Genomic DNA, 121511 nt, shown 5'->3' on the forward strand with positions numbered 1-121511 from the left:
TGCCATTTCTTGTTCGTCAATTCCTTCAAACGATCCGACGACGAGGCTTGCTGCCGTGGCAGCCCACACCACTGCCTCGTGGGCTGTATATCCAGGCCAGCCCATGAGGCATACGCTGGCCTGGACGTGGCGGGCTCACGGGCTCACGGCCCGTTTAATCTTGCATCACCATCACATATTGTTAATGTCAATAACAAGCAATCATATATCAACTGGAACGCACAGCAAGCGACTCAATAATATTTATTCTTAATCAAAGTAAAGCTAAGGGTTTTTAACAGAAATCGTAGTTTACCAAAGAAAATGGAATATTAACTCGACGGCCGTGTTTGTTTATATTACAAATGGTTCATAAAGTTCACTAGGATGACAATTCCACGAGCATATTGCTGCATCTCCTTTCACCTCTCCTAAGTAATTACTTTGGTTTCCTGCGCATGCCCATCCGGGATTTTGCATATCTAGATTTCTCATTAAGCAAAAAATCATTTATAGACAATCAACAAAGGCTACGAAAAGATGAAAATAAACTAAACAATTAAACAAATATAGATCTACCAAGGATACTCCAATCGCATGCCCTCACCAGGTGGTGACGAATAGAGAATTGTACCTTGCAGATGATTCAGTGCACCAGTCGAACTGCTGGTATCCTGAATATAGCGTAGCAATAACAGTATGAGCAATGTCAGAATGGCAAAGGTGGTTACATAATTAGGCCCTCGAATTCTGAATATGGAAACAGAAAAGTGTTTGCAGATAGGTTATACCATTTGAATAAGACGCCAGCAACACAAGCAATCAAATTTAGATGAGATACAAATTTAGGAAGCTACTGATACAAAACTGGAGAAGCAAGGATATTACTCATTCAAAATAGATAAGAAATATGTTGAATAATTCATATTATTTGTCAAGCACTTTAAAAGCCTGATACTAACAGAGAAAATCAAGGCAGCAAATCTTTCTTCGTAAATGAGAAAACAAGGGTCAAAAAAAAAAACACTCCAGCTCCATTTGCGAGAAGAAACCAATAACCATATATAAATGCATTAAACAATTGCTCGAGAGTAAAATGAGATATCACCACGAGTTTACCAACAAACCAGTACTCTAAAACGTAGAGTTCTTGGCCTAATGATAATCATTCCTTGGGATTTCGAACAGGTTAAAAGTTCGAATCCTACCAAACCCTAAAACCCACTAATAATAAGACAAATATTACTCAACCCAAAAAAAAAAAACAGCATTCTATTTAAGCATGAAACATGCAATTAAGGGATTCAGACGCATATACAGATATACTTCGTCCTATTGCTTTTGACGAACACTCAATGTATAAAGTAGTGTGATAAAACCATAAATAAACCATGCATTCATTCCTGATCATCAGAAACATTACTTAAATGACAATTTAGACAGTGGCAAACCTGCACTAGTACAAATTTTTCTTCCATATATTATTTTTCTCCATAACTTGAAATATATGACGAAAGCCAAAAATTAAATTCGAAGACTCCTATTCATCAAAAAAATTCCCATGATCCTTGCGGTAAAGGAAGTGGGGGGCAGGGAGGCGAAAAGAGGAAATGTGGGAAGGTAATTGAATACAGCAAGATATCAATCCAATTATCCAGTAAATGCCCCTTACTACGTTAATCCAGGAGAGTGGAGAAAGGGGATGAATTGAAGAAGAAACAAGTACCTGAAAATCCACAAAAGCAACTGGAGCCCCATATGTGCTCTGCATTTTCAATTTCAGAAACCCAGAACATCTGCTAGAAACAATAAACCAAGTGAAATATCTCAATTATGCTTCACAACAAAACAAAAATTAAAACCATACCTTGAAAAAACTTGAATTAGCTCTTGCTCGGAACAACCTGGCCCCAGATTAGCCACAAAAAGGGTTGGACAAGGCGGCGCTGCAAAGTTATTCTACCAATGCAATAGAAAAGAATTATCAAAGTCAGAGAGAGCAAGCATGCTTGTGCACATTATGCATTGTTATTACAGGACGACATAAGATGTGCAAAGCTATACTCGTGGCAATTGCAAGAAAGCATAAATAAGCTTTGCAAATACATAATGAATCTAGGACCTCTGAAGTAGTACATCTTTGCCAGATGCATTACAAAGCATCTTCAGGGGGTACTGACTTTCTTTTGCCATAAAATCATTTATAGGTATCTCCTTGCAGAGGTAAAAACAATAGTCTAGAAATAGATATTAAAAAAAGGGAACACAACCCTTGTACATTCACATAATTGCGAGTGTTTTCTAGTATTATATGCTACCTCAAGCATCTAGCTGAAATATCATGTTATAGCTATCCACTAATCTATCATATCAAAAATTTAAGATATCACAATAAATCCAGTCTTCCATCAGATTTAATTATTTTCTAAGTTGCTTCACAGATATAACCGTGCTAGCAAGCTTAAGTGTATATTGTTGAAGATGTTCATGATAGATGAACTGGATCCCCAACACGTAACTCCTAATCAATAAATCAACTACAGCGTATAACTAAAATATGCTCATAATATGTCCCGTTACACAAAGCTTTCGAGTTGATAAGAGCAAGGCAACCACATTCCAGTATATTTCTTAAGACCACAGTCCTGTGGGACCACCAAAAGAATCAAAGATGAATAGGCGGCATTAGTTGCTGCAGAAACTAGGTGGCAGAAGTTATTCACTAATCACTACGCCACTGGGAGAAGAAAAGAGGAGGGGGTGTTACACTAACTGATATCAACTAAATGAAAGTAGGACTAGTAACCTTACATATTTTGCAGCAGCCGAGTCATTTTCATTTCTGCCATTAAAGCTTCCGGTGCTGAATGGTTTAAGGAAGGAAAACATTATATGAGCTCAGATAGATCAAAAAATAAAATCATAAAAGGACATACTATTTTGCAAGAACAAGGCACTTAGCAACAGCTTTTGCTAGCCCCTTGACTTTCGGCAAGAAGTAATCACTTCAAAAAATAATATACGTGCCAACAGAGCTAAAACAGTTGCTTCCAAGTAACAAAGATGTGCAAGTAGTGCAGATGACCTTTGTGCAGATGGATAACCAATCGTTTTGTAAGCAGAATTACTCATTCCAGGCATGTGAGCGCTGCCAAAACCTGCTAGTGTGCAATCGTGCAAAAGATGTGCGATGTGAGCTTCTAGAAAAATGTTTCCTTACGTGACTAACTGACATATATTCCAAGTAAGGTGCATAAAAGCTCACAGAACTACTATCAAGTATCAAGCAAACTAACTTTGAGATGGAGGAAGAGAGAGAATTAAGAATTATTAATCAATTGGATAGAATCACAGAAGGAACCCCAAGGAAGCAACTCCTACAGTCTAAGCAATTGTCGACAATCATCTTACCCGAATCGGCAGATCCTTTAGCCTTCTTATATGAGCTATGCCACTCATCATCTAATTTTCACAATCAACAAAAACAGGAAATGAAGTTTCATAGTTAAAATATAATCAAAGAAATAACAGGAAAAATAAAACAAATATGTTCTGCCAGAAAAAAACCTGTCCTTTGGCGCTTGGATCTAGAATTAGATTTCGCAAGATCAATATGCAAGTTTGATCCCTTCTCCAAATCAAAAATCATCCCCTGCAAGCAAGGTTCAGATTAGAATCTCTCAGCTAATGTTATAAAACATGTAATGTTCTGCAACACTTCAGTGCCAAACTGCCGCTTTTTTTGCATAGTTGCATACATTCCCTAGCAACAGCTCGCCGACAGGAATACAGAAACAAATTGAAATAAGACTTTAAAGCAAAGGATGAGATCCTTACTATGGAAAATTTATTGGTTCTCTAATTTTCTAGAGAACCAGGAAGCACGTCCTAATCATATGCATATCATGAGACCTAATTCTAAAAGCAGCAATACTAAACAGGGACCAAACACCTCAAAACAATGCAGGGATTGTACCATGATCCATGAAGCATGTATTTCAGTCAAAAACATTTGGCCAAACGGCAATCAGCGGAACCTACTAATAAGCAACTTTCAATTGTACAGATTGATCTTTGACTATAACTCAGCTCATTAAAGGGATACCCTTACCTAACCAACATATGCACATACAGTGTTCTGGTATTCAACAATATTATGCAGCTTGATAGTGAAAAAAAAAACATAAAGTGTTACCGAAGCATGAGCTCAAGAGACAAATACTGGATTGCACATACTTCCTCACTCAACAATAAAGATTTCTGGTGACACAACTTGACTACTTGAGATCAACACCCCCAAAATAGAAGAGATGGAGATTCTCTTGCTTATAGAGAACACCACAATAAAGCAATTACAGTAAACATTTTATTTGAACAAGTATTGAAAGCTGTTCTTACATTTAGCGCATGCATTGCTGCAATTGCAGACTGCTGATCGTAGAATACCGCAAAAGCAAATGGCTGGGCCAACAGCAAGACCAGATCGTAAGCATAGCAAATCAACAGATACACATTCATAAGAATTACAAAAGAACTACAATCAAATTCAAAATCAAGAAAAAGGTATCTAAAAACTATAGCCTGTTTCATCATGTGACAAGTGCAACAAAGAATGCAAATCGATTCAGAAACACTATCAGAATTTCTCCTTAACTGTTGACTTTGAATTATAATCAACATCAAATTTGAATTTTAGTGAAGTAAAACTGAACCTAGTAACAGTAACCGTCAACGATTCTGCAGGTCTTTTGGAGCTAAGTTTGGGAGAGTTAAATCCAACAAAGATTTATTTTCATTTACTTCTAAAGAAATAAAAACTGTCTCTTTTACAGAGTTCGAAACTAATTTCGAGCATAGATCAAAACTAGTCCTTCATAAATAGTTAGACATCCAATTCAAAGGTACACGTCTCTGCGCAGGGAGAAAGAGGAAATACCTGGGACTTTTTGGTAGGGGTCCTAAGGTGAGAGGACTCGTAACCAGGAAATTCGCGGAAGAGATGATAGATTTCCCGCGGCTTAACGTCTTCAGGTAGGCCTGCGACGAATAGGGTCCTGACCTGGTCTTGAGGAGCGTATTGGGCATGGGAATAAGCATAGGAGGGGAAGGGAGTTTGTTGCTGCGGAATGTACGGCTGTAGCGGTGGTGGCGCAGGCTGTGGCTGCGGCTGCGGGGGAGGAGGCGGATGCTGATAGTAAGGGTAGTTGACAACCCCTGGCGGTGGGTAATATGCAGCCATGTCGTCCATCGGAAACGCTAAAACGGCAACCTGCAGCTTTCTTGGAGTTGGAGACGGAGTACTCGAGCCCTAGATGACGGCCGAAACGGAAATATTAGATTATCATAGCCTGGGATTGGAACCCACCTCATCGTAATTCCGGTACCATTACTAACCTAATTAGGATTAGGGTTCCCAAAAACAAACTAATATAAGTACACCCCACTTTTAATTAAAGGATTAATGGTGTATTTAATAAAAAATGAGATATAAATAATGTTCATAATAATGATATGTACTTAACGGGATACAAATAATGTTCACCTATAAAACAATGAGATAATGCAATTTTTTATCAAGTCCACCTCGATTTGAAAATTCAAACATTTCGATTTGAGAACTCAAAATTAAAAATTATTTCAATGTCATATTTTCCATCAAACTGAAAATTTTCTACCGTCCGAACAATCAAACTAAAAATAATATGTTAAAACAGTGACAATTCTATCTGTGTGAATATTCCGTGACTACCTTGAAAATTAACGAGTCTGAACAAGAAAAATCAGGGGCCAATATTATTATAGCATCTCATTAAGATGACCAATTTAAGGATGCTTATGTCGTCTTACATGGAACAAAAGATCAGGAGCCAATATCTTTTAGTTCAATATGCTAATATTATTAATTGATGAAAGCATCAGATGGAACAAATACAGGAAACAAACGATCACAGGATTGCTAGGACTCCATCTAATGGACTCGGCTCAGTACCGAGAACATAGTTAAATCTAGCCGAAGTATAATTTTTTTTAAATAAACAGCAATATATTCAACCAAAAGCAGCAAAAAACAGGAGGGCAACTGCCCTGGTTCCATTATAAATCCTTCCTTGGTGCAACTGCCACTTAGATTTGACAGTAATCATGCCATATTTGTTCTTGTAGTGAAGAATCATAATTACATAAACTCCATGTGCCATTTAACCCTCTTATCAACAGTACAAATACATATGTGAAGTGTTTATTTTAAAGGAAAAAACAACCAGCAGACAAATATAAACTCTCAACCCAAACCCAGAATCCTAAAATTCGAAAAGGACAGCTGACAATTTTTAAACTCAACCAGTCTTCTGGTCCATAGTACAGCCAGATTTTCCTGACCACCATTAAAATCACACTGCAACAGGCAATAGATAGAAATCCCAGGCTTAGATTAATATGTTCATACTGAACAATAAAAACACCATTAAGCAACAATTGGATGATCAGTACATCTAATAAATATGAACAAACATTCATGCAGATCAAGAGCGAAAATGCCAGTTCAACCAGGCGGTCACACATTCAGGCCGCTAGAGTATTACAAGTACCAGTAATCTCTTATCGGAAGCAAGTCTAACACGGAAAATATTAGGTAACTGAGAGTTACCAATTGTCTATTAGAATAAGAGATTTCACATTAAACAAGAGGTGGATACTGCTTGGACTGCTGACGGACCCGTTTCTTATACTCAGTTGTATCCTGCATAACACAAAAAGATTGCATATTAGGTCATCCCATTGTCGACAATCTCAAGCCCACTTCAAAATATCACCATCAGACAGGGCAATGTGTAATCACTTACAACTTCAAAGGACAGGGAATCAATACCCACAGTATAACACAATTAGGCATTCTTCAACATTTTGCTAATATTCCGCAACTATTTAGTAGGCAACATTGCAACAAAAATTTTCTTGTGCATTATATACCGTAAAAAGGAAATCAAACCAAACTGACAGTTCATGTTAGTTAGCCAGCAAGTTGTCCCAGTGTTCATGAGATAAGCAGATCACAACAGGCAAGGAGGGTCTTTGACACTTTTTTAACTAAAGCAAAAGCCTGAAATTGAAGATCACCTCCTACGCATCGAAAAAAGCTTGACAATGGAGAGTCCTACCATATCTAATTACAACAAAGGTTTTGAGACTAACAAAAAAAAGTTCATTTTACAGAAAGTGACTTTCCCACAGGAAAACAAATAAATCTCAAAAGGGAGCTGCTTACCTGGATGAAGAGTTGGTAGCCTTCAGTCTGAGCAGGATCTGCAGGATTAGGCTGATCCAGCAAATCTTGGATACCAACAAGGATTTGTTTCACCGTAATGGCTGGTCTCCACCCCTATAGAAAAACAACCATGCTCAGTAACATGAGGATTTAATAAATCTACAATTCTATGACGTTACACAGAACTGTTGAACATGAGACAAGCAGAAGAAGGCACTTACACTGTCCTCATTAAGTATAGATAGGCAAACAGTTCCTGATGGATAGACATTAGGATGGAAGAAACCCTGCGGAAATTTGCACTTTGGTGGCTTGCTGGGGTAATCTTCACTGAAGTGAAGAGTAAGTGGGAAGAAACCTCCCTCCCAATCGGTCTGCAAAATTGCATAATATGACACAACCAATGAATCCAAACTTGATCTTTTATTCATTTACCTCCCCAATACTTGGAATTAAATGAATCAATGGACCACAAATAGAACGTCCTGAAGCCTTATCGTTTCATTATAAAAGTATAGATCATACGAACAGTGGAAAGGTAGGACCAGAAGAAAATAAAAGTGAGGAGAAACATTACAAACTATCAATACACAATTTACAAAAGATAATAATCTCCCAACCACCACGCGAAAATACCCAGGTTTGTTTCAAACTACAAGAGAGAAACAGAAACTTGAGCACAAGAAAACTAACAAAAAATCAACAAAGGTAGGGGGACAAGACAAGTCCAGAATTCCATACTGTTTAAATTTCGGAGCAGCTTCCTATGCATTTATGCAGAAATTAAAGTAACCGTCAACTTTGGGTCTTTTGGGTACTAGGGTGCTAGGGTAGAGGAAAAAGTCTGCTAGACAAGAACACAGTTTACGGTGGCGGAAAGTTTAGGCACAAAGTTTGCGGAAGTACTGAAAGAAGAAAATCTAAAGAAGGAAAGAATGATCACAGAGCACTAAAGAGAGAAAATAATGCAATTGTCAGGATCAATGGAGGGTAGGGAATGAGTAGAAACTATAGAAAACAACACATCCCCTCAAACTAAAATAACCAACTCAGAACTCCAATTTAAAGCAAAGATCTAAATGCTCCTACAGGAAATTCCACCATGTCAAAGCTCATCAAAACAAGAGGAAGTACTAACAATTAAGTTGTTTCTTAACCCTTGATTATTTCCCTTCTTTGGTGGGGAATTAAAATTAAGTCTACGCTCAAAGAAAGCATTCCATGGCTCTTCCATTAAATCCCTAAATGAGATTAGACCATGTCACATAGCTACAAACAAATAAACCACACAGAATCATAAATCAATCACAAAATCATGATTCCAGACTGAGCACAATTAAAACCTGATGAAAAAAAAGTATACACAACTCAAGAACTAAATCAATAAATAGAGACCCTAAAATGAGGAACGAAGCGTGACATGAAAAGCTCACGTACCCATGTTCTTTCCAATGGTTAATACCTCCGAACACGTATTAAACGATAAGAATGCGAGAAGAACCATTAATATTGGAATAAAAACAGTTTTTACTCATAATGATCACATCATGGGTAGCCAGCTATTTCTCCAAACCCAATGCTAAGGTTGAACCTAGAAAGTATTAAAACTCTACAACAACATTGTAACCAACCTTAGTTGTCTTCAGATCAATCAAAAGGCCTTACAAACAAATCTCAAGCTCTACAACAACAATGCAACCAACCTTAGTTTTCTTCAGTTCAATCAAAACCTCTTCGGTACAATCAAAAAAATTTGCACAAAAATCCCAATCAGGCAAACTACAACCAGAGCAAAACAATATCCCTCATCCCCCGCAAAAAGAAAACAAGAAAATTCATCTATAGCAATTAAAACATAAACTCCAAATTACTTACCCCAGCTTTACCAGGGATAGTACAATGCCAAACCATCAAATTCACCGTACCATCAGGCAGTGTCTCTGGCTTTGCCACAAAACCCTAAACAAACAACAATCCCACAAAAAGAAAAGAATAACATAATGAACACCACTAGCAAACAGAGAAACAAAACGAACCAACACAAAATCATAATTAATAAACGGAAAACATAAGCATAAGAAATTCAAAATCTCCACACAAAGATACGATTTGTACAGACATGGGGATGATTCTTCCGCCATGACTTTCGCTCCTCCGCAAGACGACCACGCGCTATACCTCCAGACATCTTCCCTTCTCTCTCTCACACCAAACACTGGAAACGTTGATTTTAAAAAGACGACTGAGAGATTTGAGAAGCACGAGAGAGTCCATTCACCCTTTACCGGTCCTTCTTTCGCTTCTTCTACACCAATTTACAGTTATGCCCCTTCCTTTGTACGGTCCGGATTTGATCTGGCTAAGTGGCTTTTACCGGGACCAATGCATTAAAATGTCGTTTTGCGTATTTTTGGATAAATTTAAAATTGCCACCAGTCGAAATTGTGAAGCCAATTAATTACGCTTTTTTTTTTTATACAGTGGCGTGAGTTCTACGCAACGATGTTGCGGGTAATAATATAATAGTCACGAGGGATATATTCTTTTGGTAAATAATAATTTTGGTCAAGCGAAATCTCTAAGCCATTAGTTGATGTCATAAATATGATATCTATCACCTTGATGATCAGGATTCTCCTCTCCGTTTCAGGAAAAAAAGTTAAATGTGATTTTGGTTTGTTAAGACTCGTTTGATTTCAATGTAATGCAATTGCAATAAAAATCTTATTACACGTAATCAGAATACCGATCAAGTTTTGAAAGATATTGTTATTATAAATTTTATAATAATATCAAGTATTCGTAACGTGATTACTACAAATAAAAAATTAAACCTACGTTAAAACATTGTCATGTAATGTGAGTATAATTACCGTTGCAATACAAGAGTAATCAATTAGACCTCAAATAGTATGATTCTAGAAAGTTTTGCTTTCATTGTAGCATTTGGTTTACATTTTTTTTTTTTTTTTGAGGAAAAAATTTCATTAACAGAAAAGAGGATTACAAATCCTGACAACGATCTCTTTCAAGGAGGGATGCAATTTCCAATGGATTATGCACGAACATCCTTTTTCTTTTCCTTTTTACTATCTCCTAACCTTATAGGTCATTCAATCGCTCAACTTTTCTTTTTTACTTTTGGGTATTGCTAAGTCTAACTTTAATCACTAACAAGGAAAGATAAGATTCATTTCTTTATCAACTCCTCCACCCCAAGTTGGTATTGCTAGTAAAGTTTCATACAAAAATAGTTTTTTGATTGTCACTAAGTCACCCTGCCTAGTGAGTCTTTAAGGTGTAATATTTATATTTATTGTGGACTGATGGAACATTTGTTAGGTCAATGTCTCAAATATATGGGCTTGGGCTAGAAAGATAAATGCCAATTCAAAGCCCAACATCATAGAAACAGGACTCTTTTTGCAAGGCCAAAAGTTCACTCCAGAAAGAAAGAGAAATACATCATGGTGGATCGTTCCAGCAAATTTCCAAATCCCATGAAACTCTTGGCACATGAATGGGAATGCCCCCAGTCCATAAAACTGTGGCGGCCCATTTAGCCATATCGTGGGCTAGATTGTTGGCCCTTCTACTGACCTTTATTATTTCTTCAACAAACTAAGATACTTTTTTTTTTTAATTGAGATCAAAACTGTACAAATTTGCCTCTTGATATTTGATATAGGACTAAACTCATACTCTTGATATTCGATATAGGACTAAACTTATATTGTTGAGCACGTGATGCATTTTGTAGTTGTGAGGCCCAAGCCAAAGAGCCCAATAGCAAGAAAGCCCATTGCTTCTCTATGATGAAAATTGCTTAAAAGAAGGGCTGGTTGACATTACCAGCAGCTTGGATATTTTGTGGAAATTTTAGTTGTTCGTAGTTTCTTCCTTAGTTCGGGGTCTTTACTCTCAGCACAAGTGCTCGATCGAAGTTTGGGTTCTTCCCGTTGGTTTGTAATCTCTCTTCATTTTGATTTTGTAAACTTCCTTCTTATTGTATTTAGGTTGTTAATTTTCGATGGACATGTATGAGTTTGTTGGTGATTAGTTTGTGTGGTTATACTGGGATCATGTTCCTGTTATGGTGCTGGAGCTTGAAGCTTGGAGAGTTTAGACACGCTGGGGCGACCTTTATGGCTTGCTAAGCTTCTCTGTTAATTTTGTGGTGATGCACAAAACCTGTTCGACTAATGGTCTGAACCAGAGTCTGCATCAGTTTGGTATCGAAGCAGGATGAGCACCTGGGATGCCCGTGCTCACGATCCGGGGGGCTGGAGTAGGCATGATGAAGGGGGGTTTGTTCGGCTAACTAGCCAAAGCTATGGTCATGATCACGTTCGTGATGAGAGCACCGAATGGTACGAACGGCGCTACAACCATATTTGGTACAATCTATCTCCTTACGTGCGAGCTGAGCTCAACGATCAACAATATGATCATCCTCAATCTAACCTCGAGCGAGTTGATCGAAATGAACTTCAAGGCATCTGGTATGAACGTTCCTGCAAAACCAGCGCTGACAAGTATGCCTATGAGAGAGACACCTGGTTTGACTGGCGTCAAGATAGCATTGAAAAGCCACATGAGAGGCCTCGACTTTTCGATCATAAAGTGGAAGGAGACCGTGATAGATTGGATTGGTATGACCAGAATCTGCATCTGTCGGGCCCTAATAGAAGTGAACCGCACCACGATAGAGGGAATGAGAACTACTGCAGCCACATAAATCTTCACTCAGGTTTGTCTAACTGGAATGATAAGCCTCTAAAGGATACATATGATTGGTATGATCATCCACATAATCGGCCACACAAGCAAAATCAATATTGTGATGATAGAGCTGATTGTTATGCTCTAAGTTGTGACGACGGAGTGGGCAAGAATGAACATTGGTATGATGGCACTCAGTTGGCGGAGCAAGATTCGCTCAGTTTACTAACAGGGGCAGCCGAAAATTTCAGGAGAATTATGAGTCAGACAATGAACAAAATGAATCAAAAGCTAGACATGATTGAGAAGACATTAGGTGCTAGAAATGCTAATCTGTGTAAGGCTAAAGAGGATCTTGGGACTCAACAAGTTCATGTCGACGAGCCTCGAAATTTGTTACCTATTTCAAAGAAAAATGAAGCTTCCTTGCTTGTTGAAGAGATGACCATCTGTGAAAATATTGATGGAAAAATGAATGTAGTTGTTTCAAGTATTGAGAAAGAGGATGGAAATGACAATGGGAAACATGACTTTAGTGATGGAAGCTCGCTCTTGAAGCCACTTCTAGTTGAAGAGAGTTGTCTTGAATGTGACCACCATGACTTTGTTTTTGAGAAAGTAATAACCCCTGCTAATTGTGCCATTTCAGAACGAACCAACACTACCAGCTTTATCAGGGATAATACTGGCTTCAATTTCTTCTCAGATACTAAAGGACCTGATGGTGCATCTTTGGCTTATGTGCTGAAACCAAAGGTAGAGCTTTCTGGTGAGCATAATAGACTTATTCTTGTTCCATGTGGTGATCATATATTTAAGGTGCCCATGCTTACAAATGAAGATGGCATCTATGAATGGAAGGACAGGGCTGCCAATCACATGGATAAGTCAGCCGTGGATCATTTTTCAAAGGGGAATGTTGGTGAAATGTGTTTCCATTATGTGGACAAGAACAAAGAGGAGGTGATGTGTTGTGCTCCTATTCTTGCAACTTTGTTTAAGCAAAAGCAAGGAAAGGCAGGTAAGGAGGCAACCAATGTCTTCTGTCTTAGGATCAATTGTCAACCATACATGATATTCCAATACCCAAGTATGGGCTGGACCAGTTTCCATAATTTTCTTTTAGCAAAACTAGTCCATACTCCCACTGGTAGTTTGGGGGATGACCTTCCTCTGTTGGAAAGGTTGGTATGTGCAAACAAGTTTTATTGTGAGACGCTAAAGGATGCTTATGAGGGGAAACTCGCTTCCTTAGTTTCCTTAAGAGAAGATGATGCTGAAATCATGGAATTTGCTATGGTAGAGAATGCTCAAGTCCTTGCTACCTCATACTTTGAAGTTATCCTGCATGAATTGCCTGATTGTTTAATTGTTGATCCAATGCTGGTGTTGGGTGTGAGAGGTGGTTTTCAGGACCATATTGCTATGTTTTTTCTAGTTCTAAAGTTACCCATTCCAAGAAGGCTCCAATGGGACCCCGGTGGAGCTTGCAGTCTATCTAAATTCGACAGAGTCGAATTCTATTGGGAGAGAAGAAATGATGCATTTTGTAGTTGTGAGGCCCAAGCCAAAGAGCCCAATAGCAAGAAAGCCCATTGCTTCTCTATGATGAAAATTGCTTAAAAGAAGGGCTGGTTGACATTACCAGCAGCTTGGATATTTTGTGGAAATTTTTAGTTGTTCGTAGTTTCTTCCTTAGTTCGGGGTCTTTACTCTCAGCACAAGTGCTCGATCGAAGTTTGGGTTCTTCCCGTTGGTTTGTAATCTCTCTTCATTTTGATTTTGTAAACTTCCTTCTTATTGTATTTAGGTTGTTAATTTTCGATGGACATGTATGAGTTTGTTGGTGATTAGTTTGTGTGGTTATACTGGGATCATGTTCCTGTTATGGTGCTGGAGCTTGAAGCTTGGAGAGTTTAGACACGCTGGGGCGACCTTTATGGCTTGCTAAGCTTCTCTGTTAATTTTGTGGTGATGCACAAAACTTGTTCGACTAATGGTCTGAACCAGAGTCTGCATCAGCACGTATGCTGAAGTTTTCTCTCAAACTAAATCAAAATTCTGCGCATGACCACGAGAATAATGCTTTTAGTGAGAATTAGATATCAAAACCTTCCAAATATACACGACTCAATGGACTATCAAACGGCCACGGCAAAACCATTGTTTATATCTTTCAACTATTGTCAGATTCTCATTTATATCCTTAAACTTTAAAATTTATCGATTATATCCTCAAACTATGGACAAACTCACATGATTCTATCCTAACACATTTTTCTGATGAGTTTATTGGACGAGTTCACCTACGTGGAGGTGAGGGAAAGCCACATATTATCCTACATGTATTTAAAAATTAAAACAATTACATGTCATTATTCATTTACACCTAAATGAATCAAAACGCAAAACAAAACTTAAATTCCTAGAAATCATTTCTCCCCAAACAATCCCAGAGAGTGGCGGCTATGGATTTGGATGCTGTTGAAGGATCTTTGATTTCTAAAGAACAACAACACCCACTCCCCAAAATTGCTAATCCTCTTGTCCAAATCGTCGGCAATTTTTATCCCGTGTTGGAACAACCAGTTCGACGCAATCTACCGGTGCAAACCCATTTCACAAATCGGTGAACTCCATGGACCCTATGGGATAGCAAGACTTGTGCTGTTCTACGCTCACAGACTGGTTGGGTTACATGACTTGACCAACGAAACTGGTGTCGCTGACGCCGGAATGGTCTACTTCGACAATCAACTCCTAGTGATGTCTGGGGACGATTTGCCTTACCATGTTCGTGTCCTTCCCTCCGCCACCTCTGTCTGGAGTAGTGTTTGAAAACCGGAGAAGAAGCTCCTTCGTTGACCTCAGATTGTGGAAAATCACCAAGTTCTTCAGTTTAGGAACTCGAGCCTTGCTTGATTTGGGGCAAATTGGTATCAGCAAGGGAATTTGCTTTTGTTTATTGAGTTATAATAGTGACATGTAATTGTTTTAATTTTTAAAGACATGTAGGATAATAGGTGGCTTTCGCTCCCTAGAGGTGAGGGCCATATAGGTGAACTCGTCCAGTAAACTCACTAGGAAAATGAGTCAGGATAAGAATGGAAAATGACTTATATACATAACTTTTATCATACATAATCTACATGTCACATAGATTTTTTGACACAAAACCCAAAGAAGTAAAAGAGATTTCCCGCTTCTCTCTCCTTGGTCCCTCTCCTTCTCTCTTTTTTGATTTTTTAGTTTTGTTGCAGCTTTTTTGTACATCTCCCTTCTCTCTCCAGCGTTCTTGTCATCTCCTCATCTCTCTCCAGCTTTCTTGTCATCTCCTCATATTCTCTCATCACCCATGTTAATGCATTACGAGTTAACAAGGTATTTAACATAACTGTCAATGACAGTGTCTTATTACATTATGTTTTTATAGTGTCTTTGTATATCATACGTTAATGTATTACGAATTAACAGGGTATTTAATGTAGCTGTTCATGGCAATGCTTTATTACATTGTCTTTCGATAGAGTATTTATTACTCATTTGTTAATGAACTACCAGTGTATTTAACAAAATTGACAACGTATTTGACACTTTGCAATACAATCCATGTCAACAAAAATAAAATCCTCGAGGTGTAATTTCCACGTGTTTCTTGTCGATGAACACCTTGAACAAATTTCAAAAAGATATCTTTCGCAAACTCCTTTTATGTTTCTTCTTCAAGCATACTAGTGGTGTTAGCCCTTGCATATTAGACCAATATTGCAATGAGATGGGTTTCTTCTTTGTGTCATTGGTTTTGACCATTCTGAAAAAGAAAGGTCAATTACATTACGCACTAGTGCATGACGACCTTCAACAAACAAATTAGGTTGTGCAAAATGATATGGTATCGAAATGCAAAAAATGTATTAGAAAAACAATTACATATCAAAATGTCAGTGTATTGAACGAGTGCATTGTGCATAATTTACAATGTTCCAAATACAATATGCATTACCCGAGACCCCAATGGTTACATCCCCATTTTCTGCAGTGTCTAAAAAGAGTTTATAATTTGATGTATCCATCAAGGTTGCTATGTTTTTTAGACAATACCCAACAATCTTTGGGATAATTACATTGTGCACAAATAGCGCACTAACACACTGAGCTAAATACACTACCAAATGCATGGTGCAATAACCTCCTGTGCTAAATACATTGCCAGATTTCATTGTGTAATAACCCACTGGGGTAAACAAATTGGGAGAAATACACTACCATAAATCACAACATACATAAATAATGCGAACAAGTGCACTACCAAAATAGCAATAGCAAAGTGTAATCACTGGGATCTTGAACACAGCAAGCCAAAATAATCAAATCAACAATTGAGATCTATGTAAAACGAGTCCGCAAAAGTCTTATGCAAGAACAATAACCAAATACACTTTCATACTGTCAATGTATTTAGCAACTGCATTGTGCAAAATTTACATTATTGGGAATATACTATACAATATTGCAAGGCCTACAAACAAATTAATTATATTGTGCATACTTCAATTGTATTACACTTTGAACTGACAATGTAATAACGAACCAGAGCATACCTTTGAAGTGGGTCTCCATTTTCCGGTGACCGTTTTGGTCGACAAAGGGCTGGGCTAGGTGCTCCTCACCTAACGGAGTTCATCGGTGGTGTTGGGTTGCCAAACCGACACCGGAATCCGTTGGATCTGTGTTTTTTGTCCTGTGAAAACCCACGACTTCAAGGTGGATTTCCGACAAAACCAGTGACGGATGACGACAAGTGGTGGCTGGGCTTTGCTTGTGGGAGCCGGGCGCTTCTTTTGACAGCAGTGGTGGTCGGATTGGTGGCCGGACGGTGGAGATCCGGTGTTGGCCATGAGAGAGGAAGAGAGAAGTAGTGAGGGAGGAGAGGGAGAAATTGATGAGAGAGAAAAAAAAATATTTGAGTCCAAAGAGAGATAAAAGAGTTATTTTAAGAGTTTGGTTTTTAATTTTTGAATTTGTCTAGTCAGCATCCTACATGGCAAGTCATGTCATTATATATTCTTATGTATACCAATATTATGTATGTATATCATAACCGGGATAGAATCAAGTGAGTTTGTGATAATTTGAGGATTTAATCGATAAATTTGAAAGTTTAAGGATAAAAATGAGAATCTGATCATCGTTGAAGGATATAAACAATAGTTTTACCAAAACGCAACTGCACCATTGAGAGACAGCCAGCCACGTGTGAATGGTAGACTCAACAGTGATAATAAAGGACAAAAGACTAAAAGGAGGGACCATGGTCAGCCTATTAAGTTGACGTTAAGGAAAGGCAAAGTTAAGCAAAGATCAAAGTCGTAGGGCCCAATTCTATCAATTCACAGTTCACACACACCTATTTTGACTTTGCCACTTTAGATCGTCTCATTAACTGGATTTGCCCTTCCAAACTCTCTTCTACACCAACCATTTCCATTTATTCGGGTCCTTTCAAAACCTCATCCAACCTATTTACAAACCAAAAACACATCTGCATTTACAAAATCCAACCAACTGCCATCGTCCTACTCTTATCTTTTTTTTATGAGAATGATAAAACATAAATTTATGATTTGAATATCTAATATGAAACTTGAGTTAACAATAGAATAATTTGAACAATGCCTCAATGATATTTCTCATCCTCCTCTTACTTTATGTTAGGTCAACCTTGCACACGACATGTTTGCCCCTTTGTTTGACTGAGTTTGAGTGGTGTAAAGAGAATTAAGAGGCAGGCATCCAATAAAGGTACAAGAGATAAAATTAAGCAATAAAGAAGGGGTTGATAACTTGATAGAGAATAGTACTACCCACCACTTGATTTCTTTCATATTGTAATCTAATACCAAATCCACCATCTTTACTCCTCCTTTTGTATTCTATGTATTAATTTGAGAAATCATTGTGGATTTCCATGGTGGTTCAAAAGGAATGGAGAGAGACAGAGAAAGAAAGCGAAGGAATCCAATATTGAAAACAGGTTAAGAACTACCCCACTAATTATCTCCTTCGAGATAAGCAAACTATAGGTCGCTTAGCTTATCAGTAACACTACTAATTTATCCACCACCAACCCAGTTTCTGGAACTGTTTTTACAGTTGGTTGATGATGATGGTGGCCGCGGTGGCGGGGTTGAGGACTAAGAGGATTCCAGGATGAGATGGGTAGCCTCAGCAACAGAGAGTGCATGGTTATGCTCCCCTTCATATGTGACTATTAGCATTGACGGATCATCCAAAGCTCTCTCTACATGCTTACGAGAAGGGCATCCTCTCACACTACTGCACTTATAATAACTCCTGTTCCAAACAATCAATCAAAGAAATTAAAACCCAATAAAGACCAGAATCAAAACAAGAAACTACAGATTCGAAGTTTGAAAGATCTGTTAAAAATTGGACAAAAAAATACAAACCTTGGATGAGGGGAACCTTTGATTGGTTTCTGTCCGTACTTTCTCCAAGAGTAATCATCTGGTGGAATATCAGACATTTTCAGGCTAATCGCTGGAACTCTCACTACCCTCTTCATCCTCATCTTTCTGTTACAGTGAAACTATATAAGTTAAAATCGTATCAGAAAAAAGCAAAGAAATTTAAATGTGGGAAATAAATTGTTTGATGAAACCAGAGTGGGTGTAAGAGATCGACCTCTTCTTGGAGCAATGGCATCGGCCAGAGGATCCGCACTTCAGGGAATCTGGGTTCTCAGAGCTGCATTTTCTCTTCAGCGAAGAAGATAACGGCGGTTTCCCAGCCGATGGAACCTGAGACAGATTTGTAATCTGAAACGCCGAAGACGAAGACGGCTGCTTACTCTCAGATTCGCCGGTCAACGACGAAATAAACGAATTCCCCGCCGAGGAATACGAGAAATTAATCGTAGTGGACGAATCTTTCCTCGGTACCTGCTGGATCGGCGTCGTGTAATAAACTTTACCTTCAAGAACTTCATTGTGTTGATTGTTTGGGGGCAAAAGAGGTGAAGGAACCACAGGTGCTCTTCTAAATCGAGCGTGCCCTGTTCTGGTTGGATTTAGGAGAGAAATTACTTTCTTAAACTTGGAAACGGCGACTTCTGCTACTGCCCTGCAATCCATGTCCATGTCCAGGTTTGAAGAAGATTGATAATTCTGATCCTGATTTTGTTTTTGTTGTTGTTGTGAGAATAATCTGATTAGTCTCTCGACGCTCTCGAGGCCCGCGGCTGCTTCTTGAACGACCGTGGTTTCCTCCATTTTTGCGACGAAACTGCCATTCCTGCAACTCATCATGAGGTCTACAGCCATGACTACAAAACTACCACAACATGAAAACAACAAAGAATGAAAGGGGGATATATATAATAAATACGAAGGAAATAAGGTATTTTTAATTTTTTTAATAATTGGGGTTTCAAATGTATAAAATTTTAGAAATCCACTCGTTAATTTTAATGAAATGTCAAATGGAAATGGATATGGAAGATTGAAAAGGCCTATTTATATTTAAAAACCCAATTAAGGTAAATTGCAATTGATTTAAGAAATCAATAGTTTTGATTGCCTTTATTTTCTTGTCTCAAGTGCCTTAAATTAAGGTAATTGAATCAAAGCAATATGAAAATCAATGTAATTGAACTAAATTCATGGGAATTAAGGTACAAAAATTTGTTCTTTCTTTTAAAAAAAAAGCGGGCCGGGACGTGGGTTTTCCAGCCGGTTCGACAGGTTCGGACTTCGGACCGGGAAATGGATCACTTTTCCGGATTATTGAAGGCCATCGACTGGTCGGAGTTTGAAAACAGTAAAACACTGGTCAGGACATTGACCAGATCTGGACGTGTGGGGTTCATGCATGTTGTATTGGTTTGAAATATCAACAATGCTAGAGATCCAGTAATAACGATCCCATAAATATCTAAGTAATGTGTGACATGTATTCGTTAGGTATGCTGATATCATAACAGATGACCCATTGAAAATCACACCCAATCAATTCATGCCACACATTGTTGAGATATTTATGGGATCTTTATTATTTTTGTTGGAATATTGGGAACGTTTGAACTTGGGAAGGAGATGTGAAGTCAAAGAGACGACTTGAGCATGATTGGAATGAATATTCAAACATGACCGATATTTTTCTCCACGAAGTTTCTCCTTAAAACATTGATGCCACACCGCACGTACTCTGGACCATCATAATTCGCATTAAGAGGTTACCACAAACACCTGGGGTTAGTTTGGTAGAACTTTTATAAAGTAACAGATATGTCAGTAGAAATGATGATAGCAGAAATACTAGACAATTTTAGTAGCAGATATGCTGCTTGAATGTTGGATAGGTGTTTGGTTAAACTTTTACTGTTAACATTTGTGATGTGTAGCATATTGGATAAATTACGTACAGGGGTAACATACATTTTAGTTGTATAGCTGTATCTAAACATACAAATTTTATAAAATAAATAAATATATTTAAATTAATTGAAGATAATAATAAATTATAAAATAATTAATAAATTACCAAGATAATTAAATTTAATTAATACATTATTTATTAATTCAGGTGTAGCTACCAGTTGCAGTACGAGCAAGACGATTAGCGGAGGTGAGAGTGGATTTTGTACATTTTGGTCATACAAGGATATATGTGATAAATCATTAAAATAAATGGGGCAAGATTGGAAAAAATTGGGTAAAAAATGTGAAATTGTTCTCACATGGAGCATTTCAAAAAGTAGTAGAAATGTTGGAATAAAATGCCTCAAATAATGTGTCATAAAATTGTTGTTTGACAAGCCTGGAGCATTTATACTAGATACTAGTATAAATGTTGGTGAAAATGCCCATCCAAACGGGTCCCTAATATTATTTTCTGGTTATTGGAATTTTGTAAGTATAGATACGTGATTTATGGGTCTAATTTTGTCCCATTATGGGTGCTTGAGTGCTGACCATATATATCATTCTCTACACACAATATAAGTCAAAGACGGAAAGATAAAACAGTTTGGACTGGAAAGAAGTGCGTGGTGGATTTGGCTACCAAAATTGTTGACTTCTCACCAATTCATAATTTATGGACAACACTATTTTATCAAAGATATAGAAAAAAAAAATAAAAGTTTATTTTTTTTCTATGGCAACATCCCACCACCTAACGAAAGGATTGGATTTTACAATGATAACTTAGTCCAAGTTGATACAGAAAAAGGGGAAAAGATTTATTGAAATTATTTCAACAATTCCACATGATCTACACTATTTAATACATTAAATATGATGTTGTCAAATACAAAGCATGATTACATTGAATGGTTAAAATCTGATGGAATTGATTGGACTAATTCCAACCCTTGTCCCCATAAAAAGTTGGAGATTCCAAAAATGTTTGGACTTTTAATTTTAGACATAGAATTTCCGTCCAGAATGTCTTGTCCTAACTTACTGAGCATTATTTTTTCTCCTTTTCCTTCTTTGCCTTTCCCCACATGTTTCTTGCTTTACTAATTTCTAATTTGAGTGTAATGTAAAAGGACAGTCTGAAAAACCAAGTTTACTATTTATAGTGATGTGAAGTTAATTTGTTTGGGTCAAACTGTATGGACTCACAAAGTTTTAAGTTTGATTCCCACTGAGAGCAATATATTTGTGGTCATACACTGAGTTTTGATCCAACTTACTCTGTCGTAATGTGAAAAACTCTTGTACTCGCCGGGCCCATATCAAATGTTTAAAGGGTAACTTGTATGAAGTCGTTCTCGGTTACCGACCATCATTAAATGTTAAATTGTCTCAAAAACCAAGTTTACCTTATAGAATGACTTAACTAATTCTTCAATAATTTATTAATAAATGAATTCATAGATACATTCAAAATTTCATTCCAAACAAAAAAAAAAGAGTAAGAGTTGTTGTAGCTTACATTAAAACAAAATATCGTTGATTCATATGATTAAGTAAGTTGTCTGAACCTCTTAGCACATTATTCTTTCGTGATCTGTCATATTTGAATCATCATTGTGATTGCCGCGACGTCTCAAACTATTCTCCAAGGCCAATCACAGTTTTATCGTTAGCTTATTAGACAATTTATAATGGCATTCTTGTGAGATTTGAAATCAAATTGGAGTTTTTTTTTGGTCAAATTGGTGTTGTTAACAAGCTTGATGTTCGGATTTGGGAATGATCGTGAGTTTAGCATACTTGAGTCTAAATGGTTAATAATTGGTGTCTTTCTTTTTTCAATTTTTTTGGTCAAATTGGTGTCTTACCAGTTTGAAGAATTGATAGAGAAAAAAGGTTAGGCTTAACAACACTTGAGGTATTATCTTACGTTGGGATAAAGACTCGTGCAGATTTTGTCCTTAAAAGAGCTCTTAAGTGTTTGAGGGTTGAACACTACTTATAAATTGGATGAGAATCCCATATCTTTTCAATGTGAGACTTTTAACACTTCCCACACTTGTGGGTTCAGTTATGCGAGGCCTAACAAATGGACTAGACGGGTTAGAATCCATCATGTGGTCTATATTTGAAAGGCCCACAAGTGATCCAAACACTATTGAGTGGAGGTCATGAGGCTCGAGCAAAGGCTCCGATTGAAAGATTGGGCTCAATAACACTTTAGGTATTATCTCACATTAGATCAAATACTCATGTTGATTTTGTTCCTCAAAAGACCCTCAAATATTTGAGGGTTTTACACAACTTATAAGTAGAATGAGAATCCCACATCTTTTTTATGCAAGACTCTTAATAGCATCTAATGTTATTTTGGTTTTTAAAAAAAGATGCTATTGTTTATCTAAAAATAAAAAAAGAAGAATGCTATTCAGATATTTAAAATGGGGCAGAGTGTGGTAATACCGGAAAAAAAAACTCGCCAAGAAGCCCACAGATTCCAGCATCATTGCATGAATCAATCAATAAATCCACTTGAATCATCACCACTTAATGCTCTGCAGCCTCTTTTTTTTGGGTACAGAAGGTGCACATGGTAGGAACTAGTAAACATCCCCCCCTTATCTTCTTGAGCAAACCCATTAAAGCCATTTCAGCGTGGCATAACACAATTTGCTTAGGATCTGACCTCAGCCCACCATTCCCTATGCCCCCCCACCCTGAATTTTAGGCAAACTAAAGACTGCTTGTTTCCAACGTCTCCCCCAAGACCCGGGTTCTTGTGACCAGTCTCTGACCTCTCCACCGCCCACTAAGCCACACCAAGTTGGACCCCCAACTTCCTTTCTTCACGGCATACATCGTTAACACCACAAGTTTGCATTATTTTATTCAGATTCACTTCACTGCCTATATAAATCAGCTCAATAGTCTCTCAATTCCTCATCCATCAATCCATTCAAATCTCCCAAGATTGATTCTTTCAGCAACAATGGCAAAAATGGTCCTTTCCCTTCTCTTCTTCCTATTCTTCACTTCCTCACTTGCCTCCTCAGACATGTCTATTATCAATTACAACACTAACCACCCAAATCATGCCCAGAAGAACTCTAGCTGGAGAAGCGAGGAGGAGGTGAGGAGTGTGTATCAATGGTGGCTTGCAAAGCATGGCAGAGTATACAATGGAGTAGAAGAGCAAGAGAAGAGATTCGGGGTTTTTAAGGATAATCTGAGGTTTATTGATGAACATAATTCAGAAAATCGCATGTACAGAGTTGGGTTGACCAGGTTTGCTGATTTGACGAATGAGGAGTACCGGGCCTTGTATTCTGGCACCAGAAGTGACGCTAAGCGCAGGCTTATGAAGTCCAAAAATGCCAGCAATAGGTATGTTTTCAGGGCCAGTGACAAGTTGCCGGAGTCTGTGGATTGGAGAGAGGAGGGTGCCGTTGGTCCGATCAAAGATCAAGGAACTTGCGGTATGCTCGTGTCTATCTAGTGTGTGCGCATTTGAGATAGACCCTTCCACGTGGGCCTACTACCCATCACCCTTTTCAAGGCCAGATCTTGTTTCTGGCCCATAAAAGGAAAAATAGGGGCCCGTGTAAAAACATTTGTCGAACTTCCACGTGGGCCGCCCTACTACCCATTACCAGGCCAGATCTTGTTTCTGGCCCGTAAATGTAAAAATAGGGGCCCACATTAAAAAACATTTGTGGAGATGCGGGGTATCGATCCCCGTACCTCTCGCATGCTAAGCGAGCGCTCTACCATCTGAGCTACATCCCCATTAATGGAGCTGAGATTCGAAACGGATAATATTGTGATATTTATTTGTTCTCACAGGTAGTTGCTGGGCTTTCTCTACCATAGCTGCAGTAGAGGCAATAAACAAGATCGCAACAGGAGACCTAATCTCGCTATCAGAACAGGAGCTTGTGGACTGTGACCGGACCGAAAACCAAGGATGCAATGGAGGCCTAATGGACTACGCCTTCCGCTTCATCATGGATAACGGTGGCATAGATACCGACCAAGATTATCCCTATCAAGGCAGTAACGGCCGATGTGACCCTGTTCGGGTCAGTAACCTTTTTAAACTCCAAAATTTCAGATTATTTTTGTGATCTTTTGGATTCTTTTATAAAGTGTTCCTTTTTATTGTTTACAGAAGAATGCAAAGGTTGTTAGCATCGATGGGTACGAGGATGTCCCACAATCTGATGAGAAATCACTGCAGAAAGCAGTGGCTCATCAGCCTGTGAGTGTGGCCATTGAAGCTGGTGGACGGGCCTTTCAACTATACCAGTCGGTAAGTTAGACTCTTATCCTCTTATTAAGGCTTTCTTTCAAGTCTGTCATCGTTTGGTTAACTCAAGTGATGTGACTTTATAAGAAAACCTATCAATAGACCCTTTTTTAAGACTTTTTTAAGACTTTTTTAAGACCTGAGTACAGTTAACCAGTTAACCGGATGTATTCATGAGAATCCGTAAAGAGTCAAAGAGGAAACTATCATTAATATGAGTAGGGTTGAGATTTTCAACAAAATCTCCCAATCCTGAATCAACAAATTGACTGAAAATGTAGCATATCAGTAATTTGATCAAATTTTCTCGTTTCTCTCAGGGTGTTTTTACTGGTGAATGTGGTTCAGCCTTGGACCATGGAGTGGTGATTGTTGGATATGGAACAGAGGATGGTGTGGATTATTGGATTGTGAGGAATTCGTGGAGCACGAACTGGGGTGAGAGTGGTTATATCAGAATTCAGCGCAATGTGGGTGACACTGGCAAGTGTGGAATTGCTATGGAGTCATCTTACCCAGTCAAGGAAATCCAAAGCTCTGCTACCTTTAACTGGTTTAACGTAAACACTCAGATCAGTAGTGCTTGAAAAGCTGTTTTCATGGCTGTTTCTTTTCTGGGTTAGAAGAAAAGTCAAGAAACCTATCAGGATAGACATTAGATAGTGTTAGGCAATGTTCTTTGTTTATTTCATTGGATTCCCTTGAATCCTTCCTGGTATGATTAACGCCAGAGGAGGTCATGGTTATGATTATTTTGATGATTAGTATTGTAAATAGGTTGTCATTCGTGGATTCTGGTATTGTTGGAGTCTCAATGATGCCGTTTGGTTCACATTAGCTCCTCTCCCAAATGGTTACTTATCATTTCCTTCGAAGTTAATCTCAATTTATCCAATAGCTTTTCATGCTGATCTTTATTTTTTTTAGTAACAGGGAAATACATCATACAAACTCACTTTTTAGACATTCTATATGGATCTAAACTCGGTCATCAGATTCTCCCTCACATGATCTCTACGCATTATTCGTTTAGGGCACGCGCACTCCCCCGCGACACAAGCATTGGGCTATTATTAGGCCCATGGGCCCGGGTGGCCTCAAGGATGTGTGATGTTTGTAAAAAGTGAAACAATGAGAGGGCCTACCAAGTTTTACCATATAAACAAGTTAAAGACTCTCAAAATCTGTAAGTGTGAAAGAACAAAATTAAGGCTAACTAATACTAGTAGTAATAGTCTGATGAAGACATTAATATTTTTTTAATTCGCACCACCAGCCAAGTTGCTTTCTTGCCAGGCTGTTTTTATGTGTCCATTTCACGATCGCACCACAACCACTCCTTTTCAATTTGAGCATGTGAAAAATATTGCCGTAGAAGATTAATTTGACTTGCAATAATAATGTTATTAGGGCCATATACAATAAATAAATTAGGGATGCTTCAATTTATGATTTGCTCCTGATATGTCTCTCAAAGTATATCAAATATATATATATATGTATAAAGGTTTATGTTTACACCATTGATTTGAAATATATGGGACCAAAAGTAGTGGACCTCATTTGTCATCTTACTTATCAACATCATTAAAAAATTACTCTTATTTTACACCTTTACATTATACCATTATGTGAGAATTCCTCTATATGTATATGTATGTATATATATTAAATTAAGTGCTAGTTGGTTGAGTAACTTGCCAGATTAAACAAATTGAAGTCACTTTGATTATTTTTAGCTAAAACTAGAAGGCATATGCTATCTCATGCATTCACCTTACGGAACTAATAATTCGAGAATTTTTTTTTAGTTGGGATGGTGAAGTTGACTATGGTAATGCGGAAGGTTGCAAATTTAACTCCCACGTCCAATAATTTCGACATTATTTTCCAAACAGACTTCAGCCTGATCTTTTATGTCATCAGCATGAAGCAAACTGGGTTGGTGACCCGAATTTAGAGTTGGCCTAGCTATTCGATTGACATGTTGGACTGGGGAATTCTCGGATACCAACAAAACTAATAACTTGAATTTTTTTTTAGTAATCGAGAACAATATTATAAGAACTTATCATTTGGACATCTGATATGAATCTACACTTGGATCGTCAAACCCACAAACACATAAATTTTTCACTTGACGACATGATAAGTTGGACCACAGTCCAAACGCGTGGTCTAATCTTTATGAACCTTTTTCAAAAGCTGTTATTCATCACATATGCATGTGACAATGTGATTACAGAAGAACAAAGCTTACAAATCATAGAAAGACTACACATAAATTTGAGAAGAAGATATTTTTGATAAAAAAAAAAAGGTGAACTTCAGCTCATTATTCAAAACATTTGAGGGGTCCATGGTTAGTGTCATTAAAGGAAAAATAAATAATTCATTCCCACACCACTTTTCTTGTACAACTACTACATATGGTTTGCCTTCTGATCTAAACAAAGATATCCAAAAAAATGGTTGCTGTGTTCAACAAAGAGCTCTTGAGTTGGTATCTCATCACCTTAAAACTTAGAGAAACAGTTGAATCTGGAATCTCAAAATCTCCTACTGCAACTCAATCGATCGACTTTTCAGACCAGCCTCAACAGCAAGTTCATAAGCAGCAGCAGCAACCATCAGACACACAACAGGTTTTGATCAAAGCTAATGGTGAAGATCCAGAGTCTGGTTGGGTTATTTCCATCAAAGAAAAACTCGAGTTTGCTCGACAAGACGATGTTGCGAGTTCTTGGGCAAAGCTGAGCATCTATAAAGTTCCTCATTACCTACGAGAAGGTGATGACAACAAGGCTTATGTTCCGCAGATTGTATCCTTGGGGCCTTACCATCATGGCAAGAAACGTTTACGCCAAATGGATCGCCATAAATGGCGTTCCCTTCAACACGTCCTGAAGCGAACAAACCAGGACATAAAGCTGTATCTTGATTCTATTGGAGAGCTAGAAGAGAGAGCGCGCGCCTGCTATGAAGGTCCAATCACTATGAGCAGCAATGAATTTGTGGAAATGATGGTTCTTGATGGTTGTTTTGTCCTTGAACTCTTCAGAGGTGCTGCTACTGAAGGGTTCAAACAACTTGGTTATGATAGAAATGATCCTGTCTTTGCGATGCGCGGCTCAATGCATTCCATTCAGAGAGATATGATCATGCTTGAGAACCAGATTCCACTCTTTATACTCGATCGGCTATTAGGACTTCAGTTGGGTTACCCAGACCAGAAAGGCCTTGTTGCAACACTGGCAGTAAGGTTCTTTGATCCATTGATGCCCACCGATGAGCCTTTACCAAAGAGTGACAGGAATAAATTGGAATCCTCTCTTGGACTTTCTACTGCATTTGATCCCTTATCCGATCAAGGAGGACTCCATTGCCTTGACGTTTTTCGACGAAGTCTCTTGCGCACAGGGCCACAGCCAGCACCCAGGATTTGGATCAAGCGATGGTCACACGCTAATCGTGTTGCAGACAAGCGGCGACTGCAATTGATTCATTGTGTCACAGAGCTTAGAGAGGCTGGAGTCAAGTTCAAGAAGAGGAAGACCGATCGATTCTGGGATATCAAATTTAAGAATGGTGTTCTGAAGATTCCCAGGCTGTTGATACACGATGGTACTAAGTCACTTTTTCTCAATCTCATAGCATTTGAGCAATGCCATCTTGATTGCACCAATAACATTTCCTCTTATGTGATCTTCATGGACAACCTGATTAATTCACCTGAGGATGTGGGATATCTCCATTACTGTGGCATAATTGAGCATTGGCTTGGCAGTGATGATGAGGTCGCCGATCTTTTCAATCGTCTATGTCAAGAGGTGGTTTTCGATATCAACGACAGTTATTTTTCCAGATTGTCCGGGGATGTAAACCGGTATTACAACCATAGATGGAATGCTTGGCGAGCATCTTTGAAGCATAAGTATTTCAACAATCCCTGGGCGATCATCTCAGTAGTAGCCGGTGTTGTACTGCTGTTACTTACCTTCGCCCAGACCTTCTATGGAGTCTATGGCTATTACAGGCCAAGTTAAACCTGCTTGAGCCGTAAGTCCTTGCTCATCTTGAGCAACATTATATACCAACCTTCCACAGGCTGCTGAATGATCCAGATGTCCTCCAAAGTATGGATTTACTGTGTGTTTGCTAGTAGCTATAATATACAATTGATGATGGTATTCTTAACATCTGAGAACATTTATGCAAACCCATCTAAGCAAACCCTAAACAGATTTGCTTGGCCAATACCTTACAATTCATTCCATATGTTAAGCTCAACTAGATCCAAACAAACAAGAATCATCCTGATTTGAAGGCAAAAGAATTTATTAAGGTCTTCTTCACCGGCAGACACACACCTGCTTCATTCCATATATTCTTCACAGAGAAACAGAGAATGAGAGGAACAATCCAGAAGAACAAATTTTCTGATTTATTCTCAGAATGTAACCCAAATAAAAATAAGTGTATTCTTCACCGATCAAGTGAACGTACAAGTTATAGCTACAGCTACTACATTGCATGGCTAATATTCCCTTCGGTAAACCACAATTCACCAGAACAGATATAAAGCATCTGGAAATATAGGGCTAGGATAAGCTCTCTCTACAGAAGGAACATTTTATGTAAAGGAAAATTCGACTCCTTTATTCCCCAAGCTAATTTTTCAACTAGTATGTCTAAAGGGGTTGCTGAGTAAAGAAGTGGGGAAAATAATAGCTCGAGATGCCAAAATAGTCCTCACGACAACTTCTGGTAATGCCCCTATCCCCATCTGTGAGCAAAAAATTGCAGGCGAGTGATTAGACACCCAAGGCACGACTAATTTTAAACAAGTACAACAGTTTGTTTATAATTCAAAATACCTGAGGATTTCAATCCTTAGAAATGTTTGGGCCGTCAGTTGTTCCGTATCGCTATAATGGAGCATTAAGGGAATAAAATTAACATCACTCAACTTGTATTGCGATAAGAGTTACATAAAGTAAAAGTAGTGTAGAAAGACGCAGGCCGCAATACTGAAAGATTCAATTTAAAGCACCTGTTTTCCAAAAGAGAATGGAATATATTTGTACTTGATCATGTGCATCATCTGTTTCCTCATGGTGAGTATGAATAGCGAGATCCAGTAGAAAACAAGTATTGGCCAAAAGACAGGTACATCAAAGACGCTGAAGAATGTCATAACAAAAGCAATGCAGAAGGCCTTTGTAATAGAGCACCTTCCAAGAAAACACAAGAACAACTTCAATAAATTTCCCAGTCAAAGGAATTGCATATAATTGTCTCTAAAATCTATCGTGGACAGATGCTATTCTGACTGAAAGTATTTTGTTTTTTTTTTTTTTGTTGGAGAAGAGCTGACTGAAAGTTTAGGAATTCAATAATTATCTTAGCATGGTTCTTCGAAAGAAGCATCGTGAAGAAAAGCTCAATTGACTCAAAGGTATAAATTGAGTTTTCCACGTACATGATTGGGAAAAGAGAGGCAGTCATTTGCACTATTTTTGGATCAGATCGTATCTTATCAAAGACTCCACAGCCACTAGTTACCAGCCATTGTTCTCACTAGATAGTGATCTCTATCAAGATTGGTACCAGTGGTTCAACCCTGAATTCCAAGCCCCAAATTGCAGTTTTCCAGTCTCCAAGATCTTCTGGGATCATATTATTTACACTAGTTATATGAATTCTAGGAAAACCTATAATATTCTTAAAATTTCTGACTAGTATCACCTACATCTAAACCATCAAAATGAGCAGATTTCGGGGACATGAAAGAAAATTTTGAAATACAACATCCAATGAACCCCAACAAGTAAATATACTGATATGCGTGTTTATAATTGACCATAGCTAGAACATATGGCGCACAATGTTATGCTCACTTGAAAAAAGTAATTGAAATTGACAATCATTCCATTCGACCCTCATATCACCATCTCTACAAAACTGAAATATTCAGATAACAATAAATTTCTCACTATCATGTCTATACAGGCAACATGAATATCCCATCAAGTTTTCATTTTTCGAAGGCAAATATCCAATCAATCTTAAGAATTCAGAAAGCAAGGTATATTATCGATCAAGCACACGATCGACACACAAGTCAATTCAACATTTAGTATTATACAGAAAGAAACAAATTTGAGAGCGTAAAACAAGAAATTAACCCTAGAAGTTGTCAAATTGAACAAAACGAAAGGGAAAATAGCGGATACCAGAACTTAAACTCGGGGAGGCGCCGAACAAAGGGGCGGAACTCGTCGGATCCGCGCGTGGGGAGAGAAGGGCCATCCTGGGTCTCGGGGTCAATCTGCGGAGAGAGAAAGCCAATGAGGAGGTTGAGCAAGTATATGCCCAGCCCGTACGTGATGATATAGTAACCTTGCACCATGTACACGCGTACGGCATAAATGAGCGCCACCGCCAGGCACGCGATCCATCGGTAAAGGACGTGGGGGACCGACTTATCGAGGAGGTGCTGGTACCGCCGTGACACGTTGAAGCTCCAGTGTGATACGACACTAGCCGGCGATGATGAAGAGATATCGTCCACGGCGAGGCCACCAGTGGCTGGTCCGTTTTCCATTGGGGCCTTCTCCTGTGGATTATACGTGGCCGGTTTAACTGTGCGTCTCACTCGGACCTCTCTTCTCCCCTCCCTACTTGTTTGTTCTGCAGAGAATTATATGCCCAGGAATGGATGTTTATCCGTGTTAACCGGCAATCAGGCACCTTCGTTTACGGGTCCGTCTCACTTCCGTATAATTGTTCATCACTAGTTCCCCACTTTCAAAAATATACTTGAAATATAGAATTATCTCGGATATGCAGGCTTCGCAATTGATATGAATTGTAGACTCAATTGAATTATGAAGTTCTCAAATTCATGAATATCTGCTAGATATTCATATAACCAAATTCTTAAACGACAAAAAATATTTGATAAACGAGTGAGGGTGTGAGTTACGGAGTTCTTCTCGTCATACATATTTACAAATAATCACCCCAATGTGTATATAAACTATTTATCTTGTTGAATGAAATGTGTCACAGTTGAATCATCATATTGAAGTACGTCATAACTCATCATACTTCTCGCTTGTTAATGTCATATCTACAGTTGTTAAGTCTACCTCTAACACAAAATTCGACACATCATTGTTCATGGAGTGTCATAGTACTATCAATAAGTTCATAGAATAATCGCTTTATTTCCTGCTTGTTTTGTTTTATCTTTCTTCTTTCCATTTTGTATTTGTTTTGCTTTCTCATACCATCATTTTTGATGTCATGTTGTTTTCCTTCTCCATTTTGTTGATATATATATGTGGCATATAAAAAAGGTTGATAGAATAATCACTCCATAGACTCATGGAGTGTGTATATAGTATAAAACATAAAAGAAAATATAGTGTAAACACGGAAAAATAATTTAAATTCAACTCATTAGTATTTTACAAGAGTGATATTATCCAAAAATCAGAATTTTTTATTTAAAAAAATTTACGTTAGAAGATTAAATTAAACTTTAAAGTCAATGATAACAAGGCCCCAAGTCAAAGCCCACTTCTTTGGGTCCAAACCTAATTAGGATCCAAGGCCCATTTTTCTGATGACATTTTTGACCGGGGAAAGGGGGGTGGTTTGATTGCGACTCGAGCTTCTATGCTATGCAAGTAAAATACAAAAGAGCTGTCTGTCCTCACCTTGATCCTTCAATCGATCTCATCTATCAAATCTCCGTCGCGACCTTAATTCTCTTCTCACACAAATTCCTTTTGATTGCTAACTGTGCTCTGGCTTGAATCGCCTGCATTGAAACTTCAGGTAAGCTGTCATTGACTCATTGTTGAGCGCACAGATTCATATTTCTTGTTTCTGTTTTTGTTTGTTTGTGATTCGTGTATAGAATTTCGATTTTTCAAATCCGTTTCTGATATCGGTACCTGTACTCGCATATATTTTGTTCATTCAAATACGATGGCATTTGCTCGGAAAGTGTATGATATTCGAATGATTTGTCATTCGTGAAAACATGTTGATGCCTATAGTGATGGCCGATTAGGCGCATAGTTAGGTGTATTTTCAGATTCAAGTTGCCATCAGATCTTACATTACATTTATAGATTGTGTACTGTGTAAAGCATAGATCCAATCAATTATTTTTTCCTCTCATGGAACGACTGTGATAAATCAATTATTTCTTCATTGTATGGTAGCTTATGAAGGACTCTTGTTTGGCTGTTGGGAACAGGTGGCCTAGCTTGTTTTACAATTATTGATAATCTGTTGTTCACTCTCCTGTAAGTGTAATATTGATGATTGTTCTATATGGAGTGTCTTGATTTATCTTTCCCTCAAAGAAAAGATTATTTTCTTCAATCATTCTTAAAATTTGTTTTCTATTGTTTTATTGTGGGTTGCAGCTCATATGCACATTGAGTTTCTTAGCTCCTCTCTTGTTGCAGTGACCATTTTGTGTCCTTCGTCTTCCCATTGATGAAATGGATTCAGGATCCAACAACTCCTCTCCCCAACCCGTTGCTCAAGCTTCTGATGTTGAACCTCCAGAACCAGCTGTCAATGGAGGCAATAATTCTGCACTGGAATCACTATCTGTGTCATCCTCTCCAAGCAAAACCTCTGGCGCTACAAGTTCGAAACTCCCACAGCCCATAGCACCAGAGGGAATGAAAACAGGAGCAGCTGGGTTGTCTACATTCTCACGTTTCACTAATGGGCTTGGATTGCATTTTCCTTCAAAGCCTTCTGGTGCAGAAGAGATTGCTGAAAGTACCTCGGATTCTGCACAAGCGGGCATCTTTGAATCATTCACAAAAGGTTTATTTGATACATCCAAGAACGCAGTGAAGGCTGTGCAGGTCAAAGCTCGTCATGTTGTCTCTCAGAACAAACGGAGATACCAGGTACATTTGCTAAGTTCATATTTACTGATTTGTATCTTGTTGCTTTATTTTCCAATAAATCCACTAACTAGGGAAATTGTGTTATATTTCAATCTTAGTTATCCTACTGTTTGGTGGGATTCCTAGCTTCATATTTGCCTTGTGTGTACTATTAACCACATCACCAAATGGATGCATTGTGGCTTTTATTTGTCGGTTTGAAGTTTCCATCATCTTGCCATTGTTAAAAGGTTAGAATTGGTGAGAAATTTGAAGCTCATGTGTCTTAACTAGCTTGTCTACACAGTACACACAGATCTATCGTATGTCATAACTAGCAAGAAATCCATTAAGTCAAAGAATTAGTGATGAATAATGTCGCAACACAGGAGGAATTTTCACATACAGGTTAGAAGTCCATTTCATTTGCTGGAAGAAATAATTCGTGCTATTACCGACCAAAATCAAGTGGAGCTTGTTAACTGCATTGTTTCGTTTATTTCATTGATTTATTGAAAGCTTGGTCCAATTAGTCTGAAGTCTATTCCCTTGCAATATAGTTTATCAACTAATTTGCCAAAAGATTTGTTTGATTCCATGATCATGAAAATGAAAATGATGGCATACACAACTTGCAGGAGGGAGGATTTGACTTGGATATGACTTATATCACTGACAATATTGTTGCTATGGGGTTTCCTGCTGGTGATTTAAGCTCTGGGATTTTTGGATTTCTCGAGGTAATAATAATATAACTTTGTTTGTATGTGAAATTTAGATTTCCTAGTTTGATAGCTTCATCAAAACAAATTATGAACTGAAAGACATGCTGCAGGGGTTTTACCGCAATCACATTGAAGAAGTAATCAAGTTCTTTGAAACTCATCACAAGGTAACATAAATTCCTGATTTTAGAGGGTGAGAAATGTGAGAATATTTAATACAAGGTGATTACTTCTAGAAGGAAATTTCGTTACACCTTAACTTTTATGAGCTCATCTTATTTGTTAAGCTGATGAGTTTATTATTTTAGTTATTATCCCAGAGATAAATGTCGGGAACGTGGACTAGCAAAGAACGGAAGTTAAACATCATATAGGGGAAGGGTGGCAAGGAAAAGAGAGAAACAGGAAAAAAAAAATTTAGTTTATATCCCAGTCATAGTTTCTCTTCGTCTGCAGAGCTTTGCATTTTGAGTTCATGTTTTGCTTTGTGGCTGGTGGCTGGTTTTTGTTTGGCTTTATATGCTGCTCTTGTTCCTTTAGGTTCTATCTGGACATTTTCTTTCATGTGCATTATTGTACAACTTTTTATATTCAATAAAATATGTCAGAATTATAAAAAAGAAATCCCAGTCATAGTTTCCCTTGAATCTGATTTAGTTGAGCAATGAACATATATAGGAACATGACTTCTTTTTTTCTCGGACTGACTGTGGGCTATTAGAGGATAATATGCCCAAAGAATGAATATAATAGGAATAAGAATGTTGCATTGGATTTGTGGCAATATGAGGAAGGACAGGATGAATAATGAGAATATTTGATTTAGGGTTGGGGCAGTGCCAATAGAAGTTAAAATGTGTGAAAAGTGTTTAAGATGGTATGATCATTTGCAACATAGAGATAACTGTGCAGCTCTCGAAGAATTTAGGAAATTAAGAAAGGTGATACTAAAAAGGAGGAGAGGGAGGCAAAAAGACAGATGGAAAAAAAAGTAATCATATGAGTTATATCGGATTATTGGAGAGTGTAGCTCTTGATTGGAACAATGCAAAAGAGAATCCACATAGTGGATTCAAACTTATTTCTCTCGTGGATGCAAACTTTTGTCGGGTGGAAAGGCTGTTTCAAGTTAAAAAAAGTGCAATTCCTTGGTTGTAATGAAACAACTTTACCACTAAGCCATAGCATTGCCCTTAATCATACGTAAAAACTCGATAATGTAGTTTTACGCTACTTGGCTTCTAAGGATACCCATTTAGCCTACCCTTCATCCATCCTCCTTGCTTGTCCTATATTCCTATAAGCTCTTATCCTACCAGTGCACCGAACAGTGACACAGTGTAAATGATCACTTATTTTATTGTCATGTATGATCTTACTAGTGTTTTATTTGCAGCTACCTGGTCATGACCTATCATAGCAAGTTTACAAGTTCTAGTTTTTTAGTTATGTGATGCCTATTGGTCATTAGTTAAGTCCTCTTAGTTTCTTCATTATTCTTGGCCTACACCTGGTCCATTTTTACTTACTATTCTGTTGAATTTCTTGTTATTTAAGTCATCATTTTGTTTGCAGGGAAAATACAAAGTATACAATCTTTGTTCGGAAAGGTTGTATGATGCATCACTTTTTGAGGGGAAGGTGAGACGTTCATTTTTTTTTGCCTTTTACCTATTGTTATTGCATTTAATTCCAAGGTGAAAGCAGCTGAAAGGACTGCTAAATTATCACAGCATAGTACATTTAGTATTATAGTGGTTCTGAAAGTAAAATAATCTCTCTTTTTTTTTTTCCTTTTTACGCAATGAGAGTAAAATAATCTTTAAGCATCCACTTAAAGGTCTCATGTCCAGCACACTGGAACTTACTTGCCTGTTTCCATCTGCAATTTCTAAAGTCATTAAATGGTCATGTCCTGTGTTTTGTTGCCCTCAATAATTTCTGGCAATACACCAACCTTTAAATCCCAATTTCCTTTTTTTCCCCCTGAGATACAATGATCTCAGGTTCTTAATATTTCCTAATTGTTATTCTATTTACTAGAGAGATTTTTCCATGTGCTATAATATTTGATCAGGAAGCTGACTTCAGTCCCAGGTGAAAAGTGAAAACGAACACTTTACTACAGCTGGTAGTTAACCAGTGGTCTCAAAACCATTTCACTCAAAAGAATATGCAAATTCATTCTTGCTAATGGAATTTTGTAGGTTACGAAATGAATTACATGGATTTCATGATACACTACACTTATTGAGAGTTGAATTCTCAGGTTGTAAGTAAAAGGTAAAAAAGGTAAACAACTCCTGTATACAAGACTCATGCAATGAGAGCGGTCGGGGCCAGACAGGATGTATGCAGACCTTACCCCCACATAATATGTGGAGAGGTTGTTCTCGGGAATTGTACCCATAACCTCTAGGTTACCACTGCAATTCTCCGGTCATAAGTATGTAATGTTATTTGTCAACATCAGTTCAGTAATCCTTCTAGCCTTCCAAGAAAATTATATCAGATAATCAATATCAAAATATCCATTTCCAGTTCCAAATACATCAAGGGGAAAGATAGTTGAGGTGGCATTTATCTCCGCCTTGCAGTGCTGTTGAGATTGTGATGACATAAACTGTGCAGAATATGTGATAATTTGACAGATTTAAGCTATCAAGTATGTAGAGGTTTTTATGAATATTAGTCTTGGATATTGATTTTCCACCTTCTCATGTGTAAAACCTTTTTGACACTTTTCCAGGTGGCAAGCTTCCCATTTGATGACCATAACTGTCCCCCACTTGAGCTCATCAAATTGTTTTGTCAAAGTGCATACTCGTGGTTGAAGGAGGACATTCAAAATGTGATAGTTGTCCACTGCAAAGCTGGCATGGGAAGAACAGGATTGATGATTTGTAGTCTTCTTCTGTTCCTTAAGGCAAGTTGAATACTTATTCCTATAAGAATATGGAGCAGCATAACCTTACCCCTTTCTTGGGTACACAGTTCATTCATTATGTTCATAATGGTGTTGTCCTTTCTTCTTTCTTCTTTCTTATTTTTTTCCTATTTTTATTTACTTTTTGCTATCTTTCTACAGTTTTTCCCAACTGTTGAAGAGGCCATTGATTACTTCAACAAGAAAAGATGCGTAGACGGAAAAGCTCTAGTTCTACCAAGTCAGATTGTCAGTCATCTACTTTCACGCAGAAAACTCTTATCTTCTAAGGGATTCTTATATTATTTTGATCTTTATTATCTTTTCTGCTTTCTCTAGAGATATGTCAAATACTTTGACCGTATCTTAACACAGTTCAACGGAGAAAATCAGCCTGGACGTAGGTATAATTTATCTCTATTAAATTGCATTCAAGTTAATCTTTATAAGATCATAGTTGCATTCCAGTTTATCTTCATGAGATCACTAACCTGTAATTTTGCAGGTGTATGCTTAGGGGGTTTCGACTTCACAAGTGCCCGTATTGGATTAGGCCCTCCATCACAATCTCTAATCATACTGGTATGCAGTGACTTCGCTTCTCTTCCACACCACATTTGTCCTTGCAGCAATTGCAAAATGTCTAGCAGTCTCATTTCTTTTGCGTAATTATCTATTCTCGTAGAGTTATTATAGTTTTCTTCTTTTTCATCAAGATTCTTTTGGTGGGCAAGAAAACTTACTGTGATTTTCTTTTCCATCCGAGAGCCGAACTTGTGCAAGATATAGAGCTTAAAATCTGTGTTCAGAGAGAAAATACCCTTTTCTCTAATGATACGATCATTGCTAAAGTAAAGGGCATGTGCGCTAAAATACGAGAGATACTCAAAGTGTCTTTTGTTAGCCTTTTTCCCCTTTTTATAAGTTATGGGGTAATATTCTTTATTTTTTTCAGGGATGGTGGAATTGAACCTTCGCCTCGTGCAAGTGTTACGTCTTTTTAGCTTAACCCTGATGCTATGAGTCTGCGCAGTGGAACTGTAATTCCTTACGAGTCTTAAGTGAAGGATTATCTTGCGAGTTTATATGCCCTTTTTCTTAAAAAGGGCTTTTTTGCAGAATTATCCTTCAATCTGATGTACAATGTTCATGTCTGAAGGCAATTCCGTTTCTAACCAATAGTGAAGGTTTTGAAAGTTGGATAAAAACAAACCAATATCATATCTGATAATATAACATAAATATTTGTCCTCGTCCGCAGGGGTTCTGTTCTCAACGAAAAAGCATCCAAAAACTAAGGATTTGAAGGTAGATATTCTTCAACTTCTTTGGTCACCTTTTATTTTATTGTTAACTGGTTGCTTGTTTATTTAACTTACTGTTGTGCTTGTACATTTGACAAATCTTGTAATTTGAGCTTGCGAATTTCTATTTTTAGCCAGAAGATTTTTGGATTAGAGCACCAAAGAAAGGGATTGTGGTCTTTGCCATACCAGGGGAGCCTGGTTTGACAGAGTTGGTTGGAGACTTCAAAATTCATTTTCATGACCGGCAGGGAGATTTCTACTGGTAAGTGAGCATTGTCTTACATAAATAGAGGATGCACAGTGACTCTATTTTGTCATAAGTGAAAAAAGTCATAAAGAATGTAGAACCAACTGATGTGCATCAAATACTACATTTTCATCCTCAATAAGCATTAATAGATTACTTCAGCAAGCAAAATCTTCTTGAACCAATGCCTCTAGCCATGCACATGCACGGGTGAGACTTCACATTATCCACCCATACTAACCAATCGTTATTATCTCTTTGGTAATGGTGCTTGTTGCTCGTGTTTCAAATTATATCAGGAACGAACTTATAAAACAACCATGAACTCATGGATTTTCCACTAAAATTTATTGTGTTGAGAACTGCTTCCTGCATGTACATATTAGTTTCTCGAGAACTTTTTTCTTGAATAGTACGTGGAGAACATTATAGATGTCCATCTTCTTCTAAGAATTTGTTTTGAAAAGAATTAATACCAATAATGGAGACTATTCTCTCAGGAATGTATACATTCTGCCTTAAAATTTGCTTTCCGCTGAGATTTTTTTAAAAAAAATATCGAGAGCTGCTTTCATTACACGCACTTCTAGTTACTCGAGGATGAAGATTGATCCTTTTTTTAATTTAACTCTTCAGTTGGCTGAATACAACAATGACAGAGAACAGGTTCACACTAGATGGCTCTGATCTTGATGGCTTTGAAAAGGTAAATTACAATATGACTGTCAGTTATGGCACTAGTCTCTTTACTAATTAGGTACGATCTAGGTATATTCTCAGACTTTCCATTATCTAAACTTTTAATGTTTTATCTCCTGGGTCTTGCTTACATGGTTTGTTGGGAATGCTTTGCAGAGAAATTTGCCTTCTCCAGGATTCCAAGTTGAAGTTGTGATGATAGATTATGATGGTATTCGACCAACAACTTCCAAAGCTGATTCTGTAGGCAAAGTGTCCGATAGTAGATCGAGTTATGCTCCAGTTCAAAGTGGTGGGATTGGGGCTAACTCTAATCAAAATAAAGTTCCTGTGCAAGAAGACAATGATGATGTATTCTCAGACAGCGACGGAGAGCAGAGTGGGGCTTCAAAAGGCAGGAAACCTCAAGCTGCCTCTGAAGTCATAGCTGGTCAACCCCATCATGTACCCAATGCCAGAGATGGAAAGTTGGAGAGTTTAACACATGGAACTGAACAGCTATCACTTGGGAGAGAAGCATCATCAAAGCCTGCCTCAGGCCTTGAGATTCCTAGCATGGGATCTGTAGGGGCCAGCGATATTAAGGCAATTGCTGCTGATGCTTCAGTATTCTCTTTTGGAGATGAAGAAGATTATGAAAGTGACTGATGCATTGTTGCCATGTACCATTGACACCTTTTCATGGAAGGTAAAAACTCATCTCTTTGGGTATTGTTGATTTGAATTTAAGCATGAAGGGGAAGATCTCTCTTATTATATATACTATTCTTAACCAGGGTTATGATACTGAATGTGGAAATGGTTAATTGGGACAACACCCGTCCCATGGGCCATGAAGGGAATGGTTTCGAGTTGGGCTGATCAGTCACTGGACCATTCTGGGCTTCTAAAAAAAATTTGAGCCTAGTGAATCTGACTGGGCCTTATAGTTGGGCTCCATCAATTTCCCAAACCTTACCCAATTTGGCAATTTCCATCAATATCTTAAAAGGAATTTTTAAGCCTGAAGGCCCTGAACAAGCGGATAGTTGGGGCCATCTATTACCCAAGCCTGACCCATATATCTTAGAAGTAAGGGATTGTTTGGGCCAACGTGCCAGGTCTCGTAATAGGCTCGGTCCACAGGCCACGATTTTACCTAGCTCCAGGAAAACTTACTGGGCCAGTATAGGCCGAAATAGCTTGCCCAAAGATTTAGAGATCTTGATTTCAGCCCGGTAGTTAACTATAGTCTATAACCCAATAATTTTGAGTCATAACCGTTCCTGCTCCAGACTCTCGGGGATGAGATCGGAGGGGAAGTGGAAAGCTTCGAGAGCGGGATAATTTGCTTACTAGTCATGATCCTCCTCTCTTCCTCTCTCTTACAAATTAGATCTTGGCCGTCCGTTTGATCCCAAGGCTTTGGAAATGAGCCACTTGTTTCCGTTGGGTTTTCTTCTTCAACTCTTGCTCAACAAGGTTTTGAAAGGTATTGAGAAATTCCCAAATCAATTAACCGCGGTCGTAGCTGGTTGTAATTTTACAGTAGTTGTGTCATGGCCGAGTTACAAAACTAAAACACAACTAAATTACATATCTTTGTGTCATGAAAATTATGAAAAATATATCTTTGGATTCGCAAGCTCGATCAAAACACATTCCAAAGAAAAAAGTATAGGTGATTTTACTGTTGTAGTTCATCTACAATACTACAACAGACCCGGACACTCCTAGATTACACAGTGTTGTAGTCTTTTGCAGCCTCGCAGCACTAGCCATAAAAATGGCTTTGTTTACTCTCCCTAGTACTTCAAACTCTCAAGCTGTCAAGCAATCCACTTTTACCCTCTTCAATTCTCAGACAAAGAAAGAATACACAAAGAAAAGATTTGCGTCTACAGTTTCTGCGTGATAACCAGAAACATGTCACAACTAGATGACATACAAACATATATATACACTGTGTGTTTACTTTTGATTAGGCGTCTGTAAGAGCCAAATTATTTGCTAAAAATGTCAAAACAAAACAGCTAGACCTTTTGAAACCAATAAGACAAAGCAAAGCAAAACAAAACTAGCTAGCTTTTAGACCAAGACAAACACAGCATTTAGTTGCATTGTTTTACCAACTCATGTACTGAGTTGATGTACCACCACCACCAGTTTATTTAATAGTGCTAGGAGACTGTAGATAATCTTGATTTAATTGCCAAGGAAGGAGGAATGGACTGGGGAGAGAGAGATATTTCAATTTCATGGCTCGTAGCTAGGCTTTGTCTTTCTTCGATGCAAGCCTTCCTCTCCTTTTCAATCTTTCCAGTACAAAAACTATACACAAAGAGAGACCCTTGTGATTCCTTTTTACCCCACGCCATTAACGCGGTTAAAAAATCGTCAATGCCGATAATTTCATATCGAATTGATTGATCGATTTTTTTTTCTTAAAAAGTTTCTAATAATTACCTTTAGGAGCATAGAATGGGAGTAACAAACAAACATATACTTTAAAAATGATTTAAAAGAAGTAAAGTAGCACGAAAAAATAAAATTAGGTGTTAAAATATAAAATTAGATTTAGAGTAGCAAGAGAGCATAATGCACGGTTCTCCCACGAATCCCTCTTAATTTGACATGAATTGACTTTGCTGATCAGGTCCTCTGGCAAAATAATGGGGCAAAGATTGAGCAAAACACCATAAAAGTAGATAATATCTAAAAAAAAGGTGTGTATATCATAAACAGCAGTCAAGTCAAGAGCTGCATAACTAATGTCTGGTCACTTCATCCTGAAAATTGGGACATGGGATGTGGTGAATTATATAAGACAGTTTATCCTTTTCCCCTTTTGAAGCTCAAGAACTGTATTTTTGTCTGCTTTTGGCCGGTTCATGTTGGCGAACCTACTTTGTCTTTATAGGCCTAACATTAATTCATATTTTCGAGAAAAATATTTATTATTAGTTAGAAATTTTGGTTTATTACGTTATGCACATCACTTCTTTCTCGGTATAATGTGGTATTTAGAACATTAAACCCCCTCACCACTCAATAACTTGTCCAGTATCATCAAACTTGACATGTAGAAATTTATAACCAGCTCACTTGAACTGGATACTAGAGAGTTTTGTCTTTACTTTATAGCCCCACCCACGCCAACTTGGTATTTCGAGGGTATGTTTGTCTCTATAGGCCAACTGCGCACAAGCAAATGTATGATTGCCTATCAATCTAAAGAAATGGAGATACTACGCATATATGAGCCTATATTATCCATGCGAAGTGTATAAGACGCGCTTGTGGAAGTGCGTGACTTCAGAAAACCATCCCTGATGACCGTTGGTCATGATACGCTTTCGTAACATAAATACTAACAAGTACCCGATACGGCGATACGTATCACTGTATGTCTGTATCCGTTGCTTTTTATACCGGAACAGCGTCCACTCCATCAGCGTAAAAAACTACTCTAATTTTTAGTAATTTTATGGATTTTCCTCGGAAAATAAATCCATAAAAAAGGACAGGCGTGATAAGGCTTTAGATACCCTTCAACTTACTGCATTGCCTTCTCGCCTTCCTATCTATCTCCTTCTCTCAACAGAGTCGAGAGAGAGAGAGAGGGGTCTGATGAGGTTCAGATATATTATTATCGTCTTCATGGTATAATGAAAAGCGGATTCAATCTCATATTCTCAGAGGGAGATGGCTTTACAGGAAGAACAAACCCAATATTTACAGAACGCACAATTGATTTTTGATGGGCTGTACTGTGAAGAAGAGAGCTTTGAGGAGGATGAAAACTGTGAGAGTGATAATGGGTATGACCAAAATGTGGGAAATGACACACATTTCCCACTTTTGGTTCTTAAACATGACGTGTTTTGGGAAGATGAGGAGCTATTGTCTCAAATCTCCAAAGAGAAACAGAGCTGTTTTTGTCTTGAGGATTTACCCTCTAACGGGTCTCTTATGGTGGCTCGTAGAGAAGCTATTGAGTGGATTTTGGGGGTTAAGGCACACTATGGTTTCACTGCTTTGACTGCTGTTCTTGCTGTGAACTACTTTGATAGGTTCATTCTGCGCTTTAAGTTTCAAAGTGATAAGCCATGGATGGGTCAGCTCACGGCAGTGGCTTGTTTGTATCTGGCTGCGAAAGTGGAGGAAACCCAAGTCCCACTTCTCTTAGACCTGCAAGTATGTGCAGTGCCAAGAATTTGCATTTCAGGTGTTTTTATAGTATTAGTTTCTTAATTTTGTTGTCTGATTCGGCGATCTGGCTTTTTTTTTTTTTTTTTGGTTTTCTGTTCAGGTCGCAGAATCAAAGTATGTTTTTGAAGCCAAGGCGATTCAGAGGATGGAACTTTTGGTGCTCTCTACTCTTCAATGGAGGATGAATCCTGTGACTCCAATTTCCTTCTTTGATCACATTATAAGAAGGCTTGGATTGAGGAATCACCTGCATTTGGAGTTTCTCTGGAGGTGTGAGCGTTTACTTCTCTCCACCATGTCCGGTAAGCAATCAAAATTTCTAATTCAAATGCTAAATGAGTGTATTTGTAGTTGACTTGAATGGAATGTGAAGAGGAAATGCTTATCTAATTATCTCATTTGGTTTACTATTGAAATTTCCAATTTTGGGTTGTGATTCCAGATTCCAGATTTGCGAGTTATCTTCCTTCTATATTAGCTGCTGCCATAATGCTGCATGTTGTTGAAGAGATTGAGCCATGTAATCAGAATCTACTGATAGAAGTTCTTAGAACCAATGAGGTTGCAATATATTTCCTCTGTTTCCACATGACATAACTTGTCTTTTATAAGGTAAAATATTTTGTAGTGGAGGGCTCATTGGTTGAGTTTTGTTGATTACCTTTCAACAGGACGAGGTTAAAGAGTGCTATAAAGCCATCTTAGAAATAACGGGCAGCCAGAACAACAAACGCAAGCATCTGTCTGATCCTGGCAGCCCAAGTCGTTTGATTGATGCGTCTTTCAGCTGTGATCGCTCAAATGATTCGTGGGCTGTGGCATCATCATCTAAATCGCCCTTAATGGAGCCACAGTTCAAAAGGAGGAGAGTCAATGATCAACGTTTGCTATTGCCTTCACTTAATCGTATGTTTGTGGATGTCATTACTAGTCCGTATTAATCTGACCTTGTTTAAGTATCTTCTTTTAAACATGTTCCTCTTTGCACCTTGATCAGCAGTACGGGTTCTTATTGTGCAAACATTCTGGTTTACTAATGGTAATTATTGCATTTCTGCACACCCTTAATATTAAACTTCCAGTTAACATAAATACATTTCCATCCCTTTAATTGGAATGGGAGGCTGACAGGGTTTCTGGATCGGAAAGGGGAAATGAATGGTGTTTTTCCTCAGGGCTATAGATTTTCTGCTTCTCTTTTCTACATTGTCCTTTAAATTAGAAAGATCACATTTAGGAGGCTTTCAGTGACTCCAGAATTGCTAGCTAAGTGGCTTCCAAAAGCAACAATAGAGGGAGGAATTTTTACTGACATTTTCAAGCCCTAAATTTAGAATATAGAAGGGGCTCTTGCAACAAAGTCAAACTTAGTACCAGAAGTCTTTATAGATGGACAAGCAATACCTGCTTACTGAATATGTTTCCTACCTTCTTGACATCCATTCATTCTCTCTATAGAACAGTTTAGGTGAATGAGGTAAAAGGCTTATCAGTCTTTAAGCTTAGGTATGACCGTATGAGGCAATACCGTCTTGTACTAAATCATCCATTAAATTATCAAAACATCATTCTGAATCTTCAACCGTAGAAATAGATCATCAATCTGCATGCAGCATATATGTGCAGAAATAGCTGTGGCTATCCATGCTGTATGAACATTCAAACGTTCTTAGTCTTGCAGACTAAAATAGGCAAGTAGAGTTGCTGCAAGATAAGCTATGCAATCATGCATACCATCATCGCATACCATCATCGCATTCTCAATGCTTTAGGAGTAAATCTACCTCATGAAATATTATAGGCTGAAATATTGCCGAGCCACCCCACCCACCCTTCCCAAAAAGGGAAAGAAAGCCATCTATTGTTTTGCTTTGTCTTTTGCTTGGATGGATGATTATATTTAACAGTGAAAACTTTTGATTCTTGCATTAAAATAGATAATCGCGGTATTCTGGCTGGAGCGATTGCGGTGGATGATTGTAGATGTTTATTAGGTCTAAATGGGTGAGCTTTAGATCAAGCATTGATTCTTCAAATAATGTGATGAATTTGAGAAAGCATAAGTAAGGTTTACTGCAGCATTGTTATACTATGAGCTGCTTAAACCTAAAAAGATAGATCTGCAGGGATTAGAACCTTGATTCTTGCATGGATTGCCTATGTTCCTGTCCTGTTCTTGCCCTTAGGCTTTAAATTTCTATATAGTTACACTCTTGTCGGCCTCGTAGATCTATAATGCGGAGGGATATTCAATAAAACAGCCAAAACAGCTGTTACCAATCAGACCATAAGGTCTATATTGCTTCATAAGAGTTGGTAATGAACTGGAAGTTAGAAGTTTATCAATCCATAGACCACATTTGGTTAAAAACAAGATTAACTGAAAATGGGGTTAAAAGTTTGCAAGAATGGAGGATGATGAATAAGCATAAGAGTATGATAGTACAGAACAGGTCAAAAATGGATATGACTGAACAGACATGGAGTAGATACGTACGGGAAAACATGTGAAGAAAAACAGAACTAGGAAGGTGGTAGAGGGCAGTTTGAAAGCTTGTCTTCTCCATGGATTGGGAGATAATGTCAAAACTTCAGTACTCCCTTGTTTGTTTTCTGGAACTATATCCGAAACAGGAAGTTTCATTGTGTTGATTCAGTAGGAAAGATTTGAGGTAATTGAAGTCAATCATGAGGAAGGGACAATCAATATTATATGTATGTTCCTCCTCATGACGTCCAAGTCCAATGTAATTATGTAAACAATCAAAATGGGCAAGCATAGTAACTATTCTCATGAGTCACATGTAAAGATTATAGGTTGTTTGTTAGTGCTAAATTGGTAGACGGGTCATCATTTCCACAGAGAGGACACTATTTCCTTCACAACTCACCAGCTTTGGCTTTCATTGATATATGAGTAAATATTTATTTTGGTTACCGAAAGATGTGGTTCGTTTCAACTCAGCTATCAAGTTTTTAAATATCTCAATTCGGGTGAGCTGTGGTGAGAAGGATTTCAACAGTGAGTGACCGAGTTGACCAAAATGACTATTTACACCATTGATTATATTCCAAGTCATCTCCTACAAAATGCAATTATGCAAGAAGTAGCAATTCCATCTCTAAAGACAATTGTTGCAATTATGTTGTGATCTCATCCCCAATACTTTAGGTTCATTTATAATACAACGAAAAAGCTACAGTTTTGAAATCAATGTCGTCTGCATATACCCTATTAGTCAATTTCCTTACCTAACTATACAACACAAATTGATGGCAACTGGACTTCAACCCAAATTCAATTAATACATCACATGTTCATTTATTGATTGTTTGTAGGATGAGATTTGATACTGGTAGTATTGGATGTATAAATCCTATAATGCCGTTCCATCAAATAATTCAAATTCATCGTGATTTGATGTTTGAGTTTATATCCGATTATGTAAAATTGTCATGTCCGATCGCGATAAATATGAATTTTGTTCCGAACAAAATATATATCATTAGATTTATTATACGAAATACTACACTTTATGATTTTTCTAAAATTTTACACCAAAATAGTTCATCGGTTGGTAACCAGTGCATAGTGCACTAATCCGATCTGCTGTCCACTGTAGTTAAAAAGGACGAGAGCGGGACTTTTGCAATTCAAAATGGCTGTCAGAAAAAGGCTTGACTAAAACGACTTGCCGCTCCAGGTCATGATATGTGGGCCGCTCTAGGTTTTTATATGACGTTGGGCCGGTGGGGTTCCCTGAAAGGTGTCAAAGCCCAACTTCAGATGGTCTGTTTTGGATTGAGAAAATTATAAATCAATGCATAAATTGATACATAACTATCTTTCTTTCGTGAGAGACTACACAATCTAACAACTATGGATACTGTCAGCACTATGCATTATTGTCCATTAAAAAGAGAATGGGTTTGGTCCACAATTAGTGGTCACAATCCAAGCTCGGGGACAAATACGAAAAAAAAAAACACCTATTAGACAATCGTACATACCTCTTTCTACAAAATAAAATGTAGGGGTGTAAGTTCAAATATGTCATTGAAATATCGGGGCATTTGCAACTAGGTCACGGGAAGGAAAAACATTTCAAATGGATTATTAAATGTATTCAACAATTGAATCACTCCAATTCAATTCCGATCAATTTCACGTTGAAAATTGCTGACCTATCAAAATGTTACATCATAAATGACCATAAAAGTGTGGTGAAGATATTGAAGATGGGATTTTGTCAAGAATTTGTATGGCTTCTTTCATTGTAGGCCTCTTCTGCGGAATTGGAGATGCACAACCGTACCCTAACTTGAAGCATCCCAGCAACAACTCCTCTTTGCCCTCCAATTCAGCCCGTATTGCCGCATCAGCCATTCTTAAGGCCCGGTTCTTATCCTCCACTACAAGCCCATTCACTTGGCCCATTTCATCCACCACTATAACCTTCCCAGTTAGCAACTCCAGCAACATTACCCCAAACGAATACACATCCCACTTTGGATTTGGCTTCAAGTTCCTTAATGACTCTGGTGCATGATAAGGGGACCCAAAGCCCACTGAGCTCGAGTTAGGGCTTGGGCTTGGGCTTGGGCCCATTGGAAAGTCTTGGAAACTATCACGTGATGCTGTGGACCTCTTGCTTCCGAAAATCCGAGATGATCCACCTGCTTTGTAGCTTGAGTCACCTGTTACAAGCTTTTCAAGCCCAAAGTCTCCAATTTTGGGCTCCATATCAGAGCCCAAAAGGATATTACTGGGCTTCAAATTTCCATGCACGTGCTTCTTCTCGTGGAGAAATGCAAGCCCACGGGCCACACCCTTCGCAATCCTGAGCCGAGTCTCCCATCGTAAGTGACATGGGGATGAGCCCACTTTTCCTGCAACACACAAAACCCAAAATTAGTTTGAAACTTCGAATACGTGGCGCTACTTAGCAACGAGGCAATGTAGGTTTATCTTGGGGAAATTGGAGAGAGGTGAAGTAAAGCAGAGCTGTTCTCATAAGTTTTACGGATCCTCTAATATTTTTTGTCTCCACAATTCTAAACACTGAGATGGACATTCATATGGATCGTGTGGGGTATGGTAGTGCACGATTTCACATGAATCGTGTTCATATTTGTATTTGGAATAAATAAGAAAAAAAAAAAAAAAAAAATTGAGCAATGAGTGGCTTCGATTCTTGAATTATGAGTATGAAGTTAGCTATAAAATACGTTGATTTACGAAAAATGATAAATATCTCAACAGTTTGTATTTCAATTATCTTAGTTGTTGAATTATATATACAAGATTCAAGTGATTTCATGAGTTTCATATGTCTTACACAATACACATGAAATATTGTACGTATAACTCAACAATTAAAATAATTGAAATATCAATTGTTGACATCTCTATCATTATTGATGGCTAACGATAACGATAGTAGTAAGACCAATCACATACGGTTGACTTCCTCACACAATAAAATAATGATTTGAATGCTAAAGTACGCATGAAAAACATGGAAGAGAGTGATAAGGACTTACTGTGGCGAGCATTGGCGAGGCTGCCGTTAGGAACGAAGTCGTATATGATGAGTTTCTCATCGACGCCCCAGTAGAAGCCACGTATGTGGACCAGGTTGGGATGAACCAATTTGGCAATGACTCGGACCTGGGTCTCGAAGCCCTTGAACCGGTCCACGCTGTTCTCGCCGATTCTACGAACCGCGAGGGAAGTCCCATCTTCAAGCACCGCCTTGTACATTATGCTCGAACCGGTGGCCCCTAATATGTACGCCGAAGCTCTGAGTAGCGTTTCCAGCTCAAGCTCCTTTTCCCCATCAACGGTCACTAGTCTGCCTTTCTTGTTTTGATCTGGGTCTTGCAGCCGTTGACTTTCAACGCGATTTGGTCCATTTTGATGATCATTATCGGAATCAGAACTCGAAGTTCCAGTTTCTTTTTCATCGCCTGCTTTCTTGCGCAGACACGACCATCTCGTGAAACTCCGGGACTCTGACGTTGAAGTTGACCAAGAATCATCCTTGGTTGCAATCTCTACCTTCTTTTTTTTCTTCACATGGTACAGATAACAGAAAATCAGAGCAAGAATCGCAGTTCCTGTTAAATCCCCAATTACAATGCCTATAATGGTTACTGGTCTAAGCCCGCTTCGTTGAGATTCAGATGAATTCCCAGAAGTACTGGAGTCTACAGTCTTTGGAATGGCAGCAAATGCAGGGGGAGAAGTAGGAGCAGAGACATTAGGAGGGGCGGATGGTGTAGAAGGGATTGGACATAGGTTCTTTGTTGGTGGTCCACATAGATAAAGATTTCCAGAAAATGACTTCGTTTCTTGATTCATGAAAACACTGGATTCTGGGATTTCTCCGGTGAGATTGTTGAACGAGAGGTCAACAGTCGCTTTACCTGGGATTTTCTCGGCGAATTGTGGTGGAATATTTCCTGATAACTTGTTGTTGGAGACGTTCAAGTAACGAAGATTAGGACCACCAAAATCAGAAGGAAGAGATCCATTGATGAGATTGCAAGAAAGATCCAAGACCTGAAGAGAACTAAATCTGCTAGGAAGATCACCAGATAAGTAATTATTCTTCAAAGAAACAACAGTTAGATTAGACACAGTAGTGAGAGTGGCAGGTATTTTTCCCGCCAAGGCATTGTCGGAGAGATTAAGCGATTGAAGATTCTGTAGCCGACCTATGGTCTCCGGTACCTCGCCGGAGATCAAATTGTTTGACAAATCAAGAAACCGAAGCTCTGTTGCGTTGAAAAGCGCAAATGGGAGAGACCCATTAAGGGAATTGTCAGATAGATCAAGATTTTGGAGGTGTTCAATCATGCCAAAATCAGCAGGAATCGAACCCAGAAGTTGTGAACTAGGGAGGGCTAAGCCAATGACGCGAGAGTTGGTGTTGGGGTGAGATCCACAGCTCACTCCTTTCCACGAACACGGCGTATCGTTGTCGTAGTTCCAGCTCTCAAGCACATTCGTAGGATCCTTGATGATCGAGTACTTGAAAGCGAGCAATAGAACCCCGTCTATGTTGAGCCCATAACATCTCTCTACAAAAATCAAGAACAAAAGAAACCCAGCTCTCCACCATAAACACAGATTATTGACCCTTTGAGACCTCATGATTTCGCAGGATTCTCCGACATCTCTAACAGAAATATGAACACAGAGAAGAAACTGAGATTTATAAGAACAGTAATGATAGGGATTACACACATGACTTTATGTGCGTGGGACATGTGGAGCTCACGAATTTATTTGAATCATATGCGTCTAACTTAACAATTACAATAACTGGATACCAAATTATTAAGATCTTTATCATTTCTGTTACGAGGTTCCGTAGGTCATGTGATATGAATTAATATTGAATTGATAAAATAGTAAGCTATTACAGAGACACACAGCTCAGCAAAACCGAACTTCTTATACTACCAATATGCATTCTCTGCAGTCTGCAGCGGCTCTGCAGATATATATAAATTACAATTAAGAAATGATTAAATGCTCTTCCTTTATAGTTGTGCTGACATTTAAGAAACAAAAAATGGGACCCGAAATAGCATCTTTGCTACAAGACACTAAGGTGAAGTTAAGAAGTTGCAGGCATGCAGAAGTAGTCCTCTCTGAGAATGAATCATTGTTTGTCTAAAAAATCTATTTCTCTATCATTATATACTATTTGTGGTAAAACAACTACTGAGCCTAATGTCCTCTTTTAGCTGCTATATTGGGATGCTACTACTCCCTGCTAAGATTGCAGTTAGACTTGCATTATCTAACCATAATACCGTCATGTAGAATTGAAAAGTCACGGGCTCAGATTGGAATTGCCTAAAATTTGATAGGATGACTCGATTTGGCTAATTTTAGGATGACTCGATTTGGCATAATCATCAAACTAGTCGTTTTGTCATTTGATCAAACTCCGTTGTACGAACCTTCGAATTAGCATTTTATCATTATGGACATTTTAATAATTTTATGATTTTTTTCCTTGTTTATTATGTTTAGAGTCTCTTATTTATTTATTTATAATTTTGATCTCCTAAGAAATGACTCCATGATTTATAAAAATATTTTAGAGTGTTTTTCTCTCTAGTGGATTCCAATTTCTCGTGTTTTAGGCTTAAACGTAAGTTTAACCTCAAGTCTTACGTTTCCGACTGTGTCAAATACTCATGCACACCTAAAGAACAAATGTAAATTAAATCCATGATAATGAAGGATAAACTTACTTGCAATAACAATCTCTCTCTATCATTGTAAAATGTGGTGGAGCATGCAGAATATTGTTTGGCAATATAGTCAGGTACTTGAGCAGATTGTCAAAAGAAGTACAGTGCAACACAAAGGAGAAAATCAGCTAGCGTCGGTGGAGGATGAATTATTGTAAGGGGTCCCCAGAGCCTCAATGATATTGTCATCTTTATTGTATTTGTGTAAATTCTCATTATTTATTCAATGCTCCACTGGAGAATCTCTCTGGAGATAAATTGTATGGATTAAGGAGGTTCTGAATTCGATTATCATTGAGAAAAATATCCTTATGATCACGTGTGGGGCTTTGGTCTTACTTACTATGTCATCAAGTGAAAAATTTATGTGCACTCGAGCCCGACGATCCGTGTTTAGACACGTATCAGATATCCAAAGAGTAACATTGTACATCGTTATTCTCGGTTAAAAAGAACATTATTGAATTTGCAGAATTCAAAATGTCCATATGCAGCAAAAAGTGTCATAATTGTCAATGTTTTTATTATTTCAATAAAGCGATTGACGCAAATGAAGAAGGTACTATGGCCATGCCATATTTATGAAATCATCTAATAATAGTTTCATACTTAAGATAGATGTGTTTAGCTAAGTTACAAAACCTACCTATTATTCATGTCAGGGTTGTCCATAATTTGATGGTGGACAAGATGAGACTCACCACTAAATCTGTTCTCTTGAGATTCTTGATGATTGGATGAGTCCCATGAAAACCAGCGGCTGTGGTTTTGTTTTGTTTTGCATTGATATTGGACAGCCATTAGTACTATTCCATACTTTTTCAAGATCCATACGTTACACACATGGGAAAGCATATTACTTCACACCCATCATCGCCTCTTCTTTTTCTTTTATAAAATTGGTTGTGGCAGCTTTACACTAATTAACCAAGAAACATCTGGTGCTCCGCTTTGATGTTTTGGTGGACCATTCACTTGACAAGATTAAATTAACCAAGACTAGGAAAGTTTCACTTTCTAATACTTATAATAATTATGACAAGAAGCTGCTTTTACTTTTTTTTTTTACAAATTAAGTGAAAAAGGAGAGGCTCTAATGTAAAGCATTAGCCTTTTTCTGGCTCCTTGCAAAGACTCTGCTTTGTTTTTTTTTTGTTGGCTGTAGCCTGTATGACGCTTTCTTGATATGAGAGGGTGTAGGCTTTTTTACTTAGAAGTCATCCTGTTAGAAAATCCATATCTCAAACAATAATCATATTGTCAGCTTTGAGGTGAATATATTAGATTATCCTCACAAGTTTGTTCCTTCTAAACCCAATAAATGGGCTAAGCCCAACTCATCAAACTTGAGAAAATCCCTAATCAATTGTTTAAAGGTAGACTTATTCTTATAAACAATTATTAATCCTCATATCTTTACGATGTGAGATCTTTAGCACATTCCTGTGGGATTATAGGGTTTGACATTTTCAGGTGGAATGTATTTTAACAGTGCTAAACAAGGTAAATATTTATGAGATGCTTCATTACTAATCCCTCTAAGCATTGGAGACAGGCTTGCGGGAATCCTTACTGTAGTCTATGTGCATTGTGGGGGTAAACAAACTTTATCAGCCCATTATATTTCATGCAAAAAAAGACAGTTGAGTCTCGTCACAAAAAGCTTATCCACTCATCTGTAATTGCACGTGCATGCTTTATCACCAATTAATGGGGAACAGATATATACCAACATCGGAACTCGACTCTTGCAGCAGTTGAGCTTCGATTAATGGAGTCAGAGGAGTCAGACGTCGTGGACACCAAGTCACAGAGTCTGGGGGGTTTTGTCTTCACTTCTGTCCTTAAATAGGGATTCGGAACATCAGCATAAACAATCAAGTTGTTGCCATCATGAATCTCAAATCTTCTTTCTTTTTCTTTCTACGGACTATGAGTAGGCATTTCGAATGATTTTGGTATGTCAGATTAACAAACACCTGTGATGAGTCCGACGATTCTTGAAAGTCTGATTTGCTTTACATCATAGAATGACGTTCACATGAAACAAACTACGCGTAAAAAAAATCCCTAATTTCAGTCCTTGGTAGGTGTGAGGCCTGGGTTGCTCACATGCTTGCACGTGCATGTCATCACTTTTTTGGTACCACGTTTGACTAGGGGTATAAAAGGGTCTATGGGGTTTATGCTTAACCCTCGCGCAAGCCTTTTACTATGTAAGGTGAAGTTTTTTGACCCAACTCAATCCCTTTTATTGTTGGTTTTTCATGGGTTAGATCGGATTAAGGATTTGGGTTTACTTACACCCTATGTTTGACTAGAGCTGCACAAATCCAAGAAACTAGGGCTTTACAAAACCAAGTTCAAAATGGGCTGACGGGCTTGCACCTCTAGATTTCTTGATCCCTTAGTTGTTGGGCCGTTTTTCAATTCGTAAACCATCTTAACGTTATGGGCTTTCAAAATACCACATCTATAGTAAAAAGAAAATCGTTCCAAATTATTCTTAAGGCTTGATTGGCAAAGAGTGCCGCTACACGAGATATGGACCTTGCAGCCCACTTTCATAAGCTGAAATAAGAAAAACTATCCGAGTTATGGACCTTGAAGCCCAATGTCATAAAACCCAAGTGACGGAATTATAATTGAGGGCGGGATTCAACATAGCTATATCTTGGATGAGTTCCTTGTTAAAAAAAAAGAAAGAGTAAAGCCCAAGTGACAAGCTTGAGAAGTTTTTGAAACTTTAGCGTATATATGCTCAAGAAACGTGCACGTTTGCTAGCACAGTGTTTCAAAGCAGGTGACAGCTCTAACGCTGTCCCAACTTGATTCTAACTGGCCCCCAAGTTGCGAGGGCATGCAATGGCTTCTCTCTGTTATATTGGGCTCGCAACAAATCGCAATGCCTCGTCCTTACTTTAATGAATTATTGTCGCTATCTATTAGAACAAAGGACTCGCACTATGCTCACAAACATTAGTCCAGCCAGTTAGCTTCTCCCTGCAAAGTGTTTGGTGCATTATTGCTTTTGTCACTAACTGCTTTATTTTTAATTAGTTAGTTTTTATTATTAGTTTTGTTTAATGAAAAGCTGATTAGTAGTGCTTAACAACTCTTTCATATGATTGCAAACCACAATTATTATTCAGTAATAAAGATGAGCCTTATATTATGTTCCCTGTTCTCTCTCAAATTTCAATCTCTTAATTTATCATGTTCCACTCTGAATCAAGTTGTATTATATTGAGTTTGCTTCCATAGGTTATATTACAAATTTGTCAAGATTAAAACACCATATCGGTCCGCCATAACTCATGCAAGTGGTTTATAAGCAAAACTCAGCTCCTTTCATATGTAAAATGCGTTTTCTAAACCTAAGAATCATCGACGAGGGCTCAAAAGAACAAATTTATGCAGACCCGTTACGTAGAGCTAACAATATTTTCAATGTATTTGGGCTAGAAATTTCAACCAACTTTTACGACATTAGGTATACTTCAGAAAAACACAGGCTGCAGCTGCAGAAGTACCACCCCTTTTCACTTTTTTGAATTGGTGGGGGGTCTTTCAGAAATCATAACTGGGACTTGTTATCTTGATTTTTTTGTTGCTCTGCCCCTAATAACTTGACATTAACGAACTACAATAGATACAAAACAATGTACAATAGGACTTACAAATTCAAACTATGATATTGTTTTTTGTAATGCAAATAAGATTGTGTACATTAATTTGTTTCAAAACCCTAAACCATAAACAATGTGGATGCGTTTTTGCATCCAATGTATTGTTCGCACTGTGGTACCTCAACTGACATTCGTACCCTCACCTCACGATTTTATTCCAAGAAATTATCCTACTTCCCCCACTCGAACTCATAACTTCTTTAATCACTTTCCCAACTAACTAACTAAACTAGATGGTAACTTGAGTACTCACATCCTACCTCCACGAGGTCATCGGTTCAAGTGGGGGAGACCGTATATTTTCTTGAAATAAAACCTTGAGGAGAGGGTGAAATACACATAAAGGTACCTTAGAGTGGATAATAGCATTAATAAAAAAAAACACATCCACTTGCCTGAGTTAAATTGTGCACAGTAGAACCTAGAAAATTTAAGAAAGCATATTCCTTTTGTGTACAATAACAAGACTTCGCATTCTGTTTCTATAGCTCTTGCTTTTATTCTGCGAAATTACTTCAATGCTGAAGAGTCAAAATCAAGTTGCGGGGTCAACTGGGTCTACTGGCTGGCCACCAGAGACAGATCTCTTTGCCATCTCCAAACTCAGACTGAGTCAATTTAAGTGGGTTCCATTTACATCATTTTAATATAATTCTTGAAACAAATAGACAATATTATCCATTAAACTACAAAATTATGTTGAAAAAAAGGTACAATAATTATAAAAGTCTCAATACCTTCCACAAACAAACAAGGAGGAACTACCCTAGCTATTATAGCAGATAGGCCCTAAATTATCGAACAACGAAGCATGGAGAAAAAACTTTGAAACCATTAATAATGTTAGGTATATACTACTCTTAGGCAGCTAGAGCTTTCTCCAATTGCTAGCTAGCTTCCAATTTTCTTGTTTGGCTGCCGAGAAAATCACTCATGAAGAATGGAGAAGGGAAGGGAATTTTGGAATCTCACAACTCTATGTCTTTATTCATGCAATCAATGCTAGTGACATTCATGTCTTATATACATACACACAAAAGCGTGTGCTTTAAATTTGGTAATATGAGTGGGTCATATTCATCATAATTTTGAAAATATGCATTCATAAAAGGGTTTAGGTTTGACTTTATACTAATTTAAGCTCAGAATATTGTCTTGAAATGTGTTATGCTTCTCCTAAAATGGGATTTTAATTATTTGGGTTGTTAAGTATTTAAAGATTAGGAAACTATATATTTTGATTCATATTTGGAAAATTCAACCAGAACTCTCAATTGGGGGCTCCAAAAAATACAAAGTTTGCGTAATTGTTATCATGCCAAGAAAATCAAGAGAGGAAGGTGTCGAATCAACACATTTAAATAAAACAGTCATTTCATCACGCTGTCATGCATCATATGGGATTCTACTATGATTTTATCATATAACTACTTTGGGATTTTTTTTTTTATTATTATTATGGGAGCTTCAAGTGGAGATGACTAGCCCAATTAAGCATTCAATTGCTTTGATAGACAATGACATATAACCTAACCAGATAACCCAGAGAGGAACATTGGGGCTCCACCCCTTTTTGACATATTGGTAAACTGGCCAAGGCTTCTAAGGGAATCATTGTTCTCTTCATCTGGATTTCAACTGTATTTGAAGAACACAAAATCATTAAAATTCAGTGGGTACCTACGCAGTGTGTATACAGTTGGTTATATAGCTATGGGCTTAGGACGGGTGGTTGCGAGCTTCGACATGCTACTAAGCTCGTGAGTTCGAATCAGTTGGAATCATTTTCCTAGGGTTTTTTTGGTCTCGTAGGCTCTAGAGTCTACTTTAGGAGCTCCATTTCACCCGTATAGACTTGAGCCCAGTATACCTGTTGTTAATAGAGTACAGACCGTTCTAAGAGTTCGAGATTTACATCCACTCAATTCTTCAAAAGTCATTCTGGGCAGCGTGGTCTCTAGATTACCATAAAAACAAAAAATTAAAGCGTTTACTTTACTTGCTAAGTTTCTTGGTTAGTTCTATATGCACTAAATTTATGGTAGCGACATATCCACTACCATCTTTTGTTGGTTCAAGACTGTAATAGTCATTGATATATATATGTATATATATATATAGTCCGTGGAACTCAAGTGGGGGCTTGAAAGCTTCTGCTTTTGATATTGATGATGTGGGTTTATTGTTCTTAAGGCGTCTTTTCCTCTAGATGTGTTCATGATTTAATTATATTTGTATTGTTATACGTAGCACATTTTCAAATGAAAGAAAAAAACAATTTTATACAATGAAAAAAAGAAAAGAAAGGAGAGGATACGTAGCTAGGTATTAGGATCAACACATGCTACACTTGTACAAAATAATGGCTAAAGGAGCGAATTGTATACTTAAATGTAAAGCAAGCGGAAAGTATAAAACTAATCAATTCACCAAAGAAGAAAAAAAAGCTAATTAATTAACTCAACTTGGGAATTAAGAAATATATGTTGCCTAGATCCCATCAAGGCATCAACCAGGAGGAATAAGTATGGGCACTGAGTTTTCATGTAAAGTTTTTGTTTATCGTAAAGTTTTATTCCCCTGAAAATATATATGTATGTATGTATTATTTTTTGATATGTGTGTTAGTGTGCCCAAATTCTAGACTTTCATGGTCTCATCAATGATTAAAGGAAATAATTAATGTAGTGTAAATGCTCGGGCAATTCTTTTGTGACACAAATTCAAAGCGAAAGATAGGTCTCAAAATTTTTTTAATAGACAAGAGGGGAGTAGGGAAAGGGAAACACGCATTGTTTCAAAGTGACGTGAGGTTAAGAGACTAGACGCGGAGCCCCATTGATGTAACACACTCGCTTCATCACTGAACGATGTGAGACTATGATTGATAATACCAATCTAGTCTGATTCTGCGCATGTCTCAAAGAATTATTATTTTTATATGCAATCGGGAAATAGGGGAAGAAGAACTGACTTACATGATTTTCACCCTCCCTTACTCTCCGTTTGCGTATAAAAGGAATGATTCTTTGAGACATGCCCGCCTTTCCGAGGTAGAACTAGGTGAGTATTATCCACTATAATCCCACATATTCAGCAATATATAGGGACAATATTAGAAACCCCTAAAAGTCCCTAAATTTATGTGTCATTAAAATCATCATTGATTAAAAATACACATGTAGGGCTCACTTCACATCCAACACACCACATTAAATAGGAGTCTTTTGACGGTTACTTTTTAAGGGTCTCAAGCATTATCCAATATATAGTGAGTTTGTGGCTTATATGGAGTTCCGCGTTATCCAAATCAATTGGTTTTGAAGTAATTTCGCGCGACTTTGAAAGAAAGGTCCCGATTAGTCTCCTTTAGAAAATATTGCATATATTTTGTGTAAATGCTTAGGCAATTGTTCTGCAACAGAAAAAATTGAAAGCTAATTACTGACAGCTCACAATTAGTCTCCCGTGGAAAATATTGCAGATTTTGTTCGACTAGTGGATATATAATTGCATACTTTAACTGTTCAAGTTTGTGGATAAGACACCACACACCAAGCCAATAATCAAACACCAAACTGTCCAATGCTTTTTGACCGTCCATGTCACCTACATTTGTAAGTAAATATATAAGTATGTTACTTAACAGTGATGCCTTAATTGCGATTGATATGACTCGCAACTCAGGCCTCGGCTTCTTTTTATGGTACATACAACTCACACAAATGCAACACACTCACACAATACAACAACGTACTCTAATCGAATCTCATACGGTGAACAAAAATACACGAATAGTTAACCAATTGAAGTGAACACCAACGTGTACTCAGTCGTCAACTGCTCCATCCATATCATACAAAATGGTTTACAACCTGTTATTTTTATTTATTATTATTAGATGTTGATTTGTCATAATATTATTGTCCAAAAAAAACCATGACCATGAGATCTTCGTTTACTTTTGATAGCAGAGAACCATGAGCTGTGTATCTCTTGTAACAGGAAGAAAAAAATCTCATATATTGAATTTTAATTTGTCAAGACTATAATCTCACATCAGGTCTGTCATAACCCTAGCATAGTGATTTATAAAACTCATATCCTCTCACATTAACAACTAGTCTTTTGGGCCTGAGTACCATTGACAACGGCTCATAAGGAACAAAACCTTGTGAGATCAATGTATTTATAATGAACCGATAAATTTAAAGAAAACAATATCATTAGTGTGTTTGGGTAAAGAATTTCAACACAATTTAAACAAATCCATGGAAGCAAAGATGGTAAAGGCACATATATTTGAGTGGTATCAGGAGATTGGCATCAAACAAGTGAGAATGTAGAGAAGCAATAAAGATAGACAAAGGAGTGGTTGAGTGTGCAATTAAAGAATGGGCCTAATCCCTGGCTGTCTTCATTTTCGGTGGTAGCTGTAGTCCGTTAGAGAGACTGTCGTTTCCAATCAACTTGTGCTGGCCTTTTTTTAGTTTATACAGTTATGCACAACTTGATCTATTAAAAATGGTCCTACATATATAATTCAATCATTGTACATATCGATGTATAATTTAATATTGATGTTAGAGTAACAAATTGATAGCATAAGATATGAGACAATATGTATGCCTCAATTGCCCCCATTTATACTAAATATTAGAGGAATCATTAAACTAATATTCACTAGCGTTGAGAGACGTGAAAAGCCACGAAACTACGAAGCATTAGAGCTTGAGTCACATTTTCTCTCGATATATAAAGTGATAAGTTGTAAGATTTTTTTTAAAAAGAACTAAATGTGTTTTTAGTCATTTCCACGTTATATATTATCCTAAACATTCTATATAAAATTAAAAAAAAAAAATTAAAAATGTTTTTATATTATACGACCTCCTATAATATAACATAAAATTATATTATCTTGACTTTTTTAAAAAACCATCTGGAGAGTGGAGACAGGCTGAATTATGTATTTGTCAGTGTTTTGTCCTCTACTCCAAATTCAGCCCGTCTCCAAAATCCAAATTAAGTTGATTTGGGGTGGGCAAAAAGTCATCATATGCTCATGTTATCATTAAGGGTATCAAGCGACGTCGTTCTGTGAAACTGATTAGAAAATATCTGCCTTTATAGTCTAAGATCTGCTCGACTGCAAAAGCAGTACGATCGGATGAGCACATACGGTGTTTCAGATAGCGGGAAAACGAATCCCGAAGCGAAAATCCCCCGCCGAAAAAGACGAGACGATGTCGTTTTCTTCAACTCACTAGTAAAAATAAATTTAAAAAAAAAACAAAAAACACGGATAAACAATCCCCACAAAAGGAGTAATGCGTTATAGCTGGCAAACCTATAGTGACGTGGCTCTCCAGTTCCCTTCGCTTATCTCCATTCACGTCACGATTCTAAAGGAGACAGCAACTTTTTTTATTGTTCAAAATAACTGTATTTTATAATGCGGCGTCGTTTGCTTGCCACGTAAGACGACAACGACAAATAACGTGGGGCCCGCTTTCAACAAATCTGACGACGTGGCAGAGTCAGAAGGAAACCGAACATTTTGGGCCGTGGACCTTTTTGTCTGCTGTTTGTATTATCACTATTATCTTTTATTATTCTGACGTGGCACATCTTCTAATTCAACACATAAAATCGGCTCATTTTCCACGTGCCGATAAAGTCCATACAAATAATTTAGGAGGGAGGGTCAAATCAAGTTGGACGGTGAATTTTGGGCCTCATGTGTTTTTGTTGTCGCCTGTCATAATCTTCCTGCAATTTTTTAGTTGCAGAATTAATTACTAGTATGTGATTAGACATTGATATAAATTGTTCTAGAGACAACTTACATGTTTTTGAATCTTAAAATATTAATTTACCCTAAAAACATCTAATATGAACTTCAAATGTCATATTGTCATAGAAATTTATCATCTAACAACAAAGTGAGTTTAGGCTAAATTCAACACATGATCACAACGATATTATTCTCAATAAAAATCGAGTTCAAAACCTTCCTTATCGAGTTAAAAACAAACTCGTAAAATGAACCGAATCTCCTTGTCGTTTTACATGGAGAAAACACCATTCATATTTTTCCTTGTAGTTTGGGTTTTGTCTTGAGGAGGGCTAACATTGGCATAACATATGCCAAGTGCATCCAATAATGAAAAGCAATCAAAGATAAATACAGACGGCAGTGGTTCCAACGTGGTCTGTGTTATATGTTATTATTTTCTTATGTATAAATTGATGAACCGACCAAGTCTCTAACCAACTAATATACTTTAATTGTAGAATCTGCCCCTAGATATTTGTGCGAGGAAACCTCCTACACCATTCCTTCACCCGTGATTATTCACTAACCGTACCCTCCAGGTATACTTGACCGTATCTAAAGTAGTCCACAATTACGTTAATGACCTTCGATTGGTTAATACAATGAGGGTCATATCGGTCAATTAGTAGAAGATAATATAAATTCTGCCGCAGAAGAAGATACAGGTCGAACGCGTGTCTCTCCGACAAGAGAGGCGGGAGCACGTGACAAGGTCTCACGAGCACATGCAAAGGATAACAACCCAAAAGTTTACAAAAATGTTAAGAATCCCAATAAAAAACATCTCAGTCATCCTAATAGTGAATATCATCCTTTGATTGATGTACGTGTAGGGGGCCCACAATACCTGATGATTGAACCAGAGAGTGACACATCCACTACTGAGATAACTGGGTGAGTCGTTTAATAGCTGTCCCCATTTCAACGATTACTCAAAATACGATTCTACGTATCTCCACCTTCCCTTTTGTTGCTTTAAAATCTCTCTCGCTTACAAACCATGTCGTATATCTATACACACATTCATGAATGGGACATGGAAGGTAAATTGTGACTAAGAGTCGTGACCAAAGTGCTACAAAATCCAACCCTCACTACAAATTATTATTGTTGGTTTTAGGTTATTCGATTTTCATATATACATTGGGTCTGCGCGACTTTATTCCTCCTAAATTGTTTTATCTAATGATGCTTAGGCCTAATGAAAAGACTTTATATGCTGACTTGATTTGGACAATGTTCTTCTCAGTGCACTTAAATTGCAAAATTGATGATTGTATCCTAATAAATTTAAAAGTCTTATGTTCTGCTTTATCCATAAAAGAAAAGTATTATGTGATGTACTTAAATACCAAGAATATTGAAAGTTCTAAAACACTGTGTGACGAGCTTAATTAACTATCTTTTCGCATCTAAAAGCTGAATTCTTTTGAAAAAAATAAGGAAAAGCAGAGAACTGTGTAAATGACAACTAGGTGTGTCCCTTTCCCAATGTTCTTTTATTCTTCCCCTCGTAGAAAATAAGTGTTTTTCTTTCTTTAATATTTCAAGTTATACATGCTTCCTTGCAAATTAAGTTTAGGTTCATGATATGAATGAATGGAAAAAAAAAATACACATGATGAATTTCTGATGGTATTTTTATAAACTCATGTAGCCGACCCAAAACTTTTGATAAATGCTCAGTTGATGTATCCCGATCAAGCAAACAATATATTTGTATGAAAATGCAACCAAAAATTCAATAACTAATCAAAATGAAAAGTTTACATTTACTATTTAGCTACATTGAGGATTTGCTGTCAAGCTTGTTGTTGTGAATTATAAGCTCTCACATCGCTTGGATAATCCAAGTGATATGAGTTTATACGAAAGTTAATGTTTTTACCATATCAAAGAAGTCCTTTTTTTTTTTTAATTTAAGTAACCATCAAGTGAGATGGTACAAAAAGCACAAATCGTGCGAGCTCAATATATGAATGAGAATTAGTAAACTCAAAATGAAGAATATCTTGAATGTGAATAGAGCCGGTGTTTTCAACACTTCGTCTCTAAAAAAGATGCACACTATGCAGGAAAGATGTCACAAAAAACATATATTATTGTAGAATCCAAGCAAAATTACGGTTGTCCCAGCTTCACACCAAACCGCAGAGGCATTATGTTGGATGTACCAGTAACAGAAACGGATACGGATCTCTCTACCATATATTCTTTACTTATTATTCGCCGTACACACACATATACTTAAAATCCATTCTCATCCCCAATTCCCACCTCTTTTGCTCTTAATATTCAATTAGTAATTAATATTGAACAAAAAATATTACTACATTGATTTTTTTAATTCTGTTAATTGCATTTAAAAACTTTGAACGGGTGGCTTCCGTACCAGTAAAGCTGAATGAGGGAAAGGAGAGGACAGGCATGGTTATTCGAGAACACCAATGGATGACCGACATGTGTCGGTTGATGAGGTGGAGAGCGAGTGAGGGAGGTACTGCAGGGGGTGGTGGTGGCGGCGGCGGCGGTAGGTTTAGCAGTAATGATTCGCCCTCCGATTCGGCGACCACCCTTGTCGTTTTGTGCCACCTCAGCAGTCCGTGCGGCCGTCCTCTTTTTTTTTTACTAGATTAAGAAATTTTTTCAAAACTTAATGCTTCACAGCCTGGCATACCTAGCCAGTCAAACTCAACAGCACCTATCCATCTTTATCTCTTAGATATTTATTTCTTTAATATTTGTGGTTCAATAACAGTTGAATTTATTCACCTGTCAACAAATGTAACTGTTCATATTTTTAAAAAGCCAAAAAAACTGGAATTTAAAATTACCATCATTGCCCCCCGCTCCTCACCACTTGGCTTTGATTTGAAAATCGTGAAACAGACGCTCCAGAGAGAGAGAGTGGGTTTTGAAAAAGAAAAAATGATTAAAAGAGCAAAGCAGAGAGAGGTTTTTAAGAGAGAGTGACCTATGTAAATCAATGCTACTCAGATGTGACGCGTGTCCGTTTGCCAGCTGTTTCCCAACTCGAACCGCTTGCCTCGAAGAAGCGGTATAACGTCTCCACCGGCTCAATCGGTTGCCCCTTCTAATCCTCTATAAACAGATCTCTCACCTTCTCTCCGTATCTCATATAAATCTCTCTCTCTCTCTCGTAAAATTGGGAAAAAAAATCAAACCAGAAAGACTGTTCGTATGGTCTGATACTCTGAATCTCTCACAAATCTGTTTTAATGGCAGTTTCTAGGAAGGAAATGGATCGGATCAAGGGCCCGTGGAGTCCAGAGGAGGACGACTCGTTACAGAAGCTGGTCGAGAAGCATGGCCCGAGGAACTGGTCTCTTATCAGCAAATCTATCCCCGGCCGATCTGGCAAGTCTTGTAGGCTGCGTTGGTGCAACCAGCTCTCACCTCAGGTGGAGCACCGGGCCTTCACGCCGGAGGAGGACGAGACTATAATCCGAGCCCACGCTCGATTCGGCAACAAGTGGGCCACCATCGCTCGCCTTCTCAATGGACGGACCGATAACGCGATCAAGAACCACTGGAACTCGACTCTAAAGCGCAAGTGTGGCTCGATGATGGAAGGTGATGACTACTGTAATAGTGAGGGGTATGACGGTTATTTGAACAACTGCCAGCCGTTGAAGCGATCGGTGAGTGCAGGTTCCGGTGGTGTGCCCGTCTCCACTGGTCTGTATATGAACCCTGGGAGTCCATCTGGATCCGATGTGAGCGATTCTAGCGTTCACGTCTTGTCATCTTCTTATGTATACAGGCCGGTGGCAAGAACCGGCGGTATTTTACCTCCTGTGGAAACGACGTCGTCTTCTAATAACTATGATCCACCTACCTCACTCAGTTTATCCCTTCCCGGCGCCGATTCAAATGAGGTTTCAAATCGTGCTACTTCAGAGCCAATCCAGACGCAAACTCATGCGGCCAACACAAATACCACTGTGCCGCTGGTAACGATGATGAAACCATGCCCAGCACCACAACCGGCGGCGGGGACGGGGTTTGCGGGGTTGAGTACGGAGTTTATGGCGGTGATGCAGGAGATGATAAGGAAGGAGGTTAGGAGTTACATGATGGAGCAGAGTGGTGGAATGTGTATGCAAGCTGCTGCTGGAGAGGGATTCAGGAATGCAGCAGTGAATCGGCTTGGAATGAACAAGATAGAGTAGTGAGTGAGTCAGAGTCAACCGAGTTGAGTTCAAGTGGATAGAGTTGGAGAGAATTAGAGGGGGAAGAGAGGAAACTGAGCTGCTGTTTCTCTCTTTGTTTATTTTGGCTTTAGAGAATAATTTAGGGTTCATGTACAGAGAGATGGACAGATGAGGTAAGAACCTGCCAACTGGGGACTGAGTTTGGATCTACAGAAAATGTCATGACTATGGAAAAAGAACAAGAACACGTCGACTTTTGTGACCTTGTTATTCAGTTTTAGAGGTCGAGACATGGCAGACGAAAATTATGAGAAAGAAAATGAAGCTACTAAGTTTGCAAAAATATTGATTAAAATTCCAATTGTTTCTTTTTGTTTTTCCTTTGCGATTTGAGTCGGTGCCTCTTAATTTGAAAAAAAAAAGAAAGAAAAAAAACCACAGAGATTTTGAGCCATGAACGATAAATATGGGTCACGTGGCCTTTCTTTCCGTGTAAGTAGATTTTAAAAATCTAAAGCGGTGAAAACAGAAAAGTTGGTTGTTTGAGAAGTTGAGAAGATAAGGCACGGAGAATAAGGCGTAACAGGGAAATTGAGTAGGATACAAGGTTTTTGACCCATAGGTAGTTTGACTCGACTCTTGAACAATTATCCTATTTGCATCCTGTAACGCAAGAAATAAAGATACAGCTCCCAGGTATTCTGGGATCGTTATTCATTCATGTAATCTTTCAAATGCAATCAAATTACAGTCACCGTCTGTTTTGGCGAATTCGACAATCACTTGAATAGGTTACAGCATATAGATAATCAAATCTGGGAAATGACTTAACCTTGCAGAGAGTCCCGAAGGAAGGTAGAAAGAATGACAAAATCTAAGGGAAGGAAGATGACATGCTAACTTTTAGCATGAAACTCCACTTCCTTCAAAGTTGGAGGAGGGAGAACAAATGTTCACAGTTTGTGGAGCTGCTTAGTCATCTTTTGCCCTACCGTTACCTTCAGAACCTTTGGACCCATCATAAGCAGCGAGGAAGAAACTACTTTGATTCTTCTGCAGAAACCTGCATAAAGCCAAATATTATATAGTGATAATAATAAGGGAACAAGAATAAGGCAAAGCAACAGGATCCAAAAATATAAGACAATTCAACAGATTAATGATAAGTTGAGTCCTAGATTGAGGAAAAGTGATGCTTGGTTATCAATGATTCGAGAAGAAAAAAGCATTAAGTATGCAATTCATATATCTTTTCAACTTCAACGGTCCAAATATTCCACCATAAGTGATTTATATCAGCTATTGGAAGATCTATATTGACTTAACAGAATATTTCAGTTGTTGCTGTACAGAAGATTATATAACAAGTAGCTTCATATTTGACTTGTTCTTTTGAAGAAACAAATTCACAAGTGACCAAACACTATGACAATCAAGATGATGATCGTGATAGACCTATTTATTATCCTACTGATACCCAACAGAAAAAAGAAATAATAAGCACAATGCACAAAGATCGAGTTGATACTTGAGAAAGTCGACTAATATCTGCTGCAAGCCGTTTGATGTTTCCTCTTCCATGTTCACATACGCAAATAACTCCGGCAACTTCACTGTGGAAAAAAGGAACATAGTGATATCCACGCAACATCCTAAGGTTTAGGAAATATAGCCACAGCCGATACAGTGCAGAACTACTCAAACATAAAGTACACAGAGACGAATAAGATGCTTTGTGAATGATTCATAATAACTCAATTGAGTGGTAGGTAACCCATATCTCAGCCTCAATCCTCGAGGTGCAGAGCTCGAATCCCCACACCCACAACCCCTTCCATCCACGAAAACAGTTTACCTTAAATCAGTTAGTAGCTGGGAAACAAGCATTTATGCATGAGCTTGTTGTAAGAAACTTGCAAACTTCTTGTAAAAAAATTTAATCGGACTTATGAATGACATACCAAAGAGGCGTAGCAAGTGTTCAGCACCATATATAGTTGATGGAGAGACATTTTCTTGGACAGCATCAGAATACTGTTGGCGCTCTTTCTTGTAAAGCAACATCATCGGCAATGCTTTGTCAAAGTAACAGCGTATCCCTTTCAAGATTTCTCCTATTGAATCAGTCATCCTGTACAAGTAGAAAATTTTGTTCATGCCACACAATATTGGCAGAGACATCTCAGGGAAAAAGGAATAAAGAAGATCTAGCATTTGGATTCAGTTGTCGTCACTTAATGTAATGCTAGCACGAAAAAGTAGTACTTACATGCCATCCTTCTTTGACCTGTACTCAAGGTACTTTTTCAAAATATCATCAACATTTGGCAAACGGGGAAGTTCGACAAGCTGCAAGAAAGATGGGTGAGGGTGGAGGAGTGACAACAAAAGAAGAATTCTTCAAAATTCAGTCTACAGCGCAAACCAAGGTTCCAGGAATGAACACCAAACATCCGAACCTACTAAATTCTCAATAGATGCCATAAACATCAAACCCTCGATGTAAATTTACCACAATAACAATTTTGTAGCTTGATCCACAATTTGAACCTTGCCTCGTTTATTTGTAGATTAAACGTAGTTGTGTATTGACTAACAAAATGAAAGCCATAACAGACAGTGAAGGAAAAGAAACTACATTCACAAAGAAGGTATTGTAATTACACTACCATAAACCTACTACACGCAGTGGTTATGACTGAGAAAAAAAACCTGAAGGATATAGGTCTTCATAATTTCTTCCTATTGTTCTTAGTCTCATTAGAATTTAGAATTAAAACTTTTATTGTAATGCCATTGGAGAACATACTTCGATACAGGTCGCTTTAACTAAAGTATTAGTAGAATCCAAAATCTAAAGATATTGCTAAACAGCACATTGGTTGCAAAAATTGCAGCAAAGCTAGCAGTGCATGAAAAGAGGAATTGAAACCACCAAGTCTTAGTTATGGAGTCCACCGTATGCCAGTTCAACCATGAGCCTGTCCTTAAGAGAAACGGCAGTTAGATATCTCTGATTGGAAAACAACAGTCAGTTCAGTTAACCTGGATTCAAATTTGGAGAAACAGCCGACTTATGTGAGGCTTCATGCACAATAATTTCTCTAAACACATTAGATGGTAAATGGTATCTGGTGGGAAAGAAGATTGACCCTGCGGCCTTTTCCCACTAAAAGAGAGAATGAATGACAAACACACACACATTATTGTTTGCAATTGGTATTTGTAACGTATTTTATGAAACATTAATAAGATTTGGAAAACGGATGAAATAGCCATTTTTCTAATAATGGACTCAAATCATTTTCTTGACATGAGTGTTCTATATCGAAAACAATTTCTTCCAACCCTTCATTTTTATTTTGAAACCATTTTTTATTAACATAGTAGTAGAAAGAGTACATGCTGCGTATTGACTAATGGCATTAATTCAAACATGGATCCAGTTGACAAGAAAACGACTAGCTTTCAGGCTCATTGGCCAACTTAGTTTCCAATGAAAAAGCCTAATTTTTGCAGAGAACATTCACTAGATTGAACTTTATAGGAATGTTGCTTACCACACGTGCAATAAAGATTGCCATTCACGACCATGAAGGGCCAGTAAAGTTAAACTTCATTCAATCCAAATGCAAGGGTCAAGCTTCAAATTAAAGATGTCATTTCCAAGGCTTACTAACAAGACTTAGTCCAAACTCAGATATGTCAAATGTTTTAATAAGGCTCGTTGAGTTATAAGAATATTGTCCTCAAATTTTCACTAACAAATATAATTGTAGAAAGAGAAGGAAAAAAAAAAGCTCCCTCAGAATAACCACCAACTCGTTCTGACAACTACATATCATCAAAGCAATAACCGGATAGAAACAGTTCAGATAATTCTTAGAAGGTCATACCTTGTCTTGCTGAGTAACAAACTCCCAATCATCAACCAGCTGCTTCTTCAATGGTGATGGAATTTGAATTTTGACAAGCTTTTCCCCGGATATGTTTTCCTTCTGACAATTACCGGAGCATATGATGTCCACAAGAACTTTGTCAGAAACCAGACGAGTTAAAACGAGCATCTAAACTCGAAATAAAAGTCATATGTTACAGAGAAAGAAAGACTGTAAACATTGGCGCGCCTACACTAGCAAAGGATTTTATACAAATAAGTACACTTCTACAACCAAGGCTTGAACATGTCATAAAAATCTGGAAAATGAAATATAACTGGTGTTGGAGAACTGAAATAATGCAACCAGACCTCAACACCAGAGTCACCCTTTCGCTTCTTCCCTTTTGCTACTGCAATAAAATATGATATTTGTAAGTCCATTGGTGTGCAGCCTTAAGTACATATGTAAAAAATACAGTAGAAATGACCAAAGATATACTACTTGCAAATATAATAGGCTTTCCATGGAATATCTTAGTGAAAATGCTTTTACAATACATTACAAGGAATAACACGATGTGAGGTGAATAAGGCCATGCATACCATTCTGGTATAGTTAGAATAGCATATGATCTTCATTAATAAATCACATATGCGTTTTTCTTAGCTGGAAAATTTATTTTTATCACCTTCACTTGTCATTGGGAGTTTTATTAGTGATGCAGACTTCACCATCAGTCCAATTCTAATGAACAGAGATTTCATCAATTTCGGGGTGGATTCCAGCGAGTAAGTTGTATTACATTTTTACTATTATGTGATATGGCAAAGGAGGACGTCGCTAAAGCTTTCAGAAATGTGAACTATGGGTCGTTATATTTAGATGAAGATTGCCCAAAATCTCAACGCAAGGGAGTAAAGTTATGTGTAATGAAGGTCTTATCTATAATTAGTTGAGTCTGATCTAGAAAGCACTCAAATTAATGATCAAATTCTTTCCCACAAAGAAAACCTAAATAGAAAAGGCAAGGATAAATTTCTCATAAAACAATGACAAACTTTATTTTTGGAAAAAGCTCCTAGTGGCTTATGCTGTGTTTCAAAGGTAAAAAAAAAAAAAGGAAATTAATTGCTAAGTTTCAGATGTAAGATGTGATAATCATGGCAAAAACAATCAATAGGTTAACAAATCCAAGGTAAATATAAAGAAAAAGAAAGTTGTGATAATGATCAATACCATTGTTCTTGTTCTCCTCTTTATCTGCCTTTGCATCTAGAAATATTTTAAAAAAATGATCAGCGACTGAAAGGTAAGAACTTAAATGCAACAATAAAAAATAATCTTGATGAACATAGTTCTAAATACGACGCCATAGCAAACTCCAGCACTATCTTCCAAAAATCTGTCTGGAGTATTACTTTTTATTGAAATGGCAAACTGTGCATAAAAGGTGAAACAAGAAAAAGAAAAAAAAAGGGTAAACTATAAAATCAGTCTTGGATAAAAAGAAGTTTTCATTTTCCTCAAATAATTACGGGTTTAAGAATGATTAATGATAATTTGTGAACATCATCCCAATGGAATTTTTAAAATTAATGATGAATCATACATGATACAAAATCAATTACACAACAAACAAAGTGATGCAACAAATGTATGAAACAGAATAAATAAATATACATTGGAAGGGAAAAAACAGGAGAAGAGTCTTTTCTATCAACCTAAGCCAATCCACTCAAATTTTCTCCCTGAAAGGAGAAGGAAAAAAATATTACAAGGATAAGAATAAGATAATTTATAACTACGTCTCAAACTCTTAGGTATTAGTTTCCTTAATCATGGGCTGATATTCACGAAAATTATAGACACTTGCAGAGCAAAGTAATAAGACCAAGAAGAGAACTGCCATATGAGCCTTGGATACTATCATATCATTATTCAAAAAAATTTAAAAAGAAATATTATTGCTAACCAGCTGAGCTTTTTGGCTTGGTTTGGGAAGAACGTCCAGACTTTGAACTTTTTTCGGCGTTATGTTTCTTCCCAAGAGCATGCTGCTTCGTGATATTCTCTGGGGTATGTTTCATCAACCGCTCTGCACCTACCCATTCGTCCCAACTGTTGACAATATACCCAGGTCATAACTATATTTTTTATGTTCCACTTCAAATGTTAACAATGTTTGACAAAAACACGCTACAAAGTCGAAACAAAATTACCACGACGCCTTCAAGAGATGATTAAAAACAGATTTAGCAAATTCCAACAGAATGGGCACTTCCACAAGTGAAATATCCACAAAAAGTCTCTCGCAGTCAACCAAATACCCCAACACATTCTTAGGCAGCTATCAAATTCGCTGAGATGGTAAGTAGCCCGAATTTTTGTGGCTAGGCTGCCCACATCTCCTCTCCTTATTTAAAAGTAAATTTCTTCTCTTTCATTTGTAGCATCTGCCTATAACTTACCCAAAAAAAAAACACACTTGGTGCACAAGGTTCCTTAAGTGGTAGCATAGTCAGGAGAAGAAAGATGTATGATGTATACACCATTATTGTCCCATAAGGGAGAGGCTTATTTAGTGGTTCGAACTTGCCGCACCTATAGAGCAATAAAGCAACTTTATCACTGTGTCAATAAGGAAACTGCTCATAACGACGCATATTGATGTCGCATCAAAGGATACCCATGCCACACTCCCCCATGTATTCTAAATGTACAATCCAAGTAGGAAAGTTGCTGATATAACCAAGGCAAAAATTGCATGTATTACATAAATATGGAGGCTGAAATACAAGAAACAATAATGTAATGTTGCCCACCCTTTATGCAACGTGAGGGCAAGCCTAACAGCAATAAGTTTCTTCAATACAATATAAGCGGCATCATACTTTTAAATTATAGAAATAGCCTACGCAGAATGCAAAGATAATGTTCCCATAAAAAGAAGTGATGTTGTGCATTTTTTCATGTGAGTTCGTTAATTGCCGAGATCTCTTCATTAGGTAATGGTTGTGTGGTTAGCATAAATCCTCTCTTTGATATATAAGTTCATCTTCTACATGGTTCACAGCATCGAAGAAGAATATCAGAGTCGTGTTTTTACCTTTCTTGAAATAGAAGATTGGCCATCTTGAATTGGCTAATTATTGTATTTTAATCTAGCTTTCTTGGTTGTGTTCTGGATCTGACTTTAGTTGATTGTATATTTTTGATTCAAATCCAATGAAAATTGATTGTTGTTGCTATAAACAATAGACTTTGCAATTGAGGTTCATAACATATAAGGCTTTGTACATCTGCCCAAATCCTCTACACACACGCACACCACGCTCAAATCATATATAAATTACATTTTATTTAATTCATTAAACTTGAGGAAGCAAGCTTATTGTCATAATCAACCTGAGAAGCTGATACAAGGCATAGAACACCCCACCAAATCCTGGTTATTGAGTTCATATGGCCATTGCATATATATCCAACACTTCGTAGAATTTTACAACTACGAATCTTGCATTCATCACAACTTATCATACAGGAATATCTAGTGTATACGACAAGGGAAGAGAATAATTAAAGAAAATTTCCCGTATTACCGAAAAGACAAACAGAGATGCTCATAAAAAGGGTACAAGTATGCAATATACTCTGAAGCTATGTTATAAAAATTGGTACAAATAAAAATCTTGGAAAACCAAAAAAGAACCATTAACGTGGACGGAATGTTGCTCTGTAGAGTGATATTAAAGAAGGGAAAACGAAAAATCAGGATTGGACTTGAATTACAGATCTTGACAACGATGGACACAATCCCCCAAGGCCTCACATCAATTTCATTATGAGATTTTATACATGGTACTATTAACATATCAAGGCAGAAAACCAACTGGTTTAAAAAAGACAGGAAAAAAGACAGGAAATTCAGAGGGAGAAAGAGACCCCTTTTTCGTCGTAAAGGACGCTCAAATGTTGTCTTCGCGCATTTAATACTAAGAGCCAATGTATCTATGTGTATCTGATAAAAAAAGTACTATTCTATCTTATTGGTATGGTAATTGAAAAAAATGTTCATCTCTCTTATTCTAAGATTGGAGAGAAGTTGCCTCTTTGGTGCTTGTGCTAAAAGACTACGATCTATGATATCTCATTGTAAACCATAGAAGCCAAAACGTTTGGCAAGTTTTGCTTCCAAGTATGACCAAATGAGAGATGATCACACTGATGTGCGCCAAATTGTGCTGCCAAACGCACACTTCACAAATTTCGACGAGACGGGTGCCAACTTTTCAAAGGAAGTAATCAAATAGAAGGCCACAACAGGACTAATAGTTTACTAGAATACATGGATTTGGATAGAAGAAAAGGGGGAAAAGGGTAAGGAAATGACCTCCTTCTTTCACAATGTATGAGCTTGAAAAATATCCATGAAAACAATATGGAAGGCATACTCACTTTTTATTCCAACCCTGCAAAACAGCAAATTGACCATCACTTAATGCAAAAGCCAAAAAGATAAATAGAATATTATTTCAAAAGATTAGAAGTTCATGGGAATTTCGAACAAGTAAATTTTTTGCTGAAAATTTCTAGAATCACTAGGCCAATTTACAAATAGGTAGAAAAACCATCAGGTTTTGGGGTAGAGGGTGGGGGAGAAAGCTTGAAACTTACAAGGTAGTGAACAAAATATCTCCATTCCTTCTTCCGAAGCTCAGCTTTTTGAACCTATGAGGCATTAGCATGTCATGGATCAGAGACGATCACCATATTTAATAATTGCATAGCTCATTTTTCAAAGATTACTTTCGCAGCTGACTATGTACATGTAACTTGAAAACCTGACCGGCAGTTAAAAGAAAAGAAAATTTGTCTATCTAGTACAATCACATTCATTATTTCCATCTGTGTGAACTATACATCATCTTAAGCAACCTCATAATCATAACAGATTTTGTGCATGAATACGGTAGATATATTTTAAAAACAGATGGCAGGATAATAATGAACAAAAATTTGTATTGACAATGCAAGCTAAAACTTGAATCAACAAATACGGAAGTAATGAATTAGACAGAAATATAAGCATAGCATATCCAAGGAAAATTTTCATGACTTGTAGGGATAACCTTGCATTATTTATTTGTTTATTGTTATTGATCAACGGGAATGGAGAATCAAAATGCATTAACTCAACAGAGATGGGCATACAATGTATCATTTCCATTGAGATAAAGATAGTTTAGTACTGTATTACTTAAGGAGACCACTAAAAGGCTATAATATAAACAATACAAAACAAGATCCAATATGGCGCAAATCACCTCATCAAATCTTTGCCAAAGAAGAAGAATTAAAACAGTTTAATTACTAATGGAATCACATTGAAATGCCAATGCCACATTTGACAGGCCAAGGAATAAAAACTTCATTAACTTTCACAAATGAAATTAACATTCATTCAAAAACTATTTTTAACAACTATTTCACTGAAAAAAATAATTCAGCCCTATGTTCAGAGCCCAATCACAATTTAGAATTCTAAACCAATCAAACTGCCTTACTATGGCACTGCAAGAAGGACGTCATTAATTGGTACCAATGGGCGCACAATATGCCATTAGAAATACACACACAAGAAACCCTAATTCAATAAATCTGAATTCAATAAATGCCAAATCATTAATTTACACTATCAGTAATCTTCAAATAAAATTTCCCGAATCCTCTCACAGACACAGTTCCTTCCGCAACCACACAGTTTGTATTTCCCCAATCCAAGTTCGAGAACAAAATCAACAGAGTAAATTAAGAGCGGCGAATTCAAATATCAACTACTATAGTAGTATAAAATTATCAATATTGAATCTGCGAAGTTGAATAATTAAGAGACACGCAGCAATAATTGATACAAAGAAAAATCGCAGAAATAAAAAGAAGAGAGAGAGATAAAGAGATGCCTTGGCCTCATAAATCCGGGGGCCGTGATAGGCGAGGACGCGCTCGCCCTCGGAAAAGGTAATGGAATTGTTGGGCTGAGTGTCGTCGCTGGAAGTTTCAGCATCGGTGCCGGAGTCGTCGTTGGATGAATTCCCCATCGTTCTCCTGACAGAAAGGAATCTGAGATGTTCTTGGCGCTCAGTTGCAGAATATTCAATTTTCAGTGGAGCGGTTCCTCACCGAGTCACTCAGCACGCGCTGAACGGTTTACGAATTGGCCCCGTTAAAAATTAAAATTAAAATTGGTGCTCTCTAGTAAGCGTTCTACTAGAGAGCATATACAAAATTATCAAGTGTGTTATAATGGAAACACATTTTCAAGCACAACCTAACACCAACTAGGCAACTATTAATTAGTCGGTTTGGGTCTTAAGCACAAATGATTGGTGTATGGAACGCCATGGACCTCAACGGCCCAACACTATAACAAGGCCCAAAAGTCATTATATTGGTCCCTTGTAAGTGCCAAGAGAGAAAAAAAAGCCATATGATTTATTGGAAATGAGGGGTTGTCGCGTACATAATATATAATTAGCATTACTTATAGCTTTGTTGTTCTATACAAAGTGGATTTGGAATTGTCTTTCATCTCAAATCATAAGTTGCATCCATGCACTTCGTACTCGCCTAGAGTTCGCTTCAAGAAATATAGACATCCCTACCCGTCACATCAATCCCATAAGCCTCTTATCCATTCTTATTTGATTACAATGGCGAGGGGAAAAAAATTCAGATTGAAGTTGGGGATAATCAGGCTCGAATTATCATCCTATATAGAATATGAGTCATTGGATTGAATTGAATTCGGTGGTTGTCGAAACTATATCGATTCAAACAAAACCGGTCCATCTCTCTTGCCTAAGAAGTTGAAAGGATGGGTCACCGATTGAATTTGTTGTGGATGGAGAAGAAGAGAGTAAAGTAGGGGAGAGAGGCATATGGAGAGGAGGAAAAACAATTTGATCAAAAAAGCCAGACTCTTGGATGTGGTTCTTAAAATCCAACGGCTCATATTTTGTACAGAACAATAATCATCGTTCATACATTATGTACCGGCCTGCCCCTCAATCCACACACGCGAACCTTGATTCATTGACCTTAACCCACTCCGGGTTTCAGCGTTTTCAACTCTGCTAAACACGACTCACTGGAAGCCATTTTGTGAATATTACAAGTTGCAGACCATTGACATTTTTGTACCAAACAAAAGCTTGCAGTTTGAAATCATAGAGGGAAACATGGGGCCAAATTACATCTATGTGAACCCGACAATATAGATACTCTGTACCTAAAATCAAGATCCTTCATTGACTCTCGTCTCGAAACATGGGTGATAGCCTAGTTGATTATTATCTCTGAGTCCAAGTCGTATGGATCCAGAAAGTTATGGGTTCGATTTCAACTTGAAACAATACCTTGTCGTTGGGTGGGGAATTTCTATGCACACGATCCCGACAATCCAATTTTAAACTCATATCAGTTGTCCAAAAGGGCAAATTTATCTGGTGTCTGGTAAAAAGAAAAGGTCAAATGTGGTGGCAAGAATCCAAGTGAAGTGACCAAATCGAAAATTGTGAGTGGTTCTTTTCCGCTTTCATTATCTGTACATGCGAGACACGCTTGTTTCATTTTTCCTGCAGATCAGTGCCTTCACAAAGAAGTCCCTGCAACCATATTTTTAGTGTAATTATTTAACAATTAGATAGTACTTATTATTTTCCATCAGTTTATCTTCTAGGATAAATAGTGTTTGGAATGAAGTGAAAGTTCTTAGACAAATCGCACACAATTTTATTCACCTTTCTCTTGGCATGAATTTGGGCTCTTTTACTCAAAAGAGATGAGAACGTGCACAAATCACAATCTGGGCTTTCCATGAACTTGGCTAGTTGACTAAGTTTGGAACAACCGTGGCGTTTCTCAACCTAAAAGGGCAAAAGCTCAAAAGGGAACATAAATGGTCTCTCTTCTTTGAAAGACATGTACACACCCAACAATTTAAAGCATAAATGCCTTTGAAGTTGAACTTGTATTTTAATAGAAATACAATTTGGATCCTTCTACTATATTATGTTATCTTGTCATTCTCTTTACCATTAAATGAGTACCAACAACAACAATGTGAATCTGTTTTGCATGATCCCTCTCCACCTTCCATTTCACATCACGTATCTACATCAACTACTAGTACAACCACTTGATGATAGTTTAGTTGGTTATCTATCCGGACTTGGGGTGTACGACGCCCGAGATTGAGAGTTCGAACCAATCAACTGAGATATTTATTTGTGGAATCCTGATTCCATGGGCTTGTCTCATTTCCGAGCTCCTACCCACATGGACTTCGGCCTAATCTTATCTTTCACTAATGTGATGCGGCATGTTCTAACAATCCGAAGTTTAATCCCACTCAACTGTTTAAAAAGCATGTCGAATTGGGTGGTTCCTCGGTTGCCCAAACTACTACTAGTACGACCTTCTTACTTTTCCCACAATTAGTAACACCAAATGTGAAAGTTGAAACTTTGCCTTTAAAGTTTAAACACAACACCAAGGAACGGAGAAATTCCAGTCAAAATTCTGCTCTGATGGATCCCACCTCAAAAAGTTGTTGGCGGTCCAAATTAGCCATTCCTTATATAATGGCCGGTACCTTATTGATTGGAGATGCCAAAGCAATCTTTTAGCTCCATTGCTTTCTAAACAAACAGAATATTTGAAAAGAGCGTTCACTACTAATCAGGAATGTTGTTAAATAGCAGCAACAACACCAACAGCACATCAAGAATGAGAAGCTTGTGTTTGCGAATTATGGTCTTGATGATGATGTTGGTGTTTATTCATCCGGGTCTTGTTGATTGTAGGGTTCTTCAATCAGCAGCGACGAGCGAAGGCATGGAAACTCGGGTCATTGATGGTAAAGCAGGACATAGAGTTGCTTCATTTTCAAAGCCTGTGAAGGACATGAGCGGCAAGGTTACTGTAATGAAGCGGGTGTTCACGTTAGCTTCAGGACCTAGCAAGAGAGGATCTGGTCATTAGCCGGTCATGTTGTCATTGAGTTTCAATGTCCGAGTGCCAAAAAAGTAGAGTTCCAATATCTTCTTGTCTAGTACATGTAATATATCTATGTAGGTGTGTGCATCTGGCTAGTCTATGGTATAAAGAAATTCTTTTATTTTGTGAGATCATCATCTATTAGTGCACTTTTTTTTAGCTTAAAACCAATATAATTACGGGTTCCTGAATTATCAATTAGCGATTATAAGAGACACTCCGTTACAATTTCCTATTCAAGGAATCTGTCAAAAGGCAAAACTTTGCATAATTAAGCTCTGAGGAGGGTTTGGGATATAGAACACATATAAAGGTTTATGCACCTTTTGGATCATTCAAAGAGCAAAATTGTCTAGTAAAAATAAAGAACTTGAAACTTGAAATTGCGTGAAACTTGGCAGGCTTACTCAAAACGTCAATTTGTACTGGACCCGTCGTTATGCCACTAGCTCCACCATATTTTTTTGTCAAATTTCGTTTAGGCCTCCAAATTAGAGTTTTGACTTGTTCCGCTAGCTCAATTTTCTCCTTTTTGGCATGTTTTTCGATTTTTAGGGTTTTCACGTTTTGTTTAAATATGATTGTGAGTCGTTAGGCATGAGAACTTTTGAATAAAATAAATCTGCATTTTCAGGGTACTGTTCACGAGTACTGTTCACGAGCAGTTTTCTCGGCTTTTTCTGGCAGCACGTATCTCTTTTGTTTTTCATCGACTTCGGCAGCTCTTTATCTCAAGCGTGACTCTGTTCGCATCTGTCTCTTTTCGCACACATCTATCTCAAACATATTTGTGTGTATCTGTCTCTGCGCGCACCTATCTCTCGTCGCGCCTGTCTATCAGTTTCTCTTAGCGAGTGTTGCAAGTATCTTTGTTGGGTTATCTTTGGCAAATCTCTGTCTTGGTGTATCTCTGCCAGTCGTGATTATTTCACGAATTGATTCGACTACTGCCTAACTTTGGGTAAAATTTTACGATTTCTTGGCTTGCACTGTGGCAATTTACTTTTGCCGAGATGGATTATAGTCATCTTTCACCAGATTTGAGCCACCTCCAGTCCCAGATTGCTCAACTCCAGTCCCAGATTGCTCAGCTACAGTCATCAGCTGTTATTGCTGCAGGTACTCCTACTGCTTTCCATGGTAAGTCAGGGAATCCCACTTGGATTTTGGATTCTGGGGCTAACAACCACATGACTGGTGAGCTTTCCACCTTCACCTCTTCTGTTACTCCTATCAACCAATCTGTCTGTATTGCTGATGGTACTTCTCTCCCAATTCGTAGTCAGGGCAGTGCCCGTTTGTCTCCGGATATTACTCTTCCTTCTGTTTATTATGTTCCTAAATTTACATGTAATCTTCTCTCTGTCAGTCGCCTTGCCAAACACCTGAATTGTGCTGTTGTCTTCTTATCTGACCGTTGTTTTTTACAGGACCTGACTTCGAAGAAGATTTTTGGCAGGGGGTTTGAGCATGACGGCCTCTACTACTTTGGTGACCCACCTTCATCTGATGTCTCATTGTCTAGTCTTCAAGCTTCCACACTATCGGTTCTAGATCCTTCTACTTTATCTTCCTCTGTTTTTTCCCTTGCTACTGTAGATTTGTGGCATGCTCGTCTAGGCCATGCAAACTTTCAATATCTATGTTCGCTTTTTCCGCCTTTGAATAAAGCGTGCAAAAATTTTAAATTTCATTGTGAGGTTTGTGAATTGTCCAAACATACACGCACTTCTTATATTCCTCGCATGCGTCGTTCTCCCGCTGCATTTGACCTTGTTCACTCTGATGTCTGGGGACCATCTCCCACTACTGCTTTTTCTCAACATCGTTATTATGTTACCTTTATTGATGACTACACTCGATGTACTTGGGTTTATCTTATGAAAAACAAATCTGAAGTCTTTGATCATTTCACTAATTTTCTTCACATGGTTAAAACTCAATACAATACTGTTGTTCGTGCCATTCGGTCTGACAATGGCGGTGAATATCTCACCAATGAGTTTCGCACTCAACTTGCTCAAAATGGGATCCTTCAACAGCTCACGTGCCCCTACACACCTGAACAAAATGGTGTCGCGGAACGTAAGAACCGTCACATCATGTCTGTCGTTCGATGTCTTCTTCGAGGTATGAATGTCCCCAAAACTTTCTGGCACTTAGCTGTTCTTACTGCCACATACCTTATCAATCGTACTCCGAGTCGGGCACTTCAGGGTGCAACACCCCTTCATGTCCTTCAGCCAGGTACTACTCTGTTTTCTCTTCTTCCTCGTGTGTTTGGCTGTACCTGTTTTGTTCAAAATCGTAGTCCCTCCCGTACCAAACTTGATGATAAAGCCATTCGCTGTGTTTTTACCGGGTATTCTTCCATGTCTAAAGGTTATCGATGTTATGATCCCGTTTCTCGTCGCTTTTATCACTCTTTGGATGTTACTTTTTTGGAGACTATTCCTTTTTTCTCAGGTAGCCCTCTTATATCAGAACCGACCGTGGAACCTTCTCTCACCATCCCAGATCAATCATCACCTCCACGACCGATTTTGTTACCCGAGTCTTCCTCCCCTTCACCTTCTCCTGACTCATCATCTACTCCTAGTGCACCATCTCTTGTTCCCTTTGATCAGGTCTATACTCGGCGCCCGTCTGCTCCTGCCCCTCCGCCAACGTCTTCTCCGGAATCAGGTACTTCCCTTTCTCCTGTTTCTGTTCCTCGTTACCCCACTCGTGATCGTCATCCCCCTTCCCGTTTTGGATTTACGAGTAGTACTGACCATCCCATTGCCAAGTATTTGTCTTATCATTGTTTTTCAGATTCCTATAAGACCTTTCTTGGCAAGCTTGACTCCGATTTGATCCCTCGCTCTGTCCACTCTGCTCTCCAGAATCCTAAGTGGGTCTCTGCCATGGAAGCAGAGATGGATGCCCTACAACGTAATCATACTTGGGACCTTGTTGATCTTCCTTCTGGTGAGAGCACTGTTGGTTGTAAGTGGGTGTTCACTATCAAGTACCAGGCTGATGGTTCGGTTGATCGCTATAAGGCTCGTCTTGTGGCCAAAGGATTCACTCAGATTCCCGGCAAAGACTTTGGAGCCACGTTTGCTCCAGTTGCGAAACTTACTACAGTTCGTCTCCTTGTTTCTCTTGCTGCTACATACTCTTGGCCTCTACATCAGATGGATGTTAAAAATGCGTTCCTCAATGGGGACCTTTCCGAAACTATCTACATGGATCCTCCACCAGGTTTTCACGGCCAGGGGGAGTATTCGGGGAAAGTATGTCGTCTCCGGAAATCTCTTTATGGCCTTAAGCAGTCTCCTCGGGCATGGTTCGGCCGCTTCAGTGAAGTTGTGCTTGCTATGGGGTTTGTTCAGTGTCACTCGGATCACACATGTTTCATTCGTCGCCAGTCTCAGGGCAAGTGCATTATTATCTCAGTCTATGTTGATGATATCCTTATTACTGGAGATGACTCCCCAGGTATTGTTCAGGTAAAGGATGATCTGCGAAAATCCTTTGATACTAAGGATTTAGGTCCCCTCCGATATTTTCTTGGCATTGAGGTTGCTCGTTCTCGCCGTGGCATATTTTTATCCCAGCGGAAATATGTTCTTGATCTTCTGCAGGATACGGGTATGCTTGGTTGTAAACCTGCCTCTACTCCTATGATTCCTAACCTCAAGCTATCACCAGACTCAGGAGATTGTTTATCAGATCCATCAATGTATCAGCGTCTTGTGGGACGTCTTATTTATTTGACAAACACAAGACCAGATATCATGCTTGCTGTTAGTGTTGTTAGTCAGTACATGCATTCTCCACGTACTTCCCATTTGGATGCTGTTTATCATATTCTCAGTTATCTCAAATCTTGCCCTGGTCTCGGATTATTCTATGCTTCTGGAGAGATGTCAGGTCCACCATCTAGTCTCTCATGCTATATACCATCTGATCTCTCGGGCTACACTGATGCTGATTATGCGGGTTCCATAAGTGATAGGCGTTCTACCTCTGGCTTCTGTACTTTCCGGGGTAATCATCTTATCTCATGGAAAAGTAAGAAGCAAGCAGTTGTTTCTCGATCATCAGCTGAATCTGAATATCGTGCTATGGCTCAAGGTACATGCGAAATCATGTGGCTTCGTTCTCTCCTCACTGAATTGGGTATTTCTGTAACAGACTCGTCCTCTTTATTCTGTGATAACAAGTCTGCCATCATGCTATCATCCGACTCAGTTCTTCACGAAAGAACTAAGCATATAGAAGTTGACATCCATTTCATTCGGGAAAAAGTTCGGTCTGGCATTATCACTCCTAGGTTTGTTCCTTCGTCGGCTCAAACTGCGGACATGTTTACTAAACCAATAGGTCCTTCTTTACTTAAGTCATCTCTTGTCAAGCTGGGTCTCGTCAATCTCTTCGCACCAGCTTGAGGGGGAGTGTTGGAATTATGAGAGAATATTACGTTTCTTGTAATTATGGGTTGTAAATATTCCCTTTAATTACTTTGATTTAGTTTCCTAGAATTAGGTTGATTTGATTGATTTAGTTTCCCTAATTTAGGGCTCTCAATGTAACTATATAATGTACAACCTCACAACATGAATATACAACACAAATTATTCAATTCTTTCTCAAAGAAAGTGGCGAAGTTCTACGGAGAGATATACATATACTTGACAAAAATCATCAAGTGATTTATGCAGATGCAAATATAAACAGTTTTAGGAAACCAGAATTACAAATAGCAAGATGCAATACAGTCAACAAGAAGATACATTATCTGGAATTGTCAATTCTCAGTGAGGAGAAAACTTCACTTGTTGATCTGCTTGAACTATTATTCTCCAATATGGGTATACTATCCTTCTCATTTGCGAAGCTGGTAGAAGAAAAATCTGGAACATGAGACATTGCTACTGCTGCTGAAGCATTGGTGACGGTGACACTGTCCTCGTGTGGTTCTCTGTGTCTTGCAGTTTTCTGGAGTTGTAATGCATACTCCAAATCCCACAGCACATCGCCCATAGCAGGCCTGTCAGCACCGTAGTCTTGCAAACATTTCTCAGCTGTCTCAGCAAACTTTCTTAAGGAGTTGGGCTTGATCTGAGACTTTATATAAGGATCTACAATCTGCTCAAGCATTCCATTTTTCTTACAAAGAATTCCCCATTCAGCTAGGTTCACTTCCTCTATTGGAAGCACTTGATTGATGGCTGGTCTTGCACATAGAACCTCAAGAAGAACTACTCCAAATGAGTAAACATCAGATTTTTCGGTCAATTGTAGGGTTGTGAAGTACTCAGGATCCAGATATCCGAATGTGCCTTTAACATCCGTGCTAAAATTGGTTTCATCTGGACATTCCAATCTTGAAAGGCCAAAGTCGGCTACTTTAGCAACATGGTTGATATCCAGCAAGATGTTAGTGGACTTGACATCACGGTGTATGAATCCGCCAGCTGAACCTCTATGCAGGTAATGGAGACCCCTTGCCGCCCCTATGCAAATTTCAAGCCTTTGCATCCATGACAAAGGAGGCAAATTTGTCTTGTATAGATGATCCCTCAAGGACCCTCTCTCCATGAATTCATAGACCAGTATCATCTCAAACCCTTCCTTGCAATACCCAATTAAGGAAACAAGATGGCGATGCCGAAGTTTGGACAAAACCAGGATCTCAGTCTGGAATTCTGGAAGGCCCTGGCTTGAACCTGGCTCACTTCGTTTCACAGCCACTTTCATGCCATTTTTGAGAGTTCCCTTAAACACAATCCCAAAACCACCCTTCCCAATTTGCAAATTCTTATCAAAGTTGTTTGTTGCAAACTGAATCTCAGAAAAAGATATCTTTAATCCGAGGTTCAAGTTAGCAACTGGAGAACAAAGAGGGGTGCCCTGAGACAACCTATCGTGAGAACTCCCTCCTCCATATGCCGGCGGCGGTTGCCAGTCCGAAGTTTCAATAGTCTTTGGCTTTCTACATTTTGAACCCAAAAATAACAAAAATGCCAAAATGCAGACAAGGGTCAGTACTCCAACAACTGAAACAACCAAGACAATAACGACATTCATTTTCTTGTGTTCATTCCCCACAGAAACAGAACCAAGTTTCACAATTTCCATAATCTCCAGCCCATTCAAAAAGGCATTTGCAGAACCTGCATTAGGGCCTATGCTGATATTCAATAGTCCAGAACCATCAGAATCAACCACATGATCATAGAAGAACGGAGCTGCCCAACTGCGAGTCATATTGAAGGGATCGATTTCTTGACTGAACCGACTATATAAGTACATATAAAACGACAGAGAATTTTGCGACAAACTGAGAGTATCACAGAAGTGAGAGCGCACAAAGTATGTAGAATTCTTGCTGACATTAAAAGACCAGGATACATTGAAAATGTTTGAAGTCCTATTAGTATCTATATTCATCTCCTTGGCAGTCTGGTACACAAAATCAGGAGCAATGTATTCACTAGCATCTCCCTGGTACTTAGGCTTCTCTGTGTAAACCGTACTGTTCTTGGCTGCACTTGGATTAGAGAGATAAATATCATCAGGAACCCAGTATCGCCATAAAGTGTCATTATCCGGAGTCAGAGGAGAACCTCCAACATTTATTCTGTGAATTTTGTGCAACACATTAGACATTATGCCCGTATACTTCCCCTTCTTTCCAGTCGACTGGACATGTTCAAGTTCGTCAGGAAAAAATAATTTAGGGGCAATATAAACTTCAATGGCATTAATGAAGGCAAATGACGACTCATGAGGTCTAAAATCCATTATCAATTTGCCAACACTGATACTAATAAAGAACTCCTCTATTATAGGAGAGTTACCAGTGATTGGAGCAGTAAAATTACGCAATAGCACCAACCCAGAAGCTGAAACGTCAAAAATTGCGGTGGAGAGGTTTTCAGGAGAAGAGAATGGAAAGAAATGGAGGCGTACCACACAAGTCCCAGTGGCTTCCATATCAAATTTGTATGAAGATTCATTCCTGAAAATTCTTGCTTCTTCATAAAGTGGTGATGGGTCAGTTGGTGGGTTGCTGTTCTTGACAGTGAAACTCTGCCCTCTAAGTCCTGGGGAGCCAGAGTTCATGTCCCCGATGAAAGTCCGGTGGGTCGAGTTCACATTAGTTCTTGAACCACAATTGACGAAGTACTTGTCTGGGAGGGTATAAGCTGAAGAGGGTACAGGAAGCAAGAAGAACTGGATGAAAAAAAGAAGAAAAAACAATAAGTTTCGGGCTTTATTGCTGCAAATATTCTCCATAAACATGATACAAGTTCAAAGCTCACTTGCTGACGAGAGACAATCTGGGAACTGAGAGCTTTTGGGATTTAGAGGTGAAGAAGATTTGTGTTAGTAAAGACAGGTCAACGAGTCAAGGCAGGGACATTTGTGTTGAAAAATCAACCATGAAAATTCATAATTGAACGGAGTCAATAAGCTTTTGGTCCGCATACGGACAGCAGACAATTTGATCATTAACTTCTAGGATCAAACGTAGGGGTGGGGAAAAAAATCGTTTTCGGATCCTATCACGAATTAGTAATCCGACATTTTAGTCCACTCAATCTTCATTCCGAATTACAATGAATTGAAATAATTTCAGTATAGAATTAATAAAGAATTAATCAAACTAATTACTAAACGAAAATTCAATAATTAATATTAACTATAAAAAATAGTTATATTATAGATATAAAATATAAAAATATGTAAGAAAGTTTTATCAAATATCTAACTTTTATCTAAATGGAATTGCCGATAAAAGTTAGATAAAGTAAGTGCTCAAAAAAGAGATCTACAACCCAATATTCCAAAATAATAATATGTGTTTATGAAATATTTACATATCCAAATTTTAATCCATATTGGATTTTGAATTTACTTAATTGATTAAATCCGAATTGGTTTAAATTTAAACAAATAAATCAGACAATAACTTAATCCGAGTTAGGGTTTAGACAAGTAAATCGGATAAAATTTACGTGCTTGGATCCAGACCCTATTTTAAATCCTACAAAATTTTTGTATTATGGACCCAAATTTCAAACATATAACTTATTTTCAATGTTCAAAATTGATTTAATCCGGATCTAATAAATTCCATCTTCCGAAATGAGTAAAGTTTGATCACCCTTAACCAAAAGGTATGACAAAATTGCAACTGTGAACCCGTGGAAATTTTGTCCAAAAGGGATTGAATGCAAATTGCAAAAATATCTCCATGAATCATCTTGTAGAAACCTTAAAGAGCTCACCAAGTAAAAGCAGCTCATGATGAGTTACAAGTATCAATAGAAGTCTTAGGGTATGTTTGGTATCATTTTTGTTTCTTGTTTTTTGTTTTAATTTTCAAAAAATAGAAAATAAAAACAAAAAATATTGTTTGTTTGCATTTTCTTTTGTTTTTATGAAAACCAAAAACAAGTTTTCAAAACTTTTGAAAACAAGAAAAAAAGGTTTTTAAAAGTTTTAGAAACAGAACTAATTACACTTATTATAGATTGCACTTTCTTTAAGATTTCAAATTACAAATTGCATAGAAATATGAAGACAATGATCAAATATACTTTGGGTTATTGTTTTTTTTCTTATCTTTTTTTTTTCTGTTAATTTTTTCAATGGTGAAACACGACAAATGCTGTAGTTATAAAAAATATAGTGATGTGGATATATTCCATTATTATGAAAATAAAAGTATAAACACACTTCTTTTTTTTCCAGTTTTGTGCTTTCATTTTTTGTTTTCAGTTTTAAGTATTCAATCAAACAAGTTTCAATTTTATGTTTTCATTTTATGTTTTATGTTTTTGTTTTTTATTTTTGTTTTCAAAATTTTTGGAAGTGATACCAAACACAACCTTAACTTACCTTTTTTCAGAGCTTGTCTCATTCTAACTAAAGAACAACCGTTGCAGATAAGATTCATTCTGCAAATAGACTCTGTTTGGAACACAAGCTGGGGTTTTTTCAGAGAGAAAATCATTACTGTTACTGAGTTTGGTAATTGGTAATCAATCTTGTTTGGTGTCAAATGTATGAACTCGTGAGGTTCTCAATTCGATTCTCACTTTTAAACAAAAATTTTGTTAGTCACACTATTGCACTGGATTTTGATCTAATTTACTCTGAGAAATTTTTGTGAGCACAGATTGATGACCTTACTCCCGAGTTTAATCCAAACTAAATCTCTTAAAAAAATATATAAAATCATGTCCGGTTGTGCCCTAAAAATAATATTTGGGCCGTGATAGGCTACAACGCCCAACCTAGTAAAAGTCCTCTTTGGACAGCTACGCATCGGTTTCACTTCATGGTCCGATAACGAAAAGGTGGGCCTCAGAGAGGTATTTTACTATTTTTAGAACGGTAAGCCCAATAACAATAAAGCCCAGCTGGACAGGCTGTTTTACTGTGGCCCCTAGTTTCCGACTTTCCATTGCCTCGGTTTTTCTCTCCTTCCCTTTAAAAGAATAGAAAGCCAGCACAGAAATTCAGCGAAGAAGAAAGTATATTGAAGAAGGCCGTGAGTTTAAAATCATGGTGGGTCAATGGACGCTTACGAAACCAAGCCGGAGCGATGAAGTATTAGATCCAGATCAACAGCTCAAACTTGCCAATCAAGTCAGAGCGCAGTTCGAATCATTGGCTCCAAAACGACCTACCAAACCCAGTAGAAGTGAATCCGATTCTGCCCCTTCAAAGACTTCCGCGGATCTTTCCAGCTTGGATCACGCAATTCCTGAACTCGACAAGCTTCTATCTCTTCAGAATCAATCTCTGGTTCTACTTCACTCGTCTATAGATATCTAATTTCTTGTTTCCAATTACAGATTTTCTGTAACCGCTGCACTGAACCCATCCAGGTTGTGTTTGCGGTTGAGGGATATGATTCAGTGCAAGATGAGTTTGTGGAAACGCGGTACTACCAAGAACTAAAATCTATTGACCAGCAGCATCACACGGTTCTGTATCAACCTTTCATGACTGGTTTTTCATTTTTTTTAGACCGGATCTACTTGTGTTCGCCAAAATGTCTCAGTGACTGATTTGATTTATCTTCTTACAGATCGGAACTGGGTTTATAAGGATGGTGGGAGATGAAGATAAAAATCGATTTGCCATTCAATTCCGAGAAGTAAATACTAGGGTGGTTGCCACGGGTAGCAATCCTGCAACAAACGACTGGATTCCCAGCGTTGAAGATGATCAGGTAGCGAAATAGCTAATATGGGTTCTTGTAATTCGCTATCTAATTCAATTGTGTGTTTGATTTTATCGTCAGGGTTTCGTCTCCTCCAAGCCAAATAGGAGCGAGGGTTGTTGAATGTGCATTGTCAAACATGAGAGGAGGGGAGAGGGGTCTAGATTGGCTTTCATAAACTTTTCGTTCTTATGTTATTTTGTATTTGAAAGAGACACCGCACCAAGAAAAGATTGGATAAGGATGTTGGACTTTGATGCAACTATCTAATAAGAAAAATTCAGCCACGCCAACTATCTTTGTTTCCCATTCGTCATTATTTATTTATTGTTAAAGTCTCACCAAGCGAATTGTTTTTCAACTACAACCATAATAACCCTACACAATAATAACCCTACACACTTAACACAAACGAATTGTTAAATGGTATAAATATGTTCAAACATAATAACCCTTGAGCTCTTCATTAAAGGGACAAAGCCGAGCCAAAAGAGCTAAAGGTCGAATAATATGTCAAAGTTGTGGAAATGGGTTCATCACCATCCAACACTTGAGCTGCCTTTTCTGACAAAGTCTCACGAGTTTTGGATTCAAAATGTAGCGAAAACTTTTTTCTCACCTCTTTCTTCTCACATCTTCAAATTATAACATGATATCAAAGTATACGTCAATCCTAAAAATGTCTTCACCGGTTTGGATTACCCATTGGGCTTCTCGGATGTCTTTATTGATAGAATACTCATAAGGTGGGACACTACAAGAATCCTAATCCGTACAACCCATTTATTGGGCCTCGGATAATCGAGCCCACAAATACGGGTGATTGATAAAATCTCACATAGCTTGGCGAAAATCAAACAATATGATTTATAAACATGACCCAACATAATAACTCTTGAAGCGCCCATTAAAGTGACAAAGCCGAGTCAATAGCCAAAAAAATCAAAGGTGAAACAATGCCTCAAGTTTTGGAGATGGACTCATCACCCTCCAACTCTGGAGGCACTTTCTAAAATGACAAAGTCACATTGAAATTGGGCCCAAAATATGAATAATACATTAAGAGTGTGTTTGGATTGAGGGATTTAGGGGGAAGGGAAGAGAAGGGAAAGGGAAGGAAGAGAAGGGAAGAGAATGGAAGGGAAAATACATTTCCCTCTCTCATGTTTGGATAGATAAAAAAAGAAAGGAAAGAAAAGTAGTTTAATTGACTAGTTTATCCTTATTTTTTATGTTTAAGTGTTATGTCCAAGGGTAAAATAGGTTTTTAACTTATAAGTAACTTAATTAGTAATCTCTTCTCTCCAAATGACTCCATTTTGGGAGGAAAGAATTTTGACAAAAATTTAAAAGGATCTTCCTCCCAAATCCCCTCAAATCCCTCCCCTCAATTTTTTATAAACTATCCAAACAAGGGAATTGGAAGGAAACTCCCTTTCCCTTCTCTTCTCTCCCCTCCAAATCCCTCAATCCAAACACACTCTAAGTGGTTTGGATCAAAACCTTTCTCATACCTTATTTTTCTCCTTCTCACCTCTTTCTTCAAATTATAACATTTATATTTATTTAAAAAAGTCATTACTTAATAGGAACTGAACCATACAAATATTATCGTATTAAAAAATAGCCATACAAATAAGATTAAGGTTTCTAAAAGACATTTTTACCAGTTTTTGTTAACTCTTAAAAAGAAACTTAGGCAACAAAAACACAGAGACACAAAATGAGCCTAAATGGATGCTATTGATATCACCATTGACAAATACTATGCTTGTCCCAAAGTTCAACCATGATGGGAAAACCTTATTCGTAATGGGCCGGGCTTTACGCATGGCCTCCACCAAAAATTGCTAAAAGCCTAAAAAGTATTAGGGAAAGTTTATTGATAATGGGCCAGGCTTTACATATGGCTTCAATTGCTTGACCTTAGGTCAGGCCCAAGACACTGAACCAATGACCCTAAACCCAATCCACAAACAAACTGGGCCAGGCCCGCTCCAAGACAGCCTCTCCTTTTGATCGTGAATGTGAATGGTATGATTTTACCAGTCTCATTTTCCTCCTCCATAGATTTCTCGTCTCGGGCTTATCTGCTTAAGCTCTGTTGGATCTCTAGCTTCTGGCAGTCCTTTTTTTTTTTTTTTTTGTTACTAAGAGTACTGATTGCCGGTTGGAATTCTTAAAATTCTTGAAATCTAAACCATTAATCTAATCTTGCATTCACAGTTATAATTATTATTTTTCCATATATTTTCTCTCGTCGTCGTTGGAGGTTTTCATCGTCCAATGACACCTTTTCCGACCAACCATGACCGATCCGGCTACTATGATTCTGCAAACACCTTTTTTTGATGTATGATCTTCATCCCAACCACAAGATATTTCAAGTGATCTATGCAGATGTGGTGAAAAAAATAAAAACTTTTTCGAAGTGCTGAATCCTTTGGAACGGCGGACTTAAATTGGCTTGATCATGACGATGCTAACAGCTTGTTGGTGGGTGATAGCATAGTTAGTTACCTCTTTGGACTTAAGGAAATGATTAAAAGTGTCTAAGGTTTAGAGTTCGAAACTAGTTAGGATGTTTGATATTTCTCAGGAATTTTTTGGTTCCATGAGCCTTGCAGCCCATATCTCAAGGTTTTCAGCCCACTTATCCACACGAATCTCCACCCGGTTTAAAGTGTTTGTCGTCATGATGCGGGTTATGACAGTAAGGCTCGGGTTTTAAAACTAGCTCAGGGATCACAAAGTGCAGGAATTTTTTGGTTCCGTGAGCCTTGTAGCCCATTTCTCAAGGTTTTCAGCCCATTTATCCACACGAATCTCCACCCGGTTTAAAGCGTCTGTCATCATGATGCGGGTTATGATAGTAAGGCTCGGGTTTAAAACTAGCTCAGGGATCACAAAGTGACTGTTGAGCTGAGGCATTCCCGGTTTAAAAAGAAAAAAAATAAAATAAAATAAAATTGTTTGCCAACGTTGTGGATTTCCGATGTATAAGTTTTATCTCCAATTAGAGATGAGATGCTGTCAATAGAGATTCTGAGTGGTAGAGAGGATTGCCGGTCGATAACATGAGAGAGGAAGATGAAGAGTAAAGATGGATTTTTGACTTATTAGATACAATTTATTTGGAGCTGACATGGCATCCATCTAACTTTTAGCTTGTTTTGCTGTCTGAATTGGGACTGCACGATTATAATAATGTTTTAGATTTCAAGAATTTTAAGGATTTCATATACTAAAAATTCCAGCCCCTATCCCTACAAAATCAACCTGCCTCTTATTATAATATAACTATGATAAAAATCTCAACCGTTGATATTTGATTTATCTTAGCAGCTAAATTAATCTCAGTAGCTGAATTATATGTCATGTGAAATATGTGGAACTCACAAAGTTACTTGGATTCTAGCGTCTAACCCAGAAACTAATATCATCGAAATATCAAGTATTGTGATTGTGATGTATATCATTTTGGTATATGATATGATTGGCTTGAAGAGGTAAAGTTTGAGAATCTTTCAGCATGTTTTTTTATTATGCACGTGTTTTGTAAACTTCCCGATCGTTCACCTAATTCGATATATAGCTGATCATTCTAATGTCACAGCTTACGTATCAGTTCTTGACATAAAACGATTGCATGGCACATGCCAATATTATTATCATCATCACAGCGAAGCCAAACATAATGCAAAAACACTTGAATGCCCAACGGCATTGGTTGTTGGTGGGTCAACAAGTCATGAATGTATAATTTGACAGTTACACTTAGATATAAATTCAAAATATTTGATGTTTTGATCAGATGAAATTTAAATTTTGTTTCAAACAAAAAATATATAGTTGGATTCGGTATGATCAACACTACACATGTATGATTTTTAAAAATAAAAACAAAATTTTTACCCCAAAAACACATTACAAATACAACGGAACCTATTATAATAAATTACTGCTGGCCCCCGCCACTCAATTCCAATGGCATAGACACATAGCGGACAATTGACAAGCCTAAAACTCAAAGCCAGCCTGTGACATAATAATGTTGCGATGATTGTAGTGTCAATGTTGACATGATAATTTATTTCATGCCTTCATCTACTTGTCAAAATAATTGACGAGAATGACGTGCAACCATACTAGCCTTAGTCCTGGGTTGGAATGTAAGTTGGGCGGCCCACTCGATACAGTCCATAGAACAATTTAGATGTTGTTGAAAAATTAAACCCACTATCTTTCTTAACAAAAATATCACACGATATAGAAATTTAAAATAGAAAAGTGTAACAATCTCAATACAAGGATATACATGGAAAACTTCAAAACCAGAGAAAAAAAATCAAGGATGTTATCAGAAAACAATCAAGAGAAAATCCATTGTGTGGAAAATTTATATAATCACACACTCAATTTTTCCTCAACAAGAAACCCAAAGAGAACCCAAGAGACTTCAAAATTGTATAATCTCAATACAAGGATATACATGGAAAACTCCAAAACAGGAGAAAAAAAATCAAGGGTATTATCAAAAAACAATCAAGACAAAATCCATTGTGTAGAAAATTTGTATGATCACACACTCAATTTTCACTCATCTGTTATAAATCCACACCCCCTTACACACCAACAATATTGTCCGCTTTAGGTTGTCCGGTTCCCGTTGATACATCGGACCCGCACGACTTTGTTTCTCCTTAGGCCCAAACAGGTGGGCTAGACCCAACCCACTCAAGCCTAGGAAAAGGCCTTGTTAGTGGTAAAAGGTGGGCTTAGCCCTTATAAAGAGCATAGTTACCACATCTTTAACCGATGTGGGACTTTTACACTCCCCCGCAATTGTGGGTTGGGTTATGCCACCAGACCCAACACCCAAACAGAACCCAAGAGACTTCAAAATTGTATAATCTCAATACAAGGATATACATGGAAAACTCCAAAACAGGAGAAAAAAAATCAAGGGTATTATCAAAAAACAATCAAGACAAAATCCATTGTGTAGAAAATTTGTATGATCACACACTCAATTTTCACTCATCTGTTGTAAATCCACACCCCCTTACACACCAACAATATCGTCCGCTTTAGGTTGTCCGGTTCCCGTTGATACATCGGACCCGCACGACTTTGTTTCTCCTTAGGCCCAAATAGGTGGGCTAGACCCAACCCACTCAAGCCTAGGAAAAGGCCTTGTTAGTGGTAAGAGGTGGGCTTAGCCCTTATAACGAGCATAGTTACCACATCTTTAACCGATTTGGGACTTTTACACCCCCCCGCAATTGTGGGTTGGGTTATGCCACCAGACCCAACAAGTGGAGTAGAGGTCATGTCCAACAGGAACGAATTGCTCCGATACCATGTTGTAAATCCACACCCCCTTACACACCAACAATATTGTCCGCTTTAGGTTGTCCGGTTCCCGTGGATACATCGGACCCGCACGACTTTGTTTCTCCTTAGGCCCAAACAGGTGGGCTAGACCCAACCCACTCAAGCCTAAGAAAATGCATTGTTAGTGGTAAGAGGTGGGCTTAACCCTTATAAAGAGCATAGTTACCACATCTTTAACCGATGTGGGACTTTTACATCACCAACAAACCCAAACAGAACCCAATTTTCCCTCACCGCACATGGCACTTTGATTTCTCTTTACTAAAAACACTAATAAACCACTAGCATTTACCGTAGTATAAAATCTCTTAATTCAATTTTATAGTAGTCCTTCTCTAAGATGTTTTGATTATAAATATGATATCAATCACATTCCTAACAATCACATTCCTAACTAGATATCAACTTGAAAAACGAGTTTCAAAACTGCTCCAACCCCTCAACTGTTCAGACGGCTCCCCGAGCTGTAAGGATAAAAGAAACAAAACTTGTTGTCCAGCGATATGGGTTTGGTTTACGACTATGCGTCGAAGTGTTCAATTGAGATTGTGAGTGGTAGAGAGAGAATTGTTGGCGACATGGGTTTATTTTTTATTATGCACGTGTTTTGTAAACTTCGCGATTTGTTCACCTAATTGGACATATATAGCTCATTCTCACGTCACAGCTTACGTATCAGTTCCTGACAGGAAATGATTGCATGGCACATGCACATTGTCAATATTATTATCATCACAACGAAGCCAAAAATAATGTATATACCCTTTTCTCGAAAGAGGAGATTGTAGTAATTCCACGGTCTTCACACTCACCAAAAAGATGATATGATATGAAATATACGTTTGATAGAAAGGGGCGAAAGAAGTAAATATAAAAGAGTAATATATGGGGTAAATATAGCAACGCCGTTAAAATATTTGGAGATACTCCTTTAACAACCCATAAAAAAATCTTTAATTGTGGCGTTGGCACCCTATCAAGTACAACCTTAATGAAGGGGCCCCTGTAGTTTAACAACATCCACAATAATTTTTTTAATTTTTTTCAAGTCGTGAATATAAATCGGAATAAATCATGATATTTTTATTTTGTCTAAAATAAAAATTAAATTCAATATTAAAAAAACATGACAATTACGAATAGCTGAATATAAATCTGATTTATTCCGTATTTTTCATATCGAATTTGATTTTCATTTGGAACAAAAAAAAATTCATTGGATTCGTAAAATCAATAAAATTAAATATAAATAATTTCCAAAATTAAAAAAAATTACGAACCGTTGGATACAAATATTTTTGCACTGCGGTTCTCGGGCCTCCACGTACGACGCAGCATGGTTCGTTTTGATTGCATGCGGCTTTAAGCTTTTGTTTTCCCCAAAAAAAAAAAAAAAACCCACCATACTAAACTACGGGCCTCATCCCATTTTTGCAATTGGAGATCATACGTGTAAAAGTCCCACATCTCAAGATGTGGGCACTCATGCCTTATTTATAACGCCAAATACCACCTCTTACCACTAACAAGGCTTTTTCCTAGGCTTGAGTGGGTTGAGCCTAGCCCATCTGCTTGGGCCTAAGAAGAAACAAAGCCGTGCGGGCCCGATGTATCCACAGGAACCGGACAACCCAAATCGGACAATATTGTTGGTGTGTATGGGGGTGTGGATTTACAACATGGTATCGGAGCAATTCGTTCCTGTTGGACATGACCTCTACTCCACTTGTTGGGTCTGGCATAACCTTGCCCACAAGTGCGGGGGAGTGTAAAAGTCCCACATCTAAAGATGTGGGCACTCATGCCTTATTTATAAGGCCAAAGCCCACCTCTTACCACTAACAAGGCATTTTCCTAGGCTTGAGTGGGTTGGGCCTAGCCCACCTGCTTGGGCCTAAGAAGAAACAAAGCCGTGCGGGCCCGATGTATCCACAGGAATCGGACAACCCAAAGCGGACAATATTGTTGGTGTGTATGGGGGTGTGGATTTACAACAATACGTACGGACCTCGAATTTTGACTGTCCTTGCTTAGTTAGGGTGTTCACCTAATTTTTTTTTTTGATTTTCTATGCGGCATTTTTCTCATGCCTAAAATTGGTAGCTATATGGGTCAAAGAAGGGAGTGATGACGACTATGTTGGTAGGATTATGGATATTGTCAAATGACCAGATGAGAGAACCTTGTGAGATGAGGACTTTTTTTTTGTAAATGACATCTAGCCCATCACTATATCAGTTTGGTCATCTATGGAAATCTATTATATTTATTTCATTGATTTAATCAATATAATATCTTTATTTCACCTTTTTATTGTAGAATTCATTATTCAAAATTTATTGTTTTAATATAAATTTCATTATTTTTAAAAATACAATATAGTAGAATTCATTGTTTCAATACCACACACGTCCTATCCCCAACCCTCAATTCTCTATTGTTATTGCAGATAGTGGGCAAAGGGCAAGACATTTATGAATAAGATAAGATTGCAATCAATATTATTAAATACCATGTCCATTGTTATTAAATTCTGTGGTTCTAGTGCATGCATCTCTCAAAAAAAAAACCAACTGTTGGAGGGGTTTATGATTACTTTTGAGCAATGAAATATCTCTGTTGTAACTCTGAATACTATCAGTCCTCGTCTATTTCTTGCCTTGCTGTTTATGACCGTTCCATACTATTATATCTTGATCTTTTTCCAACTGAGTGGTCTAGTGCAACTTGACATGCTGTCAATGAACGAATTCAAAAGATAAATTTAGATATCTTGAATATTCCTTTTGGATATAACTTAGAAATAAATTTTTTTTTTTTTTAATCTCTAGGGCCAAATGGTTTGGACTCGAAAGGTATTGAATTGGATTTTCACTAGAGAAATACCCTTGTGGAAAATTTGGTCTAACTTACCATGTCATAAAATAGTTGTGCGCATTGACACTCTGAATTTAGACCCATGCATGTTGATGTCCAAAGTATAATCTTGTATGATGTCGTTGTCCGTAATAAAATGGAGTTATATTTTTTGATTAGTCTAGCATGACAAGGGCAAAGAAGGGGTGGGACCTATCAATGTTTAACTTCAATACATTAAGAGTCTGTTTGGTATTACTTTTGTTTCTTGTTTTTTGTTTTAGTTTTCAAAAAATAGAAAATAAAAACAAAAAATATTGTTTGTTTGTATTTTCTATTTTGGTTTTTATGAAAACCAAAAACAGGTTTTCAAAATTTTTGAAAACAAGAAATAATGGTTTTCAAAAGTCTTGGAAACAGAACTAGTTACACTTATTATATATCGCACTTTCTTTAAGATTTCATATTGCAAATTACATAGAGATATGAAGATAATGATCAAATATACTTTGGGTTTTTGTTTTATTTCTTATCTTTTTTTCTTTATGCTGATGTTTTCAATGGTGAATTACGTTGCAATAGACACGGCAAACGCTACAGTTATGAAAAATATAGTGGTGTGGATATATTCCATTATTATGAAAATAAAAGCATAAACACACATTTTTTTCTGTTTTATTATGCTTTCAGTTTTTGTTTTCAGTTTTAAGTGTTCAACCAAACAAGTTTCAATTTTATGTTTTCATTTTATGTTTTATGTTTTATGTTTTTGTTTTTTATTTTTGTTTTCAAAATTTTTGGAAGTGATACCAAACACAACCTAAGAGTACTGACTTATCAAAAAAACAGCATGACAAGGGCAGGGACCCTCTATTAGGGTTGTATGCTTGGTTCCACCTTTGCGTTTATCTATAAATGTACTTAGCCTCGATGAAGCGATCACCACGAAAACAGAAGCTAGCCAAGAAAAACGAAGCTCATCATCCATGGAAGGCATCACTGTCTTCTACTCATTCATTTCTCTTCTCTTCATCATTCTTGCACTCAAATTCTACCTCTCAAGAACAACAACCACCCACAAAGACAAAAACAGTCTCCCTTCCGGACCACCTTCTCTCGGAATTCTTGGCCACCTCTACCTCCTTAAACAACAACCCTTGCATCACACACTCCTCAAACTCTCTGAAAAATACGGCCCAATCTTCTCATTACGCTTCGGTTCACGCCGCGTGGTTATCTTGACATCAATCCCACTCTTCCAGGAATGTTTCACGAAGAACGACATCATATTCGCCAACCGACCAAAACATACCTTAAACAAGTACGTTAGCTACAACAGCACAACCGTCACACAATCATCATATGGAGACCATTGGCGCAGCTTGCGCCGAATCTACACCATTGAAATGTTCTCCAATCAACGTCTCAACACGTTCTTAGGCATCAGACAAGACGAGGTCAAGCGATTATTGCTAAGCCTGTTGTCTAGTGGTTCTCACCATGGTTTCGCCAAGGTAGAGCTGCAGTCATTATTTTTCCAGCTAAACTTTAATACTATTATGAGAATGGTTGTAGGGAAGAGATACTATGGTGAGAAGGAGAATGAACCGGAAGCGAGGAAGTTTAGGGCGATAATGTACGACATTGCAAACAATGCGGGACCGACGTATCCAGGAGATTTCTTACCCATTTTGAAGTGGACTGATTTTGGGAGGTATGAGAGGAAAGTGAAGAGAATTGGTCAAAAGTCCGATGCTTTTCTACAAGGATTGCTCGATGATCATAGAAGTGCAAGAGGAGGTCCGGAGAGTGAGAATTCCATGCTTTCTCGTCTGCTTTCTTTCCAAAAATCACAGCCAGATGAGTACACAGATGACATTATCAAAGGAATCATAATGGTTAGTCAAGAAAGTAATTTCTTTCCTGTTGCATGCAAATTTCATGGTTTCTTCTTCTGAAAATTAAACCTAAGTTATGTTTAGCACATCCAGTTATGATAGGGGTAGATCCTAGCATCTGGTATCACAGTTATCTCAACTGTTAAGTTGTATCCATAGAATTTCATGTGCATCACGTGGTACATGTGAAGCCCACGAATTCATTCGAATCATGTGCATCCAAGTTGGAATACCAACTGTTGGTATTTTAATCATTTTCGAGCTAACATTGACTGTATCATTCGTTGAAAGATACTATTTCACTGGACGTTTGTGTGTTGTGCAGATCATGATGCTAGCTGGAACTGATACATCAGCAATTATGTTGGAATGGATATTTTCCAATTTGGTTAACAAACCTGAGATTTTAGAAAAAGCTCGAGCAGAAATAAACTCGCAAGTAGGTGAAGAAAACTTGGTCGAGGAGCCAGAACTCGCAAAGCTACGCTACACTCAAGCCATCATTTCAGAGACCCTTCGGCTGTATCCGGCCGCGCCACTCATGGTCCCGCATGTATCGTCAGATGACTGCACACTTGGAGGGTACCACGTCCCTCGTAACACAATGGTGTTGGTTAACGCATGGGCTATACAAAGGGACCCTCAGCTCTGGGATGATCCAACAAGTTTCAAGCCAGAAAGATTTCTGAAGGGGGAGAATGAGAATAGTAAAATCATAGCATTTGGGATCGGAAGGAGGGCTTGTCCTGGATCAGGCCTGTCCCGCCGTATTACTGGATTGTGTATAGCGTCGCTGATTCAATGCTTTGAATGGAAAAGGGTGGACGACAAATTAGTTGCCATGGATGAAGGAACGGGAGGTGTCGTCGTGCCAAAGTTTGACCCGTTGAAGACCATGTGTAAAGCCCGGCCGATCATGAATAAGCTTTTCCCCGAGGCTTTCTAGCCTGCTTGGGAAGGTCGTGTGTAAAGCCCATCCCATCACGAATAAGACTTTGCCATCATGGTTGTGGCAAGTGGAATGTGTCTGTGCGTTGTGTTTCTGTTCCTCGTATTGTGATATCATTAGTAACTGTATTTTAATGTGCGTTATGTATTTTAGTAAGGTTGGGCTTCTTGGCTTCTTGTGTTTGAAGAATAAGTAAAACTCCTATTAGTTGCTTTGAACTCGAGCCTCTTTATCTCGATATGTTTTTTTTATTCATTTTTACAGTGAACCAGAACTGGTAAAAATATATTGGACAAGTAACTTGTGAAGGATTCAGCTAGTTCCTCCGCACTAGTAATATTTTGTTCGTCTTTATCTTCTTAGGTCAAGCACCAACACATTAGTTTGAGTACAAGAAAAGTAGTTATTACTAGTTTATAAGTTTGACTTATTATATTTTATACTTTACATTTTCTTATGAGCAATGTGAAACAAGAGATTTAGTCTCATTGTAATTCGATAGAGTATTACCAAACTTGACAATATAAAGATTTGTGGCCTCTCATCCACTCGAGCTGGGTGCTACAAACTCTCTCTTAAGAACTCACATCCTCATACGGTCCATACGCCCACAGATTCTTGTGAGAGCACTCGAGCCGCGGTGCTACATGGATGGTCAAGCAAATATACAGATTGACTTGTTCTATGTATATGCATGAAATTCACTTTCATTAAAAAAAACCATATAATTGTGTTGGGTCATTTTTCCAACACCAATATTGCATAATCACGGATTATCCACAACAGTTTAATGCTTTTTAATATTTAAGCAATCAAATGTACATGCAACTAAAAATAAATAAATGTACATGCAAATATGCGACTGGGGTATGAAAATTGTACTTATCAATAATGGAAGTTCTATCGACTGTATGAAAATTGTACTTGTTTTAAAAAGTATCTTTTTCTACATTCATGAGGTGTTGAGCCACCGACAACCAATGTCGGTGGTGGGCATTCAAGTGTGTTGCGTTATTTTCAGTGTGGGTAGCACTATTAAAATCCCCCTATTTAAAACTCTTATGCTAGACTCTCTTTTTATCATGTCAATGTCATATTAAAGTCATTTCATTCTAATATATATATTACATACATATCCTGCAGCATGTGAAATATATCTGCACGAGTTTGGAGTGATATATTCTCTGTCTATGTCTAGCACAGAATATATTCTGTGTTGGCGTGTACATATACATATATGTTTACACATGTACATTAAATGAAGAAAATACAAAAAAAGGAAGCATGCATGAATTAAATTGTTGCATGTGTGTGGAGCCAAGTCTTGGTTAAAATCTTTGTTTGACAAAGCCAAGATATGAACGGTCGAAAGATATGCATGCATTCAATGCAAGCAATATGTAAGAAATCTATAAATTGAGAAGAGTTCATAGAGTATTTTAAGAAACTGCAAGAGATAGCAGTGGTTTTTTATTATGGGTAGTTAAAGTGTAGTCAAGATCTATTGTGGATATGGATTACTTGAGTGATATTTTCGACTACCACTTGTTAAGTTGTTCAAGTGAATAGGTAAATAAATATACTGATGTAATATTCTTAAGTAAATATTTTTTATAGTTTTTTTTTTGTAAATACTCAGTGTAAATTATATTGTTCATAGGATGATTTTATCTCAGTCGAAATAAAGCAAGAACACGAACATGTGGACGAGATAGTAGATAATATTAAAGTTAACGATAGATGTGAATTTGAAACTAATATGGTATAATGTTTTAATCAATCAAAATATGAGCACTTTTGTTATGTTGAATGAATATTCGTAAATTTCTAATTAGAACTAAAACATTATCAGGTGTTCAAATCAAGGCAATCGATGATCGAGTGGGTTCAACAAACCGGACACAAGTTGGGATATCTCATCATCATTTATAGATCATATATTGGTGGGTTCGGTAAAAAACACAGATTACAATTCAAATGTGATCGCAGTGGCAATTACCAGAGCAAGAAACCCTCAACGAAGCAGACTGACACCAAAAAAATAGAATGTCCGTTCAAATCGGGAGGGAGGAAAATGAAGCTAGACGATGATTGGATGTTGGAGGTGGAGTGTGCGGATCATAATCATGATCCTGCATTATATATGGAGGGACATCCATACCCCGGTCGGCTTTCTGAATCTGAAATTCAAATTATGGTTGACATGTCTGCACAAAATGCCAAGTCACGGGACATATTGGCGGAGTTGAAAAATCGAGATCTGAACAACGTGAGCACCATCAGAACCATTTATAATGCACGCAGTAAGCACCAGACCTCTGAGAGATCAGGTCAATCACAAATGCAAGTTGTGTTCTCATTCCTCAACGATCAAGAATACTTTTTCGATTATCGAGCAAACCATGCAACCAATGAGCTCGAAGATTTGTTCCTCGCACATCCTGGCTCGCTGGATCGATTGCGTGCATTCCCACACGTGTTGTTGATAGATGCGACATATCAGACCAACAGGTATGGGTTGCCTCTCCTTGAAATTGTTGATGTTACCTTAACTAGTCAGACTTTTTGCATAGCATTCGCATATTTACACTCAGAAAAAAGAGCCCAGTTATACTTGGGCTTTGGAATGTTTGCAATCTGCAATGCATGGATGCACTAGCCCACGAATTATCATTACGGATAGAGAGTTGGGGCTGATGAAAGCCTGTGCTCAGGTATTTCCCGAGGCTTCGAAATTACTCTGTAGATGGCACATCTATCAAAGTATTTTAACCCAATGCAAGCGATCAATGCAAGACAATAGAGTTTGGAATTCATTTTACCGCATGTGGACTACGGTGATCGAGTCTGAAAATGAAAGCGCGTATATGAGTAATATGGCGCGCCTTCAAATAGTCTCACAGAAGTTCCCGGCAGTGATGAAGTATCTGAAAGATGTGTGGCTGACACCATATAAAGAGATGTTTGTATCTGCCTGGACCGACAGATATCTGGATTTCGGGAACCACACGACTAATAGGGTCGAGAGTCAGCATGCTAAGCTGAAAAGATATTTGTGCTTGTCACAGTCAGACTTGGAGAGATCCATGTCGTGGATTCATCAGGTTATCTTGTCTCAGGACATAGCTATCAAAGCTAGCATTGAGAGTAGTCGAACCATCATCTAACACCGATTCAATATACCGCACCTTCGGGATTTATGTGGTTTTGTTTCAATCGAGACGTTGAATTTGATGTTGATTAAGTTTGAGTGGTCAAAAGATGTTGGAAAGATTTCTTACAAATGCAGATGTCACCTTCGTAGAAGCTATGGACTACCGTGTGCTCACGAACAAGCCATGTACTTGAGCGAAGGTCATACTGTACCGCTTGATGCCATTGATAAATTTTGGAGAAAGCTTGATCTAATGCAATGTCAGTCGTTTGCAGAGGATGACATCGACTGTAACGCTGATGTACAAATGTTCACAAAATAATTCAAGCAACAGCCAAGACATGTAAAAGTCAGTTGGCTAAGGAAATTGAGGGAAATATTCAGACCTTCAACAACTTCTCTTTGTGAACCGACTGTGAAGACCAACACTAGAGGGCGTCTGTCTACAAAGAAAAAGGTAGCCACCACCACCCGTAACAATCCAACTGCATATGTTGTTGATGGGAGTGATTTTGTTCAGCCTCGGGAGCCTCACAGACACAGTTACTCATCCGGACGCCCCGAATCAAAGATATTTTAGTACGATTTTAATTGACTTGTTTGGTGTTCTATATTAGTTTTGAGTATTTACAGGTTAAGAGTCTCTACAATAGAAATCACTATAGTTTCTTTCACTGTTTTAATCAAACGTCCAGTTTGTTTATCAATGTGGAGTCCACCAAATTTTTCGCATTGGGTGTTCACAATTCACTGAACTTCTTTGAATTAGATAGAGCAGCAGTACTGGATGACAATGTCAAACATGGATCTCTTGATTGTTTTAAGGTACAATATCATACTACACGTTCTTAGTTCTGCACAGAGCTTCACATATTTACCACTACAGTCAAATCCTCCACTACATTATCAACATGATGCTATCGCTATCGGACACGTTAATAATAATCATTACGTCCAGGTTTCCTTAGCTGGGAGTTACCCCGATGCCTACCATTATTCCTCAGTGGAATTACTTCAGGTATGAGTGCACAACTGCATGAGTTTTACTGTATATGAAACAACTTGATACATACATGCATATACTCGTTATATGTTTGTCAAATCAATAAATCAATGTTTGTATGTATTTAACAAATCAGATTCATCGTGTTAAATATTAAACATTTATAATTTTGAAAATTTTTTAAAATTCTTTCTTGATGCACCAAAATGGTACACTGATTCTATTCCCATGCCCCTCTCTCAATAAATTGACTTTTTTCGAGTCAATGAATTTTATTTGTTATTATAGTATTAATTCTGTATAATTTATTAAGAAATTAAGCACAACAAATTGAAAAAAAAATGGCCCAAGGAAAAATAAAAAATGTGGAATATTTTTAAGTGGATTTAGTAAAAAAAAAAATGCCTTTTGCTCTTGCCATGTTGTGAAGTATCATAAGAATACCATCCACGTGACATGGAGCACCCCGAGAATCTATACAAGAAAAACTAAAAAAAATTAGAAAAAAAAAAAAGAATCAAACCAATTAATTCTAAAACAATGAGTACACATGATTTTTGTAAGTAATTAATACAGTGAAGTCAAATCATCTGTGGTGTCAAATGATGTGTGTACTTAGTAAAATGGGGTGTGTATTTAGATGCACCTTTTTTTTGAACGGAAGTATCACTTTTTCCAAATATTTTGATTTGATTCTATTCTTGTCGGGAGTCATTTAATCTCAGAAACGTGGTGGGCCTCATTGGGTAGACCAACCATATTGGTACTGTTTGATATTACTGTTGTGAAGTACTGTGAGTAATAAATTTATGGTGTTGTGAGGTGAGTTAGAACGTAAAAACTATTTGACGCATCACTTTTAAAACTGTGGTGCGATGCTATGAGCTGCGTTTGGCGTATTCAAATTACGGTTATATTAGATGACTAATAATATTAATATAAAATCACTTAATGTTTACATTGTACATTAATGTAAAATAAAATAATTGACCTAATTTGATTACGTGTGACAATTCAACATATATTGTAAGCGTTTGGGAGTCTGCGAGGTAAAAAATTGTGGTGCTGTGAGGTGAGTTCTGCTGTAAAAACGTTTGGAGTGTCACAAAAAATTGTGATTCTGTGAGGTGAGGTGCACCTGAACGCAGTGCAAACATATACATTATCTAGTCAAGATCAGTAAGCCCGCAATGATATTGGGAGATGATCGGCGAGTTTTTTTTTCTTTCCAAAATAACACTGTCAGATAAATTATGTCTCAATATAATATTAGGATAAAAGTATTTCTCAATATAACACTACACATTATTATGAATGGCGTGTTTTTTATAATTTATATACAATCACGTCATTAGTCACGCCATTGTTGATGGCGTGACTAATGGAATTTTGAGATGGCTTGAAAAGTATGAAAAACACGTCATCTCAAAATGGATCACGCCATCTCAAAATTCCATTAGTCACGCCATTCGTTTTTTACACATTGTTGATGGCGTGATCCTATAAAAATTATGAAAAACACGTCATTATAAATGGAGTGTAGAGTTATATTGAGAAATAATTTCATCACAATGTTATATTGGGACATAATTTATTTGACAATGTTATTTTTGAAAAAAAAACTCGATGATCAATCGTCAAATAGAAAAGTGATTTGACGATCCCAATACGTCTTATTGGAATAGGCGAACAAACAGGGGATGGGATAGATATGATACATTTTGATTTATTCGGAAAAGATAGCGGGGTTAGGGGACAACATGCTCGAAATTTCTTTTTAGGACTATTTATAATAATACAACTTATTATAAATACTTTTAACTTTATTAATAATAGAAGCAATGCAACAACACAACTCTGTATAGATGCTAGCAAGGCTACCACTTGTCAACAAAAATATTGTCTTTTGCTGATGTGATTGTATTGTAAAATGTGTTTTGCTTATTTGGTTGTATTGGAATAAGTGTTTTGCTGATGTGGATGTATTGATATTTGATGTTTTGGTGTAGTTTTGTTGTGGATAATATGCAGGAATGAAATGTTGTTGGCCTCCATATTGGGTGGGAACAGAAATTGTATAAAAATTTATGTTTTATTGATGTGGTTGTATTGGAAGATGTGTTTTGCTGATATGGTTGTATTAGAATACGTGTTTAACTTGACTTTTTTGTATAATAGAGGTGGGACCGGACCAACATTTTTGTTAGCCCAGCAAATAAGAAACCATTGCATTTGCCCTCAGTCTATCACAAAGGCAGCTAAACCCACTAGAGATCCCTATAGATCTGATGGCAACCTACCAACCACTATCACATGTCCATGCAAGTAGGATCTCTTGTCTAGCATATATATCCAAGCAACCAACACATATAATAAGTGGCTTTTGTGATAATAGTAGTTGTTAATAATAGTATAGTGGTCTTCATAGCTGGATAGATACACAATTCTGTACTGTGGAGTGTGTCATCAGGGACTACCTACCTAGTTGTTAAAGTGCAATAACTAGAACATTAAGGATTTAACACACACACATATATGTATAAGTATTTTCTTTATAATATTTTTTTTGGGGTACACTAGACGGGCAATCATTTAATTTATTGACTGTAAAAAGAAGATAGAGACTTAGGTAATTTTTTTAGCATTACTTCACGATAATCTTGAGACTTATTTGAACGTCTGAATGTCTACTGTGAAATAACAACCGTCAAATTTACTAACCATCCATCTTTGTTTTCAAGATTTTAGGAACTCACCATATTGCCATTTAGGAGTGTTCGGTCAAGTAGGAATTTTTGTCTGCTACAATTCCGAATATAATATTTTTCCCATTATAACTAATATCGAAAATATCTATCCGATGAATTTGTTCAAGTTAATATTTTCCCAATTATAAATAATATCAATAATATCTATACGATTAATTGTTCAACTCATTGTTAGTATACATTCATCATGTTACATCTGAGCCACTAGTCATGGAGTAGTAAAAATAGTGTGTATCATCCTAACGATCAATGTTCAAATCTCTCCTCTTCGTTTCAAAAAAAAAAAAAAAAAACATTCATGATGTGATTTGTAAGATAAAAATGCAACCTCAAACACTTGAGAGCCATTTTAAAGGATAAAATGGTGCATGTCTTAGATTTAAAGCAGACAATATCTCAATTGTATTGGATTGGGCTACACCTTTCATCTCGATCTTCTATTTCTCGTTCCTCCCAATTTCTTATGATATGGTTTTGAAAAGTGTAAAATTAAATTTAAAAGTTCAAATATGAATAATTTTTTTTTGAGAAATTATAATGATAAATGTTTGTCATAGAACCAACGCCATTATGCACAGATAATACACATATATATAATGAGGAATTGTGTATATTTTTCGAAACGGGAAGGGAGATTTGAACCCTGGTCACAAGGACGATACACACCATCCTTACTACTCCAACTAGTGTCTCGGGTGTGAGTAATTGTGTGTATTTGATTCCAACAAACACATGATTTTGAAAATCAAATTTGAATTAAAATTTATTTTCAACAAGTAAAAGAAAGCTTGAGCGCACTAACCTTATTTATAGATGGACAATGCTACATGCCTCATTTTGTGATCCCAAAATGCCCCAAATATATGAGATATTAAAATAGTCATTGATTAAAAATACACATGTAGGGCCCACTTCACATTCAACACTCCACATTAAATGAGGGTTATAGGGGGTCTTAAGCATTATCGATATAAAATTTTAACAAATAAATTTTGTATTACAAGACCAAAATCCGGGATAAAACTTCAAAAAAATTATAAGAATCTTAACAATTGGTATTCCAATGATCCTAGTTGTTGTGTTGTCGACACAGAATTTTATGTACATCATGTAGAACATATGAAGCTCAATAATTCACTTTTAATTCCGTGCATCCAATTCAAAAATTGAGATAATTGGGACACCAAACTGCTGGAATTTTTATTATTTTAGAAAAAGAAAAGGATAAATAGAGAAACACAGTCCGACTACTAACACATAGAAACAGTACCCCTCAGCTAAGCAGTTTCATGGAAGAGCTTGGTCACAACAGGTCGTTCTATGCACAAAGCCTCTAATGGCACGGCTTTATGCATGACAGAACCATTCATCTCCGTCATGTCAACTTCTTCTTCAGTGAGCCTCTCCCACTCAAAACATTGAATTAATGTTCCCAATGTCAGGCCCATTACTCGCTGGGCCGATCCTTTTCCAGGACAAGCCCTCCTTCCAAGCCCAAACGGTAGCAGCTTGTAAGATTCAGGCTCACCACTCTCAAACCTCTCAGGCTTAAAACTTAATGGATCAGACCAGAGATTTGGGTCCCTGTGAATGCCCCATGCATTGATCAGCACTATTGTGTCGCGCGGCACATTGTAGCCAGCAATGGAACAATCGTTGGACGCGCAATGCGGGATCAGAAGTGGGGCCGCTGGATTTAATCGAAGGGTCTCGGAGATTATGTTGTTAAGGTAAGGTAGTTTTGAGAGATCTGATTCTTCAATCAAACGGTCTTGACCAACTTGATCATCCAATTCAGCTCTAGCCTTCTTTAATATTTCTGGATGATTGACCAGGTTTGACATGGCCCACTCCAATGTAACAGCTGACGTGTCCGTCCCGGCAATTAGTATTATCTGCAAATCAATTTTTTATTTGAATCAAATAATTCAGCTGGGGACTACGATTCTAGCAATTCCCCCCCCCAAAGTAATGTTAAATTATGTTTTTTTTTTCAAAAAACATATTAGGCTTTAAGAGTTATAATCTAGTGTTTAGAATTTAAGATTTATAGTTTAGAGTTTAAGATTTGAGAAACCACTTGACGATAAACTAGTTGGTTATTTCTCCGGATTTAGGGTTTACGATGCTCGAGATTGAGAGTTCAAACCAACAGCTGGATATTCAGCTGGGCATGTCTCACTCCCAGACTCCTACCTGCATGTGTTTTGGTCCAATTTACCTTTCGTCGGATCGGTATGGACTTTTTTAGAGATCCGAGTTTTACGCCGACTCGGCTATCCGAAAGGCATGTTGGACTAGGTAGTTACTCGGTTACCCAAAAAAAGTTTAGGATTTAATTTTTTTTTTCAAAATCTACTACGTATTAACATTATAAACGCCCAAAATACTATATAACACATTTAAACCATGGTTTTAAGGTAATTATAGTCCACTCTAGTTAAAAGAATTGTAGCCTTATCCCCAATAATCAAATCATACAAATTAAATATAGAGAAATTCATGCATACCAGTATAAGGCCTTTAATGATCTGATCAGTGTAGTACTCAGGTTGCTCCTCCTGTAACGAAAGAAGATGCCCAATCATAGTATTCATGCTCTCTGAATTTTCTCTCCTGCTCCGTTGCTCATCAACCAGTCCTTGCAAGAATGAATCCATATTCTTCGCAAGGCCTTCTAATTTTTTTTCGAATTTCCGTCCACTTATCCAATTGAAAATTGGCAAGAAATCGCCCTTATTCGAAACCCCACCGACGGACACAATCGACGCAACCAACTCTCTGAACTGCCTCGACTCTTCCTCATTCTCAACCTCATCGCCATAATACCGCTTCCCAGCAATCTCTCTCATAATGATATTGTAAGTGAGATTCGACAACAGAGATCTCAACTCCACCTTTTTCCCGGAGGATCGTGATAGTTTGCCGAGTAATCGTTTGACCTCGTCTTTTCGAATGCTCGCAAATGTATTGATACGGTGCGTTGAGAATATTTCAAGCGCCCCGATTCGGCGGAGGTTTCGCCAATGGTCGCCGTAAGGAGCAGCGATGATGGTGGAGAAGTTGTAGCTTATGTGCTTGCCGATTAGAAGTCGAGGACGGTTGGCTAAGGTGATGTCGTTTTTGGTGAAGCATTCTTCCACCGCGGATGGGGAGGACACCACGACCACAAGGCGGGACCCGAACCGGAGAGAGATGACAGGGCCGTACTTTTGTGAGAGTTGTTGGTAGAAGCGGTGGAGAGGGGGTTTTAGGAGGTGCAGGTGGCCGAGGATTGGAAGAGAAGGAGGACTTGGAGGCAGATTTTTGTGGGCTGTTTTGGATTTGTAGAGTTTGAAAGCCAAAGCAAGAAAGAGGAGGGAAAGAACAGCGTAAAGAACGGTGTCTTCCATGGTAAATTGGTTTTGTTTGGTTGCTGGTGTTTAACTAGTCCAGATGATGATATTTATATATAGGGCATAGGACCGTGTTATCCAAGAAATTTCAATTCTGTCTTCGTTCAATGTCACTTTTAAAATCGACAAGTAATTAGCAATTTGTCTTTTGACGATGTCCCATTGAAAGGTCCAATTATAATATGAATTTTCTTCCTAGTTTTCATTTTCTAGACTTTCTGGTCATGTGCTTTGTGAATCGTGGCATAATTCAATTCACAAGTGATGCATTTATATTAATCTCACATCGTTTGAAGAACACTAAGCGATGTGGTTTATAAGAATTAATGCTCAAACTTCCATCAATCCACAAATGTCTTTTATAGGTCAAAGTAGCATTAAATGAAGTGGTTTAGAGAAATAAAATCGTACGAACCCGATATATCTACAATAAATTGATAAACCCGATATATCTAATACATACCAATCTTGATTGTTGGTCACGCTATCCATATTATTGAAGAAATTTGTCATGTTTTCTTAAGAATCTAAAAGAGAACATTATTGCCGTAGTTAGACCTTTCAAAATGTCATCTGTCGTTGACCATAAGAAGTGAGAACGACCTTGATTGGCTCCATGCATGAAGATGGAGGGAAGTTTTGTACTTACCAAAAAAAAAAATGGAGGAAAGTTTCGTCATTCGTGACGCTATTGTACTGGTAAAAATCATGTAAAAGTTTGTATCTTTCATTCGGGCCCACCCACCCACGGGATTGTCTCTTATAAATCAATGTGCAACGTCACCGACTACGTCATCCATCGTTCAAGCTTGAAGATGCACAAATATGGTCTTGGGCTGTCATATTCGGCTTCTATCTTGGGCTACTGTATTGGGCTGCCATCTCAGTCCAACGTAGTCTTGGGCTGTATCTTGAGCTAGGCTTAGTCTTTTATAGGGTGCCGTTTTAGTAGGGTTTTGGATTTGGAAGGCTATGTAGTTTGTGCTTCAAGCCTTAAACCCTGTTGTTCATACCTTGCACCAATCTGCAGAATCAGAAACGGAGAATACAGAGATGGCTTGGCGCTGCGGATCTCTTTCAAGAACACTGATTTCCACATCAAGAGCAACCCCTGTCCGATCGTCTCTCCCGCGTCTCCGACCGTCGGCCCCCGCCCCTCCCCTCGCACCCCGCCTCCCCTTGCGCCGCTCTGTCTTTTCCCTTCCCAAGTAACTTCTCATGTTTCATGTGTTACAACTGGTGTTAATATATATTTATAAATAAGTAGATAATTAAGTTTTTCATTAGCTTGAAGTGTTAAATAATTATTTGTTTTATTAATGTATGGTAGGGCGACGGGGGCATTAGGGTGAGTGCAGTCGTTGATGCCGCTACACAGTGTCGCGGCGGCGCCTCGTCTCACCTCTCATATCGCAGTAGAGGCGCGCGCTTGTTGCGAGTTGTCTCAGGGTACCTTTTCCATCGCTAGTTTCTAATATATTGGATTGCTTTATTTGTTGGCATTTTTCCTTTGTTTTTTTTAAAAAAAAAATTTTGTAAGAATTGTATTGAAGGTTAGTTCTTTCCCAGAACCACTTGCTTGAAATAAAATTTTCAGTCATTTTGTTTGAATTTATTATTTTTAATGCATGGTCTATTTCTGTAATGATTTCAAGTTTAACTGCCACTCTTACTCTCAATTTCTGCAAATAATTTAATTTCATCACTGGATGTATATCTGTGTTCTTGTAAATTGTTAATTGTAGTTCTGAGATTTGGGTGATTTAATTTATACATGCTTTTTGTTTGAGTTGTTTATGACACATTATGCATTTGAATTTCATATGCAAGTACCATGAGAACCTTTAATTCATTTGAATTTCCTTTTTGTTCATATTTACTAGCATTCCCAGCATCCTTGTAATTTTCTGGGTTGCACGCCTTTGGTGCTTTAATAAACTTTTAGCCATTCATAAAAAAATTCATATTTTCTAGCATTGGAGTTAACCAGTGAAATGACTTGAGGGCTAGTAGGTTTCATATCAGGACCCCTTTGAAGATTATTATTAAACCCCAAAATTATTCTTGGCATTACAATTACTTTGGCCTTTATGTTTTTCAGTAGTCTAAATTAGTCATATCTTGATAGGTATGATATGAGTGCCCTTTAAGTAATTACTGATTTCTTGTGTGCTGTAGGTACTTAAGTTCACTGGTGGTGATTCATTTGATGGGTTAAATGCTCATTTTGTGGGACTGTTTTGAAGGAGTCTGTGTAAGCTTTTCTTATTTATAACTGTCGCTTCAAATGAATGCTTCATAATTCTCATCTCAACGGGAGGTTGTAGGATGCACCTTCCTTCACATTAGGATTATATAAGTAGTTACTATTTTTGTAGACTGCCTGGTCACTTCTTTGCTATATTAGGCAATTGACTGGGATGAGCTAGGCTCTTGCCACCTTGTATAAAAAAATCATGAGACGTCTTGGTTGATCTATATGATTTTGCTGCAGTTTTTTACACATTTTCAATTAATTGCTGAACTTTAAGTAGCCCAAGAAATCTATCTTTGTATGTAGAACTTTTTATTTTGGTTGAAGCCAAGAAAAGACAATGGACAATGGTCATTAAATTGATCTAAATGGATTGTGAACGAATTTAATGGAGCTGAGGTGTTACTTTCTTTCCTATAGAGGTAGTTTATATGCAATGCTGGGTCCGAATGTTACTAACATTCAAATCTTATGACCTAACACAAATTTTTTGAACTAACTCTTGTATGAAAGTGATGGTTGCTTGGATGTTTGTAATGGATTGTTACTGGATACTACCTGGTTAACTTTTCCTATTGCCTTGTTGGTCACGTTACCCATTTTTTACAATTCGATGAAATTGCCCTTCAATTTATTGAATGAAAACAAGAAAATGAATGGTTGTAGGTTTCCATGTCTATCATAGAAGGTGGTTTTATCCTGAACTTTTATGCCAGCTGCCGAGTCTTAACCTTGTAGATAGCCGTCACAAGAGTTAGTGCAGACCTTTAAGCATTTTTTAGAAACTAAATGAAAGTTGCAAGTAGTTTAAGGTGGCAGTATATGCAATGCTGGGTCCGAATGGGCTATAGTGTGTTTAAATTCTTACAGCACTCTGCCTTTTTGAGTTTTTTGTCATATCTCCTACATGTTGAAACAAAACATGGGTCTTCCCTGACGGTGTCTCTGTTATCTAATTCTCCTCCAAATGTAGGAGTTGGGTAGCAGAGCAGCTCCGTTTTTTCTTGACCACTCAATTGGTGTGTGCAAAGTTCTATGATATGAATCTTTATCTTGAGTTCTTGACCATGAAGATACATAATAAAGGGTGACTATTTCAGTGCATGAAGACATACCAATACATCCCGGTGCATTGAGTTACTTAACATCATGTTAACATCAACAACTTTGGTTGGGATGATGAAGTTGATTGTGGTAACTCCTTACAAATACGGGAGGTTGCAAGTTCAACTCTCATGCCCAATAATTTCGGTATTATTTCTTTTCATTGGTCAAAGACCTATGGGAGGTTCTCCCTACACAGACTTCGGTCCAGTCTTAACTGTCACCAAGGTTTAGAGTTAATGCAAGCCCAATTGTCTAGTGGACATGTTGGGCTGAGAATTACTGGTTACAAAAAAGGGAAAGAATTACAAGCCAATGACGAGTCATTTTCTTGCAATTGAGCTTACCAAGTTGTTCTCTTCATTTTTTTTATTTTTTTTTGATAAGCAGTAGCTCTCTTCATAAGTTCATATTCCTAGAAAAAAAATCTTGCTAGCTGAAGCACCAATGCACCATCCATGAATTTAAGAATATGTTGGAATAAGCCAACCAAATTCCTGCTTGTGCCAATTATAGATCTTTTGGTGAATTTTTAGTTGTCTGTGTGTGTTGCTTTCATCTAGTGTGAGGCATATCTTTCTCGAATCAGCATTTCCATTGAAACAGTAGTTGGAGGTTGCTTGGATCTCTATCAACAAGTGCTTTCATCTTGGTACCCCCATATGGTAATGACCCAAGATGCATATATATATTTCAGAGCATTATATGTTTATTTTATCTGTGCATAACTTTGTAGGCAATTGACTGGAAGGTAAGGAAAGATCTGTTCATGGTTTGGATTTTTGCATTTCATGATATGTCATTACCAAATTATTTATTTAATTTATCCAAAGAGGATTGAGTGGCGAGTTTTTTTTATTTGGATACGATCTCTACTAGTTTTTTTTTTTGCTTATGTGAAGCTAATTGATAGGTAGGACAGATGGAATTTGTAAGATCTGACTCAGCATTCCAGACACTACGATTATTTTATCTTAAAGAAGCTTTAGCATCAAAGCTGCTTTCATCACACCCATTTGTGGGAAAAGCTAAGGTCTGTACTCTGAATTACTATTAGTATTATTAGAACAGGTAGATTCTCAGAATAAGGACAAGTGGTTCTCAATGAACTTCTCCCACTGTACATATACACTGCCCATTCTGGGCCCTCAGTTTTCTAAAAATACTAGTTTATCATGTTCTTGTCTTCTTAGTGAGATTAAAGTTGAAAGATGACATTCTAGTACTGTCTCTTAAAGGAGTCTTAACATTCACTTAAAGTCTTCTTCTGATTAAAGTACCTACTGCTATTGTTCAGGTTGTTTCTTCTTTCTTCCTTTATCAAACCAGTATCCTTCTCACCTGACACAAAACTCTTACTCCTAGTTAGAAGGAAAAAAAAACAAGAAAGTGAAAGTTATTTAAATGTTACGCCTTCAGTCTATACTCTGTGTTCACCCAACTAGTGGTTCTTATTAGTTTGCAGTACAGTATGGGAGGTTCTAAACTACAGTATGGGGCAAATGGGACAGAGAGCCTGTGGTTCCTACGAGTCTACAACCATGTATGGTGGTTAGCTAAACCAATTTAATGTGCGATATGTTGATAACCACTTGGCTAGTTGATTATCTCTTCGTACTTAGGGCCTATGGTGTTCGAGGTCGAGAGTACAAACCAACTAGTTGGGATATTTCCTTATAGAATTCTGGTTTGGTGGGCTTGTCGCATTTCCGGGCCTCTACCCGCATGCACTTCAACTTAGTTTTATCTGTCGTCGGTGTGGTCAGGCTTTCTAACAGTCCGAGGTTTATTTCACATTCACACTTAGCTGTCCTAATGTAAATATGTAATGTTGGGTTATGTGGTTTCTCGGTTAGAAAAACAAGTGTGGTATGTTGATTGAAGAACACAGTGTTTCATCAACATGTGTAGGTTTAATCTTGTGTTGCAATCCATCCAAACAGAATCATATTGTTGATGCTGTTGATAAGTGGGGGGAAAGGTGAAAAGGATGATTTAGGGGAATCCTAAGCTTGACAAGGGCAACACTTTTAGTTGTTGACATATAATCGTTGCCTCCTTGTATGTTCTAGCATCACTAGTTGGAAACAGCAGATAAAGCAGTGATTTCTTAATAATATCCTCCCTACATAAGGATCCCTATTTAAGAGCAGACACAACCACTTCTTTAACCCCCCCCCCCCCCCCCCCCCCCCCCGATTAAAAAACTTTCCCCAATGCTTTCCCAGATTGAAGAAGAAGAAGAAGAAGCAAGATATGTATTAGTTGACAACCAGGATGTCGAATTGCAATCTCCAAGCAACGACGAAAGACGACCAGGATACGATGATTTGAGAGATTGGTTGAGTCTAGGCCTTAGCAGAGATGAGATTCCCATTGAAGGAGAGACTGATACTCCTCTATCAAAACCTGCATATAACAAGGTGTTCTCATGTAACTTCTGCATGAGGAAGTTTTACAGTTCACAGGCCTTGGGAGGTCACCAGAATGCACACAAGAGAGAAAGAGGAGCTGCTAAGAGATTCCAGTCTCAAAGAATGATGATGACATCAATGGGATTTCCCTTCAATTCCATACCATTCCGATCGGTAGGGGTCCAACCTCACTCACTTATGCACAAGCCGAGTAGAGAAGGTTCGAGTATGGTAAGAAGATTTGGTGATGCCAATGCAGGGTTTGGTATGGCATGGACACCCTTCATGCTTGAGGATGCAATGAATTTGATTTGGCCGGGAAGCTTTTGCGTCGACAGATTCACAAAAGAATCATCAGATTTGCATAAGCTTGACTTAGATCTTCGATTGTAATCATGTTAATTATGACCTCTTTTGCTATATATGCAACTTGTGTATGTGCTCATCCATCTAATAAAGAGACCTTTTCTTTTCCATCGAAAAGAAACTGTTTTTCAGATGAGGAAAATATAATGCGAGCATTCTTTTTTTTCTTCTTAACCAATAATGATGCCAAAATGACATGTGTCCATAATTTTTGTGTCCATAATCTAGGTGGCATGAGAAGTGTGGGGATCATTTAATATAAAATAATCCTCATACTTCTCCTCATGCCACTTAGATTATGGACAGTTATGGATATGTATGCTTCCAATAACGATATTATACAAGCTTTACTATTGGACATATGATATGAGTTTAAATTGAGATCATTAAGTCAGCGTGTTCATAAGTCCACCGCATGACTACAAGAATATATATAGATAGTCAGAGACCCTTTTTTGGGGTCTAGAAAGCAATTAAATCTCAAATCTAATTATAAATTACTTAGTTGATTTTTTACTCTTTATATTATATTATGACTTAGTTAACATATCCACGTTTTTTAATTTTTTTCACCAAAGATAGATGCATTGGGCTACAATTGGGCCGTATCATGCAACAATGGGCCGCTTTAATCAATTGGACCTTCAGTTTTTGGGCTTGGCCCGATGATGTTGTTAGTGTAGTGGGCTCCGCGCAACTCAAGCTGTGTCTTTCATTTCTCGCTTTTGGGGTGATGTGCACATTATGTCGACATAATATGGCTTTCGGAGAAAGACATTTGATGCTCTTACCTACGAAACATCGCGAATATATATTTAATTTAGGGTAATTGTACCTGCAAACATGGGCCACTCTTTTTTGTTTCTTTTTCTTTTTTAAGCTTTTTATGTTGACGGCACTTATGTAGGGTCACAGTTCTTGCATGCCCCAAAGAATCAATGCCCTAATCCAGAGTGCCTGATTTTTATTCCAGGCAAGTCATGATAAGGACAACAATTTGGGTGATAATCTAGTGTTGTGTAGTCACACATTGGCTTTTAGCCAAATTTATGATGTCGCCAAGTGGAAAAAAAATTTGTGCATTATTCTAAAAACCCAATTTAATCTCATACGGATGTCCAAAGTAAAAGGTTCTATGATGTCATTCTCGGTTATAAAAAAATAAGTCTTGATAAAGATGATTATTATTATGATTATTGATAGTCCCTTTATATCTTTGTATGTTTAAAAATAACGGTTGAGATGAAATATGACAATTTTTTTTTAAATTTGTCATATCTCAGTTTCACCACCCGTTTGGATCGTGCATGTGTTACCGGATTTTGATTAATATTTTGACTGAAAACAGGTTGGGGAGGGTGCGCCTCATCAAGATGAGTTTAATGATATCATTGTTGGCGAAGGGGAAATCGGTGTTGGCCGAATCAACGACAAGAAGAGCCAAAGATGTAGTGTTGCCGCGGCTTCAAGTTCATGTCTAAATTTTATACTCTTGTGAGATGAGAAGCTCATAGATTTTAAAGTTTACACCAAACTATGACGAATATTCTTGTACTTATCTTCTTCACTTCTCAAATTTGTAGCCTCTCTATCTATCAGCCATGATAGATATCATAAATTCATAATCACAATAATACACCCAAGCAACAAACTGTATTTGGTATAAAAAAAAATAGAAGCTACGAGCCTACGACCACGAGAGAAATAATATTAGTCATGGAAGTGAAGACGCGTGCGCTAGACGGGCGAACATGGCATGGCCGAGACAACCGAGCACCAGGACAAGATAGTTGATCCGGTATAAGAAGTTTCAGGTTTTGTCGTAAGATAGGGGGATTGGGAAATGGGAACACGAAATACCACGCGAATAAAAAAAGACAAGTCTCCTCAATTGTTGCCTTCCACAGGTGCCAACAACCCTACTGAAGATTGAGTATAATATTGACTTGTTGAAATTGAACAATACAGAAAGTATCTTACTTATACAGACCAAAGACAGCTGGTGTACAGCTGGTAAACTAATAGCAAAAAGTATCTTACTTCTACAGACCAAAGACAGCTGGTGTACAGCTGGTAAACTAATAGCAAGTATACACAGTAAATACAGATTATAAGATAATATATCTAATACACCCCCTCAATCTGGACAGGGCGGAGTAATGGACAGATTGGAACGCAGATATTCAAAACGAGATGAAGCAAGTCCCTTGGTAAATATGTCAGCAAGTTGATCCCGAGACGGAAGATATTGGACGAGAATGTCTCGTTGCAAGATCCTCTCACGAACAAAGTGATAATCAACATCAATATGTTTGGTGCGTTCATGAAGGATAGGATTGGTTGTGAGATAAGTGGCACTGATGTTATCACATAAAACCTTGACTGGAGATACAAGGGGAATGCCCAAATCACATAGAAGATGTCGTATCCAGATTGTTTCAGCCACTGCATAGGCCAAGGCTCGATATTCAGACTCAGTCGAGGAGCGAGACACAGTTGGTTGCTTCTTCGCTTTCCAAGAAATCAAATTAGGACCAAAGAAAATAGCATACCCACTGGTAGAGCGTCGACTGTCCTGACAACCAGCCCAATCCGCATCAGTGTAAGCAGTGAGAGAAGGATTTTTGAAGGAACGCAAGAATAAACCATAATGCTGAGTGCCTTTGAGATATCGATAAATCCTTTTGACTGCCTGCAAATGTGCGGTCCGCGGAGCATGCATAAACTGAGAAACAAGATTAACTGAATAAGCAATGTCAGGCCGTGTCATGGTTAAGTATTGAAGAGCTCCAACCATGCTTCTATATTCAGTAGGCTCACAAAGTAACTCACCATCCAATAGAGATAGAGGAATCTTGCTAAACATGGGAGTTTTGACAGCCTTGGCGGAAGCTAAACAAAAACGATCCAGAAGCGTAGCCAAATATTTTTGTTGACAAAGAAAAATACCTTCAGCTTTACGAGTGGCTTGAATACCTAAAAAGAAATGAAGATCACCAAGATCTTTCATGGAGAATTGAGTGGACAGTGTGGTAATGAATTTTTGAATGAGAATGGGATTATTGCCAGTTAAAATAATATCGTCAACATATAAGAGTAGAACCAACACATCAGAAGAGGAACGGAAGATGAACATAGAAGTGTCAGACTTGCTACAAGTAAAGCCATGACGCAAGAGAAAAGTGCTGAACCGATGAAACCAAGCTCGAGGAGCTTGTTTAAGACCATAAAGAGCTTTCCGCAATTTACAAATGTGATTTGGAAATTGGGAATTTTGAAAACCAGGAGGTTGTTTCATGTAAACATCCTCAGAAAGATGACCATGTAAGAAGGCATTTTTGACATCTAATTGACGAATAGTCCAATTTGCCGATAAGGCAATAGAGAGAACAAGTCGAATGGTAGTGGGTTTGACAACAGGACTAAACGTTTCATGAAAATCGATGCCAGGACGTTGATGAAAACCTTGAGCTACCAAGCGAGCTTTGTATCGTTCAATGGAACCATCAGAGTTATATTTAATGCGGAAAATCCACTTACAGCCCACAAGATTTTTAGTAGCATCAAATGGAACAAGAGACCATGTGTCATTAGCTAGTAAGGCATTAAATTCATCAACCATAGCATGATGCCACTTAGGATCTTTAATTGCTTGACTATAACAAGTTGGCTCAACAGTGTTAATTGTAGCAGCAAGGGAGGGAATGAATTTGGGTTTGGAGATACCAGACTTGGAACGAGTTATCATGGAATGAACAGAAGAATGAGAGGAATTGAATGAAGTGACTGGAATATTGAGAGAAGAACCAGAAGATGAAGAAATGGTAGGTGGCAGTGAAGATTGAGGTTCAGAGGATGTGGAAGTAGGAAAATCTGAGGTGATGGGAAGGGGGAAAGGAGGTTCAGAAGATGGAGAAGTGGTATGTGTCAATGAGGAAGGGATTGTCTTGTTCTGGACAGATGAGTTTGTAGAAGATAGAGGTAAGGCTGATGGAGGAGAGAAAGGGATGTGTTGTGGAGGAGGATCCTGGAAGGAAAAGGTATAGGTTGAGGTGAGACATGGTGGTTCAGATGTGATATTGGAGGAAGGAGAAGAGACCAAGGTAGAATAGGGAAAATCATTTTCATAAAAAATGACATGTCTACTGATATGGACTTTACGAGTGAGAGGATCCCAACATCGATAACCCTTATAGTTGGTTGCATATCCCAAGAAAATACATGGTATTGATCTTGGGGATAGTTTGTGGGAAGTAGTAGCACTTAGATTGGGAAAACATGCACAACCAAAGGGTTTGAGGAAGGCATAATTTGGTTGGGTGTTAAAGAGCTTGTGAAATGGGGATAGATTTTGTAGGAGGGGGGTAGGAAGCCGATTTATGAGATAGATGGAAGTAGAGACAGCATCTGCCCAAAATTGATGAGGAAGGTTTGAATCAATAAGCAATGTTCGAGCCATTTCAATGACATGGCGATGTTTCCGTTCAGCCAACCCATTTTGTTGAGGGGTGTGGGGACAAGATTTTCTAAAAAGAATGCCAGAGGAGGTAAAATGATTATGGAACATATGATTGTCAAATTCTTTGCCTCCATCACTTTGAAAAATTTTAATTTTTCGACTGAACAGATTCTCAACTAGCAGCTGAAAAGCACGAAAGCATTGAAAAACTTCAGACTTGAATTTCATAAAATAAAGCCAAGAGTAACGAGAGAAATCATCCACAAAAATTACATAGTATCGATATCCCAAAAATGAGGCAACAGGGGACTGCCAAACATCTGAATGAACAAGCTCTAGAGGGGCAACAGTACAATGTTCAACTGAATGAAAAGGGAGACGTTTAGATTTCCCTAAACAACATGAAGTACATTGGGTCAAAAATTTGGGAATGCCTAAATAAGAGCATGATTGCCGGATAATGTCAAGAACAGCAGAGTTGGGATGGCCGAGTCGACGATGCCATGAAGTACCAAGAGTAGTAGTGGCAGCTAGAGCAGAAGCATAAGGTTGAACAAAATGAGAGCTGATTGGGTAAAGGTCTCTGTCACTGGTGCACTTGAGGAGAGGAA

The 121511-nt window shown here is 37.8% G+C and overlaps 17 protein-coding genes, 1 long non-coding RNA gene and 1 other non-coding gene across 24 annotated transcripts; 9 read left to right on the forward strand and 10 right to left on the reverse strand.

Moving 5' to 3' along the window:
• Positions 1–206: 206 nt before the first annotated feature.
• LOC120012234 lies at positions 207–5407 on the reverse strand. Its single transcript, XM_038863561.1, has 10 exons — positions 4916–5407; positions 4378–4440; positions 3547–3631; positions 3391–3441; positions 3065–3137; positions 2791–2842; positions 1847–1938; positions 1706–1775; positions 568–653; positions 207–461 (listed from the first exon to the last, which is right to left on the reverse strand). The coding sequence occupies exons 1-10, from the start codon at positions 5225–5227 to the stop codon at positions 419–421; spliced, it is 927 nt and encodes a 308-aa protein (XP_038719489.1). The 5' UTR covers positions 5228–5407; the 3' UTR covers positions 207–418.
• Positions 5408–6386: 979 nt separating this feature from the next.
• LOC120012235 (SUMO-conjugating enzyme SCE1) lies at positions 6387–9522 on the reverse strand. The gene is made up of 5 exons (XM_038863562.1): positions 9363–9522; positions 9119–9202; positions 7465–7617; positions 7244–7357; positions 6387–6718 (listed from the first exon to the last, which is right to left on the reverse strand). Exons 1-5 carry the CDS (start codon positions 9429–9431, stop codon positions 6656–6658), a joined length of 483 nt encoding a protein of 160 aa, XP_038719490.1. The 5' UTR covers positions 9432–9522; the 3' UTR covers positions 6387–6655.
• A 1479-nt stretch (positions 9523–11001) lies between these two features.
• On the forward strand, positions 11002–13628 carry LOC120013714. The gene is made up of 2 exons (XM_038865615.1): positions 11002–12554; positions 12672–13628. Exons 1-2 carry the CDS (start codon positions 11489–11491, stop codon positions 13586–13588), a joined length of 1983 nt encoding a protein of 660 aa, XP_038721543.1. The 5' UTR covers positions 11002–11488; the 3' UTR covers positions 13589–13628.
• Positions 13629–15466: 1838 nt separating this feature from the next.
• On the reverse strand, positions 15467–16938 carry LOC120013552. The gene is made up of 2 exons (XR_005471441.1): positions 16567–16938; positions 15467–15776 (listed from the first exon to the last, which is right to left on the reverse strand). It is a non-coding gene; the product is annotated as an uncharacterized LOC120013552 (long non-coding RNA).
• An 824-nt stretch (positions 16939–17762) lies between these two features.
• Positions 17763–19344, reverse strand: LOC120011757 (probable WRKY transcription factor 15). The gene is made up of 3 exons (XM_038862864.1): positions 18671–19344; positions 18436–18561; positions 17763–18319 (listed from the first exon to the last, which is right to left on the reverse strand). Exons 1-3 carry the CDS (start codon positions 19306–19308, stop codon positions 18160–18162), a joined length of 924 nt encoding a protein of 307 aa, XP_038718792.1. The 5' UTR covers positions 19309–19344; the 3' UTR covers positions 17763–18159.
• Positions 19345–23139: 3795 nt separating this feature from the next.
• On the forward strand, positions 23140–25626 carry LOC120013567 (cysteine proteinase COT44-like). The gene is made up of 4 exons (XM_038865403.1): positions 23140–23885; positions 24253–24488; positions 24578–24718; positions 25036–25626. Exons 1-4 carry the CDS (start codon positions 23399–23401, stop codon positions 25300–25302), a joined length of 1131 nt encoding a protein of 376 aa, XP_038721331.1. The 5' UTR covers positions 23140–23398; the 3' UTR covers positions 25303–25626.
• TRNAA-AGC lies at positions 24123–24195 on the reverse strand. Its single transcript has one exon. It is a non-coding gene; the product is annotated as a tRNA-Ala (tRNA).
• A 1459-nt stretch (positions 25627–27085) lies between the features above and the next one.
• LOC120011733 (UPF0481 protein At3g47200-like) lies at positions 27086–28982 on the forward strand. The gene has a single exon (XM_038862842.1). It carries the CDS (start codon positions 27184–27186, stop codon positions 28759–28761), a length of 1578 nt encoding a protein of 525 aa, XP_038718770.1. The 5' UTR covers positions 27086–27183; the 3' UTR covers positions 28762–28982.
• Positions 28983–29140: 158 nt separating this feature from the next.
• On the reverse strand, positions 29141–31510 carry LOC120011735 (protein RER1A-like). Its single transcript, XM_038862845.1, has 4 exons — positions 30952–31510; positions 29769–29949; positions 29593–29643; positions 29141–29501 (listed from the first exon to the last, which is right to left on the reverse strand). The coding sequence occupies exons 1-3, from the start codon at positions 31320–31322 to the stop codon at positions 29602–29604; spliced, it is 594 nt and encodes a 197-aa protein (XP_038718773.1). The 5' UTR covers positions 31323–31510; the 3' UTR covers positions 29141–29501; positions 29593–29601.
• Positions 31511–32370: 860 nt separating this feature from the next.
• On the forward strand, positions 32371–40327 carry LOC120011732 (phosphatidylinositol 3,4,5-trisphosphate 3-phosphatase and protein-tyrosine-phosphatase PTEN2A-like). 4 transcript variants are annotated; one of them, XM_038862840.1, is made up of 14 exons: positions 32371–32563; positions 32956–33039; positions 33205–33663; positions 34281–34382; positions 34478–34534; positions 35943–36008; positions 37117–37293; positions 37456–37542; positions 37633–37697; positions 37799–37875; positions 38555–38601; positions 38732–38862; positions 39484–39553; positions 39703–40327. In XM_038862840.1, exons 3-14 carry the CDS (start codon positions 33241–33243, stop codon positions 40192–40194), a joined length of 1794 nt encoding a protein of 597 aa, XP_038718768.1. In that variant the 5' UTR covers positions 32371–32563; positions 32956–33039; positions 33205–33240; the 3' UTR covers positions 40195–40327. The 4 variants fall into 4 exon arrangements, with proteins under 4 accessions (XP_038718768.1, XP_038718767.1, XP_038718769.1 ...); XM_038862839.1 differs by having other exon boundaries at positions 32991–33039; XM_038862841.1 differs by lacking the exon at positions 32956–33039 and having other exon boundaries at positions 33163–33663.
• A 2750-nt stretch (positions 40328–43077) lies between these two features.
• Positions 43078–44795, forward strand: LOC120011734 (cyclin-D3-2-like). Its single transcript, XM_038862844.1, has 4 exons — positions 43078–43722; positions 43838–44039; positions 44180–44298; positions 44409–44795. The coding sequence occupies exons 1-4, from the start codon at positions 43231–43233 to the stop codon at positions 44676–44678; spliced, it is 1083 nt and encodes a 360-aa protein (XP_038718772.1). The 5' UTR covers positions 43078–43230; the 3' UTR covers positions 44679–44795.
• Positions 44796–47774: 2979 nt separating this feature from the next.
• On the reverse strand, positions 47775–51009 carry LOC120012246 (probable LRR receptor-like serine/threonine-protein kinase At4g37250). Its single transcript, XM_038863582.1, has 2 exons — positions 49282–51009; positions 47775–48627 (listed from the first exon to the last, which is right to left on the reverse strand). The coding sequence occupies exons 1-2, from the start codon at positions 50894–50896 to the stop codon at positions 47939–47941; spliced, it is 2304 nt and encodes a 767-aa protein (XP_038719510.1). The 5' UTR covers positions 50897–51009; the 3' UTR covers positions 47775–47938.
• Positions 51010–64678: 13669 nt separating this feature from the next.
• On the forward strand, positions 64679–66172 carry LOC120012814 (transcription factor MYB44-like). The gene has a single exon (XM_038864346.1). It carries the CDS (start codon positions 64779–64781, stop codon positions 65730–65732), a length of 954 nt encoding a protein of 317 aa, XP_038720274.1. The 5' UTR covers positions 64679–64778; the 3' UTR covers positions 65733–66172.
• Positions 66173–66392: 220 nt separating this feature from the next.
• LOC120012813 (protein MRG1) lies at positions 66393–75896 on the reverse strand. Of its 2 annotated transcripts, XM_038864344.1 has the most exons (11): positions 75556–75892; positions 74270–74323; positions 74051–74064; positions 71568–71713; positions 70832–70867; positions 69964–70004; positions 69611–69712; positions 67984–68063; positions 67676–67845; positions 67243–67327; positions 66393–66777 (listed from the first exon to the last, which is right to left on the reverse strand). In XM_038864344.1, the coding sequence occupies exons 1-11, from the start codon at positions 75691–75693 to the stop codon at positions 66687–66689; spliced, it is 957 nt and encodes a 318-aa protein (XP_038720272.1). In that variant the 5' UTR covers positions 75694–75892; the 3' UTR covers positions 66393–66686. The 2 variants fall into 2 exon arrangements, with proteins under 2 accessions (XP_038720272.1, XP_038720273.1); XM_038864345.1 differs by lacking the exons at positions 66393–66777; positions 67243–67327 and adding an exon at positions 67340–67545 and having other exon boundaries at positions 75556–75896.
• A 7394-nt stretch (positions 75897–83290) lies between these two features.
• On the reverse strand, positions 83291–86116 carry LOC120012288 (probable receptor-like protein kinase At2g23200). The gene has a single exon (XM_038863636.1). It carries the CDS (start codon positions 85946–85948, stop codon positions 83435–83437), a length of 2514 nt encoding a protein of 837 aa, XP_038719564.1. The 5' UTR covers positions 85949–86116; the 3' UTR covers positions 83291–83434.
• Positions 86117–88166: 2050 nt separating this feature from the next.
• LOC120011793 lies at positions 88167–89179 on the forward strand. Its single transcript, XM_038862916.1, has 4 exons — positions 88167–88462; positions 88546–88644; positions 88749–88892; positions 88965–89179. The coding sequence occupies exons 1-4, from the start codon at positions 88220–88222 to the stop codon at positions 89004–89006; spliced, it is 528 nt and encodes a 175-aa protein (XP_038718844.1). The 5' UTR covers positions 88167–88219; the 3' UTR covers positions 89007–89179.
• A 5604-nt stretch (positions 89180–94783) lies between these two features.
• On the forward strand, positions 94784–100258 carry LOC120012614 (cytochrome P450 81Q32-like). The gene is made up of 5 exons (XM_038864050.1): positions 94784–94828; positions 96384–96487; positions 97112–97135; positions 98062–99034; positions 99360–100258. The coding sequence occupies exons 1-5, from the start codon at positions 94784–94786 to the stop codon at positions 99978–99980; spliced, it is 1767 nt and encodes a 588-aa protein (XP_038719978.1). The 3' UTR covers positions 99981–100258.
• A 7783-nt stretch (positions 100259–108041) lies between these two features.
• LOC120013433 (cytochrome P450 81Q32-like) lies at positions 108042–110338 on the reverse strand. Its single transcript, XM_038865238.1, has 2 exons — positions 109419–110338; positions 108042–108803 (listed from the first exon to the last, which is right to left on the reverse strand). The coding sequence occupies exons 1-2, from the start codon at positions 110298–110300 to the stop codon at positions 108186–108188; spliced, it is 1500 nt and encodes a 499-aa protein (XP_038721166.1). The 5' UTR covers positions 110301–110338; the 3' UTR covers positions 108042–108185.
• Positions 110339–111123: 785 nt separating this feature from the next.
• Positions 111124–116610, forward strand: LOC120011857 (zinc finger protein 4-like). 2 transcript variants are annotated; one of them, XM_038862999.1, is made up of 4 exons: positions 111124–111511; positions 111634–111752; positions 114575–114694; positions 115890–116610. In XM_038862999.1, the coding sequence occupies exons 3-4, from the start codon at positions 114584–114586 to the stop codon at positions 116466–116468; spliced, it is 690 nt and encodes a 229-aa protein (XP_038718927.1). In that variant the 5' UTR covers positions 111124–111511; positions 111634–111752; positions 114575–114583; the 3' UTR covers positions 116469–116610. The 2 variants fall into 2 exon arrangements, 1 of the variants encoding a protein (XP_038718927.1); XR_005471165.1 differs by lacking the exons at positions 114575–114694; positions 115890–116610 and adding an exon at positions 112482–112781 and having other exon boundaries at positions 111155–111511.
• Positions 116611–121511: the final 4901 nt, after the last annotated feature.

Source organism: Tripterygium wilfordii, chromosome 13 (assembly GCF_013401445.1).
Source record: "Tripterygium wilfordii isolate XIE 37 chromosome 13, ASM1340144v1, whole genome shotgun sequence".
NCBI lineage: Eukaryota > Viridiplantae > Streptophyta > Magnoliopsida > Celastrales > Celastraceae > Tripterygium > Tripterygium wilfordii.

Bases quoted from the DNA above. Each gene is read 5' to 3' on its own strand.
- LOC120012234 (XM_038863561.1), bottom strand. From the start codon at position 5,227: ATGGACGACATGGCTGCATATTACCCACCGCCAGGGGTTGTCAACTAC. The intron at 4,441-4,915 runs GTATTTCCTCTT...CTGTTGGCCCAG, and splicing joins CCCCTACCAAAAAGTCCCAG to CCATTTGCTTTTGCGGTATT. The intron at 1,776-1,846 runs GTATGGTTTTAA...TGTTTCTAGCAG, and splicing joins CTAATTCAAGTTTTTTCAAG to ATGTTCTGGGTTTCTGAAAT.
- LOC120012235 (XM_038863562.1), bottom strand. From the start codon at position 9,431: ATGTCTGGAGGTATAGCGCGTGGTCGTCTTGCGGAGGAGCGAAAGTCA. The intron at 7,618-9,118 runs GTAAGTAATTTG...GCAATTTTGCAG, and splicing joins CTATCCCTGGTAAAGCTGGG to ACCGATTGGGAGGGAGGTTT. The intron at 6,719-7,243 runs GTAAGCAGCTCC...TGTGTTATGCAG, and splicing joins GCTACCAACTCTTCATCCAG to GATACAACTGAGTATAAGAA.
- LOC120013714 (XM_038865615.1), top strand. From the start codon at position 11,489: ATGAGCACCTGGGATGCCCGTGCTCACGATCCGGGGGGCTGGAGTAGG. The intron at 12,555-12,671 runs GTGACCACCATG...ATTTCTTCTCAG, and splicing joins TGAAGAGAGTTGTCTTGAAT to ATACTAAAGGACCTGATGGT.
- LOC120011757 (XM_038862864.1), bottom strand. From the start codon at position 19,308: ATGGCTGTAGACCTCATGATGAGTTGCAGGAATGGCAGTTTCGTCGCA. The intron at 18,562-18,670 runs GTCGATCTCTTA...TCACTGTAACAG, and splicing joins TGCCATTGCTCCAAGAAGAG to AAAGATGAGGATGAAGAGGG. The intron at 18,320-18,435 runs GTTTGTATTTTT...TGTTTGGAACAG, and splicing joins AAAGGTTCCCCTCATCCAAG to GAGTTATTATAAGTGCAGTA.
- LOC120013567 (XM_038865403.1), top strand. From the start codon at position 23,399: ATGGCAAAAATGGTCCTTTCCCTTCTCTTCTTCCTATTCTTCACTTCC. The intron at 24,489-24,577 runs GTCAGTAACCTT...TATTGTTTACAG, and splicing joins GCCGATGTGACCCTGTTCGG to AAGAATGCAAAGGTTGTTAG. The intron at 24,719-25,035 runs GTAAGTTAGACT...CGTTTCTCTCAG, and splicing joins CCTTTCAACTATACCAGTCG to GGTGTTTTTACTGGTGAATG.
- LOC120011733 (XM_038862842.1), top strand. From the start codon at position 27,184: ATGGTTGCTGTGTTCAACAAAGAGCTCTTGAGTTGGTATCTCATCACC.
- LOC120011735 (XM_038862845.1), bottom strand. From the start codon at position 31,322: ATGGAAAACGGACCAGCCACTGGTGGCCTCGCCGTGGACGATATCTCT. The intron at 29,950-30,951 runs GTATCCGCTATT...TTTTCTTGGAAG, and splicing joins CTCCCCGAGTTTAAGTTCTG to GTGCTCTATTACAAAGGCCT. The intron at 29,644-29,768 runs GTGCTTTAAATT...GCTCCATTATAG, and splicing joins CATTCTCTTTTGGAAAACAG to CGATACGGAACAACTGACGG.
- LOC120011732 (XM_038862840.1), top strand. From the start codon at position 33,241: ATGGATTCAGGATCCAACAACTCCTCTCCCCAACCCGTTGCTCAAGCT. The intron at 36,009-37,116 runs GTGAGACGTTCA...ACACTTTTCCAG, and splicing joins CATCACTTTTTGAGGGGAAG to GTGGCAAGCTTCCCATTTGA. The intron at 37,543-37,632 runs GTCAGTCATCTA...TGCTTTCTCTAG, and splicing joins TAGTTCTACCAAGTCAGATT to AGATATGTCAAATACTTTGA.
- LOC120011734 (XM_038862844.1), top strand. From the start codon at position 43,231: ATGGCTTTACAGGAAGAACAAACCCAATATTTACAGAACGCACAATTG. The intron at 44,040-44,179 runs GTAAGCAATCAA...TTGTGATTCCAG, and splicing joins ACTTCTCTCCACCATGTCCG to ATTCCAGATTTGCGAGTTAT. The intron at 44,299-44,408 runs GTTGCAATATAT...ACCTTTCAACAG, and splicing joins AAGTTCTTAGAACCAATGAG to GACGAGGTTAAAGAGTGCTA.
- LOC120012246 (XM_038863582.1), bottom strand. From the start codon at position 50,896: ATGAGGTCTCAAAGGGTCAATAATCTGTGTTTATGGTGGAGAGCTGGG. The intron at 48,628-49,281 runs GTAAGTCCTTAT...TGTGTGTTGCAG, and splicing joins CCTCGCCAATGCTCGCCACA to GAAAAGTGGGCTCATCCCCA.
- LOC120012814 (XM_038864346.1), top strand. From the start codon at position 64,779: ATGGCAGTTTCTAGGAAGGAAATGGATCGGATCAAGGGCCCGTGGAGT.
- LOC120012813 (XM_038864344.1), bottom strand. From the start codon at position 75,693: ATGGGGAATTCATCCAACGACGACTCCGGCACCGATGCTGAAACTTCC. The intron at 69,713-69,963 runs GTCTGGTTGCAT...GGTAATTGTCAG, and splicing joins AGGGTGACTCTGGTGTTGAG to AAGGAAAACATATCCGGGGA. The intron at 67,846-67,983 runs GTAAGTACTACT...CTACTTGTACAG, and splicing joins AGGTCAAAGAAGGATGGCAT to GATGACTGATTCAATAGGAG.
- LOC120012288 (XM_038863636.1), bottom strand. From the start codon at position 85,948: ATGTTTATGGAGAATATTTGCAGCAATAAAGCCCGAAACTTATTGTTT.
- LOC120011793 (XM_038862916.1), top strand. From the start codon at position 88,220: ATGGTGGGTCAATGGACGCTTACGAAACCAAGCCGGAGCGATGAAGTA. The intron at 88,645-88,748 runs GTTCTGTATCAA...ATCTTCTTACAG, and splicing joins TTGACCAGCAGCATCACACG to ATCGGAACTGGGTTTATAAG. The intron at 88,893-88,964 runs GTAGCGAAATAG...TTTTATCGTCAG, and splicing joins CCAGCGTTGAAGATGATCAG to GGTTTCGTCTCCTCCAAGCC.
- LOC120012614 (XM_038864050.1), top strand. From the start codon at position 94,784: ATGGGTTTGGTTTACGACTATGCGTCGAAGTGTTCAATTGAGATT. The intron at 94,829-96,383 runs GTGAGTGGTAGA...TAAAATTGGTAG, and splicing joins CGAAGTGTTCAATTGAGATT to CTATATGGGTCAAAGAAGGG. The intron at 99,035-99,359 runs GTTAGTCAAGAA...TGTGTTGTGCAG, and splicing joins TTATCAAAGGAATCATAATG to ATCATGATGCTAGCTGGAAC.
- LOC120013433 (XM_038865238.1), bottom strand. From the start codon at position 110,300: ATGGAAGACACCGTTCTTTACGCTGTTCTTTCCCTCCTCTTTCTTGCT. The intron at 108,804-109,418 runs GTATGCATGAAT...ATTGATTTGCAG, and splicing joins TCATTAAAGGCCTTATACTG to ATAATACTAATTGCCGGGAC.
- LOC120011857 (XM_038862999.1), top strand. From the start codon at position 114,584: ATGGAATTTGTAAGATCTGACTCAGCATTCCAGACACTACGATTATTT. The intron at 114,695-115,889 runs GTCTGTACTCTG...ATGCTTTCCCAG, and splicing joins CATTTGTGGGAAAAGCTAAG to ATTGAAGAAGAAGAAGAAGA.